This window comes from Pangasianodon hypophthalmus, chromosome 17 (assembly GCF_027358585.1).
Source record: "Pangasianodon hypophthalmus isolate fPanHyp1 chromosome 17, fPanHyp1.pri, whole genome shotgun sequence".
NCBI lineage: Eukaryota > Metazoa > Chordata > Actinopteri > Siluriformes > Pangasiidae > Pangasianodon > Pangasianodon hypophthalmus.
This window is the reverse complement of record NC_069726.1, coordinates 21,614,245-21,758,423: the sequence shown is the minus strand read 5'-3', so window position 1 is coordinate 21,758,423 and position 144,179 is coordinate 21,614,245. Positions and strand designations below refer to the sequence as shown.

General features: G+C 38.0%; 9 protein-coding genes and 1 long non-coding RNA gene across 10 annotated transcripts; 3 read left to right on the top strand and 7 right to left on the bottom strand.

Annotated features, from left to right (window-relative positions):
- The first annotated feature begins 54,567 nt into the window (after positions 1-54,567).
- LOC113544145 (protein phosphatase 1 regulatory subunit 3C-B-like) lies at positions 54,568-57,023 on the top strand. Its single transcript, XM_026942803.3, has 3 exons — positions 54,568-54,751; positions 54,873-54,928; positions 55,573-57,023. Exons 2-3 carry the CDS (start codon positions 54,915-54,917, stop codon positions 56,468-56,470), a joined length of 912 nt encoding a protein of 303 aa, XP_026798604.2. The 5' UTR covers positions 54,568-54,751; positions 54,873-54,914; the 3' UTR covers positions 56,471-57,023.
- Positions 57,024-60,488: 3,465 nt separating this feature from the next.
- LOC113543972 (protein phosphatase 1 regulatory subunit 3C-B) lies at positions 60,489-62,887 on the top strand. The gene is made up of 3 exons (XM_026942532.3): positions 60,489-60,639; positions 60,786-60,841; positions 61,486-62,887. Exons 2-3 carry the CDS (start codon positions 60,828-60,830, stop codon positions 62,462-62,464), a joined length of 993 nt encoding a protein of 330 aa, XP_026798333.1. The 5' UTR covers positions 60,489-60,639; positions 60,786-60,827; the 3' UTR covers positions 62,465-62,887.
- Positions 62,888-80,209: 17,322 nt separating this feature from the next.
- Positions 80,210-84,193, bottom strand: LOC113544190 (uncharacterized). Its single transcript, XR_003404485.3, has 3 exons — positions 84,097-84,193; positions 81,075-81,127; positions 80,210-80,797 (listed from the first exon to the last, which is right to left on the bottom strand). It is a non-coding gene; the product is annotated as an uncharacterized LOC113544190 (long non-coding RNA).
- Positions 84,194-84,279: 86 nt separating this feature from the next.
- On the top strand, positions 84,280-87,152 carry LOC113543963 (uncharacterized). Its single transcript, XM_026942515.3, has 3 exons — positions 84,280-84,393; positions 84,470-84,525; positions 84,617-87,152. Exons 1-3 carry the CDS (start codon positions 84,374-84,376, stop codon positions 86,812-86,814), a joined length of 2,274 nt encoding a protein of 757 aa, XP_026798316.3. The 5' UTR covers positions 84,280-84,373; the 3' UTR covers positions 86,815-87,152.
- A 6,637-nt stretch (positions 87,153-93,789) lies between these two features.
- Positions 93,790-96,314, bottom strand: LOC113543995 (phospholipase A2-like). Its single transcript, XM_026942559.3, has 4 exons — positions 96,182-96,314; positions 95,561-95,708; positions 94,337-94,470; positions 93,790-94,197 (listed from the first exon to the last, which is right to left on the bottom strand). Exons 1-4 carry the CDS (start codon positions 96,228-96,230, stop codon positions 94,073-94,075), a joined length of 456 nt encoding a protein of 151 aa, XP_026798360.1. The 5' UTR covers positions 96,231-96,314; the 3' UTR covers positions 93,790-94,072.
- Positions 96,315-99,364: 3,050 nt separating this feature from the next.
- LOC113543961 (phospholipase A2) lies at positions 99,365-104,202 on the bottom strand. The gene is made up of 4 exons (XM_053241568.1): positions 104,126-104,202; positions 103,050-103,197; positions 100,332-100,465; positions 99,365-100,232 (listed from the first exon to the last, which is right to left on the bottom strand). The coding sequence occupies exons 1-4, from the start codon at positions 104,172-104,174 to the stop codon at positions 100,111-100,113; spliced, it is 453 nt and encodes a 150-aa protein (XP_053097543.1). The 5' UTR covers positions 104,175-104,202; the 3' UTR covers positions 99,365-100,110.
- A 2,056-nt stretch (positions 104,203-106,258) lies between these two features.
- Positions 106,259-109,911, bottom strand: LOC113523962 (phospholipase A2-like). The gene is made up of 4 exons (XM_026910063.3): positions 109,089-109,911; positions 108,473-108,620; positions 106,655-106,788; positions 106,259-106,549 (listed from the first exon to the last, which is right to left on the bottom strand). The coding sequence occupies exons 1-4, from the start codon at positions 109,135-109,137 to the stop codon at positions 106,431-106,433; spliced, it is 450 nt and encodes a 149-aa protein (XP_026765864.1). The 5' UTR covers positions 109,138-109,911; the 3' UTR covers positions 106,259-106,430.
- Positions 109,912-117,410: 7,499 nt separating this feature from the next.
- Positions 117,411-120,213, bottom strand: LOC113544184 (phospholipase A2-like). The gene is made up of 4 exons (XM_053241545.1): positions 120,121-120,213; positions 119,533-119,680; positions 117,852-117,985; positions 117,411-117,744 (listed from the first exon to the last, which is right to left on the bottom strand). Exons 1-4 carry the CDS (start codon positions 120,167-120,169, stop codon positions 117,626-117,628), a joined length of 450 nt encoding a protein of 149 aa, XP_053097520.1. The 5' UTR covers positions 120,170-120,213; the 3' UTR covers positions 117,411-117,625.
- A 1,622-nt stretch (positions 120,214-121,835) lies between these two features.
- LOC113544185 (phospholipase A2, minor isoenzyme) lies at positions 121,836-125,432 on the bottom strand. The gene is made up of 4 exons (XM_026942859.3): positions 125,291-125,432; positions 124,706-124,853; positions 123,831-123,964; positions 121,836-123,724 (listed from the first exon to the last, which is right to left on the bottom strand). Exons 1-4 carry the CDS (start codon positions 125,337-125,339, stop codon positions 123,606-123,608), a joined length of 450 nt encoding a protein of 149 aa, XP_026798660.2. The 5' UTR covers positions 125,340-125,432; the 3' UTR covers positions 121,836-123,605.
- A 1,343-nt stretch (positions 125,433-126,775) lies between these two features.
- On the bottom strand, positions 126,776-136,711 carry prkab1a (protein kinase, AMP-activated, beta 1 non-catalytic subunit, a). Its single transcript, XM_026942727.3, has 8 exons — positions 136,554-136,711; positions 134,479-134,679; positions 132,613-132,779; positions 131,697-131,790; positions 131,425-131,539; positions 130,301-130,434; positions 129,388-129,456; positions 126,776-128,193 (listed from the first exon to the last, which is right to left on the bottom strand). The coding sequence occupies exons 2-8, from the start codon at positions 134,626-134,628 to the stop codon at positions 128,116-128,118; spliced, it is 807 nt and encodes a 268-aa protein (XP_026798528.1). The 5' UTR covers positions 134,629-134,679; positions 136,554-136,711; the 3' UTR covers positions 126,776-128,115.
- Positions 136,712-144,179: the final 7,468 nt, after the last annotated feature.

Sequence of the window (144,179 nt, the reverse complement as noted above, 5' to 3'; positions counted from 1 at the left end):
AACAAAAGTATCTTCACTTCATATCAGTTTTGAATTTAGTGGCACATAATAGAGCACGGAAAGAAACTGAGAAACACTGATATGATATCCTGATGATCAATTATGCAGTTAACCAAAAAGTAGTGCTAAATATGTCAAAACTCCTCCATATTGAAGCTCTCCTACAAAACTGTCTACTGCATCTGCACTGCTAATTACCACCAGTAAATTTTATTTTATTTAGTTGCAGTGAGATTGAGAGTCAAGCTTTAAACTGAATTAGTTTCAAATCTTTAAATGAAACAGCACATAAGTGTAGTGCCAAAAAGCCTTCCATGGATAACATAGAATTAATTCTGGCAGGGTAAGTAAACTTTTTTCCCGCGTGGTAGCCATGTCAGCATTTTTGGCAAATTTCAAAATAAAAAAGAAGAAGTAGAAAGTGTGATGATACAATTAGACACTGCCAAGACACTGAAGCAAGACATCTTATGTTAAGGTCATGTTTAAATATCAGAGGTGGACATGCCAGAAACCTTGAGGTTGAAGACCTGAGCTGGTGCGTGGGTGTGTGTTGAGAGTGTGTACACACTTTTGGCTTGTGTCTGTGACCGAATCGCAGCCATGATGTTATTCACAACACATGACCTTGAGTGGTCTTTGGTTTTACACAACAGTTATGAAAAGTAAGGAAAAAAGTAAAGCCAAGAATCTGCATATAACAAACTAAGTAGATGCGTGAGAATCTAAGTGTGGGAGGTTTATTACAAAATCAAAACAATATCTAAGATCAAGGTCAGAATACTAACAATCACAGAGATCCACAAATAAACCAGACAAAAGAGCAAATCCAAAGAGTTCACAGAAATAGCAGTTACAGTATATAAGGTTCAGAGCTTAGTATTTAGTAGTTGGCAAGACTTCGCAATTACTGAATGTTTGACTGCGCTTTACGTAGTCTGTAAACAGGAAGTTGGCTTATGTGTAGAAAAAGTGGTTTATACTCAGGTGTTTGGACATGGAGGTGTAATGTCCTGGTGGATGTGACACTACAAGCAAACACTGTTTTAAATATCTATCGAAATATTGGCCATTTCTCATGGCACAAAAAAAGTACTTTCAACACGTGTTAAAGTTAACAATACTTTGGTAAAAGAAGAATTAGATTTTGTCAAGCCTGTAAACTAGCTGCTAGTTTGGAAGCTCCATTAGACACATTGGTTCCTCACAATGATGACAAATATAGTTAGCGTGTTCGGTTAAAAAAAAAAAAAAACAAGTAACAGCTCATTCACAGGGGCTTGTACCATAGATGCTCCACATACACTGATTAAAATACATGTGTAATCATTAATATGGTGAAGTTTTCTATATGGAGACATTTGTTTACTATTTATGGAAAGAGTCTCAATTGTTAGTACTTTGACACTGTCAGAGGTAAGCAAAGTTTTCAGAAATTGATGGCTTTATAACACAAAAAGCTGTGATTTTATCTCATTAACTTCAATAGGAAGAAAAAAAAGAGAGGCTGGCGAGGACATGATTATAAAATCTATAATGTATGTGATAACAGGAACTAGCTTGTTTCGCGAAGGTTTCACAACATTAAATGTATCTACATATAAACTGATATAAAGTATGTGTTGTTTTTTTAATCAATAAAAAGCAAATGTTGGCAAATTGTTGGGGTATAAGAACAATAAAATATTTCAGGAGGTACTATAATAGGAAAATAACTTTGGAATAGTAAATAATTCTTCTTTGCATCAATGATTATTTTCTTATAACAGCACACTGAGTAGTGTTTTATTCCTTAATTCATTTGAATTTTTTAGCAGTAGTTCATATTTATACAGTCCATGAATAATATTTAAGATAGTCAGTGCGCTGTTGGATACACCACAGTCTTCACTGTAAGAGTTTCCTAATGGCTTTTTTTATTCTTATTTTTCTTATAGACTGTTTTAACTGACACAGATACACAAATTTATTTTTCTGCAGCAGTAGCTCAGAATCAGGAATTCTGCGAATATTGTTTACTTGATCCCTAAGTGCACTCTCTTCAGTCCTAGGGTAATTTCCTAATAAGCCGGAGGGGACACTGGTGTAATGAGCATGTACCAAGATTACAATGTGTTAAGAAAAAAAAAAAAAAAAGAAAACCAAAGCCACTTCCCTTTAATGAACATAATGAGAAGGCTTGTTAAAGCAACAGAGTCCAGTAGCGGGAGTGTTTCAGTGACATCCATGCAGTGTGTGTCTGCAGGTAGTCGTTCTCTACACAGCACCCTCCTGATTTCACTAATTAGCTCCGTTTCTTTAAGAAAAGAGAATCTAATTAGTGAGATCAGAAGGTGTTGGGCAGGGCGGGGATGAATATTTGTAGACATTAATATCAGCACCTGTACTAAACTCTTGTGAACTCTAATTAACCCTACAGCATGGTTCCAGGTGAAAATGTAGCAGCGATGGGGTTTATTGCCTTCAGAACCAGAATCTCATAGCATATGTATACAAATATTAAAAAGCAAGCACATTTTGTACAAGTTTGTGTGAGCACATTCTTTATAAATTTGCAATAAGTTAGCTACTATGGAGTCCTTCAGAAATAATGTAATGTGGAAATGTGAATTGTACGAATCATAAATTCATAGTCAGTTTCATAAAAATGTTCATAAACACACATTTCATATGTGCTATTTTACCACAGAACTGTTGAATTCTTGATTCTGATTGGCCAGACTACTTTCTATCGCAGCGGCTCTGACAGTAGCGCAAATCACAGGCTGATATTAACGCAAACGTTGTAATATGGTAATGTAATATTTCTATAGTAACAGCTCATTCACTGATATGACTAATAATAAATGGATGAAAAATTATTATTTAACAAAGGAAAAACATTTCAACATTGATATGTTGAAGTCGTCTGTAAGGAGATGTTTATATAATATTTATGGAAGGAGTCTCCAATGCCAGCACTTTGTAGCACTCCACAATGAGAAAGTCTTTTGTGCTTTTTTCATGATAACATGACATGAAGCAATTTGCTTCATGGACGTTCCACACCATTAAATGTAACTAGAAATGTATAAAACGTATTATGTACCATTTGCAAAAATGCTAATCATTGGCAAATTGCTGCAGTATAAGATGAATAAAATGCTTCAGGGCAACTTCAGGGTGGTAACTACACTTTATACCACCCTGTTGCTGAATATTTTCCTGTAACAACACACTCTCAAGTATTTTTTTTTCCTTACATAACATTTACAGAAAGGTTTTCATAATTTGTAGCAACAACCTTTAAGACATTTTGTTTTAGCCTGCTCATTTTTCTGGAGTCGTCAAAATGGATCAAAGCATTCCAATAGTAACAGTCATGCAACATAGTTACATCACACACATGTCAGACGTATGTTTCCGTCACAATCTTCTAGTGATAGTGACATGCTTTGAAAGCATAGCATGAAAGATATGTACGAAAACATCATAAATACATACATAAAGTTGCACGTGGTGAAACCTATGGTAAACTCACACATGGAAAAGGCTTTAGGGTCGAAGAAAACTAGCTCCGGATTGTTATTTGAGAATCCTGGATGTACATACGTTGGAAGTCCTGGGTGTTATAGAGCTATAGGAATCAGGAAACGAGTTAACGCTGACACTGCACCCATTTCGCTGAGCTCGCCGCACCAGTATTACTGCTCATGGCAGTTTATTTCATCTTAAAGGACCCACAGCACTGTTTATTTGTAGCCTTTGTCATGGCATGATGCTGAAACGTATCAGCCAAGAACACTGGGCCAAAACACACTTCTGTATACAGAAGCAACCAGTCAAAATTTACACGCACACACACAAACACACAAACATACACAAACACACACTGAGCAATTCTAGGATTGAAAAGACTTGGAATGGTAATGGATTTTCTCCACTAATCCCCATACATCCCGCTCCCTAACCACATTTACCTGTGGATTTGCACCACAATGAGGATCGGTAGGTCTGTGATTATAAGAGCTGAAAGTAATTTCCATCTCATATAGGCTCGTTTGAAAATTTGAGCTATTTACCCTTCCACGTTTTTCTTATTTGTTCCACAGTATCCACAGTTAAAAAAAAAAAACACATTGTGTCATACATTAACAAATGACAAATTATAATCATTGGCAAATCATTGTGGTACATGAGGAATAAAACACTTCAGTACATGCTGTTAAAGGAAAGGATCCACTTTGGGTTGGTAACAGCTAGACGTGAAGAGGATCTTCGCATATCACATCATGACAATGTGGATTATTTTCCTTTAACAGCACACCCTGTTGTGTTTTATTCCTTTTAAACACTGCGGATATTCTGGTTTTCCTTAAACCTTCCCTCAAAACATTGAATTATGTGTTTTTTAGATTTCATAATCTATTTAAAACCGAAGTGCTTTAAGCAGACAGACTATAAATGTGTGTGGGCGGAGTCATTTATTGTGTCTGAGGGAGTTCATAATGTGTGTGTGTGTGTGCGTGTGTGTTCACCCATGAGGAAAGAATGGTCTCCATTCTTTACTTCACATAGTTACTCTGAAGTAGTCAGCTGACAGGAGGTGAAAAGCATCGGAGTGTGTGTGTGTGTGTGTGTGTGTGTGTGAGTAAGATGTATATAAAGAAAAAATAAACACACACAGCATATGCTGGATGATTGGATATTTAATTGTTTACATAAGGAATAAAACACAATTAATAAAAAAGAAAATGTTGGCAAATTGCTGTGGTGTCAGAGGAATAAATCACTTCAGGATATATGGTTAGTGGAAAATAATCAATGATCAGATGGTGTGATGAAATGATGTTACTGTTCATACTCAAAGTTGGTTATATTCCTTGTATTCCTACATCCTGATGGGTTTATTCCTCATATACCACAAGATTTTTATTTTTTTTATTAAAGAACATCAGGTTGTACTTTTTATCCATTTATAGTAAACATTTAATGTTGTGGAACATCCACAAAACAAATTGGTTCCTGTTATCGCTTATGTTATAGCAGCTATAAACATTTATTTCCTCAGCAGACTCTCCGAACCAGAAGGTATCCCTACACTGCTCAAAAAAAGAAAAAATAATAAATAAATAATCACCCCATGAGTATTAATGTATTTAATACCAATATACCAACTCTTAGTGGGAGAATATTACATTACACTGATTTCATAGTTTATTTTAAAACAATATTAGACCTGCATTCCTTATGCTTTGTCTCAGGTCATTGTACACCCTATATAGTGCACTAGATGCAGTGCACAGCATTTGATATTCATCCACAGGGGAAAAATGTGTTGACAAAGCAGAGTCGAATGTAACAAGTAAAAATACATCTCTGTCTTTACATATTTACTCAAGTGCAAGTAAAATTTATGAAAAAATCTACTGCTGTTTGACATATTTTACACAAAATTTGGCATCTTGTTAAAAAACATAAGTCCCAAAAGATAAATCAGGTTTTCGGTACCAAGACCTCCTTATTCTGCTCCTTTTTTTCCCAATAAGCCCCACTTCCTATTTTTCTCCATTTTCATCTTTCTCCATTTACCTTTACAGAAAGCTTGGCCATCGTATCAATGCATCATTCAAGCTCCATGAGCATGGGCCAAAACATTACTGGTGTGAGATGGGGGAAGTAGGCAGGCCTTCAAGAGAGCGTCAGTTAATATCGGAGAGTTGGAAAACACCTGCTCAAATGTCAACTGTCTCATCTGCTGTTTTTATTATGAAAAACAGATTGGTCTTTTGGAGTATTTTGCAATATGTTGCAGTGATGTTAAAACGCAGTGTTCCTACAAAAAAATCAATAACGTTGGCAGGACTGATACAGTCTTTTCAATATTTTGGTATTTTCCATCTGACCTCTCACCCCCACAGGTCTACTTATGGTCCCAGTCCTAAAGATTACATAAGGGCTTAGTAGATCTACAAATGATGATGTGGGAAAACGGCTTACAATGAATCTTGTAACGACTTCATTGTGTGAAATTAACTCCGAAAACTTTTACAAATAGACACCTGCCTAGAGATCTGCCTAAAATCATCACCAGAAACCTAGGACTAAGGTAGGTGTAAAATATTCAAACATTGAGTTTATTCAGTGTATCAAGTGCAGGATATTTTGTCATTCTTCCTCCGTCATTAGTAGCAAAAGCAGCATAGTTTTGGTAGGGGAAAATCTGGGTGTCTCAGGCAGAGATAGTGAACCCCCATCTGTGGCATTACAGCCCTCACAGTGGGGGCAATAGGTGATAATTGCAAAGCCAAAGCTAACGTGAAGGCACGCCTATGGGACACCACTCATCTCTGCTTCACATGCCAAATGGGTTTGCTGTCTTCAGGGAAGCACCGGTTGAGAAGCCTGCTGAAAGAGCTCTGTTTTTAGGGGGACTGGCAGCATTAGTTAGGTGTATCCTTGGTGCCAGGGTGTTAGACATTGCAGGTAATCTTAGGATTTTTGGCAGCAATATGTTTTTGAAGATAGTTGTTCATGTAGGAGCTAACGATATATGCCTTTGTCAGTGTGAGTTCACTAAGAGTTACATTGCAGTGGTGAACTCTTTTAGTAAATTAGTAAATTATCATAGGCAATGTCTGATGCCGTAGTATGCTCTAGCTCCATCCTATTGTTCATCCCAAAAAGTTCTTTATACTAACATAACATACATAGCCACAAAAATAAATTAATCAGTCCATCCATCCATTTTCTGTACCGCTTATCCTACTCAGGGTCGTGGAGCACTATGGACAATTTGGAAACGCCGATCAGCCTACAGTGTATGTCTTTGGAATGGGGAGGAACCCAGAGTACCCGGAGGAAACCCCCTGGGGAGCATGGGGAGAATATGCAAACTCCAGACACACAGGGCAGAGGCGGGAATCAAACCCCCACCCCGGAGGTGCGAGGCAAACGTGGTAACCATATTCTATAATTGATGGAGGCATCAATATTCATATATAGTACTGTGCAAAAGTCTTAGGCACATGCAAAGAAATGCTGTAAAGATGACTTCATAAATAACGAAATTAAATCTTTCTACTTAAAAGAAAAATACTACAATGTTTGGCTACAATATTTGGTATGATGATCCTTTGCTTTTTTTCTTAAATAGTAGTCCCAGGAAGTTTTTGTGCGGTTTTATAAGGAAATTAGAAAAAATTGGTAAGTTTTGCTGAGCACCTTGGAAAATCTGACACAGTTCTTGTGGAGACTTTGACTGTCGCACTGTCGCAAAACCCAAGAGCCTTCATTATGTTTTTTTGTCTGAACAGTGGTCTCTTACGTAATATGTTGTTTTCTTTACTGACATACTTTTTTTTTTACATTTTTATGTAACCTTATTTTTTGTTGTTGAACTCGATCAGGCGATTGAAAATTTAGTGTCACCATTCTGCTACATTCTATCAAATGTAGCCCCACTTATAAGAAAATTATTTGAGAGAAAAAAATAGCACCCTGGAATAACCATCATACTTGCACCTTAAAACAAACCATTCAAATGTTAGAATGTAAATGGTGTCAAAATAAATTGGTAGTATTCCAGATTGCATGGAAAGAGAGCCTTCTTACATATAGAACAGCTCTTAGTGCTGCTAGATCAGCATATTTCTTCAACTTCATAGAAAATAACAAAGATAATTCTAGATTCTTATTTAATACAGTTACAAAGTTAACTAGGAACAAGACCACCATGGAAGCATAAAAAAGACCAGTATGTAGTAGCAATGGCTTCATAATTTTTATTTACAATGACAAATTTGAAAATATTAGGCAAAAAATTCAGAGTATTAACTTAAAATCAGACAAACTGATAACTAACTACATAGATGATAATATAACCACATCAGATTAGTGATTAAAATTATTTACACCCCTCCAACAGACAAAACTAATTTCACTAATTTCCTCTTCAAAAAGATCAACTTGTGTACTAGATCCCTTACCTACAAATTTTTTAAGACAGATACTACCAGAAGTTATTGAACCTCTATTAAAATCATCTATTCCTCCCTTAGTACTGGCTATGTACCTAGCAGTTATCACACCCCTGATTAAAAAACCACCCTTGTCAGCTGTCTAAATATGGACTAATAGCAAACATACCCTTTATCTCCAAGATCCTAGAAAAGATTGGAGCACAGCAGTTAGACTCATAGTTGCATGGGAATAACATTCATGAAATCTTTTAGTCAGGATTTAGGCCTCATCACAGTACTGATTCAGCGCTGGTTAAAGTGGTAAATGACCTACTATTGGCCTCCAATAAGGGTTGTTTCTCCTTGCTTGTGTTGCTTGACCTTAGTGCAACTTTTGATACCACTGATCATAATATTCTTCTAGATAGACAAAAAATGTTGTTGGAGTCAAAGGAACAGCTCTCTCCTGACTCAGGTCTTATTTCACATGTTATCAGTTTGTAGATGTAACTGGTGACTTCTATATCCAAACTAAAGTTTGGTGTTCCACAAGGTTCTGTTTTAGGCCCAATGCTCTTTTCTCTATATATACTACCTCTAGGTATAATTATTCATAAACATAATATTGGTATTGGCCTCCAAAGCTATGCTGATGACACACAGTCATATGTTTCCGCAAAGCCACATGGCAGACACCAGTTTAATGAAGTTGAGGAATGTGTAAAGGACATTAGAAACTGGATGCTGAGTAACTTCCTTCTATTTAATTCTGACATCAATAAGCTCCAGTTAGTCCAGAATGAGAATGGCCCCAGGTGGATAGTCTAAAGATTGCCATCAGATTGCTGTGGATGGTAACACATGGTTACCCTAAAGATGGCTGTGGATGGACTTGTATAGCCTAAAAACTGCACTTGCTAGAAAACGTTTGCACTCAGGTCTCATTTGTTATACAGTGGATAACTTCACTATATAAGTAAAGTTAAAACTCTAATGAAATAAAAAATGACCCTGATGCTCATACTGAAGATCCTTTCAACACATTTAGCACTGTGAGAGTTTATAGTATGCCGGTAGGGGTGAGTAATGACTCCTAATCACACTCTACGGTGTCACCCAGAAGAGGATGGGTTCCCTTTTGAGACTGGTTCCTCTCAAGATTTCTTCCTTGTGTTGTCTCAGGGAGTTCTCTTGCCACTGTTGCTCATTAGGGGCAAATTTAAATCTATATCTGGATGTGTGTAATGTCCATTGTTAAAAGTAATATGGAAATAAAACTGAATTGAAAAATTAGTTGAATAATCAGTCCATCAGCAAACGGACTCAGACCAAATAATCAGATGCAGCATGTATACTCGGATCCCAGTCTCTCAGGCTGTCAAACAATAATTGTGGCAGTTTTTCCACTGGCTTTGCAGAAAGCACCTTTTTAGAATATGGCACCATTTTATTTTCAATGGTGATGAGAGCAGGTGAGATCAGTTGTGGTAAGATACTAAAAATCCAGGTCTCAGCACCAACTAATCTGTCTTAGTCCATTGTTTCATACATTTCACTTATATAATTATATATAATTAGTTATATACTTTATTATATAGTTATATAATTGTCTACACCTTGCACTGTTCTTTGTGAATGCTGTTTTCTATAATCATACACTAGCTTGGACATGTGATATTTAACCCCACTGTATGTGTACATGTGAATGGAATGCCAATGTTGAGTTTGCTTCAGGAAAGACCATTGAGCACTCTAACCCCTGCAATCAAAGACGCTACCTTTCACATCCTGCACATTCCTGAGCACTATCATTTTCAGCTCTCAGCTGAGAAGTAAACATCCACAATTTGACAGAGAGAGCACAGGAGCATGGGTATTTCCATGAGAGCATTCAAGAAGATTATCACCAAAACCATTTTCCTGCTCAGCTGAAACAATCTAACGCAGGGAATTAGGCTGTCCAGATTGTTCAGATAAATCACTGTGAGCTAAAATATAAGGCGATCAACCCAAATTTGACTATTTTCCTAGTACTGCATGCTCCAAGTTGTATTATTTCTCTTACACCACAGCAAAACACCTTTTTCATTTAGAAAGAAACAATGTCATACTTTTTTTTTTTTATCTGTTCATAATTACATTTCATGTTCTGGATTGCCACCAAATCAGGTTAGAGCAGCTATAAACAGTCATTCCCTCTGCCAGCCTCTCATTCCGTCCCTGTTTTAATGTTAATCAGACAAAAAAATTGCAAATTGTCATGTTACCGAGATACCAAAATGTGTACATTCCTCTGCTCTGAAGACTTAAGGTTACAACTTTACCTCTGACTGTTACAAAGTGCTGACACTAAAGACTCCTATAAATACAGCAAACTTTACCATATCAGCAATTACACACATTTTTATAATAGATCTTAGACTATAGTATAATACAAACTTATTAGAATTAGCAAATCAATAGAAACCTGTGATTTGCGGCTGCAAATAAAGACACAAGTAACTTTTTTAATATAAGATACCTTTATTGTCACTGTACAGGCACAATGAAATAAGCCAGTGTTTAGTTGGTAATATGAGGAGGTTTGAGGAAACAGTAAGCCATGTGTATGAAAATACTCCGTCTGTCTGTGCATCCATAACTATGAGAATCAAAAAACTTTTCAAAAATCAGGTCGACACTATGATTTACAAAACTACGACTATAAAACATTTCTAAAATGAACACAAATAGACAAAAATAACTTTTTTTATTTACAATATATATTACATATATATTACATGAACATATAAAAATAACAAGATATAAAAGTTCTTTTTCTGACTGCTACTGCAGCTCTGAGCACTCTGTGAGTCTAATTGGTGGAGATGTGTTTAAGTTGGTATGTCAGTTCATTACCATTTCAGAGACTGGCAGTTTGAAAGATCTTCCCGTCATCACATGGAGAAGCCATATGTCTGGGCAGGACAACATGCATTTATGAAGAGCTCACTGTGCGATAAACATTGAGATATTATATTTCCATGCAAAACCCACCCCAGAAGCAGACTCTCAGTTAAGCTGTGTGTCTGGGTGGGACCCAAAATTATGTATTTAAAGCCTGTTGTTTGCAGCATTAATTTTGTGCCATTAAAACACAGTGTACTTTTTTAAATTTGCAGTAGGATCCCAGTGAAGCTGTGCATGAAAGCAGTTCTACGGTGGTGCATCTACGGGATTATATGGACACTTTTCAAAAAGGCTGTGCTGTCCTCCGAAAAGAGTTTGTGTTCATTGAACAAAAAGCATGAAACTGCATTAAGATATTTCATATTTTGAGTCTTAAAATATTGATTTTCAGCAAGAGTGATGAATTAGCTAAAAATGATTACATTTCATCTTGGGGATCAATAAAGTACATCCATCCATCCATCCATCTATCTATCTAGCTTAGACACATTGGTAAACATTTCATGGCCAAATTTGAGTGAAATTTTACTGGAAACTGTGCTTCCAGTGTAGTCTTAAATACCACAACTCCACACCAGAATCCAGTCCAAACTTTACATCCCTCCCACTTCCCTGATTATAGACAGCACCTGTTACCTGTTTAACCCACGTTAACCCACAGTGTATATATACCAGCTCACACGCTTATGGAGGGTTTGCTATTTCCTGATTGTCGATTTTCTGATTGTCTTTTCCTCTGTTTGACTTTTCCTGATTTTGATTATCCTTCACGGCTCTATATGTTGGACTGATTGACCCCTGTCTGCTTTCTGACTATGATTTCCTCTGCTGATTCTGATATCTGTTAAAAGGTTTGAGCTTTCTACTGTCTCTGCTTCATGACTGGTTGAAGCTTGGGGTCGGTTAATCCTTTCTTCTCTATAGTGGCTTCATTATATAATAGTTCCACCTATGTCTAAAGAAGAACAAACAGAAAACAATAATCACAAGTTTATTAAGGAGCCAAACTAGTGCATTCCACTAATACATTTAGTGTGAGAGAGTTTCTTAGTGGTTTAGGTTTCTTTGCTAGTGATCAGAAAGCTGCTAATTCAAATCCCTTGACTGTAAGACATTTAACTCTCTACTACTCTCCTCTAGAAACCAATACTATGGTTTACAGACAGGGAGAAAAAAAGCAGTGTTGACTCATGAAAGCTCTCAAATCCAAACAGTATATGGAAATAGACTATTGCTTTTCCTGGAAAATGGATTTCTCACTCTCTCAGTTCTGCAGTTCAGTGCAGCTCTGTTTTTATCTGTACTGATTTAATATTAGCTGAACTTCTCCAACCCCTTTTATTTAATTAGAGCTGTCCCTGCTCTCCACCGGTGAGGGAGGGGGTCATGATTAATTGAACGTATTCTACTTGGCTTCTTGCTGAAATTTAATAAAGACCCAAAGATGAAATTCCCATTTCACTGGCTAAAAATTTTCTTTCTTTTTTTATGAATCGAAGAGCCAAAATTCATTGAGACAATATTTTTAAGGTTCTGTGGTTATTGTTTATTTAATATTCTCAAAATGCAACTGGTGGGACAAATCCTTAGATTGTGTGTTAAGAACAGAAAATTCAAATCCCAGGATGCAGAGAGCCATCTTTGGGCCTCAGCTGTAAATTGCCAAATCCTTTATAACTATTATTCTTGTTATTTATTAGCATGTTAATTTTTCACATGGGGTTTATTGCATATTTACAGAATGTTACTTGAGTTCACATGCAATTTCAGGACATAACATTTTGACATGTGAAACACATGGTCACATGAAATGTATGTGATTTTTCTGTAAGGTCTCAAAGAAGTGGCTTTGGTGTGAGGACTTCTTTTTCAGTGGTTATCTAACTTCTACCAGAATTGCACAGTGCAGTTTAGTTCCACTAATTCGATCATTTTATTAAATCTTGATTTTATGTTAAAGTCTATTATGGTGATTATTTCAGCGACACCAACACATCCCTTTTATGATAAATAAAAATGTTTATTTTTCAAACATTTTCCAAACTTTCTTTTCCAGACACGTTCGCTGGAGAATCTGTTAAAAAATAAGCACAGAGGTCAGCTCACAAAAAAAGGCAAAGGGGAAAACAAGAATCAATAAAGAAACGCTTATAAGAAAACAACTGGGAGAGCAAAGGGAAAGGTTCCAAGCAAGCCAAAGAGAGAGACAGCGAGATTGATTTTCTGTAATGCTCTCTGTGACTCTCTCTCTTTCTTTCCCTCTTTTATGAAACTCTTTATCTGCAGAGATTTGAGCCAAAAATTATCACTGAAATTGATTAAAGCTCTTAATTAATAGCACTGTTTAAGAATCCCAAACACAGCATATTTTATCAAGGAAACGAGGGTGGATTTTTTTGGCAGATTCACTCTGTGAATGACTTGATTTCAATCCCTTCAATTTGAATCACTTATTTATTTGTGGCTACAGAGGATGTGTAGCCTTTGTGGTAGTCTCCGTGAAGGAGGCGTGGCCTTTACCAAGCTATTATATTTCTTGACTGAATTCATACTGTACAATACTGAAATACATTTCATGGAAGCATTTCAAAATGGTATCTTATTGAATTCTTGGCTGCTTTTTAAAAGTATCTTTAATACACTGAATTGATTCCATAGTGATGGAAGGAGAGATTTACACACATTCTCTGGAAAATTCAACTCCAGGACCAAATAAGAGCACTGAAATTGTTAAAGTAGAGTAAAATATAAAACTAGTGTCTTCTTCTCCTTAAACATCTAAAAGCTGCAACATTGTGAAAGTTGATTGTCAGATCTTACCTTACTGCACACATGGATTTCAAAACTTTTCTTACAACTTCATTCATTGGTCTAGTTAACATTTGATTTTGAGAGTCTACCTTTCAAGCTTTGGACTCGGGTAGCTCTTTCCTTTCAAAGGAATTGTGGCATGACTGCTTGTCTCTGTTTCTCAACTGTGCAAGAGAGGCTATTGAAAGAGGTTACATGACAACTAACCTTTCATGAAAATGCCACTCTATTCCCCATTTTTTTCAGCTTTTGAGCCTGAGAAGCAATCAGACAGTGTGCCACTCTGTAGTCTGGCATTGGAACACTTTAGCATCCCCCCCGAAAAAAAAAAAAAAGAAAGGTGTGAAAAGCAGAAGAGGGGAAGCATAGAGAAAAATGATTAGCTTAAACTTTGCTGCCTCTTAACTGAAAATTGGACTCTTCAAATGGCACTTTTCTCAAATTACCCGGCAACCACTTCCTCTGGAGACCTTAGACATCGAGAGCAGAAATAAAGTTGCTGCTTGGATTTCCAAGTGGAAACTGCTCTGTAAACTGTACACTGCTCTGGCCTTTGTTATTAGATTAGATTAGTGACAATCCTTGACAGTATTTTCTCCAAGGATGCATGAAAAGGTCCCTGGTGGATTTTTATAGCTATTATTAAACACATGAAGGATCTCTATGATCTCGCCCTCTGTTATTGCTCATTTTTATCACTCGTCCACTGGGTATTGTTGTATTTCTCCAGGGTTTTGTTAGATCATTGTATATACATATATATTGTATTTAGCTTTGTGGCATTGTTTGTAGGAATTAATTAATACAGGATTACTGTTTGCATGTGACTGTAAGCAGGGTAAGGAGATTTCACCTATAATTGCAAACCTGCCAATCTTCATGTATATTGTGTAGGAGTTCTGCATTTTAAAGTAAGTGTATGCTGGGTTGAGTTACAGCTCAAAAATGTGGAGGAAACCTGATAGCCTTCATTCTCCTAGAAAGGTAGCTGTTGTATGATGGGGAAAGCTGGCCAGATGGTGGAAACTGGAAGGTGAAAATTGGGGAGAATTGGGAGGGGGTTTGTGATAAACAATTCTTCCATGATGCAACAGTAAGCTTTGGTTACTAAGCACCATAATGGGCAAAGATTTGGGCAATACATGGACCGAACAATGGCGTAATTGTAATAGTTCTATTGGTTTATAGCCTGGCATATTAATACAGAATTCAATATTATGATGCAGTGACAGGTGTGTGGTATATCAAGAATGTTACAATGGCACTGCATGTAACAAAATCAGATCTTAGTTTTAATTCTATCCTAACATATAGTTAAAATTTGTTACGAACATTTATTAAGAAACGTTTCAACCATTGAAAAAGTTCAGCCAAAAAATGGTCAAAATGGCACACTTGATTTTCCTGGCGAAAGAAAAAAGGGTAAAATTTTAACCAAAAAAGGATCAATATGCTTATCAAGTATCAAATCTAACATTTTATTGGTGACGAAAATTGGAGTGATTTAAAGACTCTATGTTCCCTTTGTGCTGGTCAGCACAGACACATTCAAACAGTTTGAGCAACAGCAGTCAAATGTCAGCCGTTTCATGATATGGGCAAGGGACATTACCCAAGCAATTTGAAAAAGGACTATATCTAAAATTTACTGTTATGTTTCTCACTGTTTACTGCATTTTTTTTGTCCCCCTTCCCAGGACTACTCATTATTCCTCTTTGAGGTTGTCAGATCTGTAATTGTAATTCTCTTCCTTACGCCTTGGTTCTGGACCCAGATAGTGTCACCAATATTAGAGGAAAAAAGACATTAATCTTCAAAATGATATCATCAGACTACTTTGGTGAAAACCACTAAATAATAAGTTTTTTTTTTTTGTGGAAATTGATTCTACAGCAGTAAATGATGTTCACCTGTTGGACAAAAATAATACTGTATTCATGGTGGCATTGGATAATTAGGCTGCTAGCAGAAAATTAAGATGCCAAACAATATAACACATTTCTTTCTGTCATGTCCACTCTCATTTGAGTTTCAAACATAGCAAGGGAGCCCTGAAAATGTGAAAAATGTGCATATAACTAAGCTGACAGCCTGCATTAAAATTAGTGCCCACACACATTTGGAAAATTCCCCATACGTCTCGGTTAAATGCGCTTTCCAATGCAGCCTGTCAGATTGGAATAAACAGAGGCCACTTTTCATAATGCTTGCCCTTCGGCTAGCCTTCATTACTGACCCAATGAGGCCAAACAAATGAGTATGGAAGCAAAGCTCCGGCCTAGCCGCCAACAGATGAGAGGCACGCGAATCTGCTGAGCCGTGCAAACTAGCATCTTTAACATAACACTTTGGCATGGTATAAGCTGACTCAAGAGGCTTTCCTTTAGGATAAAGGTTATATATTGGAGTCAATCAGCCTAGCTGTTTTCCTTCTGACAAAGTTGCTTGGCCTCTTTTCAGGCCCTGTACTTGAAGACTAAGCTTAGCTAACACACACTCAACATGTCATTCAAGATATTCCCTTCTTTAGAGCACTGGGAAAGTGGAAAGTCTTTGAAATAGCTCCAGTACCTTCCCATCTATTTCAGTGCTCAAAGTCTTATTGAGATCAAGTTAAGTTTAGAGAACATATTAGCCCATTTGGCCTTTTGAGTAACTTTTGACATGGTAATTATTTTGTGCCAATTTTTTTATGACCCTTGATTGTCTTGATTCTCTGTCTACCTGTTTGGACTATCCCTTGGATTCTGGATTTCTTTGACTCCTGGCTGGCTCACTGACTACTCTTTGTTTCTGTTATCTGGTTTTGGCAATACTGTTTTGACAAAACCACTGTGTTTGACCCTGGAATCATTAATTAGTTTTAGACTGTTCTGCTTGTTCATTGAAGACTGAACCCCAAGAATGACAAATTCATACATTTGCATTCATCTGACTTCTTCTATGTTTGGGTACTTGCATGAACTACATGAACTTCACCCTTTTTTCATCTTTCCATTTCAAACTCAAACCAAATCTAACATTCCAGTGTCCTTTATAAACACAATGAACCACTACTCTAAGCCATGTCGTCAATCTTTGCTAGCTCAGGTAACCTTATTAGAAGTTTGGCACCAAACATATTCAAGTGCCACATTTTAGACTGGCCTAGGAGCCTTGAGTGTGACAGGTTCATGATTCCACTGGCCCGGTGGTTAATAGAGTAATCTCAAAGACATCCACATGCTCATGATTTCATCTCTGGCTCTCCCTCCCTGGATGCTCACAGGGAGAGTTAGCAGAGACGCCCAGAGGAAAGTTCTGTCAGAGCACATTAACCTCCTCTAATCAGGAGAGTTCTAAGGGTTTTTTTTTTTTTTTTTTTTTGTCTGAGCTTAGGAGGTAATGCAGTTCCAGGCCCGCTCAGTCTTTGGAGTGGCTTTTAGAGGGAGAAAAAGAGAGAGAGACAACCTGCATTAGTGCTTTAAGTTAAGAGGAAACTCAGTGAAGCGATTCTCCACAATACTACCTCATGGGGAGTATGACATGTCAAATTTACACTTACAGCTTTAGAAACTCCTTCTCCACCATTCCTAATTAATTTCAGCCAAAAACAGACTCATGAGCTATACATTTGTGTTTTTCTGGCTCTAACACAGCTGATGGAAATTAGCTAGTAACCGTTTAAGGTTTTTATGAGATGTGGTAAATTAAGGACTTCTCAAAAAATCAGGACACATTATATTATAGAATTATATACTATATATAAAATAGTATAAAAGTTTTCTCATTCTAAGGTCCATCATTTAGACTCCTTGCATCTGCTTGTAAGTTCTTCTTCTACTACAACTTGTTCCTGAATAATGTCCTATCATGATAAGGTTAGATTTTCTTGGTCTTTTATTTCTGCTTCATGGATAGTTATCTGGTCTGTTCTTGTCCTTCTATTGCTGACTGCAGCAACTGTTTTTTGTTTTTCCTGAGGCGTTTTTACCTCATTTGGCTTGGACTGCTGACACTTTTCCCCAGCACAATAAATAACTGTGACCTGCATTTTGGCCACAAATAAATCAGGCAAGTTCAACAGCTCACACAGCTATAAACAATATTTGGAAGTTCTACACACAAACACTATCAATTCTGTTCCTATAGCATAATAGATAATAGCTAATAGATTCCCCTCACTAGTCATTATTGGGTCATTATGAGTCACATCTCATTATGAACTCAGCTTTACTCCAAACATTGTATAAAATTACCTTAAATGTTCAAATGGATTTGGATTTGGACTTGGCAATGGTATTGGAATTTGTCACTCAAACTAGCAACACTGGACACTGACGCTAACCTAGTATCCAAATACAAGCAAAAAACAGTTTAATAACTACTAAACCTTCATTTGAGGAGAGTGATGCTAAAATACAAGAATCTCTCAACTGATCCAGAAAGCAATCTAAGCATGCTAACCCATAAAACAACATTATAACGAACAGACTAACCCACTAAATGTAGTCAGTGAACTAACAACAAACATCTTAACTATATATACACATTTCTGCCAATGACTAAATGCATAAAAAAAAATCTCTTAGGATCACAGTAGGAGATTTGAACCACTATTTGCCTCGGTTTGTAAGATTCAAGATTCAAAGAACTTTATTAATCTCAGGGGGAAATTGCTTTGCCATGTTACAATTGCTCTCAAAAAGAAAGAAAGAAAGAAGAAAATAAAATAAAATAAATATATACCTATTTTATAAATATATATATATATATATATATACCTAAATTTGTATTGCACATGAATTGAACATGTCTTGCATATGCATTACACACGAAAGTCCCAGCACTTATAGAGAGGAGTTGTACAGTTTGATTGCCACAGAGATAAAGGATCTTCTGAAGCGCTCAGTGGAACACTTGGCAGTGATCAGTCTCTGGCTGAAAGTGCTCCTCGGGTCGACCAGCACACTGTGTAGTGGGTGAGAAGGGTTGTCCAGGATTGAGTGGAGTTTTGACAACATCCTTCTCTCAGCCGCAACGTGAACAGTGTCCAGCTCCATGCCAAGTACAGAGCCAGCCCTCCTGATTAGTTTGTCCAGTTTGTTTCTGTCTTCCACCTTCATGCTACTTCCCCAACAGACCACTGCATAGAAAATGACACTAGACACCACAGACTCATAGAACATCTGCAGCATGGTGTTGCAGACATTGAAAGACCTGAGCCTCCTCAGAAAATACAGCCTGCTTTGGCCTTTCTTGAAGAGTGCTGTTGAGTTTAATGTCCAGTCCAGTTTGTTGTCTATATGGACTCCCAGGTATTTGTAATCTGCAACAATCTGAACTTCCTCACCATGGACAGACAAAGGAGCGACGGGGGTCCTGGATTTTCTAAAGTCTACTACAAGTTCCCTTGTTTTCCTGACATTGAGCTGTAGGTGATTGAGCTCACAAAGTTGTCCACTACCATCTGATATTCTGAGGTGTCACCACCCTGAATACATCCAACAACCACAGAGTCATCAGAGAACTTCTGAAGGTGGCAGGATTCAGAGTTGTAACTAAAATCAGATGTATACAGGGTAAAGAGGAAGGGAGAAAGAACTGTCCCTTGAGGAGCACCGGTGCTGCAGATCACAGTGTCGGACACACAGTTCTGTATGCGGACGTACTGGGGGCAGCCAGTGAGGTAGTCCATAATCCAAGAAACCAGAGGAGTGTACACCTGCATGTTCTTCAACTTCTCCTCCAGTAGGGTGGGCCTGATGGTGTTAAAGGCACTAGAGAAGTCAAAAAACATAAACCTCACAGAGCTACCCGGTTTCTCTAGGTGAGTATAGGTTCGATGGAGCAGGTGGACGATGGCATCATCCACTCCAAGTTGAGGCTGGTAGGCAAACTGTAATGGATCAAGGAAGGGTTTGACAAGGGGCCGAATGGATCTGAGGATCAGTCTCTCGAAAGCTTTCATTAGGTGAGAGGTCAGCGCTACTGGCCTGTAGTCATTGGGGACACAGGGCCGTGCTACTTTTGGTACCGGCACTAAGCAGGAAGTTTTCCATAGCACCGGGACCCTCTCCAGATGTAGGCTCAGGTTAAAGATGTATTGTAGCACACCACAAAGTTGCGGGGCACATGCTTTTAGTATTCTTGAGCTGATTCCATCAGGGCCCGAAGCCTTTGTGGGGCTAAGCCTGCTCAATTCCCTTCTTACTCTGAGATGGTGATGGTTCCAGAGGAATCTGGCGTAGTGGCCACTACATGAGGGGGATGGACGGGTGAATGCGTAGTGAAGCTGTAGGAGGGGTGCATGTGAGGCTTCACATCAAATCTATTGAAGAAAAGATTAAGCTCATTAGCATGGTCTGTATTGCCCTCCAACACCTGGCTGCCGGTCTTGTAGCCAGTGATGGTCCTCATGCCTCTCCACACCTCCCTCGAGTTATTTTGTTGAAGGCTATTTTCCAATTTCCTCCTGTAAGAAGTTACAAGTGGGAATTTGATCCAAAATGTACATCTAAATCCACACAAAAATGGTTCAATGATTACAGAAACAGTGTTTTGAGATGACTATCCCAATCCCTTGTCCTCAGCTGAAGAGTCAACAAGAGTGGAGCTATGGCTCTCAAGGATTTAGAGATATTGCAGTGCCATCTCCAATTCCTCATTCTATATTCTCCAATCTCATTAAGTGTTATGTTGGCAAGGGAGGTTGAACAAAGAACTAAATGCAGGGGTGTCAATAATTGTGAAACATTTGGTTTTGTTATATATATATAACTTTTTTTAATATGCTTTTTTTATAATAAATTTAGTTCAATGTAAAGTTTAATTTCTCTTATATTTTCAGTGTAAGATTAAGCTATTAACCTTTTTTTTTTTACATAATTAACATAATTAACATTTTCTCACAACCAGTTTTATCCTTCTTTAGCAAGGGTACCAATAATTGTGGAGATGACTGTATACAGATAGACAAATAGACAAAATATATAAAAAATTTAAATTTATGATGGACAGACAGCTTCCAGTTAGTAGTGTATGAGTTATGGCAGTGTCCTACTTTTTAAAGGTTGTAAAAAGGTTGTAAAGTAATGCTGCCCTTTTTTGCCCAGCAGGAGCACCCTGTTAGCTCAGTGCTAATCCACATTCACTGTGGCACGCTTCCCAGATTGAGAGTTGGGGTGAGATTAGCGCTCAGCATGGATGTGCAGGCCAAGTCTAGAACAAGCTACTGCTGTTCACACACACAGCTCTGTGATTCCCACACAGAACATGCTGCTCGAATCGCAGGTTTATATTAATATGCTCGTTCTAATAAGTTATTGTTTCTATAGTAAATGTACACGAGCACTTGTATAGCTAATGCTCCACATAGTGCACTGCTGATAAACCGATTTTTAAAAATGTGTTGCTATTTTATGATGAAAAACATAGTAATTTTTGAGACAATGTTTATTCATGGAAGGAGTCTCCAGTTTCAGCATATTGTAACAGTCTGAGGTAAAGCTGTAACTTATTGTGAGAGTTTATACATGCTATATTGTTAGGGATAACAGGAACTTGTTTCACATTAAATGTAACAATAAACAGATAAACAGACATTGTAATCATTGGTAAAATTCCTGTGGTATAAGAGGAATAGAACACTGTAATAAAATAACCAACTTCAGGTGGTAACAGTAACTCCAACAGTAACACCATGCTACCGTTTGATTATTTTCCTATAATAAACCAACACAAAGTGTTTTATTCTTTACATATTTAGTGACTTTTGGCCTTTAGGAATTTTTGGGGGGAATTTTGGGAAGGTTGTCCATCATAGACTTCTCTTAATGTATTCCACAATATTGAAAAAAACAAAAAAAATCAGCTTCATCACACTTAATTTGGAACATTTTCCCTCCTCCTACTCAACTGCACTGTTTTCTCCTCTTCACTCTGATCTCTGTGCATATCTTAATTCCTCTGTGTTCCTTGTGAGCATCTAAACCACAGAAATGCAAATTTCTCATGTCATCTGTTCATCCTTCACCACCCGCTCTCATCCTCTGGTTCACAAAGTGATGAAAGATCAAAAGAAGTGACAAACATTCAAGAACGTTTCTGCATTAATCTGTTTTTATAACCTCAGCTGTGCCGATGCTGTGCCCATCTCCAGTACTGAGCAGTGAAGGATGACTCACACATTAAATTTCCCGTTTTTTTTCTGGCTTAATCATGACTAACATCTTGCAGATGATTTCCATCTTAACTCTTACCTGCCCAGCTCCTTGCTAGGATTCTGATTGACAAGCTATGTCTAGATGCAGTAAGGATATCTATTATAAGCTAATAAGAGCTAACCTGACAAGAGTTCTGAGAGGATTTTTAAGTCATATTTATTGATCCTAATAACATTCACAGCTAACAAAAGAGCTAATCTGACAATATATCAGAGAGGATTAAGTCATATTTAGACAGGCTAATAATATTATATTCCAATGTTAGCCAGCAAGATAAATGAGTTCATCTCACAAATTTCTGTGAGGAATTTTAAGTTATATTTAGACATATTAATAATATTGACTGCTAACATTAGCCAGCTAGCTAAAGGAGCTCATCTGACAAGATTTGAGAGGATTTTTAAGTCACATTTTTAGCTCCTAAAATATTCACTGCTAATGTTAGCCATCTAGCTAAATGAGCTCATTTGACAGGATTTCTCTGAGGATTTAAGTCCTATTAAGATATGTCAATAATATTGACTGCTAATATTAAAGAGCTAACTGTGCAGGGTTTCTGACAGGATTTTTTTTTGGTCATATTTATGCTGCATGAATACAATTTGACTCATAAGTGGTAATTTGCAGGTCTGAATGATATCATTTTCGACCTTGACATATGAAGTGGAAAAAACATGGATGCCTCCATATCTGTCTTTTGTTAGCAACAAGCTAGCAAGCTAACAGTGATGAGTGATGTATATTTTCCTCTCCAAACAGCAGAACTGTACTGTCAGTGTTTTAGATTTAGCAAGTGAATGTCTATATGTTGATGGATTTAAAGCAAATGTGTGTATGTACACCGTAACTCAGTTAAAGGTAAGAAGTGCTACCTTGTTTGTGTTTGATGTTGTGCACAGCCATGTTGATTTGATGTCACTCTGTAACTGACGAAGGAAGTTGAGAAGTTGAGTAACTTCGCAGTTGAGAAGACTACCCCAAGTTGATGAGTAGGAATTTCAAGTTGGCAAGGATTTTTGTGATGATTTTAAGTCATATTCAGACATGCTAATATATTCACATCTAGCTAAATGAGCTCATCTGACAGGATTTCTGTGAGGATTTTTAAGTCATATTTAGAGATGTTAATAATATTCATGTCAACATTAACCAGCTAAGAAATCCATAATAACCATAAACAGCACTGCTAACACTAGCCATATAGCAGACTTAATCTAACCTGACAAGATTAGCCAGCAATCTAAAATAGCTTACCTGGGAGGATTTCCAAAAGAATTTAACTCGCAATAAATATTTATAATCTTCACTGCTAAAACTACATGACATAAGTTGACAAATATTCATAAGGTGCTTAATATTCACTGGTACAGCTAGACAGGTGAGAAAACAGTAGCTAACCATTTCTGAGTGTTTATAACCTCCCAATAAATGACCATAAACTGCACTGTTAATGCTAGCCAGCTAGCTAAAATGAGCTAACCTGACATTTTTGGAAGTATTTTTAAGACAGATTTCTAAGAGGCATATATAAATCTTTTAATATTCACAGCTACTGCTAGTAAGCTAGCAAACCTAAGCTCTACATTTCTAAGATATATGCATAAATCATTTTATATTCATTGCTACAGCTAGCAAACATAAGCTAACCTGACATTTCTAAGAGGATTTTGAGAGATTTCTTTTAATACTAACTGGTAGAGCTACCAAGCTAATGGTAAAATAAAAATGAGGTAAACGTACATTTCTGACAGGATTTATAACTCAAAATAATTGACTATATTTATGCTGGTAGCACTAGGCTGTTGAGAGAACATGACGTTTCTGAGAGGATAGTAAGCCATGTAATATGTTCATAATATTTACAATAAAGCTAGCTCGATGGCTAACACATCAGCTAACTTAACTTTACATCTCAGAAAACCTCTCTGAGTGCAGATATAGAACTCAGCGATGTTTAAAACCATGTCTTCATGTCAATTTACGGACGAAAATACTCCCACTAGACTATTCTGCAGATAAATCCTAAAGTTAGATTAAGAGGATCCAGGGCTTCAGTTAGTCTAGCTGGAATGAGACAGAAAACCTCAGAACACAGGCTGTGGAGGAGTTCAAGGAGGTCTCCTCATCCGTCTTAGTCGTGGGAGGTCAAAATCAGTCAAGTGTTTGGCTCAAAGGCCCCCAGTGCCTGGAGAGAACTAAACTTTCTACAGCTCTGCCCCTAAGACATGGGTCTTTAATTAAAGTCAGTGAGTCTGTGGGCCAGCTGAGAGAGATTTCATTTTGTTTGGCTGCACATTGAGTCATATCCGAAAATCAGCGCCGTTCTGGTCCACCACTGCTGTAATTGTTTAGAAATGAGCACTGTGAGAGGGGAGGTCAGGTAGGGCAAGTTCAGTGTTTGGAAGTGACGTAGACTGGTTCCTCTGAGGTTTTGTCACTCAGAAAGGCACTGGGTATTAATAACTAAAGGCATAACTGAGCTGGATTTACCATATATTGTGTAGTGAGTGTTGGGCAGCACATGGAGACCTTGCTGTTCACTCCAAACCTTATTACTCCTGAAAATAATCAGACTGGAGAAAATTCTCTCGACTCAGGTGAAGAATAAAGGCATTAAACAAGGCTGTCACTCAAAATTAAACTACTGCAGTTTTTTTTGTGCATTGTTTTTTCTCAGTACCTCTCATGAGGCAGGGACATATATTCAGGAGGTAACTAAACGATGATGCATACACACACGCAAAACCCAAAAAACTAACTGTGCTTAATAATTTAACTTTAGCATAGTTTAATTGCTAATAAACTGACTGAAGGAAAGGTTCCATGGTGTTTGCTTTCAAAGTCCTCCTCCATTTTAAGATTCTCTTCTGACTTTTATTTTTAGTTTTTTTTTATTACATTACTTATTGTTATTCATTTATAGTTATAGTTGATGTTTGGGAACTTATGCAGAACAAATTAGTTCTTGTTCTCAGTTACATTATACTAGCTACAAACAGTCATTCCCTCACTGACCTCTTCTTTTTCTCTTTCTTGTAATTAATAAACCACAAAAATGCAGCTTGAAAAAAAATGCAGATTTTGAGCTGTTCATTATTAGACTATGTGAAGCATCCACCATACAAATAGCTGTAAATCTGCTGTTGCTATAGAAACAATCATGTATTATAAAGAGTGCATTAATATTTACCTGTCATTTGAAATAAAGATGGACTGTCAGACCTGCCATTGTAGAAAATGAATCAACACCTTCTGACTAAACAGAATCTAGATTTTAAGAAGACTGTGGTATGAATATCATGTCAAAGCAACAGGCAATAAAATTATTTGTTCAATTATCAGGTACAAAAGCATCAAATACAACCCACACACTACCTTCCCTATGCTGTTGCCTATATTATCCCAGTTTAATAATATTGAAAGGTTAATTTTATATCAAGGGTACAGTGTATATACAGAGAGAAAAAAAAAACAGGACAGAAATGTCAACTAGGCTTTAGAATAGATTATTAGGTTGCTTTGTTGGGGGGAAAAGTCACCAAGTTTCCTTTCCATAATCCTTTTCAGCCACTTCAAAAGTGGGATGAGAGCATCGGACATCAGACTTCATCTCAAGATAATTTATTATTCAGTCTTTCATTTTGAAGCCAATTAGTCTTTAATTCAGCACATAATCAAATGGAGATGAAATGAGAATTGATTGAGATGCCACTCAGGCACAACACTCATATAAGCAAACCACTAACAGCCGTGTCCTTTAAGCATGAAAGCTTTACAGAGAATAATGTCTGGAATGTTTGTCGGGAGATAATTTAAATTTCTTCTATTTAAACCATACGACCCAGGAAACAGAAGGTGTGGGTTATGAATCGGGCTTCACAATTATCAGTACATTTCACACATTTGAGGAAATGCTGCAGGTCAACATACTGTGAAGAACAACAATAAAAAAACAGCAAATATTATCCTCATTAGCATTTTTGAATAATTAGACTAGAATATGGCATTGTTTTAGATGCATCATTAGACCAGCAGCCTGGAACTGATCCACTCATCGAATAATGATGCATTTTAATTGTCCAGGAAAAAAATAGACCGTTTGTAGTCTTTCGGGGAAACCCAAGAGTTCACAACAATGGGAAAAGAAATATAAGAACTGTGCAACAGTAAGGCCTTTTCCATTACTGCATATCATGATGTGAGAGACATAGATGTGTGATTCCACAGCTGAGGTGCCATTTGTGTCCCACTCTTATTCCATTTACACATGTGTATGAAAAATAAAAGTAAAGGACATTTTAAACACAGATAAAGTTTCTTTCACAACAACTTATGTACATAACTAACTAAAAACAGCACATTTGTCTGCCCCAGCCCCCTACAAACTACTTGAACTACTTAAAAAAAATGTATTATTTTTGCACTAATGTGTGGCTCCTTCTAATATCTCATGTTTAGAACATCCTTATCCATGAGTAATATATTATAGGTTATGAAAAATATCCATTTTGGTCCATTGACTCAACACTGTTCAACACATGAACAAATTCATTCCTATGAAATATTTGGAATATTCCACAAATCACATGTTTAACAGGAAGCTGCATCATCTGAATTTCCTGAAGATCATGGGAAGAAGAAAAATAAGTTCTCTTATTATTTTTGTCTTCATTTGCAATGATTATTCAGTGATCTTGACTGACAAAGTCAATCTGAAATTATAACCCTGTAACCCATATTATAGACTGAAAGGAAATTAATTTAAATAAAAATCAATTTTATTAACTTTTTTAAATGAAATTTAATAAATCATTAGAATGTCTTGAATATAATTAGCGTGGCTGCTAGTAAACTATATTTTGTGTATTTGTTGATTAAAAAAAAAAAATTCAACCCTGTTACTTTCATTGTTACTAATTTAATAGCAAAATACAGCCATTTTCCACAAATCAATCATATAAAAAAAAAAAATGTAAAAGAAAAAAAATTAATGTTTACATGCATGTTGTCTTTTGATTCAATGTTAAATAATTTTTGTCAGGTAAGGCAATTTTTGTCACTTTTAAAGAGTTACTAGAGATAAATGGCACTGCACTCATGGAATCATCCAAAACAGAACAAAAATGGTAAGTATGATTAATTCCCCCCAAAGTCGACAAATAAGGATTTTTGTCATACATAAACATAAAACATAAAACATAAACATAAAATATTCAGTTCATTTTGTCTGCATTTGAGAAGACATTACTCAGCAACGCAACCGTTCTGCAGCAAATTGAACGGAAATGAGCGATCCGTGATATGAAGCCGTTCTACTAGAATGAGAGACGACTCCGCATACGTAACAGTGCTGCGGATCTCGAGTGAGACTCGCACTTAATATGCAGTCAAATGATGATGAATTATCATCAGCCTCGGGCTCAGGGGTTCTCATTTCTCCACAGCGCTGAGCTGTAGCTGAGAGCTGATACTCTGTGCTCCACTGTGCAAATCCACTCTGCTAGAAAGACCATGTGGTCAGTTTGTGCAAACAGTACACCTAGCATCATGTGCTGAGCTTAATGTTCAGTCCAGCCTCTCTTTGGAGATGGTGATAAGATCTTCCCCCCAGCCACCGGGGCGGCGATAGCGATCTCCCCAGCCTGCATTTAGCCTTTAGGTGGAAAAAAGATTATCCACCATGGATGAAAAGCACTCAGCCTTTTATAAATGATTTTCTTCCTAATCGTTCAAATAGAAAAAAATATTATAGTGAAGCCAGAGTGCTGGTAAAGTGTGGGCTAATCTGATGACGGCCACGTTCGCGCCAGTCTTCTGGTTGTTTATTATTATTTTTAATTAATTTTAAGGCAAGAGTGAACAGGTAAATCGTTTTTTTTTTGTTGTTGTTGTTGTTGTTTGTTTGTTTCTTGTTAAAAAAAAATAAATTCACAGTTAATTGTTGCTTATTGCAATTGTTGTAGTTTTTTTTTTTTTGTGCTGGAACTTTGTATCTTTCACAAATTTGTACTTACTTATGCAAATGAAACTTATCCAAGTAAAATTTGCATACCTAATTTCAGAATTTCAGCTCTTTTAGTGAGATTATTTGACTCTTTTGATTCCCAAATTGTTTATTGATGTTTTTTTTTATTTGTGTCTGAAATTTTCATGGTATCTTATTCTATTTTTTTTCAATTAACAAGATTTGCATTGCAATGTACAAAATCTATCAAAAAAACCAAAAACAGCGGTAACCGTTTTCCTCCTCCAAACTTTTACCTAAAAGAGCCGACTCCTTCGGTGGCGGCACATGAACCATGACCGGATTGCTTAACTCAAACTCCTGATATTGGTAGATTTTTTTTTATTATTCTTCCTTTCTCTTCTTTCAGTTTTTGCACCATAGGCTCTAATGTGACTGGTGATGAATTTGTGTGTTTGCTACAAGCAACGTATTTACAAGTGAACTTTGGGAAAATGTATGGATATTAGCAAATCTGTTGATAGAGATTCCCTTATTTTCTGCACTAATATAGCTTAAGACACATTTCAGGTGTTTTCTTTTTAAGGTGCAGTTAATGCCTGTTAAAATGAACAAGCCTGAAGATACAAAATGCCTAACTGCCGAGAAACAAGTACAAATTTATCCAAGTAAAAATAGCTGAAAAAAAGAAAAACTAACAGAATACGAGGGAATACAAACTGTTAGAGGAAAAAAAAAATTATATAATGCATTTTTATATAATACATTTTTAGATTTTCACATCTTCCTCAAACTTTTAACAACAGTTATTCTTGCTTCCAACTTTCACTCCTACACTAACTGACCCATCATATCCACACAGACACGTTCTCTGCTAAAACGTAACGTTCCTCCTCCTTTATGTTTTCTGGTTTTTTTTTTTTTTTTTTGTGAAAACCAACTAAAGCATCTGCCAAATAAACCAAATCAAATAAATGTGGCTGTAAATCATAACCCCAGAACCAACTCCAAAATATAAGTAAAAGTTCTGGGCTAATACATTTCGGTTTCTTTCTACACACCAAGGGTCCTTTGGATGTTAACAGTTCTAGCTTTCTAAAGGTTCTACAGTAACTACAGTGAAGTGAAAGGGAAAGTTTACTCTGGATGTACTGACAGCTCCTGGGAGTTTAAGATGTTAAGAATTTAAGGAATAAATCCTTTAGTGTGCTAGAGGAAGTGTTACGGTGTGTATATAACCCTGTTCTATGAACCCTAGTTGACCTCCAGGGTTCCTAGTCACTGAACTCTGCAAGAAAGTTCCTAAGGTGTTAAAAACCTTGTATGTTCAAATTATATGTAAACTTTCTGATTTCATCATGTATCTCATGTAAAAGAGACCATTTCATTGTATTCTCTTTCACTGTGTACATTTAACATGCATTCATTAACTCCAGATAAATGACTGACATGGCGATGGTGGTGCAGCAGGTGGCGTTGCCGCCTCAAGGGTCTCAAGGGTCCTAGATTTGATCCTGAACTCGGGTTACTGTCTGTGCACAAGTTCTTTCTGTCTATGTAGGAGGTTTGGCTGGGATAAATTGCCTCTAGTTGTGAATGAGTGTGTGAAAGTGTGTGTGCACGGTGCCCTGTGATAGACTCGCGTCCCACCCGGGGTGTATTCCCACCTCACACCCAGTGTTCCCAGGATAGGCTCCGGATCCACCAGGACACTGACCAGGACACTGACCAGGACAGAGCGCTTACTGAAAATGACTAAAAATTATGAAATGATTTAAAAATAAATATTAAAAAGTAGATAGATTTTACTTGATTAGGTGTTCATTTAATATTAGACAATTTCATTGTCTTCTAACTTAATTTACATAAATAAATTAAAAAAATTTTATTTCTTAGATCTTCACAAAAATATTTTTTTAAATATCAGTTTTTCTCTTCATTTCCTTTTTGTACTGTATGGTTAAATGATCAAGTTAACCAGTGATTGATAATCTAAATTAAATTTTTGGTTTTTCCTTCTTTGTAAATAGAAAAAAATGAAATTTGTAAACAAATCGAACAAGAAAAAAGTCAGTTTTTTTTAAAAGTTTCTGCTGAAAATGCAAACTTTCAGTCCATGCCTTTTAAAGGCAGTCAGTTTCCAAGCATGAGATGCAAAAAACAAAATATTAAGAGCCGTGTATTGTAGGACAGCCTTACTGATGAATAGGATTGATGCTTGAAAACTAATAATTTTTTTTTTTTAATGCTTCATGCTAGGAATGAAGGAAGCCTTAACGTCGGGTTCTTTGACTTTACGAAAAGTACACAATGTTACACGCTAATCTGTATGTGCATATGAATTATAGACAGCATGACTCATGTAAACCTGCTAGCGTGTTTTCTTCAGGAAGCTGTTCAACATCGCCCACACCTCCATATTGCAATATAAGAACAGCGCACTTTAGCTCTGTTATCTCCTCAATGGGTTGAGAGCTGTGCTTATATCATAATATGGAATATATTAATTACCGCTCGGCCCTGAGGCACTCTGAGAATAAAAGTTGTCCAAGCTCATCTGCTGTGGTTTAAACACACATATCAAACATCCTTGTGCTGTTTGTCAGTGTGTGTGTGCTGTCACCATGGTAGCAGACGAGGCCTTTCTGATGTTGTATGACTGCTGAAGGATGTGTAAAGTGCTGGATTGTGTTGCTATGGCGATTAGTTTTCAGGCACTTTAACATAGCAGGAATAAGAGGGACACCAAAACAAGCATTAAATAAAAGTAGAACACATGATGGTTATTCGTTTTCTCCATATTGACATATGCAGCATTTAATCAGCTGGACTGGAACCCTGGTGTGTTTTCTCCCTCAATGCAGCAATCACGTTCAGGTCTGAGAGCATCTGAGCGAGGTGGCCAAGTGAACTCGATTGCAGCGAGAAAGCAATTTGACTCCAAATCAACCCAACTGAAGAAAGTGAATCAAACATGCCATGTGTTTGGATTTTTCTGCCTTTTCTGTAGCTGAGAGCTGCTAGACTGATGCAAACTGAGCCAAAGGACAGAGCTGTGTTGCCATTTGTACTGAAGATTTGGATTGAAGAACTAAAAGAAGAACAAACACTGGATGTATAAAATGACCTATTGACCTATTTTATTTAGTGCTGGCTTTGTGTGTTTGATTAATTTTGAGATTTCTGCATGCTATATGTGTGAGCAATAAATGAATGAGAGTTTTATAAGTATGTTTTCAGCTCTACACACCACTCAGCCAGTGTGTTTCTTTCTCAGCAAAAAGACTATTAAGTGTAAAAGTGCCTGTAAAAGTTATCTGTAGGACCCTTTTGTGGAAGTTAAGAACCCTTAATTCTCCAATTAACCCTTAAATGACCATTTTTTATAACAGCACACCATCCGTATAATTATTCCAACAGGCATGTTATTCTAGTGTTTATCTAAAATGTTTGTTTGTTTGTTTGTTTGTTTGTTTGTTGTTCTACTGCAACACTTTAGCTGGACCTCTTCTATTGCCAGATATTTTTTTGCTTTTATTCCTTGAACCATGCAAAGAAATTATATGCCAAAAGAACAGATCATTTCAAGTTTGTAGTGAAATGTGAGTTGTTTCAGGCACATGGGAATATGTCTATTATTGTTTTTCCAAAAGGGGATGAATAGTAGATGTAAAGAAACTGCATGTCATGCACAGGAAGTATGGGAACGGTTCTGAGGTAGTCGGTCAGCTCGGAGAAGATGGCCCTCAGATACAGGTACAGCAGTAATATTTATTTATTATTTATGTAAATAGACGAAAGAAATAAAGTGCCGTAAAGCGACGTGTTCATCTTCGGAGCTGTTTACCGGCGACAGCATATGTTTAGCACTTAACAGCCTCGGTAATCTGCTGCCTACATTCTGCTGTAAATAAAACATCAAGCATTGCTGATGTAACTGCATTCAGTCCGCGACAGCTCGGGTTCGCTTCTCTTTGATTTCTTTTTTCTTTTTTTTTCTGAAATACTGTGAGGCACTTTGGTGTGAGTGGGAAATAAAAATAATAACAAGAGGATCTGATAGCTGTTGTACTGAGGTGAAGATGCTGTAGAAGTGCAGAAAGATCAGAAAGGTTCCACACTTACACACTCGAATGCCTCACTAAGTAAGAAGCGCAGTTTCTGATTTCAGATTCGCAAAACAAGTGTCTTGAGCAGCATGCTCTAGTCCTGCGGCTATTTTTCACAATGATCCCACTTTCACAGTCAATAATCCTAATCAAACTGACAAGCGATTCAGACGTCTGCTATAATAAAACTGAGATGTCATTAATTAGATGGATTTCTGAACAACAGCTAAGCAGCATGTGGGAATATTTTTTTTTACCTTTTTTTGTACACTAATGCTTAGAAGGCATTGAAAAAGAAACTTACAGACAGCCTAATCTTGAGGAATAAAACCCTTGGAGTTGTGCTCTTATAGGAAAATAATCAATAACAGGATGGTGTGATGAAGCAGAGTTACCGTCAACACCCTGATTATTTTCCAATAAATTCATGCCTGAAGTGTTTTATTCCTCTTGTACCACAGCAATTTGCCAACAGTTACAGTTTTTAACTTATTAAAGAACACATCTGCATTTCTGTAGGGTTTCTTTTAATCATCAGACTTTTTATAGTTACATTTAATGTTGTGTAACATTTAAATTTAGATTCTTTAAATCCTTTAATCAGTGGATCAGCTGACCTTTTTTCTTAAAAAATGTCCAGAGCAGTGCCTGCATGATACAAAAGGAGTCTGAATTCATCATTTTGCATGGCATCTTCATTCGTCTTCATCATCATTCAGTTTCAAATGTACTTTATAGTACTGTACAATAAGTGGTGAATAAGACACAGAGATATTAGCTGTGTGTATATGAGCACACAGATGCTCCATCTATGCAGTGTGTGTGATCCATCTCTCCTACAAGCGTAAGTACAACCGATGTGTGAGAGAGATGGAGCATGGAGCGAGCCTCAGAGTGTGTCTGTGGAGCAGCACCCCTCTGTCTTTGTCTTAGTTGAGTGCTGGGTTATGGCATCGCTGCTGGCTGTGTATATGTGTGTGTGAGAGAGGGAGTGTGTGAGTGTGAAAGTGGTGATTAATCACACAGTAGCTCTCTGTCCTATGTTTGTTCCACACATGCTGTGCTTTGAGTGAACAGGATTTTGCAGGACATGAGAGCCGACCATGTCCTCATAGTCACTCTTTAGTGTCCAATGTCGATTTTCTCACACACACATACTTATAGCGTGAAATGAACACAAATAACTTAATAAGTAGGAGTGAAACACAATGCCTGTATCTGTATCTGTGTCTGTTTAGTGCTCCTCATATTCATATCTGCATAACATCTGGATTCACTGCTGGTCCATGAGCCACAGCTCTTTCGATGTCACTTGCTGAACTCGATTTGAGGATACATTGAGAGTTTGAGTAAAATTTCCAAGTTCCGGGGACTTTCTTCATTTTTTCCTGGTCAGAGGACAGAAATTACAACTTAAGACCTTTAGTCAAATGCAGTATAAGAGCTCAGTCACACAACTTCTTCGCAAAGCCTTTTTTTCAGTGTGCAGCTCTCAGTGCTTTTACATTCTCTTTTTTTAGTCTGTATGATTGATCATTTGATGACAATTCTGCCTGACTTGGACTTTTAATCAAATTTATACCATTGCTTTGTTGACTTCTGGAGTCAGAAGGTTAAAAATTATGATATGTTGTTCAAAAATAAACAAAAAATTGTCGTTGTTGGCCAGTGGTATAGCACACTTCGGACCATGCTGTTACATGAAAATAACCACCCACTCCTGTGGTCTTCCGATGTTTAGCCTCCCGTCGATGTATCCGTGCCTCATCATGGCTTGCTTTTTTTAGGGATTGACACTTTTTCCGCCATCATGTTGAGAGATGAGAGACTCCAGATGCCAGGGCCTCATCTATAATTAACATTAGACCTTTTGTTAGCTCTGTAATTACTCAATGACCCATATCAACGAATAAGATGGAACACAGCCACTTCTAAATCGCAGCAGAAGCTCTTGGGAGGAACGAATCTCTAGGGGAGGTCCTAGAAAGTGAATTGCACGTGAAAGAAGAAGAAGGAGAAGGAATCAACGCAGTGGTGTGTAAGGGTGTGTCTGAAGGGCAGGAGGATGCACAGCAGGGGGTTGCACATCGGGATCTGGCACAAGCATTACATTAAGCAGCAGGAGCAGTGAGCTATAATGGCCGCGCAAAGTGCTTAATGTGCTAAACATAGTGCAACTGGGAATCCAGCTATGATAGCTTAGCTAACAGCAGAGAACAAGAAGTTATCACTGACAGAGTTAACAGCGCCCTGCAAACCATCTATCAACAAATCCGAGGGATGCTGTGAGAGAGGAAGAGGGACAAAATCCCACTTTATCTCAAATCAGCACCTTTGTCTAGATGAGACGCTGTTAGCAAAGAGCCTATGGTGAGACACTACAGCTAAATATGAGCAAAATCAGATCAGATTTTATTTTTTTTTCATATTTTTGGATCAACTCTTTCTAAAACATGTTCTAGTACATGAAAGGAGTCTCCAGTGTCAGCACTTTGAAAGAGTCAGAGGTAAAGCTGTAATTTTTTTCCAATGTCTTTGGGTTAGAGGACATCCTGCTTTGTGGTTTCTCGGTAACTTCAAAAGAGACTGGAAAAAAAGAGAAGCTGGTGAGGGGACGACTGTTGTAACAAGTGAGTATGTCATTCTGGAATTATGCCAAATGCCATAAGAAATTTCTAACCATGGGCACACTGCTGTGGTATAAGAGGAATAAACCAATTTGTGATGTGCTGTTTTTGGAAAATAATCAACTTCAGGCTGGTAACAGTAACTCTGCTTCATCACACCACAACATTGTTGATTAATTTCCTATAAAAGCAAAGTCTGTTTTATTCCTTACTTAGCTTCTGAAGAAATTCTTGATGGAACCCTCTCTGAAAGGGAAATCCTTGTAGGGTTATGCATATGAGCTTTAAGGATTTATCCAGAGGATCAAACCAAATAACCCTTTAGGAACCCATAATCTTTTATTTAAATAAGAGAGGTACTCTGGGGGTCAAAGGAAAAAACTTTACTCCTTGCCTGTAGAGAAGAAGAAAAAAAAAGTCTGCTTGCCTCCTGGATGAACAATAGCTGTTCTCCCAAAATGAAGTAGTAATTTATAATTGTGATGAGAACCTGTATGTCTGGGTGGAAAGATATTGAGAGAAAAGCTCCACAATCCCTGACTAATTCTTCCTCCCTCTCCATCCCTGCCCTGAGGAATCTCTCAAGCGTAAACACAGAGAGAGAGAGAGAGAGAGAGAGAGAGAGATAGAAGCATGCCTGGCACCTGTGGGGCCATCACAAGCCTCTGCAATCTCTCTCTCTCTCTCTCAAAACACTTTTCAGCATGGAAAATAATGAGCAATGAAGAAAGAAATCCGAGTCAGAGTCTAAATAAAGAGCGTAAACAGCGGTATAACTCTGGAGAGTGAAATAAAAGTCTGAAAGAAAATTAAAGTCTGAAAAGCTCAAGTGAATCACTTGAAAAAAAAAATCACTTGAGCACTCTGCAAATTAAACAATTTTTTGAGAGATCTATAGTTACTGTAACTCTGTTCACACTAGCAAGCGACAAAGGTACAGGTGACCAGTCATGCACTACATGGAGTCACAGTTTCAGTAACAAGCGACATGTGAGTCGAGATTTTCTCAATTTAACACAAATAAGATATGATGCTGTAAAGCGACAAATCCAAGTCAAAGGCTCAAATGAGCCTTTTTTCAGACCAATCCTATGGCATGTGTGGTCCGATGTTTCTTCAGTTTCTCACTCACAACTGCAATCAGTTCCCATTTATTGTTTGACATGCAAAAATCAAAGAAAACTTATAACCATGGTTTCATCATATAGAGATGTTACGAAGAAAAACAAAGCTTGGAAGAAAGTAGCAGAGATTCTTGATGTGTCTAGCGAGTGTAAATAGCTGCTAACAAAACTAATATAAAGGAAAACACATGAAATTTCTCATTGGAAATAGAAAAACGTTGGACGGTTGGTACATACCCGCGAGCGGCAACAGTAGCACTTGCTACATGCCCACAAGAGATAAACAACAAGCGACACAAATGCAAGGTAAAGCTTACGAAGCACAAGATAGAACTGTGGGATCTTTTATTTGCCAGATGATCAAGTCATGATTTTTTTTCCCTCCCAGTCTCCTTTCTTCAGAAAATGACCTGTATGATTAGATAGAAAAAAAATACTTATCTGGGGTTTGTGAGGTGAGACGTAGTGGCGGGTCAGGTTCAGCCAGAAGCAATCTCGAAGAGTGTGTCCAGCTCATCAGCACAACACACTCGGCTGAATCAAGAGAGGTGCGACAGCTCATCTCAGAAATAACTAAAGTCATCAGGAAGCGCCAACAAAATCAGAAAGAAAGCCAGCTTGCGAATCAGGTGGTCAAAGAAAATCTTACTCTAAGAGATGAAGGTGTTATAGGGACAAATGGCAGGATAAAGGAGGAGGATATTTCCTCCCGGAGCTGACCTTTTTGTATGTGTGTGTGTGTGTGTGTGTGTGTGTGGATGACATCCCTCAAGTTTCTGTAGCACCTGTTCCTGTTCCACTTCACATATTCATTCCCTGTCTTCCACACCACCGTGTCAAGTATTTTTACCGCATATCAAATCACAGTAAATTGCAAAAATGGAAGTAACATCCAGCAGCCTGTATTTCTTTCTATAGAGGCTAGAGGCTGTTACACGGCCATCTAAACACCTCGGAGGGCTTACCAGGCTGTCACGAATGTATAGAACATTTTTTGTCCACATATTATTCCTCATTCTGAGAGCCAGTTTGCAAGAAAGTTTTCTAGAAGAAGCCTGTCCTGTCCTGAAACCATGAGTGGCAGAGATGCTTACCTTGCAAGCAATAACGTATCATATTCAGAGCTTCGGGCAGCGAAGATTTAATACCGAATTTGCACGCATTAGAATTCAGAAATCAAATGTAACTACAGAATTGTGGGCTACTCAGACAGCTACGTGATGTTTACACATGCCGGATAAAGTTTGCTTAAAACACAGGTTATGCAAAATTCTGACCTTGACCTTGAAACCACAATACATCACACTGAAATTTATGTTTTGGCTGTAAATCCAATCGAAAAACTATGGAATACCATTTGAGGCCATTATTAATTACATAAATATGATCCTATTAATTAATGAATAGTATCATCTGGGTTAAGTCCACTGATTTCTGGTGGTGTTGCAGGGAGGTGAACATGTAGAAGTGAGCTGGAACCATAGTAGATGAGTGCTCAGGCAGCTAACCCTTTAAATGTTTTCTTTAAAGCAGACTCAACTCAAAATAGTGAATTACAATAGCATGATAAAATAGCATATATTACAATTGTCTGATGTCAATTTAATGTCTTATGATGACATTAAATATACATTGTTCATGTGTTTAAATGTGGTGGTCTAAATGGATGCTTCTACCAAAGAAAAATCTCTGAGTAATAAGTAATAATCTGAATCTTAATAATCTGAATGGGCCTTCAAGAAAATCAATTAAAGCACATGAGTAACTCAGCTCAATGGCGAACTTTCCCTACATAAGTACTGACCTAATTTAAGTTTAAATATGACCCACATTTATATACATTTCATCATCTCTCGGGGACCAACTGAAACTTTCAAATTAAGTAGGTGTGAAAGTAACAAAAAATAAAGCTGCCAGTGTTGTATGCAGGTGTAGTCTAGCTTTCCTGAAGTTTCCTAATGAGGCTTTTTCCAGTATCATTCTATAAGATCAACATTTAAGAATTTTGAAAACTAATACTTTTTTTTCAGCAACAGTTTATTTTAAAGGACATCTACTTTGGGCCTTCATGATACATTCATAAGAACTGCATTAATATTTTATAAAATGATACTTCAGGATTTATTTGTATTGTTTAGCAACTTAATTTAGATTTATGATAAAATCCTTTATCATTATGTTCAAGTCTAATTAACTATAATTTTACAGCCTTGTGTTACAAGTTATTAGTTTGTCATTATCATGACTCAGGGGGACACAATACACACAAGGATCCTGACGCTTTGATGCTTTTACTGAAGTTGCAAAATGTGGAAACATTTCAGGCATCTGTGTGAAAGTTGTGTAGTACACACTCGCTTTAAAACTGCAATATGAGCTCTGCACATTTCCTGCGGCTCTGTTTCCCAAGTTAGAATATCAGATTTTGGCTTTTTGGCCTGCAATCCTGCAATCTGGCAATTTCCTTTAACATGTCAGGAATAGCCAAAAGCTGATTTGATAACGTCTGATTAAAAAAAAAAAAAAATGCCACCTTTAAAGTAGCAGAGCCTGAACTGCATTTGTCGTTGTTGCACAGAGTTTATGATATTCTTCTACAAATGAGGCTAATATTACAGAAAATGTAGGTGTCTTGTGGAAGATTTCAACAACAAGAGCATTGTACTATTAGAGATTGTAAATGCAAGTTGCTTCTGCTTGTGTTTTTTTTTTTTTTTTTTTTTTACATACAAAGTTATGGCACATATGGATAAGTAATATATAAGTATATGAATTTTTTAAATCATAAAATGTTTAATTTAAGCTTTTCCATTATCTAAATCAAAACCCAAAAAGAGCAGAGTTAGTGCTTTCATAAACTACTTCACATTATACATTACCATTTCTATAGTCATAGATTATCCATAATTTTACAATGCTTCAGTTTCACACATGTATGAATGACACACAATAAGAAAAGTCATGACACCATATGTGCACAATAACAGAAAAAAGAGAAAGATACGTGAAAGGTTTTCCGTTTCTTTCCAGTTTTTCGCTTTCTATACATCTTGCCATAATTGGAAAACCATTCCATAATTCCCGGGTTCTTTTAGGACCCACAGGACCCCTGCACACGGCGCTGGATGGGGTTGTTAGAGGCACATGACCCTGACACAGAAACCTGTTCAGATAGCAGCAATCATGAACACCATGCAGTCAGGAGGCTGATTCTCTCGAAGCCAGCAGCTAACAGCTATCAGGCTTCCCGCTGCGCAGACGCTCCTGCTGCTCCGCCGACGTGCGCAGCCTGCAGATGAAGACCAAAAGCAGTAGAAATCTGCAGCCATGTATTTGACTCCATGTGTGGCAGATTTCAGGGGTTTTTTTTATCTCTCAGGTGAAATGAGCAGCAAACCTCAGTGAGGTAGAAACTCATATCTCTCTCTCATTCTTTCCTTTCAGCTCTTACACAAACATTTCCTACAAATAAAAAAAGCCTTGGGCAGAGATTTCCCTTATCGTATTTTATTGGAATTTTAAACTAGGGCACCATAGAATGTCTCTCGATGGACTGAAGTTTAAGCTCATTTAACTGCAGCTTTACAAAACACCATGATCAGGAGGATTCGACTAAAATTTGTGGCTCAGCTACATAAAATTGAAGCAGAGAATAAACTCGCACTTGTCCAGTTATCTGTAAACATTGTCTCCATCATCAGTTTTTTGATGATCAAGTCACCACATCATTAATCAGACAAGAGAAGGTAAAAGAAATGAAAAACCTAAAAAAGTGTTCTTTTCTTTTCAAGATGAGTTTCTCTATATACTCGACAAGTTACATAAACTATATAATTTACATAAATGCATGTGATTGGCTGCAAGTGGATCTGCTACAGAAGCCATGATTATTCATTTATAAAAAACTTTTGATGCTTTTACTTATGAGGAGATGCTAAGAATTAAACAGAAAAAAAAATAGAACACATAAATATATACTTCAATAACAGACACATGTTGTTGTTGTTGTTCTTTCGGTTGCTCCAGTTAGGGGTCGCTACAGTAGATCATTGGTCTGCATGTTTGATTTGGCACAGGTTTTACGCCGGATGCCCTTCCTGATGCAACTCTCCCATTTTATCTGGGCTTGGGACCGCCGCTGAGAGTACACGGTGGCTGGGTTGGTTCCCTGCCCAGGAAGGAGAGTCCAGCTTAGCCGCTAGACCACCAGGGACAATAACAGACACCTGTGCTCCCCCTATTTTGAAAACCACCAGCTGCCACAGCCTGGAACTGTGTAATATTCCTGATGTTTCTATGAACTTCATATATCTGCAATATTAATAATACTAAGTAAATAATGTCCCATAAAGGCAGTCTTTTTCATTTGGCTAAAAGTTTGGTATTGGCATGTCCTTATCACCTGAAGGTCCTTTTTTAAAGTTTTAACAGTCAGGAGTGAATTTATATGGAAAGTCCTTGCATTTATTCAAAGTCCCTGGCCGAGTGATCAATGGATGCCAAGAGGAATTGCTAATACAAAGTGTGCTTTTCACTGATCCAACAGTGTCTCATGGAGTTTTATGAATTTTCTCTCTCCCTCGATCTTTTCTCCTGTGCATTTTTTTCCTTTCCTTTCTCTTTCAACTCTGTACACACTGTATTTATTTCTCAGCAATGAAATACTCATATATGAATATTGAACACACTTTTCTGAGGATTTATATGTGTGATATCTCTCAATGTAAATGAGGCACGTGCCATGTACACTCGCTGTTGATGGAAATGAGCCGTTATGTTTTCTGCCAGCTTACTCTGGCAACTTCATTACAGAATTTCTCCAACATTCGCCAGCCAGTATGGTCCGAGGCTAATAGGTCAATGGATGCTACTGCGGCTTTTCCAACTGCTTGCACTCAATTTTATTCAAACATCTAACCATCAACAATTCCTGAAATTGTTTGCCGGTTTATTGGAACTGCAGTCTTCTGAACTCTATCACCTTATGTATATTATGTAAATGCTTTCTCAAAAAAAAGTTAAAAAAAAAATTGGTTTGAAAATTGAGCTTTGAGTATCTGTGCTTCTTCTGCAGTGAAATGCGATTGTTAATAAGATACATCTTGATCACCTCTCGCCATTTCCCACACTGTTAAGTGCTGCTTTATTAAAAGCTGGAATGGATTTTTGATTAAATCGCCTCACGTGTAGATTAGATATCTGCTGCATCTGTTCTTTTAAAGCAATTTTAGTAATAAAATGTACTACATGGCTGCACACAGTGGTTTTACACACACAACTCCGGGTAAAAACCCTCTGAATGGGGCTTGAATAAATTATTCACATCTACAATACACAGTGCAGTGTATGCCTGTAGAGATAAATCTAAAATATAGAAAAAAGATACATTTAAAAAAATAGAAATTGAGTAAATAAGTGTTAGTATAGACAGGTTAAAAAGTAAACCGAAGATAAAACCTATGGATTGTTTTGGATAAATGTGGCAGAAGTCATTAAAAATATGATCTGATGTCTGGAAAAACACATTTAAAGGTTCAGTTTGCTGTTTTCAAAAATGTCACAGTTGAAAAAAAAAAGTGCCACAATTGCTGTGCAGTTGATCTGACCAGTTTCTTCAGTTCAACATTGCTTACGTTTTTCCAGCCCTGAAATTAGCTCCGCCCACAGCTGAAAGAAAAGAATTTCCTTAAAAGCCAATTAAAGGGCCTATTTTTGTTGTTAGCGTCATAAGGTTCTGGAGTAAAAGCCGTATTGTGATATGTAAGCAATAAGCACAATAGACCGTGCTGTTTTTATGAAATTAATACATGCTGGTGATGTGTGAACACCCTGAAATGTATTATATTCATATAACTGTATGGTCCATAGTGTGTTATTCTGCTAATACCATAGCAATTTGCCAACAATAACAATGTTTCATTTATTAATGAATGACAAGTCATGCTTTTTAATGGTTTATAGTTGCATTTAATGTTGTGGATCATCCATGAAACAAATTAGTTCCTGTTACCTGTTATCACTTGCATTATATCAATGGTAAACAGTTGATCCATCACAAGCGTCTTTTCTCTTTTCGTCTTTTCTTAAAAAAAACTATTTGGTCTCACTCTTCTAGGCCCAACCTCTAAAAGTACCGAAAAACAGGAAGTGACTGCATGCCAGACCTTCTTGCCCAACATCAGTGCCTGATCTCACTAATGCTCTTGTGGCTGTATGAACACAAATCCCCACAGCTACACTCTAAAATCTAGTATAAAGCCTTTCCAGAAGAGCGGAGGTTATTATAATAGCAAAGGAGGACTGAAGCTGGAATGGGTTGTTCAACAATCACATGCGTGCCATGATCAGATGTCCACAAACTTTTGGCCATATAGTGTAATGTCCACTTTGAACTTCGTAAATACTGATTCTACTCTCTATTTTACCAAATAAAAAATACCACTTTTAAAAATCTGATTACATAATCTAACATGTTGTAAGAAATAAAGAAATGTTGTAAGAAATAAGAAAAAAGTAAAGATTTTGGCTTAATTGTGTTGTGTGTGTTAGCATTCAGAAGTGGGAGGCCACGCCCCTTTTGCTGGGACTGACAGTGACCACGCCCCTTTCAGATACAGATACAGTGGCCACATCTCCTTTACTGTGAATGACAGACACAGTGGCCTTCTCTCTGTACATTTTTTTCCCCCACAAAAGAGCTGGTACAACATCGCCATGACAACAATTTGAGCAACAAGTTCCATACCTGCTATTTAAAATATGATGTGAACATCGCATGTTATTGGAAATTGTTGTAAAATCAGTAAATCAGAAACAGTTTTCAGCTACGTTTGTGCTATAAAGGATTTCTGTAGATATACATGTGTCAAAGGAAACATGGGGGAAAGAAAATGAACTGCACTGCAGAGAGAGAGAGAGAGAGAGAGATACAGAAGGACAGACAGACAGAAAGGATGTTTGAGAGTCAGGGATCTTTATGTGGCGTTTTGCTGCCATCCTGTGGGCTCTGTGATATTTCACTAAAATCATCATCAGTGCTAGTGTTCAATAAATTTTTGAACATGTTGTGTGTGTGTGTGTGTGGGGGGGGGGGGGGGGGGGGGGGGTAATACATCTACATACACACATACATGTGAGGGGAACAATTTATTGTTCACTACAGAAGAGAATGAAGAAGAGTGAGACTGTACAATTTTACAAAGTACAATTTTCGTATATCAATATAATTGTTTTAATACATAAAAAATTAGCTGAATGTAGAAATATAAAAGTTTAAACGCATGTTAAAATTATGCTTTGCAGTTAATCTGGTGTGGTTTTCTTTAGTGCCAGGTAAGACATCTCAAACCAGGAGTGACTGTTGTAGGAAAATAATCAACAACAGGGTGTGTGATGAAGCAGAGATTGTTTTCCAATAACAGCATGTCTTAAAGTGTTTTATTCTTCTTATATCACAGCAATTCCCTAATATTATATGTTTCATTAACTTTTATTAACTAAAGTATGTCATGCTTTATCAGTTTATAGTTACATTTACACATTGCAAGACAAATTCCTGTTACTATCACTTACATTATAGCAGCTATAAATAACCGATCCCTCACCAGCCTCTTTTTTCTCTCTCTCTCTCTTGAAATGTAGCTTGTCATGTTACTTTTTTTAGATTTTATTTTTTCTCAGGTTTTTTTTTTTTGTGGTTTGTCTGTCTTTCTATGCTTTCTTTCCATTTTGCATTTTTCCCCTTTTTCTTCTCTCCCTGTCTTTGAGGCTTCAACAGTCAAAAAAATGGAACTTTGTATATAAATATAAATAATTACATGTATTTAAAGATTTTTTTTCTCTCTCTCTCTCTCTCTCTTAAAATGTAGCTTGTCATGTTACCTGAAAGTGTCCTGAAGACATTCCACTGTCAGAAAACTTACAGTTTCAGCTTTATGTGTGACACTGGAGACTCCTTACATACTGTAAATGTTTCCTTAGTGAGAACTTCACCATATCAACAGTTACAGTTTTTTTGTTTGTTATTTTTTTTAGGCAATTTATGTAGCGCATCCACAATACAGTTTCCTGTGCATTATTGTCAGAGCTGCTGTTAGAGAAAATGAATCAACCCCTTTGAGAATTCTGGTGTAAAACAGTATCAGACATCATGAGGAAAGTTGTCATATAAAGAACACACAACATGAAATATACAGATTTTACAAATCAATACTGAGATCAACTAACACTCCCAGCAAAGACTCAATAAATGTGAAAATGAACAAAAGGACTAGGAGATGGTTGAGTCACTGACTTATTCCACACTGGAGCTTATTTGGAGATTAATGACTATCGAGTGAAACAAACTCGAGTGTGTCCAAGCCGTCCTGCACCTGTAAAGATCGATAATGAGATTAGAAGAAGGACCAGAGGATAGAGTTAGTGACACTTGGTTAGCCGGTGGCGTCTTGGTGATAAACTGGAACAGGGCATACCTGCTGAACAGAATCCTTCACCTGAGGCCATCCTTATTGATTTTTCACTATCAGCAAGAAATTATGGATTCAGTGAAGCATGAGCAACCAATTATGCCCTAATGACTGTGTGGGAGCTCATCACTACATCAAATGCTATGAGGAGGGCACTTGAATTTACATTTATGACACTTTAGTGATAAGAGGTTAAAGGTGACAGTTGTGTATTGATTTATTTGTGTGAAATTCTGATCTCTGGGCTTTAACAAAATGTCAGGATGATATATTAGAAAATACTAATTGATTTATGGATTGCTGTTTTTTTTTTTGAAACAGGAGATGAGATGTACTCTGGCATATAGATACCAAAAGGTCAACAACATTAGTCTAAAATTTATAGAGTATTCTATTAGAGCAAAAGGTGAAAGATTTATATGTGAATGAAGAGAAAAGCAAGCCAGATTTGTCCTTTGGGTATATATGTGTGTATATATATATATATATATATATATATATATATATATATATATATATATACTGTGTGTATATATTTCTCTTTTCTCGCCTTTTTCTTTTTCTTTGTTTTCTATTTTTAAACGTCAAATTTTCCTCTGTTTTGTGTGTTTTGTCTCTCTTTCTATGCTTTCTTCCCATTTTGCATTTTTCCCCTTTTTCTTCTCTCCCTGTCTTTGAGGCTTCAACAGTCCAAAAAATGGAACTTTGTGTATAAATATAAATAATTATTTATAGATTTATTTTTACTTTTTTTTATCCTATTCACTGATTTTATTAGATTTTTTTTTATGCGATCATATATTATTCACGTGTTGTCACATGTGTACTTGAGTACAATTTTAGGGCATAATATGCTGAAATGCACCTTCACATGTTTCTCACATTTTACTCCCATGAGCACACGTTAAAAAAAAAACAAAAAAAACATATGATCTCATGTGAAATGCGTTTGGGATGATTTTTTGAATGAAATTCACTCAGGTTTACTAAACTACCGTGGCACCAAATGCACAATGCACCAAACTATAACTATTATTCTATTCTAATGAAATAATAATTTCATCATGAGTTCCATCCTTAACAAACAGTTCACACATTTGTCCAACAGGCGGAGCTCTGACTTTGTCTCTTGGAGTGACAGTCGTCCTGGATGTTTTCTTTGAATGATGGAATTTGTGTGGTCCGGCATGATGTGGTTCACTTCCAGATGTTTTAAACTTAAGTGATTAAATTTAATGAATACATTTCCACATTGCACAGGTTCAACCTGTGAAGATCTCCATTGTACTGCACTGGTGCAGTCGGGATGTAATCTCTTTTTGTCTAGAAAGTAATATATTTTGTAGTTTATCCTACATATGGTGTCGCTGTCCTCATGGAACAGTAATCTATTCTGATATACCGGGAAAATGCTATGCAATAGATTTAACAATATATACTGTTAAATATATTCTATCTTTTTGTTACTGTGGTATAAAATATGTGCTACAAAATATTTCACTATCCTTTAGTTAGCGACCCAGCAACTGATACATTTATTTAAAAAATGACAGTTATATTAATGATGGAAGAAAATGACTAGAGCCTTGAGTTCATTTAACTGACACATCACAGAATGATTTACTTTGTTGTCTTTCGAGTCATTATGAACGGAGTGTGAATTATTCGTCTCACTCCATAAATGCAAGTTTTATTGAAAGCAGATAGAGTCTCCTTTGCTGTGCTGTGTTGTGTCAGGTGCATGTCATTAATTATTCTTAAATATAAAATATTATATCTATAATTTAGTAGATATGAAGGATAAAAACAGATATTTCTTTGATTAAAATAAAACCTCAAATCTGCAGAAAAAAAATGATGATGCTTCTTCACACTACTGAAATTCTCAGGTGTTTCACATCGTTCACTACCATACTCATTCCTCCAGATGACTCCAGCTCATGTCCCCGTGACTCTCCTCTACGAGCCACAGCCATCTTGAGGCTCTTTCTGCTTCTTCCTTGATATTATGAATGGCTTTTCACTTCTCCACTCCCACAGTGCCAACATGCTGAGGGATTTGTTCTGAGATTGTCCCTGGCATCTGACCTCCTTGCCCTCCAGCCACCCTGCTGCCAATCGCTTCCCAGACCCTTGTACCAGGCAAGCTTTCTTTCAAAGGCTTCTTCCAAGCAGTCTTCCCAATGGACTGTGAGCTCTGACTTGTTTGGTGGACTTGGACAGCAGTCAATGTCTTGTCTCAAGGTGGTAGGTGCAATGTGCTTAGGGATCCTCAGCTGCTACTCAGTGTCTACCAAATATTGCCAGGCTCTTGCAGAGCTTAGAATTCCTGCAGATGTTTCCACTGAGGAAAGAGCTTGCTCACCAGCTCTAACAAAAGTGATGGCACTCTAACTGGGATGGAACTCCTGTGCTGATGGCTTCAGCATTGACCTTCAGGACCTGCTTCTTGGGATGTATAAAGTGTTATTTTACAGAGCAATGAGAATTTGATGATGATTTAATCTAGTAGATCTCTTCTAATCTTGTATAATATATTTCATATAATAAAGCTAATAGTCTAATAGATTTTATTGTACAGAGTTTTGAAAATTTATGCAATGCTTTACCTTCTGTATTGTAAGCTGTAATCTAAAGAAACAGACCCATGACCTACTTTTTAAAAGTTCCTATCCCAGGTTGAGACCCAAACTAACACGCATGCACATATAAACAGTGTGTGTATGAGGTTTAGGTAGCAGGTGTGTGAGAATGACTTGTAGAAACAAGTGAACCTGAATGGACTTTCAATGAACATTTAAATGAAATAAAAATCTGGAAGAGAGCTGAGCATTGTTTCATGCCATACTGGTCATACTGGTGTATCCTAAATGCCACTGTGCGGGAGAAAAGTTCACCACAGCACTGTTGAATTCTGGATTCTGATTGGTCAGAAGGTTTTGATTAATTTTCTAACAGCAGCTCTGACAGTAGTGTATATGAATGCACTCGCTCTAATACAATATCACTTCTATAGTAACAACTCACACAGGAACATGAAAGTACTGCACAATTAGTTCATGCATGTGACCAACAGGCGGCGCTCTGACTTCATCTCTCGGAGTGACATTCATCCTGAATGTAGTGCAATTTATTTATTTTTTTTGAATGATTGAATTTGAGGGGTTCATCATGATGTGGTTCACTTCCAGATGTTTTAAACTTAATTTATTAAATTTAATACTACATTTTTGCACTGCACACGGTTCGACCTGTGATGATCTCCATTTTAAAATTGCCCTGGGGCAGTTGTGCGCTCTTGCAAGGTGTAATTTCGTTTTGTCTAGAAAGTAATACATTTTGTAGCTTATCCTACATATGGTGTCTCATATCCTCGTGGAACAGAAATCGATTCTGATATATCAGGAAAATGCTGTGAGATATATTTTACAATAGAGGTACACTTTGATATGTTTTTTAAATTATACTGTAAAAAATATTGCAATGTATATGTTTGGTACTGTGCTACAGAATATACAACATTTCTGCTTCCTTTCTTTTTGCAAACATTTAATTAGCAACCCAGGAATATATCTATAAAAAAATAATAAAATTAAATTAAATTACAAAAAGATGATTGTAGTAGAGATGAAAGGAAATGATTTGCAGTTCACATAGCAGAATGATTTGCTTTGCTACTGCCTCATCTATAGATTAATAGATGGGTCTAATATTTAATATAATATAATATAATAAATGCTATATTCTAGGTAAAAAGGAAACATTATAGACATGTATTTGATGAAAATAAAATTTTTACTTTATATATTCATTGCAGTATATACTGTAGCCTAGCTATGATGCATGCTTTGTATAGTAAATGCTCAATATATACCATTATATGTGTGAAATACATGAATAAGTTTCACTATAATCCACATATTCTCCTATATATAGCTGCATTATTACCATTACTGTACATGCAGAATGCGTATTTGTTACAGTTATCTGTTTATCTCTAATTACCTAGGTATCTGCACAGCCCTCTCTTTATATTCTTTAAATATTTAATTCTAATTCATTTATTCAAATATTTACTCCTTTTGTCTTTGTATCTTTGTATATTTTAAAACTTATTGCACAATATACTGTGTATATATTACTCCATCAGTGCAATATGTCTAAGATATGAGAGGCAATTATATGCACATATATAGTAGCTCCAGAATTATCAGCACTGCTGGTAAAGATGGATAAAAAAAAAAAGATTATTAAAAAAAAAAATCTTTGATTAATTCACACTGAAAGTATGAGAGAAATCTAAGAATAAATAAATAAATCAAATTTTATTGAAACACATTCCTATTAATTTATTTATTTATTTAGTTAGTTAGTTAGTTACTTGTTTGTTTGTTTGTTTGTTTATTGTCTTTTTGTATCATAAATGGATTCCTATTTTAAAATTCATCTAATAGCTCATTTTATCTTACATAATATTTATATAAGAAGAGATATATATTTAATATAATTAAAAATAATGTAAAAGATTTGTTCTAATAGGTTCTTCTGCATTGCAAAATAATGATCTTAACAACTGAAAATATCTTGAATACAGACAAATTATCTGATGTTTTATAAGCTTATCGTGAATCAAATGTAAGAGTATTCAGCTTGTTTTTTAGATGTGATTACTCGTTTCAATCTTTCAATTTTCTTTTTCTGTTAGAAGATCATTTTGCTTCTTTCTAATGCAATTCAAATTAGAAAATTGATCTGCCAGTAGAACAGGATTATGTCAAGCTTAAAATCTCTACCAAAAAAAAGGGCTAGACATAGATTTAGTAGTCATATATAGCCGTATTTGGTTTATTGTAACCTTATAAGAGGAAATACTAGATACATTTGTCTATATTCAAGATATTTTAACTTGCTAAGATGTCTCTCTTTTTTTTCTTTTCTTTTTTTTTTTAACAACATATGCTTTACCCTCTGTGCGCTATGTAATCAGAGTGTGTATGACGTTTGTGTAGTAGGTGTGTGAGGTGTGTGGGTCTGAAACTAAACCAATCTCAGCAATCAGGGCTGGGTCCCAATTTTGCAATTAATCAGCACTCAGGCACTCAGTTCTGTTACAACACTTAGAACAGGAATGCTTCATTCTTTTAAAGTGAACATGCCTCAAATATGATTAGATTATTTAGCTGTTAGCTTTTATACCAATGCTGATAAACGAATGTAAATATTGCACAGGAAACAGTGGAAACATGCGACCCTGACTGGAACTTTCTAAATCAACATGACTGCTTTATACTCAGATAAATTAAATAAAAAGTAGAAAGAGAGCTGAGCATTGTTCTACACCATACTGGTCACTTCCTAAATGTCATCCTGTGAGATAGTTCATATTTTTCACATTTATACCACAGCATTGTTGAATTCTCAATTAAGATTTCAGAATGTGTTCAGAATGTGTTGATTAGTTTTCTATAACAGCAGCTCTAACAGTAGTGAAACTGCAAATCACAGCTTTATATTAATACATTGTCATTTCTATCCACTCACACAGAGAATTATACGGCAGATGCTCCACATAAATAATAAAATGTGTTCACTGATATGTTGAACTTTTCTGGAGATGTTCATTTAACACTTTTGGAAGGAGTCAAAATCATCAGTACTGTTTTTTTAGCTGTAAGTAAGGTTTCTGACAGTTTCTCAATAACATTTCTCAATAACTCCAAATGGATAAAATATGATGTTTTGTTAATTAATTAATTTAAAAATACATTTATTGGCAAAATGCTGTTGTATAAAAAATACATTTATTGGCAAAATGCTGTTGTATGCCCTCTATACTCAATCTCTTGGTGCGGTCATATCCTCACATGGGTTTTCATACCACTGCTATGCAGATGACACTCAACTCATCCTCTCCTTCCCTTCCTCAGACTCTCATGTTTCTGCTCGGATATCCGCTTGTCTGGCAGATATCTCATCATGGATGACAGCTCATCAGCTGAAACTTAATCCCACCAAAACTGAACTGCTGTTCATCCCAGGTGACTCCTCCCCATCTCAGGATCTTACAATCTCCCTCAACAATTCTCTGATCTTGCCTTCGGTTACTGCACGCAACCTTGGGGTAACCATGGACAATCAACTGTCCTTCTCCTCTCACATTGCTAAGCTAACACGCTCATGTCGATTTCTCCTTTATAACATCAGAAGAATTCGTCCATTTCTTTCCTCACAGGCCACGCAGGGGCTTGTGCAGTCCCTTGTCATTTCAAGACTGGACTACTGCAACTCACTCCTGGCAGGTCTGCCTCTGAGCACCATTCGTCCTCTGCAACTGATCCAGAATGCAGCTGCACGACTGGTTTTCAACCTTCCTAAATTTTCCCACACCACCCCATTGCTGCGCTCCCTCCACTGGCTTCCTGTAGCTGCCCGCATCAGATTTAAAACACTGATGCTTGCCTACAAAGCCAAAAATGGACCAGCATCCACTTATCTCAAAGCACTTATCACACCTCGAGCGCCACCATGCTCCCTCCGATCCTCTAGCACTGCTCGACTGATCCCTCCATCTCTCAGGGTACAAGGAAGGCATGCATCGAGACTCTTCTCTGTTCTGGCACCGAGGTGGTGGAATGAACTTCCCCTAGATGTCCGAACAGCTGAGTCACTGGCAGTCTTCAAACGACGTCTAAAGACTTACCTCTTCATAAAAGACTTAAATTAGCACTTTCACAAAAAAAAAAAAAGCACCTCCCCAACAGAGTTTTGGACTGATGGTATTCCTAGTTTGTGACCTAGCGAGCCAATATCAGAATGTATTTTTGATAGACTTCAAAGCACTATTGTAAGTCACTCTGGATAAGGGCGTCTGCCAAATGCCATAAATGTAAATGTAAATGTATAGGAGGGGAAAAAACTTTACAGGATGTGATGGTTTAGGAAAAGAATTAACTTGACAGTAACTCAATTTCACATGTCTACTTCACTTTGGCTCTTTTCACTCTGTTTTATTATTATCTGAGTGTTAAACTCAAAAAAAATCAAATCTTTGCTTGTTGCTATTTTTCAGTAACAGTTGAAACTTCACTGTCAGTGTTGTTAGAACAGACTGTACCATTCTGCAGCTGTGCCTTAGGGGACAGTTCCTCCTGTTTGTTATTGTAAATTTGACTTTGACTATAATCAAGCTAATTGTGATTGTCTGTCTCCGTGTTTGTGTGTGTGTGGGGGGTGATCTATCTATTCATCCATCCATCCATCCATTCATACTTTGCTAGCATTTAGGATGTTTCTTCAACGCTTATTGCTCTTGTAAATCTATATATTTTGGCACTTCTTCTTTAAAACATTTTAAAAGCAAACCCAATTTCTTCTTCTTCTTCTACAAAACAGCACTAATGCATAACTTTGCAACATATGATTAAAAGAAAATATAATAATAAAAAAAAGTGACATAAATTAGTCTTGTTTAGCTGGAAATTTTGAACCATAATGTGTAATATTTATTTTTATACTTTATATTTTATGTGCAAATACTTTTTCTGTGAGTTGATTATACTCACTCTGATTATTACAGAGAAAACCAGCAAAAATGGCTTCATTTTAATTAAATTAATACATATCATTTCCTATTCTATAAAAAATTGGGTCTGATTGCAACATTGCATGAAAACGCCTTTGTCCCTAGTTGCTTTTGTGAAGAAAAAGATTGTGGTGTGATTGCATTCTTCTGGCTGACGTTAAATGAAGGGTGTCCCAACATGCTTCTGTATTATGTCACTAGGGATGGTGACACACACCTGTTCCACAGAATATTCACAGCTTTCGTTAATTATTATCAGTGAGCCAGACCAATCTACAGCTGTGCCTTTGGGAAGATATCTACAGCTGTGCCTTTGGGAAGTCATTTAGTATGTATTTGTGATATAGAATATACAGTAGAAGAATATAAGAATAAAAGAATATAAACAAATAGAAACTGGGCTTCACAGGAGATTATTGGAAACACGAGATAAACATAAAACATATCAAAACACACTGTGAGACCTAAAAGACAGTTTCTGTTATGCAATACCCCCCGCCCTTCATTCCTCCAACACCACCACCTCTCCTTCAAGGCACCCGTGGGCACAAATGCACTTTCCCACAATGCTCCATGGTGAACCCTATCCTTGTGAAAGTCTCACGACATCTGCATATCTTGTTACCACAGAAACAGCGTGCATCTATAAGGAGTAGCTTGGAGCGGCAACAAAAACACACACCTTGTACTCACACACCCAAATTTGTACTCTTAAATTCACACACACTACTCCCAGAAACTCGTTTTACGACTGTGACAATCATGATATTACTGCAATAAAATTCAACTGTAGAAGTATTGGCACCCTTCAAGAGAACAAGCGAAATGTTTGCACAGTTATAAAGTTAAATAATTTAACAAACATATTTTTTTTATTTATATCCAAATAGTATTGTAAATAGCAATAGTAAATAGCATTTTTTTTCATTCTCTAGATACTCTCTTGTTGCCTTTGATCAAATATAAGGCTGCACATGTAAAATCCATTCACCTTCCATTAACACAAATAAACAGATTTAGGTTGTTTACATGCATCGGGTGGGTAACGAATATTTAAATTAAATAAATAAATAAAACAGTTAAAACACAATAAAGACAATAAGAAAGTTTCACAGATCCAGAATGTTTTGTTTGGAAAATTTGTAATTGGCTGCATGATAATACACCAGGCATTTTTTTAATCTGGTGTTTGAGGGATTCTTGTAAAGGTTGATGGCATCATGTATTATGTTACGTATCAGGATAGTTTAGTCCAAAACCTGGTTTTCTTTTTTTTCTTATGTTTTGCTTATTTTTAATGAAGAATGTCAATATTACATTTTAATGTATTTACTAAATTCATGGTAACACAGTGAACTAAAGTTTGCTGCATGTAATGGAAGCAAATAGTAAAGAGTAAACTGCAGACTCTTCCAGTTAGAGCATGTTATGGTGCAATATGCAGTATATACTTTATTATACTACACTATACCATGCTATACTGTATTATGCTATTACATTTGATGAGGTACTGTACTACACAATGCTTTATGGTGCCATACTATACTGTAGTATAATATACTATGTACTACTTTGTACTATACAATACTATACTGCCGTACACTATGATGTACTATGTAGAACTATACTACGCTACACTGTATGGTGCTGTATACTACGTTATGTTATACTATGTTATGATACCCTGTACTTTGCTACAGTATATTACTATACTGTATACTGGACTACTATACCATACTACACTGTGTTTTGCTGTACTATACTACACAGCACTACCCTATACTATGCCATACTATTCTATGATGTGCTGCTATATTATGATGTGTTATGCTGCTGTACTCTACTATACTATACTATACTATACTATGCTATGGTATTCTATACTATGCCATGCTATGGTCTCCCATGCGATATTGCTGTATACTGGAATACTATACTATGCCATGGCATTCTATGATATACCATGTTATGGTCTACTATGTTATATTACTATATAGTCTAATAGTATGCTATGCTATGGTATTCTATATTATGACTATATTATATTCTATGCTATGCTATATTACTATATGCTGGTATAATATGCTGCGTACATACTACTGTGGTCTACTGTGTATTACTACAATTACTATATATTTAGTCCTGGTATACTATTCTATGCTATGATATGTTTAGCTATACTATGCTATTTTATATTACAAACATAGAAAAAAATGTCAAGATAGAAGGTTCTTTGTAGGGAACAAGCAATCATGTTTTCTTTTTAGAAATTCTAAGAAGCTAAGAACCCTTAACTATACGAAGCACTCAGTGAATAACCTTTGAAGAACTCCTTTTCTAAGTCTGTACTACATGGAATAGTTTGCAGTATACATTATATTTTGGTGCAATATGCAGTATAGAAATGTTCATTTCTGTATATATACACACAGTTTTATCTATTTTATGCTGTCCTTTATATGCAAAATATATTCTAAATAAAGACATTAATTACTATGATCATCTAATTTACATTTCTTTTCATGCTGCTGCAGTCTGTCGACTAAATATTTTTTAAACTGATCATATTATCACCAAGCACAGTTAAAACATATTTAAATCTGTTTATCGTACGTGTTAAAGAATAAAATATTTCTATACTGCCAGATTTTTTTTTTTACCATGTTAGCATTCCTGGTAACCTGGCAACATTTCAGCATGACAACATACATTTACCTTTGAGTGAGAACATTGTTTAAACTCTTCTATAGGGTGGAGTTATAATGCAGGTTGGGATGTTCCTGCATGACAGTGTTGCAGCTCATGGAAAACACCCATAATCATGTGGCATGTTGGGTGATGCTTGCAGATGGTACAAAGCAGTGCTTTGACAGGCTCATGTTGTAGTGTTTTTATAGGACTTGTAGAGTAAAGACACAAGTCAAATTCAGAAGACCAAAACAAAGTTGCTGCTGAACAGCATAGGCATTGGGTGAGTATCTTACACATTCTCCTTATTGCTGATCTAACATGGCCAGAAACTAAAAAAGCAGTAGTCAGAGTTCAATACTGTTGCATCTCAGTTAAATTTACTTTTTGCATTTTCTTTTCAGTGGACTTTTCAGTGAGATACGCTGGTTTTTGCTGACACAGGAATGAGTGCTGCCAAGTAAGTAAGCGACAATTAGTTAGAATTTGTACAAAACAGTATATCAAATTGCATCACTCCTGCACACTGCACCAAAGCTTAGTTTTGTTTCCCTGCTCTGACATTCCTGATTCAACTTATCAGGAGCTCTTTATACTTCAAAACAGACACGTTAAGACAGGGGAAACATTGTGTGCATAGCTATGTATGTACAGTAGATATTACCTTCAGGCACTTGGCAACTAAACTGTTTAAAGGATACGTTACCTGCTATTATTGACATAAAGTTGCAAAAGGTGCAGTGAAGAATTTATGGCAAAATGAACAGAATAGTTTTGAAAGTATTGAAGAAAATACATTTTTGACAGAATACTCCCTGATTCCGGGCCTAATTTAAAGACAGCAGTTTATGAGAGTTAAAACAGACATGTCAAGTGTATTGTACTGTTGAACTTTTTTTGATTATTGAGAACAATCTGTGAAACCTAATAAACTAAACATCTCGTTTGGTAACGTTCAATTAATTGACTCTTTCATTTTGTCCTAAGGGTAGTTAGCAAACTTTTCCACTCAACTATATCAACTTTATTCAAACCAAAAAATTGTAGGCACTGTCTTCTCCATTCTTATATTGCTCTAATATTGTTTTCTTCTTGCCTAATTAGAGTCATGCCAGTGGACCTGGCCATGCATTCGTGCCTGAATCGCCATCCTTCAGTGGAACAACTTTTGGGAATGTCTACACTTAGATCCCGTCGTCCTCTTACTAGACCTAGCACATTTGAATCTCTGCGGCCCAAAGCTGCTATATTCCCTGAGATTCCTGCCTCTCCAGTGAGTGCCCTAAGATGTACGAGCCCCAGTGGGACACTCAAGAAGAAAAAACGAGTGGTATTCGCAGACGATAAAGGACTGGCCCTTACTGCGGTGCGGATCTTCAATTCAGATCCCCCAATATCTGATGTGGAGGAGCTTTCTCCACCTGCCGAGATAAAGACTGAGTCATTTGTGCAAAGCAAGAAGCCTCGTCTCCAGCTGGGGTTCTCTCAGCCTTCCGCTGATTTACCGTCATTCCTTGAGAGTCTGGCAAAATCTCTGGTGCGTCTGGAAAGCTGCAGCTTGATCTATGGATCACTGTTCGGAAAAGTGAGGGTCTGCAACATCAGTTCCGAGAAAGCTGTGCATGTTCGCATCACGTACGACTCATGGAGAAGCCACCAGGACATCCCATGTACCCCTATCCAACAGAAGTCTGGGAGCCTGGAGACAGAACTGTTTGTCTTTAACATTCCTTTGCCTTCCTATCCAAATGTTCAGGAGCGTCTGGAGTTCTGCGTGTCCTTCCATCCTGGACCTGGCAAAACACTATTGTGGGACAGCAATGGTGGAAGATACTATCAAATCCTTGTGGAAGACGTGAACTCGGAAGAAGTTCACTCGGTTGAGAAAAAACCCTTGATGCCCTATAACTTTCAAAGCCCTCAATCATTGCCCTTGAGAAATGGTCCAGCTTTGTATAAGTCAGCAAGTCTTAGCTCTCTCATTTATCCCATGAAAATATGATGATCTTGAATAGGCAAGAGAACATTATCCCAAAAAGTAATTCACTCCTTGATTCTAAAAATGCTGACACATAATTCTAGCATGAGTGTTGGGTTTTTGTATATTGGTCCCTTATAATTTTCATCATCCATATAGGATGGATTTTGCCTTAAACTGACATCAAGAGGGATCAAAAAGACAGGCAGACACCCATGTTTGAGCTAGGTCTCTCCACTTCAACTTGCCCATGTGAGTCAGTAGTGACTCAGTGGTGAGGTAGTGAGACAGATGTGTCTCCCTCGAGCTTTGTGCACCTGTATATCAGATGATTATCTGTTATGACAAGAAACATCAGCACTTGCTCATCAAGGTCAGCCAATTTCAAGCTGTGAGGGTCTTTCACTTCCTGTGAGGTAGTTGAACTGAGACAGAAAATTAATGCAGCTGCAGGTGTGAAATGACTTGTAATATAACTGTTGAATGTTTTCTATGTATATTTATTTATGACAAATGAATATTAAAGGCAAAAATAAAAATGTATACTGATATAACCATGACTTTGTGAGAAGAAATATTTATTTGGTGTTAGCATTCTTCCAAGAACAAGAAATATGACAAGATCTGGTATAAAATGACGGTATAAAAATTGCTGGTATAAAATGATGAAGATGCAAAAGTAGCCAGCTAAAGATCACCCAGTCAGCTGCTGGATGGTGAATAAAAATCAACTTTGCTCAGTTTTCCACTGAAAATCTTTATACTATGCTATGATATTTTATGCTATGCTATGCAATACAATAATATACATTATATGGCCAAAAGTTTGTGGACACCTGACCATGACATCGATATGTTCTTTCTGAACATCCCATTCCAGATATATTCCCCCTTTCCTGTTATAATAAGCTCCACTCTTCTGGGAAGCTTTCCACTAGATTTTGGAGCGTGGCTGTGGGGATTTGTGTTCATTCAGCTACAAGAGCATTAGTGAGGTCAGGCATTGATATTGTGTGAGGAGGTCTGGGGTGCAGTCGGTGTCCCAGTTCCTCCCAAAGGTGTTCAGTGGGGTTGAGGTCAGGGCTCTGTGCAAGACACTCGAGTTCTTCCACTCCAGCCTTCACACACCATGTCTTCATGGAGCTCGCTTTGTGCACAGGGGCATTGTCTAAATAGTCTAAATAGGCACCAAGGTGGTGGAATGAACTTCCCCTAGATGTCCGAACAGCTGAGTCACTGGCAGTCTTCAAACGACGTCTAAAGACTTACCTCTTCATAAAATACTTAAATTAGCATTTTCACAAAAAAAAAAAAAAAAAACACCTCCCCAACAGAGTTTTGGACTGATGGTATTCCTAGTTTGTGACCTAGCGAGCCAATATCAGAATGTATTTCTGATAGACTTCAAAGCACTATTGTAAGTTGCTCTGGATAAGGGCGTCTGTAATGTGTACTGTAATGTGCTATGCTATTTTATTCTATACTCTACTATGCTATGCTATGCGATGCTATATTAATATCATATTGACATTAATATGATACTGATACTAATATCATATTGATACTAATATCATACTAACACTATACTATACTATACTGTTTCATACTACAGCCATAAAAAAGAAGGTCATGGTTTTATTAGCTCTCCTTTTCAATGTTCAGTGTAGAAAACCCACACACTAATGTTTCTTATTAGAAAGAGTTTCAAACTAGAACACTTTTAAGAAGCTAAGAACCCTTAAGTGTACAAAGTACTGCTCAAATAACCTTTGATCTCTTTTTCTAAGAGTGTACTACATGGAATAGTTTGTAGTATATATTATACCATATTTTGGTGCAACATGCAGTACACGAGTATAATATATTGACACAATTCTATCTACTGTATCTCAGTAGCATATATGCTTTTTCCTTATATTTCCTTAATATTTAAAATATATTCTAATAAAGATACACATATCATTTAATCTACACTTCTTTTCATGCTGCTGCAGACTGAGAACAATCATTTTTAAACTGACTAAAGTGTCACCAAGTACAGTTAAAACATAATTTAATCTGGTTATTTTATGTGTTAAAGAATAAAACACATATCTACACTGCCAGATTTTTTTTTTTTTTAATGTTATCATTCCTGTTAACCTGGCAATGTTTCAGCATGACAACGTACATTTACCTTCTAGTGATGACATCCTCTAAATTGTTCTACAGGGTGCAGTTCTTGCATAAAGGTGTTGTAGTTCATTGAGAAACACCCATAAGCATGTGTCATGTTGTGTGATGCTTTCTGATAATAAAAAGCAGCATGTTGGTAGGCTTGTGTGATAGTGTATTAATAGTGTATACACTCCTGTGCAAAAAAAAAATGGGCCAAGCCCAAAATTGCAAAATATTAAGCGTTCATATCTTTGGTCAGGAAATTAACAAGAATTAAACAAATATATAAAGGAACTTAGTAGAGGATAGCATTTCACTTTGATTTTTAAAAAAAACCTTGTGGCCTTTGATGGGCCCAGAAGATATTTTTGGAAAATTCTATACACCAAGATATGTGTTAATTTGAATTTTACATCAAACATTTTAATCATTGTCATGATTTTACCTTTGCGTACAAGAAGACTATATAAGTGAATTTCCCTGATTCTAGCTTTTACCCAAACAGTTCACTGCAGCAAAAGTAAACTAGCAAATAGTGGCACAGGAGCTCTCAGGAGTGTATTTGTTTAATTCTTGCTAATTTTTGAACCAATGATTTGTTGTTAAGACCATTAAAGGCTTAATATATTTTTTTTGCCCAGGGGTGTACTGTAGCGGGTACAGTCAACAACAAAAGTCAAATTCAGATGAACTCATTGAGACCAGAACAAAGTTGTTGCTGAAGATTAAAGGCATTGTGTGATTAGCTTACATGTTCTTATTATTTGCTTTAGTTAAAAATAAAAAATAAAATTAATTTTAATTTACAGAGCTGCACAGCAGTGTATCAGGCAGTTTTAAATATTGTTCCACCACAGTGAAATTCACTTGAATTTTTGTTTCAGTGGACTTTTCAGGGAAAAGACACTGGTTTTGCAGATACATTAATGAATACTGTCAAATAAGTCCTCAGGAACAATTTGTATGAAATAAAATATACATTTTAACCCAAAGAATTATAGCCACTTTACCCTTCAGTGTGCAACTGCTCTAATATCTTTTTCTTTTTTCCTATTCAGAGTCATGCCAGTGGACCTGGCCAGGCATTTGTGCCTTAATGGGGGTGCGGAGATGGCACTGTTGGTGTTTAACTTTCCTGTCCCTTCCCATCCTAATGTTCAGGATCATCAGGAGTTCTGCGTGACATTCCGTCCTGGATCTCGCAACATGTTTCTGTAGGACAGCAACGGTGGAGGAAATGATCGAATCCTTGTGTAGGACGTGAACTCAGAAGAAGCATACTCAGTTGAGAAAAAACCCTTGATGCCCCAGAACTTTCAAAGCCCCCAATCATAGCCCCTGAGAAAAGGGCCAGCTTTGTTTAATTCAGCTAGTCTTAGTGCACACATTTTAACTATACAAAGTTCTACTCTAAAATCTTTTGAAGAACTCTTTTTCTAAGAGTTTACTACACAGAATACTTTGTAGTATACATTATATTTTGGTGCAACAGGCAATATAGAAATTTCACATAATATATAGACACATAGGTTTATCTATTTTATGCTGTCCTATAAGTTCTATATATATAAAACACATTCTAAAAAAGATACATACATTATTTACTAAGATCATCTAATCTACACTTCTTTTCATTTTGCTGCAGACTGAGGACTCTATTGTCACCAACTACCGTTAAAGCATATTTCAATCTTTTAAATCATATGTCTTAAGGAATAGAATATTTGTATACCAGCAGATTTTTTTCCCAACATTCCAGCATGGCAAACTACATTTAGTGATGACTCTCTCTAAACTCTTCCACAGGGTGGAGTTAGAATGCAGTTTGGGTTGTTCCTGTATGTAGGCGTTGCAGATCATTGAGAAACGCCCAAAATCATGTGGCACAGTGAGTGACTCCTTCAGATACAAAGCAGCGTGCTGGAGGGCTCGTGCGGTAGTGTTTTTATAGGACTCACAGGGTAAAGACACAAGTCAAATTCAGAAGACCTTGCTGTGACCAAAGCAAAGTTGCCGCTCAACAGGAAAGGCATTAGGTGAGTTGTTTAGGTGACTTTTTCTTATTGGTGATTATCTTTTTGGCTTTGGTTAATATTTTCTTTAGAGCGACACAGCAATGTATTTTTCAGTTTTCAATATTGCTGCACCACAGTGAAATTTACTTGTTGAATTTTCTTTTCAGTGTATTTTTCATCGAGAAGACGCTGATTTTGCAGACACAGTAATGAACGCTGCAAAGTAAGTCCTCAACAAATATTACCATTTTTATGAAACATTATACCAAATTTCTGTTCATTCTGCATGCTGCACCAAATCAGTGTTTTGTTTCCCTGCTCTGACATTCCTGATTCAACTCATCAGGAGCTCTTTATACTTTATATCTGACATGCTAAAACAAGGGAAACACTATCTGCATAGCTGTTACCCTCAGGTGCTTGGCAACTAGGACAGTTTACCTGCTATAATTGAAATAAAATTGAGTGCAAAAGTTTGCATGAGTAATGGCTTATAGGTAGAAAAGAAGAACATGGTATGAATAATTTCAAGAATATACAGCAAAATCAACAGAGAATAGTTTCATTTTTTTATATATAAGCCTCCTGGATTTCAGCCCTTAGTTAAAGAAAGCAGTTTACGAAGGTTAAAACAGATATGTCAATACTATTCCATCAACATTTGTTTTTCTTTTGATAATTGAGAACAATATGTGAAACCTAATTAAATGTCTTGGTTGGTGCAAATTCAATTTCTTTGACTCTTTCATTTTGTACTATTGGTATGTCAACTTTTCCATTCAACTATATTATCTTTATCTTTATTTAAACCAAAGAACCTATGCTTCCCTTCAATGCTCTAATATCTTTGTTTTCTTCCCTAACCAGAGTCATGCCAGTGGACCTGGCCATGCATATGTGCCTGAATCACCATCCTCCAGTTGGACGACTTTTGGGAATGTCCGCACTTGGATCCCATCGTGCTCTTACTAGACCTAGCACATGTGAGTCTCAGCGACCCAGAGCTGCTAGATCCCCCCAGGTTCCTGCCTCTCCCATGAGCACCCTAAGTTGTACGAGCTCTTGTGGGATACTCAAGAAGAAAAAACGAGTGGTATTCGCAGATGCTAAAGGATTGGCCCTTACTGCAGTGCGAATCTTCAATTCAGATCCCCCAATATCCGATGTGGAGGAGCTTTCACCACCTGTAAACCTGAAGGTTCAGTCATCTGTGCAAAGAAAGAAGCCGCATCTCCGGTTGGGGTTCCCTCAGCCTTCCGCTGATTTACCGTCATACCTTGAGAGTCTGGCAACATCTCTGGTGCGTCTGGAAAGCTGCAGCTTGATCTATGGATCACTGTTCGGAAAAGTGAGGGTCTGCAACATCAGTTCTGAGAAAGCCGTGCATGTTCGCATCACGTACGACTCATGGAGAAGCCACCAGGACATCCCATGTACCCCTATCCAACAGAAGTCTGGGAGCCTGGAGACAGAACTGTTTGTCTTTAATGTTCCTGTGCCTTCCTATCCAAATGTTCAGGATCGTCTGGAGTTCTGTGTGTCCTTCCGTCCTGGACCTGGCAACACACTTCTTTGGGACAGCAATGGTGGACGAAACTATCGAATCCTTGTGGAGGACTTGAACTCAGAAGAAGCATACTCAGCTGAGAAAAAACCCTTGATGCCCCAGAACTCTCAAAGTCCCCAATCACTGGCCCTGAGAAATGGTCCAGCTTTGTATAAGTCAGCAAGTTTTAGCTCAGTCACTTTCTCTGAGAATATGAGCAAACCCTTGAATAGGCAAGAGAACAGTATTCTGAAAAGTATTTTGCCCCCTAATTCTAACAGTGCTAAAAAATTACACTAGCATGGGTGGTGGGGTTTTTGTATATTGGTCTCTTCTAATTTTCATCATCCTCCGTGTTTGATGAATTTTGCTTACAGTACAGAAAAGAAAAAAACAGGCAGACAGCCATGTTTGTGCTAGTTATCTCCACTTGAATATACCTGTGTGAGTCAGGAGTGACCCAGTGGTGAGGTAGTGAGACAGATTTATCTGTCTTGAGCACTGTAGACCTGGATATCAGATGAGTAATCAGCACTTTTTCAAAGTCAGCCTATTTCAAGCTGTGAAGGTCTTTCTGTGAGGTAGTTGTACTGAGACTTAATGTAGCTGTACCTGTGAAATGATTCCTGTAATATTTGTAATATAACTGTTTGAATGTTTTATATGTATATTCATTGATAAAAAATTTTTAAAATGTTAAATAAACATATGTTCAGATACAAACATGACTGTGTGAGAAGACATCTTTGTTTTAGTGATGGTATTCTTCCATAGACAACAAGAAATATTAGAAGATAATTTGTAAAAGTTGCCTTTAATGCTGGTAGAAAAGGCTGCAGATGCAGATGTAACCAGCTGAAGGTCACTCATCTGCTGGAGTGTGAATATAAATCAACAACAATTTTTCACCTACTCAAAGTTTCCTCCTTTAGCTTCCCACTGGAGCAAAAAGGCTAACGTAGCTAAAAGGTAACGAAGGTCCATGTCACCTAAAATCCATAAATACATGCCCAAATCTTATGTTCACATTTATTTATTTGGCAACATATAATGTTAGATGATTAAGCCCTGAGACAGAACTGTTTGTCTTTAATGTTCCAGTCCCTTCTTGTCCTAATGTACAGTACTGTGCAAAAGTCTTAGGCACCCTATTTTTTTAGTACAAACTTCATTATAGACTTGTATTTTCTGACTTCTACATTATTGATTCAGTACAAAAAAAACATTTTAGATTTCCAAACATTAGTTTTCCAGCACAAAATTAAATGTTACAGAAAAATGTTTGTAGGTCAGTAAAGAAAGCTGCATATTACATAAGAGACACTTTTCAGACAAAAAACATAATGAAGGCTGCTGGGTTTTGATGCAGAAATAAGAAGCAAATGTGACAGTCAAAGTCTCCAGAAGAACTGTGGCTGCTTCTGCAAGATGCTCAGTAACACTTACAGCTCATTTCCTTATAAAACTGCACACAGACTACTATTTTTTTTTTTTTAAAGTGAAGGAGCGTCACACCAAATATTGACTTTGTTCCATTTGTTACAGTTTACTGCTCTTTATAGTATTTTTTTAAATGTAGAAACATTTGGTTTCATTATTTTTGAAGGCATCTTTGCTCTACAGCATTTCTTTGCATGGGTCTAAGACTTTTGCACAGTACTGTACATAATCACCTGGACTTCTGCATGTCATTCCATCCTGGATGTGGTAACACGCTCTTGTGGGACAGCAACAGTGGACGAAACTATCAAATCTTTGTGGAGGGGGTTAAGGGCCTTGCTCAAGGGCCCAACAGTGGAAACTTGGAGGTGTTGGGGCTTCAACCCCCAACTTTCTGATCTGTAATCCAAAGCCTTAACTGTAGAGCCACGACCGCCCTTTGCATAAGTGGTCCAGGTTTGTATAAGTCAGCAAGTCTTAGCTCACTCATTTCCCCAGAGAATATGATCAAAACCTTGAGTAGGCAAGAGAACAGTAATTCACCCCTATTTCTAACAGTGCTAACAAATAAAACTAGCATCGGTGGTGGGTTTTTTCTATATATTGGTCCATTCTAATTTTCATCATCCATGTTTGATGAATTTTGCTTAAATAGGCATCAAGAGGAGAAAAGACAGACAGACACCTATGTTTGTTCTAGTTCTCTCTGCTCCAACATGCCTGTGTGAGTCAGTGGTGAGAGATTGAGACAGATTTTGACATCAGACAGTGTTTCTCTCGAGCTTTGTGTATCTGTGTATCAGACGGCCATCTGGTATCATAACGAACATCAGCACTTGCTCATCAAGGTCAGCAAATGAGGTAGTTGTAGTGAGACAGATAATTAATGCAGCTGCAGGTGTGAAATGAAATGTGATATAACTGTATGAATGTTTTATATGTATTCATTAATGAAAAAAGTAAAAAAAAAAAAATGTTAAGAAGGTAAGTACCTTTAATTATCCAAAAAAAAAAAATCATTAAAGAATCCTTGAAGGATTTATAATTATTGACCATAGCCCTATGGGATTAATGTCTGTAGCGAACAATTAACAATTAATGAACAATTAACACACGTTTCTGCAGGTTGTTTTGTCTATAAACCTGGATGTTTGGGTCACACATGTTCATATGATCACATTTCTGGATATTTTTGGCAGGATTTTATGAGATGCATCTGCTCACAGTAATTCATTTATTTATAGAAAACTAAAAGTTACATGATAATGTGGTGTATGTGAATATAGAGTGGCTTAATCACTGTAGCTGACTTTCTAATGACCCCTTTTAATCTGCCTTCAGGATCGCACCATGATTTCATTTTCTTTCCTGCTAAAAAGCTTCCAGAATAGGCAGTATGGGGACTATTATGCAGAAGTAATATGACCATGCTAAGTATAGTTCCAGCAGTGCAGGAAGTTGAAATACATGATAGGCAACTAAATATAGCAAGTATTATCAGTCAAAAATCTTTTTTCCAACAAAAGAGGCATTATCTGTTTTCAAAATGTGTCTATATAGGTGGGAGAAAAATACCAACATTGCAGATCATCAGAGTCAGATATGCTTGTGTTAACCAATTTAACCTCTCTCTCTCTCTCTCTCTCTCTATATATATATATATATATATATATATATATATATATATATATATATATATATATATATATAGGGAAAGTTTATATGTATATATTTTACTTTAGTATAATAGAACTGCATTATCATCTGCATTAATTCCAGGGTTCTAGTACATTCTTACAATCTTTGAGAGGTCGGGTCAGTTTGTGAAATTACAATAATCAGAATCATGTTTGAATAGCCAATTTTTTATCTGTGTTTGAGTCAGGAATTTGACTCAGATGTTGAGCTTTCACTGTGCTTATAGACCTTACATAATAACATTTTGGGACAAGACATAGACAATACTTACACAATACAGTGAGTTTGATATGAACAGAAGTGGATATGAACTGTACTAAGGTAAAGTTTGGTGTTCCACAAGGCTCTGTTTTAGGCCCACTGCTCTTTTCTTTATATATGCTACCTCTAAGCAAAATTATTCTTAACCATGGTATTAGCTTCCACTGTTATGCTGATGACACACAGTTGTATGTTTCAGCAAAGCCAGATGACAGATACCAGCTTAATAAAGTTGAGGAATGTGTAAAGGGCATTAGACACTGGATGCTTATTAACTTTCTTTTACTTAATTCTGACAAGACAGAAGTACTTGTACTAGGACTACATGCAGCTAAAAATAAGCTTTCTGATTACATGATAACTCTGGATGGCCTTTCTGTTTCATCACGTTTCACATTTCATTTCACACCTGCAGCTGCATTAATTATCTGTCTCACTACAACTACCTCATTTGCTGACCTTGATGAGCAAGTGCTGATGTTCGTTATGATAACAGATGGCCGTCTGATACACAGATACACAAAGTTTGAGAGAAACACATCTGTCTCACTCTCTCACCACTGACTCACACAGGCATGTTGGAGCAGAGAGAACTAGAACAAACATAGGTGTCTGTCTGTCTTTTCTCCTCTTGATGCCTATTTAAGCAAAATTCATCAAACATGGATGATGAAAATTAGAATGGACCAATATATAGAAAAAACCCACCTCCGATGGTAGCTCATGTAGATAATATTACTAGAATAGCATTCTTTCATCTCAGAAATATTGCTAAGATAAGAAATATAATGTCACTACACAATGCAGAAAAATTAGTTCATGCTTTTGTAACCTCTAGGTTGGATTATTGTAATGCCTTACTGTCTGGGTGTTTCAGTAGATGCATAAACAATCTCCAGTTAGTCCATGGCTAACAAATAAAACTAGCATCGGTGGTGGGTTTTTTCTATATATTGGTCCGTTCTAGTTTTCATCATCCATGTTTGATGAATTTTGCTTAAATAGGCATCAAGAGGAGAAAAGACAGACAGACACCTATGTTTGTTCTAGTTCTCTCTGCTCCAACATGCCTGTGTGAGTCAGTGGTTAGAGAGTGAGACAGATGTGTTTCTCTCGAGCCTTGGGTATCTGTAAATCAGACGGTTATGATAAATTTTTATCATAACATACATCAGCACTTGCTCATCAAGGTCAGCAAATGAGGTAGTTGTAGTGAGACAGATAATTAATGCAGCTGCAGGTGTGAAATGAAATGTGATATAACTGTATGAATGTTTTATATGTATTCATTAATGAAAAATGTAAAAAAAAAAAATGTTAAGAAGGTAAGTACCTTTAATTATCCAAAAAAAAAAAATCATTAAAGAATCCTTGAAGGATTTATAATTATTGACCATAGCCCTATGGGATTAATGTCTGTAGCGAACAATTAACAATTAATGAACAATTAACACACGTTTCTGCAGGTTGTTTTGTCTATAAACCTGGATTTTTGGGTCACACATGTTCATATGATCACATTTCTGGATATTTTGGGCAGGATTTTATGAGATGCATCTGCTCACAGTAATTTATTTATTTATAGAAAATTCAAAGTTACATGATAATGTGGTGTATGTGAATATAAAGTGGCTTAATCACTGTAGCTGACTTTCTAATGACCCCTTTTAATCTGCCTTCAGGATCGCACCATGATTTCATTTTCTTTCCTGCTAAAAAGCTTCCAGAATAGGCAGTATGGGGACTATTATGCAGAAGTAATATGACCATGCTAAGTATAGTTCCAGCAGTGCAGGAAGTTGAAATACATGATAGGCAACTAAATATAGCAAGTATTATCAGTCAAAAATCTTTTTTCCAATGAAAGAGGCATTATCTGTTTTCAAAATGTGTCTATATAGGTGGGAGAAAAAAACACCAACACCACCAGTTAGTCCAGAATGCAGCAGCAAGAGTCCTTACTAGAACCACAAGATATGACCACATCACTCCTATCTTATCCACACTGCATTGCCTCCCAATCAAATTTCATATTGATTATAAAATACTACTATTGGCCTATAAAGCACTGAATGGCCTCGCGCCGCAGTACCTGAGCGAAATTTTGGCCTTTTATGATCCACCACACCTACTTCGATCAAAAGGTGCAGGCTATTTGTTGGTACCTCAAATAGTGAAGGCTACAGCAAGGGGTAGAGCTTTCACTTACAAAACCCCACAGTTATGAAACAGCCTTCCAATTAGTGGTCGGGGCTGAGACACAGTCTCAGTGTTTAAATCTAGGCTGAAAATATATTTGTTTAGTCAAGCCTGTGAATAGTTTTTTTTAGGTAAAGGAGCAGGTCTGGAGGGTTCACAGGCGTAGAGTGTTGTGGTGAACTGGGATGTTTGGATGCTCTCGCCCTCCCACTCTCACATGTTCATTCAGGTTTGTTGGCGCTGATGGCTGGCCGCTTTATGTCCCAGGGTGCCCTCATTTCTGTGTTACCTTCTGGCTCTCCCTTTTAGTTATACTGTCACAGCTAGTCTTGCCGGAGTCCCTGCTTGCACTCTATACGCAAAGTACATTGTCCTTAACCACTAAAGGACAAAGGCTTACCTAAGTCTTTCTCTCTGTCTCTGTCTCTCTCTCTCCCTCTCTCTCTCTCTCCCTCTCGCTCTCTCTCTCTGTCAAGCTACACATGCTACTCCTAAGACTGATCCTGGCCCCTTCTGCTCTCCAGATCTGACTGATCCATCTTGATGCCCTACTTCTTGTTGGAGTTCTCATTGGTTGAGATCGGTCCCTGCTGCTGGGGGTGGCCCCATATTGACGGCCTTAAGAATATTGGGATTGCTGGGGATGGTGCCACTTGGGGGCCATTGAGATGGCTTGGGGATCTCATATGGGGAGTTGTATTGTGATGGCTTGGGACTGCAATTGCTGTGGTGGCTTTGGGGCTGTGTTTGCCAAGAGCAGTTTTGTACTCTGGTCTCCAACAGTGGACAGTAGATAAGTTCGACAAATTGGACTTTATGTGAAAACAGTGATGTATTTACTGTTTTTTTTTTTTTTTTGCACTATTTGTCCATCTAGTGCACAGTTATAGAAGGGATTTTTTTTATAATTACACTATCTGTTAGCACCCAGTTGAGGATGGGTTCCCTTTTGAGTCTGGTTCCTCTCATGGTTTCTTCCTCATATCGGGAGTTTTTCACTGTCACCGTCGCCTCTGGCTTGCTCATTAGGCATTAAATTCACATATTTACAGTTTATTTTGGTTTAATTTAATTTGAATGTATTTATTTCTGTAAAGCTGCTTTGTGACAATGTCTATTGTTCAAAGTGCTATACAAATAATATTGAATTGAATTGAATTGATATACAACTATTACATTGCAAGTACTGCACAGAGGAGAAATAAATATTGCACACAATGTGCACACACCAAATCTAAAACACAACGATGTCTGTGACACAGTCATCATATTTATAATGCAATTAAGTGTTTGTGAGTCTGACTGCAGGTGGAAAGAAGCTTTTCCAGGTGTAGTGGTTTTGATGTACATTGATCTGCTGGAGGGAAGCAGTTCAAATATGTGGTGGCCTGTGTGCAAGGGCTCAGAGTTGATTTTTTTCTGCTCAAAAAAGACCACCAAGCATCTTGTCAGCAAACTCTGCTAAGGTAAATAGTATCCAAAATGGCTACTTCCATAACAATGATCAGCTATAGTGGACAGCATAAAGTTTTGCTCATGTTTATAGATTACAGTCAGTCATTCCTCTTTGAGAAAATAAGATTAAATCAAGCACTCTTATCTTTGTTTGTTGGTTTGTCCCCCTGTTGGTTTGTCCCCCTGTTTGAATCTGGCTCCTCTCAAGGTTTTTTCCTTATATAGTCTGAGGGAGTTTTTCCTTATCATTGTCATCTCTGTTGTTTTCATTGGAGATCTACATTTACATCCAGATTCCTGTGAAGCTGCTTTGTGACAATGTCTATTCAAATAAAGTCGAATTATATTAATCAAGCACACAGACATCTGAACTTGAAAGCAAGTCAAATATCAGCGCAGGTGTCCTCAAATATCTAAAAGTAGTTCATTTGTAAGCCGTGTCACTGTTCTTTCAACCCATTTTACTAGTCCTGACCAGTGTGCATATGTATTCCACTTTGAAATATAAACACTTATCCTTTCCAGTGCATGGGCGTTGCCTTAAAACATTGATGAGGGATGTGTTGCTACCTGTCTGATGGTTGTTTTCATCTTAGTGCAAAGTCTTTGTGGTTTACCTTGCTGCTATTTAATGATTGTTTTTAGGGTCTTGGATCCTGCACCCTAGACAATTTTGCCACTTTTACCACTATTTTGTCAGATATAAGCCTAGAATTTTGTCAAGTTCTCATGTTTTTTTCACTAATATAACTCAGATCTCTCACACACACACAAATTACCATGTCAGTGACATTGCTTGCAACTTGTTTGCTAATTGGAAAGACGTCTCCATGACCTAGTTTTGGATCACTGTTAATGCATGTTCTTAATATCCTGTTTTCATTTTACATCATTGGAAATATTAACTCTGTTGCTGAATGTATTGTGCTAATGCCTAAAGACCAACCCTCAACAAATAGGTTGTCAATTAACCATGGCTAAGTCAGTTTATAAAGCTTCAGAAAAAGGATGTGGTGTTTTATTACTCTGATTTAGTTTAAATCACAGGTGATACTCAAGGTTGGCTGAAAATAATCACTGTTCCTACATCTTCTCAATTGGCAAAGAAGGTCATTGCAACATAAAATGCACACGTCATGCAGATATATTTGTACTATCTGAGAAGCTAGATGTATCTTAAATTTCCTACTATAACCTGGTGGTTAAAGTAAGCAGTGGCTCTCTCTCTCTGAATTGGGTCAATGAAGCTCCAGGGTTCTGTGACCCTCTCTCTCTCTCTCTCTCTGTGTGTGTATGTGTGTGAGTGTGTGTTTGTTACAGTGGTTACTCAGATCTTAAAGTTGTTACTTGACTGGTCACTTTAAATAGGTTAAAAACCTCCATAAAACCAAAGCCAAATAAATCCAAACCTCAATAACATGACAAACATTTAAAAAAAAACCCTCAATAACAAATAGCTATAAATAATGTTAACTTGAACCTAATCTGTTCAGTGAGTGGAAAGTTCTGGGGAAAAAATATGCATGTTAAAAGCACTCTATGGCACCAATAAATAATCAGAATATTATTATACACATTTTAATAATGATCCTAATAGCTAAATATCTGGACTGTCTTCATAAATTAAATATGTGCTACAGGGATCCCTGGAATTTATACTTGTGGTTCATTTACTATTTAATTGGATTTGGTCCCACATTCCACACAGTCAGAGGTAAAGTCATAACAATTTCAGGACAGATGGGTTTGCACTTTCAGGTTTCTCAGTAAAATGAAGAGAGCAAGAAAAAAAACCTGCTACAACATAAGTGTTGGGATCTAATTTGTTTGATGTTGTGAAACATCTGTCAAACATCTGTGAAACATAAATGGATAAATGGATAAAAATAGGATGTGTCATTGTTTCATAAATAAAAATTGTAATAGTTGTTGAATTGCTGTGGAATAAAGAGGAATATCAACTTCCGGGTGGTAACTGACTCTACTTCACATTAGAATGCATCAAATCATCCTTTCACTGATGTTTAGCAGCACAGCTTACATGCTGTTTAAAAGCCATGTGAAGTAAACCACCTGATGTTTCAGTGCCACCTGATGTTATCTAGTTAATTTAACAGTTGCAGTTTTGAGACGTAAACAAAAATCCACACTTCATGTCTGGCAAATGTATTCCATCACCCATTTTTTTAAACTACTTTTACTACTTACTACTATAGTCTGTATTTCTCATGGTAAATAAACTAGGCAGTTGTGTATATTGCTAAATCATTTATTATAGTACATAAGCATGCAGTTTTAGACAGTTAAAAAAGTAGTGTGTTCTTATTGCCTAAAAGAAATAGGAATGTTATGCAAGGAGTCAATATTAGATTTTAGTTGTTTAGAGAAGACATCCATTAACAGGAGCTATTTGAACTAAATATATGTTAAAATGATACAAAAGTCTAATAGTGAGTTTATTAAATGGGTAAATTTATACATCTCAGATAAATAATCTATCCTTCAATTTTAAAAAGTAAAATGTGCAAGCTTTTAAGAACTTTTGCCCCATTTTCTCTCATATTTGATCTTGGCCAATTCCCACCCACCAACCAGCTTCTCCATCATATGACAGCTACCATCCGGGGACATGGGCTTCCTCTGCCGTGTGAACCCAGTTGACTGCAACTTCAGGACAGCATCACAGGACAGCATAACACACTTGGAGAAAAGCACTATCTATCCTCTTCCCTACACATGATCTCACAGATGCCCACGATTGGCTAGTGCCGCTGTGATTGAGAGGGGAGAGAGTACGTCTCTCACTCAGAGAACATGGCCAGTTTTGGTCTCTAGACTCCTGGCCACAGATATCTGTGGGTGGCAGTGTTGGAATTTGATTCAAACTGTTTTTTACATTTTTGATTTTGTTGTTCCTGTGGTTTAGGTGCCTTATTAATCCAGTGCAGGAGATCTACAGTCGTTTAATCATGTATATCTCCAACCCTTCAGAGTGTATAGATCCACCATCCCTGCTCAAATATTCAGATGTGACTAAAGAACTTGATTAACTGGATTAGTAACTACAAGGTGAAATTTGATTAGTCCTGTCCTGTCTTGACACAACACACTGGGTAAAAATTATACATGGATTGATGGCTACTTGATGAATGTGTTAAACAATGCAATGCTATAATGTTTTTTAGCTTTCTATGATTAAAATTTTGGATTATAAAGCCCTAAATGTCTAGAATAGCAATGGACTTACTGAAATGATCTTTATTTAGATCTATGATTGGTTCATCTTGAATTCTATGCTATGCTATACGTGTGAAATAGCATGGTTCTCAAGACTAGAGTTAATTCATATTGATCGATAGCTTCCTGATGAGTTCCAACCCTAGTTCCACCTCTGACTTCATTAAAGGGATACAAAAGTCTGGATTTCCATGGTCCTGTAGAGATTAATTGACTGGTGCCCATCCCTCATCTTGGTCACACTGTACAATAAGAAGTACAGAGCCAACCCAGTGCTCTTAGAAAAGAAGCTTCCTCAAAGCCCCCTTGAATAGTTAACGTTTCTTAACTTTCTCAGTGAGGTCTATTTGGATGACTCTTGGATCAGGAAACACTTGTAGGACTCTACATAGAACCTTTATGTGAATCAAGAAACCATAAATGGTTCTAGACCTTGTAAACGTTTTGCAAGAGTGTCACTTGACATACCTGGCTTTGGTATATTCTGATAAGGAATTGTTTGAATTGCATACTTAGATGGCTTGATGTTTAAGGACTTTAGCTTTATAAAATGGTTTTACTTGGATACCTTCTGTTATAGGTTTCTACAAAGAACCTTTAAGGGACCAGCCCAAGAACCCTTTTGGGTGGCTAAGGTGTAGGGTTGGGACTGAAAAGTAATAAAGCAGGGTTAGGCACCAAATTTATAATTAGCTGCAGAGTTAGACGATGTCTGTGAAACTTCAAAAATATCTTCCACTTGGTTCTTCTTCGGAATTTAGCAAACTGGTGTATTATGACTCATTTCTCATACCAGACATGCCTAGCCCTGTCCTACCCTCCTGCTGACTTCAGGTTCAACCTTTCCCAAAAGTACATGCCATTACTTTTGCTTTTTATACACATATATTCATGCAAATTGTTAAAACTTGAGGTAATTTCAAGTGTCTCTCCAATTTTCTCCAATTTTCAAGATTGACTCTAGGTCAATGCAGTGGAGATGCTTCATTCTACATCATACTAACCCAGTTAGGTTAAGACAAGTAGCCTTTATGTAGTTCATTATGTTTCAAGAAAACATTAAACTAATCATTAATGTAGTGTCCATGTACTTATGGAACTTTTGCCATGTAGCATGTTGTGTAGCATTTCCTGAGGTGCCAACATTACTAATAAGAAAATCCTAGTAGATAGTGAGAAAAAAAAATACACAAAGACCTTAGAATATGTCTGAGGATGAGATGATATTTTAAAAAGATGCAGTAAGCAGCAATAAGAAAACAGCAAGGCAAAAGCAGCTCCTCCAGACCACAACACTGTCATCTTGTTTTCTAATGGCTCATAAAAACAAGGCTTGTGATTTCACAAGTCAGATTTCACCTAGATAGATAAATGTTGCCTTGAACTCCCACTGGAAATATTGTAATTACGAGGTGAACACACACGAGTGCCACCACAATGTTATAATTACTACTTGGGAACTCGTATTTTTCCACAAACCCTGATTTTCCATGTTGGGGGCATGTCAATAACAAAAAGTCATGGTGGTTGCTAATTTGAATGTGACAACAGACGTTAAGATTTAAGTGGTAATTTTGCATGTTAACTGTTCAGTTCTTTATTTTGTCTCAGTAAGGCAAAGTAAATGTCTTCTTGTTGATGATACCAAAAAATAATAACAGAAATGAAAAAATGTTTTCTTACACTGTTCATTTTTTTCCAATCAAAACCACTTGAACACACAGCATGTCATAATCACTACCTGACTAATCTTCTGAGAAGGACTTGCAGGCAGCCAAAGTTGATGTGAAGAAAAGGTAACCTCTATAGGAAAGATCATACTTTCCCCTTCAATGAAGAGAATTTCATTTGCACTAAATATGACTGCTGATTTAGCTGAGAAAGCAGAAAAACATATTTTTCAAATATCTTAAAATGTTAATGGGGTTAATGTGTTTGGATCTGTATCTTGGATTAAACTCAAACCTCCTGGAAAAGAAAATAACATAGGCTTATATTTCCCAGTAATACTTGTTTGCGTCATTTTCAAAGTTTCACAGGAGTAAAAAAAAAAAAAAAAAACAATAATCTAACAAAGAATTAATAATGGTTCAGCAATGGTTCAGGAATATTACTCTGAGCGTTCTCTGTCAACACACACGAGAGGCTTGACATGCAAGTTCAGTTGACGTGATACACAGAAACAGGTGAGTGCCATGGCAGCATGACTCTGTTTGTAATGGGAGTATCATGTATTGATGGCGTCTTGTGGTAAGGAAGGAGACAGAGAACATTCCATTCTCACAGTCTGATTTTGGAAGGATTTAAAAGCTCAGTCAGAAATGTTCTTGCATGTTTGTGTAGTCTTATTTCTCTTGTTAAATTAAATCCATGCCTTCTGGTGCAAACCACAATGTGAAGCGTAGTTTAAGGAAAGTTGAGCCTATAGTTCATCACTTATGCAACAGAGATACTATGCAATATATTTACTATATGTCACTATTCATGTACTTTAAATGTTGTTAAAAACAGTGTAAGAAATGTGATACTGTAGAACATTAAAATAGATGTATAACAGAATAGAGCAGATTAGTTATTCTTGGAGAGTGTCATTCTTCAGATGCAACGTTTGCAAAGTTCATGCCTTCTGCTCTCACTGCAGTCAATGAGTCACATTGCCTGTCTGCTGCTTACTACTGAAGGGATAATGTGTGTTAAATCATCTCCAAAAGATGTGTTTTCAGATGTCATATGATAGCAGAAAACTAGCTACTGGGGAGATTGGAAATGACTACATTGGTAGGTAGATGGGGTTTTGAAAAATAATTTTTAAAAAATCATCAATCTGAGGCTGTGTACAGGCTGTGTACCAGCAACAGAAATCCAAAACACAATTATTATTTTCAGATTTATTTTCTCACAGCGATTATTTTCGGTAACCGCTTTATACTGGTCAGAGTCACGATGGAGCCGGAGGCATGAGGTGGGAATACAACTTTATTTAACTTATTTATTTAACTGAAGTTGATTTCATTTTATTCATCGGCAGTAACCGTTTTATCCTGGTCAGGGTTGCTGTGGATCCAGAGCAAAGCAGGTGACAAATCACATCACATGACCAACTGCACAACCCATAACCCTGTTCACAATCACCAGACTTCTGCCCAGCCTTACCTGTGCCCAATTACACATACACTCATAAATAGCTCTCTCCTAGAGTTTTGTAATGACGTTCATAGGCCTGTTTCTGCTGTGTATTATTATTATTATTATTATCCTGGGTTTGTCTCTGCTCTGTTTGGTATTTTATTCTATACCTGTACCTACCTAATCACGTGCCACCTTGCACGTGCATCCAACATGTGCGTGTCTAATAGACTAATATATATATATATATATAGAACATAAATAACTAAATTTAAAAAATGTGCAAGAAAAGCACAAACCCCTAACAAATCTTTATTTTCCCCAATATATGTATATACTGAATAACATTATTTGAAAATATAAGCTAGATAATAAGCACTTTATGAAAGCCCTTCTGTTTTTCAAGTCAAGCAGACACCATCAACATGAGATTCACAGATTAAACAGCTGATAAGTTCATGGAGATACAGGATGTTTTCGTTATCTAAACAATGTATGCAAGTCTGTGCTTGGTTTGATGACTTGGCTTCAGTGGATTGTTTTAATTCTTCTCTAACATATTGTGCATAACAGACTTCCTTTATCTAGTAATCATGCTTTGGCATTGTCCATATTTGGGCAGAAAATTTGAAATGGAGAACTGTCTTGGAGTTCTCCATGCAATAATATGCAATAATAACCATAGATACGCAGCCTTTTATCTAATACATATCAAATAAATTGGGCAGTGTAAAAAAAGATGATGCAAATAGTAAAGAAGCAAATGAAATTAAATTTTGATGGTCTCAAAATATTTATGTAGAATGCTGGGAAAAGTCTTTATTATTCCTTTTATCATTAATGGGACATTATATAGGTGTGCATACCGTTTTTTCTTTTTTATCCCACTCCCACCACTTCCAAAGAAATTCCTTCTAAATAAGCTTGAAATAAAATCAGCACTGTGACTTCTGCATTCAGTGCTGTGGGTTGCACATCGCTATCCAGTCTTACTCAGCTAGTTTAGAGCAGCAGACAGGCATTTACGGATGCTACTGAGGTTGGAGCTCAACATGGCAGTTCCCAACAGTTCTGTATACATCACATCCTCCAACCAAGGAAGGCCAGTTATTGAGCTATGAGAATGGCTCTGTTGATGGACATGAGCTTCCTTGTTGTGCACTCTCAGTTCCACAATCACCAATTTCAGCTGAGCTACACTATATGGCCAAAAGTATGTGGACACTTGACCATGACACCCAAACCTGTTCCAGCATGACAGTGCCCCTATGCACAAAGTGAGGTCCATGAAGACATGGTTTGCCAAAGTTGGAGTGGAAGAACTCGAGTGACCTGCACAAAGCCCTGACCTCAACTCCACAGAACTCCTTTGGGATGAACGGGAATATGCCCCAGGCCTCCTCACCCAACATCAGTGTCTGACCTCACTAATGCTCTTGTGGCTGAATGGGCAAATCTCCACAGCCATGTTTCAAAATCCAGCAGAAAGTCTTCCCAGAAGAGTGGAGGTTATTATAACAGCAAAAAGGGGAAATAAATCTGGAATGAGATGTTCAACAAGCATGTATGCGTGTGATGGTCAGGTGACCACAGATGTTTGACCATATAGTGTACCAGGTCATTCAAGTCCAGTTTAGGGATTGGTACATCCTTAAATGGTGTAATATGATACATAGATTTTTATTTTGCACATTTCTTGCAATAATTTTTTTTTCATTGCTAACAGTGTAGCCTAAAAAAGCAGTGAAGGTGGAAATGTGATTTGTAGCCTGTGTATGGTGTCACATTATTTGCTGTCAAAGTCCTAAATCTTTTTTTTTGTTGTTGTTTTTGCTTTAATGTAACCAGGGCTAGAAGCATTAATTCCTGTAATGTACATAGCACACATATCTGTGGAGAATGAAGTATAGGGGCCTTTAAGAGGCACTGGTTGAGGTCATTGTGCATGTGAGTGGTGCAACGCATGTGAGCGAGTGATTAGGAGGTCAGGAAGGGGATATGCTCCGTGGATATTGACTTACAGGTGAATAATCATCCACTGACAAATCAATGTAAAATGTTTTGATGAAACTGTGAATTTCCTGTTCATACATTGCAACAGATGTCCGTAGTGATTTGGATGCTGACACAGGATTGTGTGGCTGTGCAGGTCACTTTGGTCAGTTTGACTAAAAGGTGTATTAATTCTAAATGCCTCAAAGGTGATATTCATAACTGTTCATGGATTCATGGATTCATATGTTTACTCTGAAATGAGTGTGTAAAATGAGTTCAGTTACGCTAATATCAAGTTATTGTACATGGAGCATATGTAAGTGATGCAAGTTCTGGCGTGATTGGCCTACTAGTGTGTGTAGAGTTTAACAGTTGAATGGTATTCCAGTCTTATTGTTAGTGGAATTCTAAGGCATGTTGTGTGCTTTTCTTTTAGAATTGCAACTGCCATATTATTGTTACTTGTGTTTTACTGTTTGATTTTCTTTTATACTGCACACCACAAAGACAGATTGTTTTCCTTAAGAATACTCAAACATACCAAAATACTGTGAATTAGGAATCTAATGACTGGGATCAGCCACAAATAAACTAGCAAAGGTAGCCAGCAGACTGAATATTACAAAAAAGACAGAGATAAAGGCCACATATAAAATATAAAATATATAAGATAATAAACATATAAAATAATTTATTTATGAGATATTTAGTTATTACAAGCTGAAGATTTAAATTGTTTTTAAAAAATCAACCTGGCAAATTTCTAATTTCCACTTATTGATTAAAAAAAAATCTTCAGCTTTAGGTAATCTGATTATATATATATGTATACAAATAAAATATAGGAAAAAATAGGAAATCAGTGTTATAAGGGAGATACAGATTACCATGGCAACCAAACTTACACACCACGGTAACCACGGTGGCGGCCAGGGTTTTTTCCCAATAAGTGTAAGAAGATTTGGTAGTGATAAGAACAAGCAAGGTCTACTTTCTGTATTTTGACCTGAGTGGATGTTTTTGTAAAACCAGGTAGATTATGCTTTGATAGAATAAACATGTAGAAACTTGTACGTATCTCCTATCTTGTCATTTAAATTTCTTTTCCAGCATAAATGGTGCTTACTGTAAAGCATTCAGAAGAAAAACTACTACTACAGAAGGAAAACAGTGGATGGTGCAATAACACAGGAGGTGACATTGCAAACTTCATCACATGGCACTAAAATCTACCATGTGATGAATGTCGAAATGTCATCTCCTGTGTTATAGCACCATCCACTGTTTTCTTCTGTAGTATAAGTAGTGATTTTTCTAATTGCTGTATGTACAGTATGCACCATTTACTATATTTCTATATATTTCTATAATCATATCCAAATACTATAAGACTACACAACATGTAGCAGACAGGTACTCAAATAATCTTTTGATCTATCAGTGATTGCAGTTTAATTTTTATCCTTACTTTATGGAGCCCTTAACGTAAATGCCTCAACAGGTCTATGACAATGAATCACAGTTACAGAAAGGAACCAGGCACAAAAGAGAACCCATTCTCTTGTGGGTGATAGTGGGATTATAAATTATTACAGTACACAGGCAGTGAATGTTTTTCTGTTGTGCCACATGGGAGCCCACTTTCTATTTTCAGAGCAATCCACCATATAATTAACCCCGTTATGTACTTAACTACAACCTCTTATGAAAAAACAACCAAGAAGACTAATTTTTCATATTTAAAAAGGCACCTCTAAGCAGGTAGGCAGGTATCTGACCACAGAATGAGAGCGTTTCATCCTTTTCCCAGTCTGCAGTCATCACAAACCAGATCACTGGATTTCAAACCCAGTCATCATTCCAGCCTAGCTCAACAACCCAGATGTCTACAAGCCAGTCTGATTCTATATCTCAGGCACAGTCCTTCAGTACCTCAACATTATATCAAGGTCAAACCTCCAACAGGAGCATCATTTTACCAGATCAGAGCATTCCATCCTCTTCCCAAGTCTCTGGATTCCAGACACATTCATCATCCCAGCCTAGCTCCACAACACAGGTTTTGACGGGCTAGTCTGCTTCTACCTCTCGGCCTCAGTCCTCAAGTGTTTCAACATTGTATCTAGTTCTAACCTCTGGCAGATATCAGACATCAGGATCAAAGCATTCCATCCTCCTCCCAGTCTGCAGTGACCACAAACCAGGGGTCTCATTTATCAACTGTGCATACACATGGTTTTGTTCATAAACTGTGCATATGCATGTTAGGTTTCTACGTATAGACTGTGATTGATAAAGTTTTTTTCTTGGCTGTGAGAATGTGTGTATATTTAGCACACTCATGACCATGTGTATGCAGGAACCTCTAGTGGTAGAAAAGTGTAATAGCAGGTAAACTAATTTTGATGAGCTTCTATCCCACTTATTGTCAATCATATTGGCATCAAATTGATAGCGTGATTACTGATTTTGTTGTTCACATTAAAGTGCAAACAGATGAGACAGATTAACTGAGCCCTTTATATTAATTTCCTTAACATCTAAAGATTTATTGGGATGATGCAGACGATGTTTTGATTTGGCACACACAACTTTGGGAGGGATTGTGTTTTTAAGGATCACAGGAACCTCTTTGCTGAGAGTGATGAGTGGCTTGTTAGTCGATTTTCTTTCAGTAATTTTAACAGAAAATTGGAGACAGGTCTGGCATTTCACAAGCAACAATGAGCCGAGTAATGCCACATGTTTTACATGCATTTATATCGCTGATGCTGCAGTACATTGCATTTCCAAATATGACAGCAGAAAAGACAACAATTATGAAGGAATTTAATGCCATTGCAGGTTTTTCAAATGTTATTGCAGCAATAGATTGCTCACACACAGCCATAAAATCACCCAGTTTTGAGGAACTCATGTATGTGAAATGAAAAGGCTATCACTCAGTTAATGTACAGGTAATTTGTGACATGCAGTTGAGCTTTCTGAATGTCATCATTAAGTGGCCAGGTGGAACACACTATTTTTCATTGTACAGCACAGAACAGTGAGACTTCAACTTCAGCAAGCTGTTATTAGCGATGGCTGGCTTATTGGTGAGTATATAAATTCTGGTGATTACCTTGTTGCACTATGCAACGAATGATTAATGTACATTGTACGTCACTGCAGGAGACTGAGATTATGCTCTGAAGCCCTGACTGATGATTCCTGTGGCAAATCCTACAACACAATGGGAGAATAATTACAGCTGAGCACATGAGCACACTAGGAACACAGTATTGTGGAATGCGCAATATGTGTAATGAAAGCCAGATGGTCGTGCTTGTCTGGTAGAGGAGGCACAATGCAGTACAAACATGAGAAGTTATGATGTTTTAGTACGTTAATTAGGCTTTCTACAATGCTAACATGAGTGTTAAAATTTCCTGTAGGTTTGCTACATTTTGAAGGCGTGCAGTGTGCTATGCAAAATTGCCATAAAGAATGGCATACTTACCTTAGAAGTTGTGCTTGTACCCGATGACCAAATGCCTGTAGAAGGGAATGGCCCTGTACCAAATGCCACAGCAGTACAAATTAGAAATGGAATAATGCAACATTTTAGGCAAGTTTTATTTTAACAACCTTTTTGCCCAGATAAAGTAATCAGTGTAGTAATCAGTACTCAAGTAATGGATATTTTAGTATTTATTTCTTTGAATAACAATCATTTGCTTTAGAGTTGACTTGAGTCCTCTTCAAAGTAACACTAATCTGCCATAGTGCTTGTAATCAGCAATGCCTTTGACCCTTTACTCTTGCTTTTAGATCTATTAACAAACATAAACATGGGACATGTGGTTATATTTAACATATAGTCCTATGTTTTATGCACAGTTAAAATTTAGTTTGGCAGGGACATTGTTGTGCTGTTGAAAAAATAACTTTTAAAATAATTATACTAAAAGAACATTAAACTACTTCCTTATAATGTGACAGTCCAGCCTTGTCTGTGGTTGATGGAATTATACTTTCCTTGTCACCATTAGGGATAGTTTTCACCAATGATTGTAACTTTTTTTTATCTAGTGCTGACATGGTAGATGTACATGGCCCACCTCCTGTAGCATTTATGTTGCTTTTGTGAGCAGAAATTCTTTTTTGCCATCGCTTTCAAAACAAACTGTTTTCTCTTTACCTGTGCAACATTTCTAACTACGAGCAACAGAGCATTGACAGCATTTGTCACCTGTCCCCATGCCAAATCTTGTTTTTCTTTTTTGACAAACCATTTGCAAAAGAGCTAAATAGCATCTTTTTTTGCGCTTCTTCCTCTTTGAACTTCATCTTCTTGGATCATATTACATACTCCATGTTGCTCCATGTGTTCCCTTTTTAAAGGGAAGTTGTTTGCCGCATGGCAATGGCAATTCGGGGGTGTTTCCTTATGTAAATGAGGAAACTCATGGTGTACCCTCTCAAGGTGCCTCAGACATTTTGCAGACACTGCTTTCCAGGGTACTTTGCCCTATATATGCCATACATATGTATATATGTATGAGACTACACTTGCAAATGTAGCCTTTAGACAGATACTCAAATGCCTGTGCTAGTGGGCACAGGTTCACAGAAACAGTTAGGCTGGAAAAAGACCAAGCAATGTTTTTGTTTTTCCATCTTCAACTGTCCAACTGTGGCCTCAGATTCTTCTCCTTGACTGACAGGAGTGAAACAGGAGTGTGGTCTGCTATTGTAGTCCAGCCACCTCGAGACAACTTAAGATTTAACATATTGTGCATTCTGAGTTGTTTTTCTGCTCACCACAGATGTAAAGAGTGATTATAGCCTTCCTGTCAAATTGAACCAGTCTGGGCATTCTTCTCTGACTTCATCAACAAGACATTTCCAACAAAACATTCAAATGTTTTCCATTGGATGTTTTTTTTGTGTGTGTTTTTTGCACAAATCTTTGTAAACTCTAGACAGTTATTCATGAGCTGGGGTAATCCCAGGAGCTGGGGTACTTAGACCAACCTGTCTGGCATCAACAGACATGCTACTGACTGAGAGTCACTGAGATCACATTTTTACCCCATTCTGATGTTTGATGTGTGCATTATCTCAAGTTCTTGACCTGTATCTGCATGATTTTATGCATAGCACTGCTCATCATACTTCACACAACACCTACTACAACCAATTACTGTCCCTCTGTGAGTTTTGAACAGACAACCTGACCAGCCTTAATTACAGCACCTTATGTTTTGTCACCAAATCCATAACAGCCTGTTTTTTACTGCCACCCAGGTATAATTTGGTTGTCATCTCTAGCCTGCCAGAAATAGGCAAATTTACCAGCTAGAAGATAATGTGATGGCTATTTGAGGCAAAGCCGTGGCGAGGAAGAACTCTACCTACCAAGTCTGACAATAAAGCTAGAACTCCTGATCACATTATACAAAGATATATTTTCATAAATCCAAAACATTACAGACATCCATTGATATTTCCCAACATTTTCATCAACAGTTTTATACAATTACTGAAAGTTTGACAGAAAGACCATGATTGAAGCTTTACTTTCTTCCTAGCTAACGTCCGATAATTTCCCATCTTTCTGTCCACTAGGGAAGTTTCCACACCCTCTACCTCCCTGTCTTCTCCACTATTCAACAACTTCTGCCCAAGAGTCTTTATTGAGGGTTCTGGCTATCTAGCACAAAACAGAATTATAAGCATAAGCATATATGTACAGTGTCTTAGCAGTAGGAAGGCATCTTTCACAAATATGTGACACCAAAGTTTAAACGTCAATTCAATTTTGTTTGTATAGCACTTAACAATAGATATTGTCACAAAGCAGATTTACAGTAATGTAAATGATGCAGATTTAGATGCAGAATCCCTATTGAGGAAGCCAGAGGCACCAAAAGCAATGAAAAACTCCCACAGACAACATGAGGAAGAAACCTATAAGTCTCCAGGCCATAGATGACTTTTGCATCATTAGGATTTGAACTTGTCATATCTATAGTGTCAATGCTCTTCTGTTACTTAGGTCACTTAGATGTCCTCTTTCTATTTATTTTCAGACTCATCTATCATACAATTAATCTCTTATGTACAGAATTACAACCGCCTACTAAACAAACTGAAACAAAAAGACTCATTTAATGACTAGTTTAACTGGATATCTAAGCTATGGAAACCATGAGGCTACTGCTTACTAGCTAAAGGAGGTATATAAAAAAATAATTTAAGAGTAGATGTTTATTTTAAAATTCGAGTCTAGAATACATAAAAAAATATTGGAGCCAAAAAAGGGAAAAAAAAGGACCTTGCTACACTTTTTTTTCCCTGAATGTCATAGTATCTCTTTAAGGTTATATTAAATAGCTCTGGAAATTTGGCCATGCAAATATCTGTTCTTATATTTTAACTGGCAATTCATGTATCATATGTCACATATGAGGGCTCATCTTATTGGATGTTCTTTGAAAAGGACAGAAAATAATCAGTCAAAGTTGAATTTGAGTGACCTTTGCGTGCCCAAGGAAGTGTTGCCTGTAGTCCAAGCTCAGTTCTCCATCATCTAGAGGGGGACTAATGAAACTAGATGAGGCTAAAACACAAAAGTGAAGTCAAGCTTCTTTAGGACCCTGGAGAGACTTAAGTATTATCTCTTAGGTGACATGTGACCAGGTGATACTCGTTATATAAGTAGCGTTTTTAGGTTGGTGCTGGTTTTAGTATTTGGGCATAGTGTACCATATACATTTTAGTAGTCAGGGCCCCTTCTGTTAATCATATTTTGAGATGTCATGGGCAATGAAGAGGTATGCATTTAGTGTTTCCCTGTTTTTTTTTCTCCACACAATTTTGAGTATGGGATTTGTTTTTTTTTTCTTTCAGACTCCAACTACTTTCCATTGCTTTGGTTCTTTGTGGACATATAAATGGATTCAGTGGTGAGCAGTTAAAAATGTTTTAAATGTAAGGTATGCATGTCTGTAGTTGTAACTTTATAATCTAAAACTGGTTTAATTTTATACCCCATAGTGTGGAATAGAACATCTATCATTGATTGGCAAGCTGGACATTCTAATGTCACAGGGAACCAAAATTTTCATCTTGCTACACCTGTTCAACCTTTTCAGCTACTGTCCAGAAAAGGTGCAAATGGAAATGTTGGAGGAGGAGGAGGAAATTCTAGTAGTGTTATGCTTACTTCTGAGGTCCAAACTGCTCAACATGATTCTAGTTTTGTGCAGTCTTCTGGTGGTGCTGCTCATGGTAAACCTGTACTAAATGCTCATAGTCAAGCTGCTCCTACCATTCAACGCCAGAATAACTACACAGCTCAGTCTTCAAGAGTTTATTGGTACGAGTCTCTCAAGCCTAATAACTGTGGCCCTTCGCTATCTCAATCTTGGCCTGTAAAAGCTCAGTATGCCCCTGGATTCCAGAGACCATCCTCTTCCCAGTCTGCAGGTACCACAAACCAGGTATCTGGATCCCAGACCCAATCATTATACCAGCCAATCTCCACAACACAGGTTTTGACTGGCCAGTCTGCTACATCTCTGGCTCAGTCCTCAGGTGAATCAACATTGTACCAAGGGCAAGCCTCCAGCGGGTACAACATTTCACAGGACTGGAGAATTATACCTTACTCCCAGTCTGTAGCCAACATAAACCAGGTATCTGGATCCCAGACCCAGCCATTATACCAGCCTGGCACCACAGCACAGGTTTCGGCAAGCCAGTCTGCTTCTACATCTCAGGCTCAGGGCAGCTATGGGGGTGAATCCTCAGGACATGCTAAATGGTATAGCATTTTACAGGGTCAGACAATTCCATCCTCTTCTCAGTCTGCAATCACCACAAACCAAATCTCTGGATTCCAGACTCAGTCATCATACCAGCCTAGCTCTGCAACACAGGTTTTGGCAGGCCAGTCTGCTTCTACCCCTCAGGCTCAGGCCTCAGGTGCTTCATTGTATCAAGGTCTATCCTTTGGTGGGTATCTGACTTCACAGGGTCAGAGCATTCCATCCTCCTCCCAATCTGTGGTCACCACAAACCAAATCTCTGGATTCCAGAGCCAGTCTTTATACCGGCCTAGCTCCACAACACCGGTTTTGGCAGGCCAGTCTGCATCTACCCCGCAAGCTCAATCCTCAGGTGCTTCAACATTGTATACAGGTCTACCCTCTGGCAGTTATCTAACTTCACAGAATCGGAGAATGCTGTCTTCATCCCACACTGCAGTCAACACAGAACAGATCTCTGGATTCCAGAGCCATTCATACCAGCCTAGTCTCACAACACAGGTTGTGGAAAGCCAGTCTTCATCTTCATTTCAGGCTCAGGGCAGCTATGGGGCTGAATCTTCAAGACCTGCTAAATGGTACAACATTTTATGGGGTCAGAATATTCCATCCTCTTCCCAAGTGTATGGATTCCAGACCCAGTCATTATACCAGCCTAGCTCTACAGCACAGGTTTCTACAGGCATTTCTGCTTCTATGTCACAGGCTCAGTCCTCTGGTGCTTCAACATTGTATCAAGGCCCAACCTCTGGCAGAAATATGACTTCACAGGATCAGAGCATTCCATCCTCCTCCCAGTCTGTGGTCACCACAAACCAAATCTCTGGATTCCAGAACCAGACATTTCAGCCTAACACCACAACACAAGCTTTGGTGGGTCACTCTGCTTCTACATCTCGGGTGCAGGGCACCTATCAGGCTGCAAAATGGCATATGATAAATCCTTCTGGATTCCGCACTTGGCTACTGAATACAGCAATTTCTCCATCTCTGAGCTCTGATACCCAATCAGCCAACAATATTTTGCCATTTCTGAACCAAAGTGCTGGAACTTCTGCCATGTCCCAGAATAATGTGCATTCCCCAGCATTTCCCACATCTACACAGTTCTCCCCTATCCCACAAACTGCTGCCAGTCCCTCGGTCTCTCTAGCCAAGCCTTCCCAACAGACGCAAGGCTCAATGGTACAGAGTGGAATTGCCTCTCTAGCAACCAGCCAAACCTCCCCACATGTTGCTTCAACATCTCAAGGCACAGACATTTATGCTGCTGTACCCTCTCAAGGTGCTTCACAGAATATTGCAGGCATTTCTTTCCAAGGTGCTTTGCCCCAGGTACGACATGACCAACACAGCCCAGTGTGTAATTTTCCTTTAGGTTTCTGCATGTCTTCTCAAGGAGCTGCAAACAACAAATTTGTTTAAAGCCAGAGTGCACAGACGCAAAACCTGTGAACCAAGAAATCGTGGACCTCTTTTGAAAAAGGCAAACCAGTTTCTCTTCAGCATTCAGTGTTCCAAGCTTTTCCAATAGTGCTGTAAGTGTGAGCTCAACTAGTTGCAGCTTTTCTCAACATCTCTACAATGCAAACTATCATTCTGTAACGGAGGCCCTCCTGACCAGCTCAAATCTATTAAATATTGAGTGCTTCTTTTGCTGCAGACTGGTGAATTCCTGAATATTTGCTCATTTGTGGTGGTTTATTGGTTGCCTGAATGCTTGTCTGAATATTTATAATGTAATAAATGAAGAATGCACATTATACCTTGGTTTCTTTCTCTCAAGGGAATAGCTCTTCTTGAATTGAGTGGTAATGGTTTTTCAGTATATGGGGTAACTTCAATCTCTAGCATAGGATCATACTTTATTTTACCTAAAACTGACCTACATTTTTTTTTAGTCACAAATTAATCTTGCTTTCAGCATTTTGACAATGAAGGAAAAATTAATTCATCTGCAGTACATGTAGAACATTCCAGTCTGTTTGCCGGTATGTTTACTATGAACATAGACAAGGACTGACCATAGCTCTTTTTATTCAGATATTGAGCATTGAAGTATTAGCAGAAAGTGTAGCTAGTTTTCAACACTGCTTATGTATTTGTGGGCTAATATAGTTTGAAACGAATTTGGTTTGCAGGATTCAAATAAATTTCCTAGCTTTTAATATGCTTTGACTGAAATGGCTGACTGGTATTCTCCTGGTATGAATGAAGCGAATGCTAACAAGTTCCTGAGATTAGTGTGGTGTGTAAGTGGTCTAGAACTAGTTTGCAGCTAGCAATAGTGTTCAAGCAAAATGAATCAATTGCCAAAAAAAAGAATTAAATGTCTGAGTTTATAAAGGTACTACTTAATAATTGATGCCTATTTGTTCTTGTTATTCAGCACCCACTGTAGAGATTTCATTTTGAGATTTCATCCTAAATGTGAGTCTTGATACTGTAAATTGATCATAGGCTACAGTTTCTGAGTTTTGTTTAACTAAAACTAAATTAAAATTCCCCTAAAAATATTCATCCATAATAGAAAATGGTTTGCAATGTATACCAATGCTTCATCAACTCTACTAAGCTGAAATAGAATTAATTACAAGTATAACAAAAATATGTATTATGATTCATATTAAATATGAATATTGCATAATGTCCAAACTGCACTAATGTCATGGTGTGTAATGACCAAAACTGTGACAATTATCTGGCAATATTAGCCTTCTAGATTGATCATTTTCCACATATAGATGCTATTTTCAAAGCGATTCTATCAGCAACAATAAACAAAGCCCATGTCTAATTTTCCAGAAGATTTTCCTTTTCCTGTCAAAGATTATTACACAAAATATTTCTCTGGCCAAAAAGTTTAGTTATCCAAAAATCTTCCCACTGAAGCATTTTTTGAAGCATTAGCATAGTTACTAAATAGAACAGAGTTTGCTTACAAATTTGTACATTACTGTGATGAAAATTTAATGTTGAAGTTCAATTAAAGTTTAAAAATTAAAATTTTAATTAAGAGTGATTGAATTATCCCAATCAAGACACACGCACAGTTTTAGAAAGAACTTAATTAGAAGTGATATGTATATGATGGAACTACATGCTGTTTTTGAAAGTAACTATTCGGTTATATGCAGGAATACGACCCCATTGTGTTCATCACAATGGACATATAAATGGATTCAGTGGTGAGCAGTTAAAAATGTTTTAAATGTAAGGTATGCATGTCTGTAGTTGTAACTTTATAATCTAAAACTGGTTTAATTTTATACCCCATAGTGTGGAATAGAACATCTATCATTGATTGGCAAGCTGGACATTTTAATGTCACATGGAACCAAAATTTTCAACTTGCTACACCTGTTCAACCTTTTCAGCTACTGTCCAGAAAAGGTGCAAATGGAAATGTTGGAGGAGGAGGAGGAAATTCTAGTAGTGTTATGCTTACTTCTGAGGTCCAAACTGCTCAACATGATTCTAGTTTTGTGCAGTCTTCTGGTGGTGCTGCTCATGGTAAACCTGTACTAAATGCTCATAGTCAAGCTGCTCCTACCATTCAATGCCAGAATAACTACACAGCTCAGTCTTCAAGAGTTTATTGGTACGAGTCTCTCAAGCCTAATAACTGTGGCCCTTCGCTATCTCAATCTTGGCCTGTAAAAGCTCAGTATGCCCCTGGATTCCAGAGACCATCCTCTTCCCAATCTGCAGGTACCACAAACCAGGTATCTGGATCCCAGACCCAATCATTATACCAGCCTAGCTCCACAACACAGGTTTTGACTGGCCAGTCTGCTACTTCTCCTTCTCATTCGCTGACACAGTTTTCTAAACTAACAACAGAAGAGATCCTGCAAATCATCTTATCCTGCAATCCTACCACCTGCCCATTGGATCCAATCCCTTCGACAATGCTTCAGACCATCTCTCAAGACCTCCTCCCCTTCATCACCACTATCATCAATGGCTCCATAACATCTGGTCATGTACCAACTTCATTCAAAAGAGCAAGAGTTATTCCCATCCTGAAGAAACCCACTCTAGATCCCTCTGTCATCAGCAACTACCGACCGGTATCACTTCTCTCTTTTCTTTCTAAAACCCTTGAACGGACTGTCTATAATCAGCTGTCTTGCTATCTCTCACAGAACAACCTCCAAGATCCCAATCAGTCTGGCTTTAAACCGGCACACTACACAGAGACTGCCCTTTTGGCCGTCACTGAGCAGCTACATGCCGCTAGATCAGCCAAACTGTCTTCAGTTCTCATCATCCTTGACCTTTCAGCAGCGTTTGACACGGTGAACCACAAGACTCTCCTATCCACCCTCATGAGCCTAGGAATTCGTGGTGCAGCATGGCAATGGTTTGCTTCCTACCTGGAAGATCGGTCATATCAGGTGACATGGAGGGGATCCACCTCTGCTCCTCGCAGACTCTCCACTGGTGTTCCACAAGGCTCAGTACTTGGTCCTCTCCTGTTCTCCCTCTATACCCGATCTCTTGGTGCGGTCATATCCTCACATGGGTTTTCATACCACTGCTATGCAGCTAACACTCAACTCATCCTCTCCTTCCCTCCCTCAGACTCTCATGTTTCTGCTCGGATATCAGCTTGTCTGGCTGACATCTCATCATGGATGACAACTCACCAGCTGAAACTTAATCCCACCAAAACTGAACTGCTGTTCATCCCATGTGATTCATCCCCATCTCAGGATCTTGCAATTTCCCTAGACAATTCTCTGATCTCGCCTTCGGTTACCGCACGCAACCTTGGGGTAACCATGGACAATCAACTGTCCTTCTCCTCTCACATTGCTAATCTAACACGCTCATGTCGATTTCTCCTTTATAACATCAGAAGAATTCGTCCATTTCTTTCCTCACAGGCCACACAGGTGCTTGTTCAGTCCCTTGTCATTTCAAGACTGGACTACTGCAACTCACTCCTGGCAGGTCTGCCTCTGAGCGCCATTCGTCCTCTGCAACTGATCCAGAATGCAGCTGCACGACTGGTTTTCAACCTTCCTAAATTTTCCCACACCACCCCATTGCTGCGCTCCCTCCACTGGCTTCCTGTAGCTGCCCGCATCAGATTTAAAACACTGATGCTCGCCTACAAAGCCAAAAACGGACCAGCACCCACTTATCTCAAAGCACTTATCACACCTCGAGCGCCACCACGCTCCCTCCGATCCTCTAGCACTGCTCGACTGGTCCCTCCATCTCTCAGGGTACAAGGAAGGCATGCATCGAGACTCTTCTCTGTTCTGGCACCAAGGTGGTGGAATGAACTTCCCCTAGATGTCCGAACAGCTGAGTCACTGGCAGTCTTCAAGCGACGGCTAAAGACTTACCTCTTCATAAAATACTTAAATTAGCACTTTCACAAAAAAAAAAAAACCTCCCCAACAGAGTTTTGGACTGATGGTATTCCTAGTTTGTGACCTACTGAGCCAATATCAGAATGTATTTTTGATAGACTTCAAAGCACTATTGTAAGTCGCTCTGGATAAGGGCGTCTGTCAAATGCCATAAATGTAAATGTAAATGTAAATCTCCGGCTCAGTCCTCAGGTGATTCAACATTGTACCAAGGGCAAGCCTCCAGTGGGTACAACATTTCACAGGACCGGAGAATTACACCTTATTCCCAGTCTGTAGCCAACACAAACCAGGTATCTGGATCCCAAACCCAGCCATTATACCAGCCTAGCACCACAGCACAGGTTTCGGCAAGCCAGTCTGCTTCTGCATCTCAGGCTCAGGGCAGCTATGGGGGTGAATTCTCAGGACATGCAAAATGGTACAGCATTTTACAGGGTCAGACAATTCCATCCTCTTCTCAGTCTGCAATCACCACAATCCAAATCTCTGGATTCCAGACTCAGTCATCATACCAGCCTAGCTCTGCAACACAGGTTTTGGCAGGCCAGTCTGCTTCTACCCCTCAGGCTCAGGCCTCAGGTGCTTCATTGTATCAAGGTCTATCCTTTGGTGGGTATCTGACTTCACAGGGTCAGAGCATTCCATCCTCCTACCAGTCTGTGGTCACCACAAACCAAATCTCTGGATTCCAGAACCTGTCTTTATACCAGCCTAGCACCACAGCACAGGTTTCGGTGAGCCAGTCTGCTTCTACATCTCAGACTTGGGTCAGCTATGGGGCTGAATCCTCAGGAGATGCTAAATGGTACAGCATTTTACAGGGTCAGACTATATTCCATCCTCTGTGCAAGTCTCTGGATTCCAAATCCCAGTCAACATATGCACCTAGCTCTGCAACACAGGTTTTGCAAGGCCAGTCTGCTTCTAGCTCTCAGTTGCCGCCATCAGATGCTTCATCATTGCATGAATTGCAGGCATCCAGCAGGTACAACACTTCACAAGACCAGAGCATTACATTTTCCGTTCAGTCTGTGCCCACCACAAACCAGATATCTGAATTGCAGACCCAGTCATCATACCAGCCTAGCACCACCACACGGATTTTGGCAGGCCAGTCAGCTATAGCTCAAGCTCATTCCTTGGGAGCTACAGCTTTGTATCCAAGGCAAACCTCTGGCATGTACACCATTTTACAGGATCCCAAGTGTCAGGATCCCAGACCCAGTCATATCTGGGTCCCAGAATCCAGATATGTGGATTCCAGACCCAATCATCATACCAGCCTAACTCCACAACAGTGGTTTCTGCAGGCCAGTCTGTTTCTACATCTCAGTCTCAGGGCAGCTATGGGGCTGAATCTTCAGGACATGCTAAATGGTACAGCATCTTATGGGGTCAGACAAATCCATCCTCCTCCCAAACTGTGGACACCACAAACCAGATATCTGGATTCCAGACCCAGTCTTCATACCAGCCTAGCATCACAATCCACCTTCTGGATTCCAGGCTTGGCTACTGAATGCATCATTTTCTCCATCTCTGAGCTCTGATACCCAGACAAAAACAGTCAACAATATTTTGCCATTTCTGAACCAAAGTGCTGGAACTTCTGCCATGTCCCAGAATAATGTGCATTCCCCAGCATTTCCCACATCTACACAGTTCTCCCCTATCCCACAAACAGTCTCTCTTGCCAAGCCTTCCTAACTGACACAAGGCTCAATGGTGCAGAGTGGAATTGCCTCTCTAGCAACCAGCCAAACCTCCCCTCATGCTGCTTCAACATCTCAAGGCACAGAAATTTATGCTGCTGGACCCTCTCAAGGTGCTTCACAGAATTCTGCTGGCATTTCTTTCCAGAGTACTTTGCCCCAGGTAGGACGCTATAACCAATACAATCCAGTGTGTAATTTTCCATTAGGTTTCTGCATGTCTTCTCAAGGAGCTGCAAATCACAAATTTGTTCAAAGCTGGAGTGCACAGATGCAAAACCAGTGAACCAAGAAATTGTGGCCCAACCAGTGCCTCATCAGCATTCAGTGTTCCACCAAGCTTTTCCAATAGTGCTGTAAGTGTGAGCAAAACCAGTTATTGTTTTTCAGAATCTATAAAATGCAATATCATTCCAGGCCCTCCCGACCAGCTCAAATGATTAAGTAATGAGTGCTTCTATTGCTCAGGACTGCTGAACTCTTTGCTCATTTGAGGTACTTTATTGGTTGCCTGAATGCTTGTATGAATATTTGTATTAATAAATGGAGAATGCACATTTTGACTTGTTTTTTTTCCCTCAAATGAAGAGCTCTTGTTGAATTGCGTGGTAATTTTCTTTTTTCTTCTTCTTCTTCTTCTCCAGTATTTGGGGTAATTGCAATCTGTTGCATATAGTTTGAAACTTGCTTTGCAGGATTCAAGGATTAAAGTGATTTTTCTCAGATTTTTGTATGTTTTGACTAAGGGTCCTTTATTCTCCTGGAATGAACAAGGCAAATACTGATGGGCTTTGGAGATTACTGTGGTGTGGGAATTGTTCTTAAATTTGTTTGCAATTGTAAATGATTCAAGTAAAATGAATCAATTGCTTTTGAAATTGGTTGAATGTGTGACTTTTATAAAGGTAATAATCACTGAATGTTTTATTCAGCAACTGCTGTTGAGTGTTTATCCTAAAAATGAAGCATGTTTAGGCTTGATGTTGATTATAGGCTACAGTTTTTGTTTGGGAGATTCTTGATCAAAAATTAAGTTAATCTTTTAGACAATTTTTTTTCATGAGATTTTTCTTATACAGTCAAGGTTTATTACACACGTTCTCAGGCCAAAAATTATAGGTCACAATTCCAATTAACTTGGCATGTTCAAATTGACCTTATTTCCTGAAACATAGGTGGTGTTAGGGTAGGATTTGCTCACAAATTTGTATATGGCTATGATAATTTGATTTTGAAGATCAGTTAATGGTTGACTCATGCCTATGAGCTGTGGTATTATCCCAAGGAAGATGGACATGCAGGTTTAGAAACAACTTTATTAGAAATGGTATGTACATGATGGAACTACATGCTGTTTTTGAAAGTACCTTTCCAGTTGTATATGGGAATAAGACACATCTAAGCTGTTATATTCAAAAGCAGCAGGGGTGTGGGTAATTCTAATTTGGAGTCTTCTCTAATTGATTTTCAAGCACCAGAGGTGACGGTAATTCTCATTTGGAGTGTTTACTTCAAACTGATTTTCAATATCTGACAACAGAGAGCATACACTTCAAATTGTTTCATGGGAACAGATCTTTTTCATTTCTTTTTGCAGCGACTCTTAGGCAGTCTCTTATGTTCCTTATTGTATTTAGATGCAGAAAAGCACTCAGCAGCCTTCCGGTCACACTCACAAATGAACATCTCACAAACTGTGTTGTTTTCTGGGACAGAGAAAGCAAGAGAGAAAAGACATTAATGATACTACCCACTAAATTTCCAATTCATTCACTCTGTAAATTTCTATGGGCTGATTCTGGTCAGTTCTCAAAGGCCTTTCAGGTTTTTTAAATAAGCACTCACTTTTGCAGGTGATTTTCTTTGTGGCTTTGTCACATCCGTAGGCATAGATCTCTGTGTAAGGGTTGTCAAAGATAGGCCAGCATGCTTTATGCTTCAAGGCTTCACCATAACAGTTGTCATGAACCTGACAGCATCTGTAGGCATTGGAAAGAATTGTGTAAATCAGTGAAACCTGGTAGAAACAAGCTACTGCTATGAAGTTTGCCAATAAGCAGTATTTCCAATGTTAGGTAAATTATATTCTTGCTGAATGCTTGTTTTTATGCTAATGGACTCTGTCTCCTGTTCATTGGCGGGTAATAAGTTGCAAAACAATATCTTCAGGATTATAACTAGCCATAACTAACAAATAACATTAAAGGAATTGACCAGAATTTAACATTTTCAGTTTGTTTATTTATTCCTGTATTGCTTATGGAATGGGACTCAATAATATATATATATATATATATATATATATATATATATATATATATATATATATATATATACACTGTGTATGTGTCAAATCTTATATTTTCTTATATGGAGTGCAGCGTACTCTGACACTGCTAGTATCAGTCTTTCTCCCTTGACTGGTGACAACATAAAGTTGCAAACAAAATGTAAATGCAATATTGCTATTGCTAGACGGTAAATTCAGAGATATATCTGGAGATGTTTTGCACCGAAAAGGTGAAATAAGTGTGAACCTTGGAGGCACATTATGACCTGATCAGTCAAACCTCTTACTTTGGTGGCTCCCCAGTAAATCAAAGGAACACCTAGTCAATTATGTGATTGTCCTAGTCATGAAATCCAATTGCAAGTGATCAGTTGAATTGCAATTAAGACCCATGAAAATGGCAGGTGTAAATTTCTGTCTGTCCCAGCTGTCCGCTTGCCAAACATATTAACAGTACTGAAGGGGACATTGCCTAGTTAAAATGTTAATTATACAGATGAATGCTTTTACGTTACACTACACTACAGTTTTAGGCCACAGGTAGCATGGTGTATTGAATATACTATTTAGTACGGTAGTGTGCTATTATAGATGCAGATTTTCTTGCCTGGCTCAAAGGTCAGGTGGGTTTGGAGATGGGTACATAGACTGCCCCAATCTTGAACTGCCTTTTTCAACCATTTTACCTTTTTCCAAAATAGAGTAAATCCATTGCATATACAAGCATTCAATTAAGCATTGTCCACAAAAAATGATTTTAAAAAAGTGTGGTTTCCAACCTGTCCAAGTCATCGACGGGAGTGCCTGAACCACCCCAGCCGCAGTAGCAGCCATAGTTTCCATAGTCCAGGAATGGCCAGCTAGTAGGTATGGCACAGATGATCATACGTCTGAACTGCCACAGTGCCCTGTAGTAAAGTGCCTGAGCTGAATCACACATGCACACACACACAAACACACACACACACAGGACATGGTAAGCATCAGGTAAATCCAAAAACTGCTTTCTAACTCAAGCTTCATATTTCATGGTATTCTCTTCTGGTCACTGGATTCCTGAGTTAGATCTCATGTTTCTACCACAAGGTTTTCACTGCCAAGACTTTAATCAAGGTGATAACTGTCAAGTATCAACTCATTTGTATCTGCTCAATTTCAGCTCCCATCTCTTGTTTCTTTTTTTTTTTAAAGATGGTTTTTTACGTCTTTGGTTGCTTGAAATTTCGAAACCAGAAAAAAATTAAATCAGACCCTAAAACCAAGACTGTCACACAATCACAGGTTTTGAATTTCCTTCTGTAAATGTCTTTGATGAGACCTTCATTTAAAAAGACAACTAAAAGTACTGTGCATCATTGCTGTTCTAATTTCAATTTAAAATAAAAGTCAGTTGCACTTACCAGAGTTGATGCCAAGTACCAGCAGGAGGACAGAGCGGAGGATCATCATGGTAACCGGTGGAGAGATTTACACTGCCTCACATCTCAATGAATTCTCCTTATGTAACCACAACCCAGCCTTGAAATGTTTAACTTCCCTAGATAACAGAGGACGTCATGTAAGAACATGTCCATACACATATGGATAAAATGCTGAAAATTCTCACATCTTAACAAGTATTGCCTAATGTCAGTACTAACACTGCGTGCAGAGAAGTCATTGGTGTAATGGACATGAACAAGGCAGAGTATTTATTCTATCATCCTTTTTCCCCACAAAATTCCTTAAGAGGAGAGATTAAATGTAGAGATGACAGAATTTAGTGGGTTTTTTTGGTGTAAATGAATGGGGTTTCTTTGCCCTGTTTAGTGTCCTGAGGAAACACATCATGAACCCAGTAGAGTATTACAGCCTTACAAATAAAAACCATGAATGCAGATGTCTGTTAATCTTATCAGTCTAATAGTTTGCCCTCCATCATTCTTATTATGCCATGGATGAGATCTCATGGTATAGCACCTTGCAAATTTGTGATCTGCTAATACATATAAGATAAAATAACAAATCAAATATTATATTTTAAAAATATAAATTCTTTCAAAGGATGTTATTGGTTTATTGCTCAGACTTATATTTATAAACAGCTTTGTTAAACATTTTGTCTGCCATTTTTAGAATTGGAAAAGAAATTGCTTCATTTTACAATATGGGCAAGATATTATGTCTATATCTATGTCGACTCGATCTCTTCTAGGAAGATATTAATAACGAACATAGGCTCAAACACTCTCACCCATTCTAAAGCAAATAACTTCACTTGGATACTGTAGATTTAAACCTAAAAAATCTTATCTTCTGTAATCATAAAAGACCCATAATGAACATCCTTTCAACATACTCAGTAATGTTTGATTTTATAGTATACAGCTATAGAAGAGTAATTAATTAAAATCCCACTATCCCACATCACCCAGAAGAGGATGGGTTCCTTTCTCAGTCTTCCTCATATCAACTCAGGGGGTTTTCCCTCACCAGTGTCACCTCTGGCTTGCTTATTATGGCTTGCTTATTAGGGATCTAAATATACATCCAGATTTCTGTGAAGCTGCTTAGTGACAATGTCTATTGTTAAAATAAATTAAATTTAACTGAATTGAAACAACATTAAGTGGAGAGGCTGTCAAACTTCACTTACACTATAGGCCACTATCTAGTGAATTTTTAGAGTAACTCCATAATAGGCAGTTGAGAGTCTACAAAATACAGTCATCTTGTGTTAGCAGCTCACTTTAAGCAGATGTACTTCAGTTCTACTATGATTGATACAGCAGGTGTGTTCATATTGCTGTTCTCATAAGATACGTTTCCATCCAAGGGTTGTTTTTTTTTGTGAAAAAAGATTAAGCGCATTGAAATGTTTACCTATATACAGTAGCTGATGGAAACACAAACTATGGATAAAATTTCACAAATGTCAACATAATCTTTTTTGCAACTTAACTGGCCTCCACTACATTCATCAACCTGAAAAAATGCTGCATTCATTTTTCTGTAATAGCTATGCACACAGCATATGCACGTCAATGGAGAGTTGTTTTACTATCCCCCGAAAGTTTCCCCCACTACTCTGTTCTCAGCGCAGGTACCATCACGAACAGGATGATGGCAATCCGCTTTCAGGTCGGAACCGGTGGTCAGTGGCAACCTGCAATGTGCACAGCTCTTCACAACTACCTCCCAGACCCATAGCCTTCATCGCATAAGGGCAGTTACTTGGAGCCCTATCAGACGAGCAGCTGCTCCATTCTGACATCATCTTCTGATATTTCGTGTAATTGCAATTATTTGTGAAATTAAAATGAAAGTAAGCTGGCCAATTTCATTTAGTTGTCTCAATACTCTCTCCATTTTCCAAAACCCTTGGATGGAAACGTATCTTATGAGAACAGGAACATCCTCTATGCACATGCACTGCACATGTTTTGCACATGTCTTATTATTGCTGCTACTTCTATGTTTACACTGTTTACACCACCTCAGCTGTAATATTTGCACTACTGTCACTTTATCACTTTCAACAGGACTGTGTACTGGTCGGCGTCGTAGTTATGTACTGTCTGTTCTGTCTTGTGCTGTCTGCACATGTTTGCACTTGGGCACTTTACGTTTAATTTATGTAATTTATGTAGTCCCCGTAGTTCTGTGTTGTTCTGTGTTGTCTTATGTGGCACCTTGGTCCTGGAGAAACGTTGTTTCGTTTCACTGTGTACTTGTATATGGCTGAAATGACAATAAACTCCACTTGACTTGACTTGACTTGATTTGAGGACATGCGGGATGTTATCACCATTTTATCAGTAAAAGGCCAGTTGGATGGAAAAAGGTGGGAGACAGCAAATTTCGCAAACTTTTTTTACGCAATTTCATTTTGTCGATAACAGAAAAGTGCAAAGGTGGATGGAAACTTGGCTATTGTGTGCAAGGTGCACACAAAAGATGCAATATCTTTACCCAAGGTTGCCAGGTTTCAGCAAAATTTCTAACCTAAGTACATCTCAAATTTCACTCTTCACAAAATTCACCTAAAACTAGCCCTCTTATTGGACATTGGAAATTGAGATTGCGACATTGAGACATATTTTCTTTCCTTTTCTCAATCCCTTTTATAAGTAAGTGATTTATAAAGGCAATAATGAATAATATTTGCCTATTTGTTCATGTTATTCATCAACTGCTATTGAGATTTCATTCTAAGTAGAACTCAATGTCACTGGTGGCGTTGGAGATACAAGAAGTCTAGTCCATCTTGACACTAATTTATATGCCTGAAATACTCTTAAAATATAATTCGGCTGGAAGGAAGCTAATAAAGAAAAATCATTTCAGACAATTAACCTTGCTGTGACCTTGACCCTGTTTGGATTAATTCCAAAATATAAGCAGTTCATCTGCTGGTTACAAAGATAAATCCTTATAAATCTTTCAAACATTCAACCACTTGTTCTTGAGATAATACATTAATGATTATCTTGGACAGATGCACTGATGGAAGGATGAAGGCAGAGACCACCCGCCAACATAACGCCAGCACCACCTAGAGGCAGAGGCATAAAAATAAAACATCAATAGGCCTGATGTTTATTATTGACTACAGTGTTTATTGGGGAAATTTATGACCAAATGTAAATTAAAAGAAAAAAAAGAAAAAAATTCTTTATTCGTCAAGAAAAAATTGTTGGCAGTGTGTACCAGAGTGTCAGGTTCTCTCTACCTGTCTTTAAAAATGACAATAGAATTAATTGCAAATACAATTAATACAATATTAATTAATAAATTGTGCAGGAACACTGTGTAATGACCAAAACTGTGACAATCATCGTAGAAAAATATTAGCCTTCTATATCAATAATCATTTTCCACATGCTATTTCCAAAAAGTGTGATTCTGTCATCAGCAGTAAACAAACCCAATAGTCTAATTATCCATTCCATGTACAGTCAAGGATTATTACACAAATCACACTGCCAAGCTGACATTACTTTTCAAAGCATTGGTGTCATGTTATTAAAATAGGATAGAACTTTGTAAATGGTTTTGATGACAAATACATTCTTCTGTGGCTGACGAATGAGTCAGTTGTCCCAAAGAAGACACAAATGCAGTTTTAAAAACAATAGTATTAGAAGTAATTACATATATAACGTTAAAAAAAAAAAAAAAAGCGTATATAAATATTATATATTCAAGAACACGTCATCCAAGTTGCAGGTGCCTGAAGCAAAGGTAATGCTGATGTGGAGTGTTTAGTGCAAACTGTTTCTAAGTGATGATGCAAAGAGCATGTGCTTCAAATTGTTTCAGAGCTTCTCCTTTATCATGTTCATGACTGTCATGTTTGGCAGCGAGCCTGGGGCAGGTTCTTATGCTCTTTATTGTATTTAGATACAGCAAAGCACTCAGCAGCCTTCCGGTCACACTCACAGATGAACATCTTGCACTCGTTGTTACTGCCTGAGAGAGAATAACATTAAAGAATAATGTTATGCACTACCATTTCACTTTGTTCACTTTGTAAATATTATGAATTGAAATATTTTTTAGATCACTCACTCTTGCAGGTGATTTTCTTAGTGGCTTTGTCACAATCATAGCCGTAGAACACTGTGTAAGGGTTTTCTATGATGGCCCAGCACGCTTCATGCTTCAAGGCTTCACCATAACAGTTGTCATGAACCTGACAGCATCTGTAAGCATTGGAGAGAACTCAATGACTTCATAGTCATTCATATTTTAGTAATACACAGTCAGGTCCTTAAGTATTTGGACAGTGATACAATTTTCATAACTTTGACTCTGTACACCACCACAATGAATTTTAAATGAAGCAATAAAGATGTGATGGTAGTGTAGACTTTCAGCTTTAATTCAAGGGGTTTAACAAAAATATTGCTTTAATCGTTTTACATTGCATTTTTACATGCTACCTCCATTTTCACAGGCTCAAAAATAATTGGACATTTGACTGAGAAGCAGCTTAATCTAAAACTGTGGCCAGTTGTGGCCAGTTTCCTCATTATTTCATGACAAATTAAGGAGACAAAAAGGTCTGGAGTTAATTCCAAAGTTGAATTTGCATTTAGTAGCTGTTCATGGGAATCTCACTATGTGGTCTAAAGAGGTGTTGATGTGTTGATGCAAGTGTAGGAGGCCATCATTAGGCTGAAAAAACAAAGCAGACATCACAAATCAGACAAAAAAAAAAACAAATCAGAGAGATAGCAGTAAATTTAGGAGTGTCCGAATCAACAATTTGGTTCAGCAACACCAAAAGGCCTGGAAGGCCACAGAAGACAACTAAAGTCTAAAGAACTAAAATTCCTTCCTTTTTGAAGAAAAATCCCTTCACAACATCTAGCCAAGTCAAGAACACTCTAGAGGAGGTAGGTGTACCATTGTCAATATCTACGATCAAGAGACGCCTTCATGAATGTAAATACAGACAGTTTACCTCAAGCACTGGTAACACTCAAAACAGAAAGGCCAGATTAGACTTTGCTAAAAAAAAAAAAAAAAGCCTCTAAAAAAATGCCTGAGCAGTTCTGATGCAAGATTAACTTATACCAGTATGATAGGAAGAGAAGACTATGGAGAAGGAAAGGAAAGGCTCATAATCCAAAGCATACCACTTCATCTGTCAAACATGTGGAGGCAGTGTTATGGCATGGATGGCTGCTAATGGAACTGGGTCACTGGTGATTATTGATGATGTGACTGCTGATAGAAGTAGCAGGATGAATTCTGAAGTGTATAGTGGTATACCTTCTGCTCAGATTCAGTCAAATGCTGCAAAACTGATAGGACAGCGCTTCACAGTACAGATGGATAATGACCCAAAATGTACTGCTAAAGCAACCCAAAAGCTTGGAAATGGAATGTTCTTAAATAGCCGAGTCAGTCACCTGACCTCAACCTACAGATATTACTATATTTGTACCCTTGTTGCTAAAACTAACTTTGTATTTTTTTAAACAATTTATGTGTCTATATGCCACACCATGTAGCCCAGTGTAATCCGACACTGCTAGTATCAGCCTCTCTGCCCTGGCCTGTGACAGTCGTGAACAAAATGTAAACGCAATACAGTGGCCACTATAAAGAGAATTCCAACCATCCTATCCTGAGGTCATGAAAAGGTGGCATAACCATGTAGAAACATTATGATCCACCCACTCAAAAAACACACCAATAACTGACTCTGAAATTAGAATAGGCCATTTCCAAAGAAAAAGAAGGACTAACTGAGTTTGACACCTGGGACCTAGCCAATTAAGCCCCATGAAAATTACAAGCCTAAGTAGTTATCCATCTCAGATGCTGACTTGTGATAACCTCAGGTGTGTACAAGACCAAAGACACAGGAGTTGGGTAAAAAAAAATTCCCAGGGATCTCCTAATCTTACTGGTCAACATTTCAGACTTGAAAGGTTACCAAGCATAGTTACAGCATCCAAGGGAACATGGCTTTGCTAAATGTCATACAGATTTCCATACCATAGATCAGAGGTATTCAATATGTGGGGTGTGAAGGAATTGCAGGGTTATGTGCATGAGGGGTGAGATGGAAAATTACAAAAATAAATATTTAAAAATCTGTATCAGACCTGCCGATCTTTATGCATTTTGAATAGGAGCTCCAAACTGGAATATGCTGGAATGTAATCCAAAACAAACCAAAAGAGCTGTCTTTTTTCATAATAAAAATGGCAGATCATACAATCAACATTTGAATAGGGACTTTGAACACTCCAATATTAAGTGACAATCTCTGGAAGCCCTGCCCCCTCCCCTCATTTCTGATGCTTGCACTGATACGGCACCCTGTCTTCCTGCAAAGGTAAATGGAGTATGTTTTGAGCTCAACAAAAATGGTCCAAAGGTGACAGTTTTTGTTTTTTATATGTATACTGTATGATATCCGGTTAAATATTCTCACCCTTAAACAAGTTATCAAAAAATTGGAAGTGGCTATCATGCGGAAAAGTCTGAATATGTCTGCTGTAGTTACTATAGTATATAATTGTACTATGCAGTTTTAGTCCATATATAGCATAGTATATACTGAGTACTATTTAGTACACTAGTATGCTATTTCAGATTTTTTTTTTTTCAGGTTTCTTACCTGGTTCAGATACAATGGGAAAGTCTGCCCCAACCATGAAATACCTCATTAAAATCAGGTTTTATTTTCTAATATAGAACAAATCCATTGACTATACAGACGTTTGATTAAGCATAGTCCACAAAAAAGAGTAAAAGAGAGTTTCCAACCTGTCCAAGTCATCAACGGGGGTGCCTGAGCCGCCCCAGCCGCAGTAGCAGCCATAGTTCCCATAGTCTAGGAATGGCCAGCTAGTAGGTATGGCACAGATGATCATACCTCTGAAGTGCCACAGTGCCCTGGAGTAAAGTGCCTGAGCTGAATCTCACACACACACACACACACACACACACACACACGTTAATCCTCAAGTCAATTCAAACCCAAGTTTCATGTTTCATGGTATTCTCTTCTGGTCACTTGATTCCAGACCTAGATCTCATGTTTCTACCACAAGGTGTTCACTGCCCAGACTTTGGTCAAGGTGAAAATTCTCAGGTATCAACTTCACATCTGCTAAAATTTAACCCTCTTTTTGGATGTTTTATCTCTGTAGCATGAAGAAATAATTCCTCGTTTCTATTTTTAAGAAGTTTTTTTGAGCCTTTGGTTGCCTAGAATTTGGAAATTCTCAACCAGCAAAATTTGGATCAGACCCTAGAAACAACAATGCGGCAGCGGAGGCGTGGTCGAGCATCACCTGCGGACTGAGAGGAGGTGGGTCCACCCGGCAGGTAACACATGATGATTCTCACCTGTGCTTATTACCGCCAGCCTACTTATTTGTGCCTCTGCACTCTTGGCAACTGCCGTAATGAGAGAAAGACATAACTGGTGGAGCGTGACACGGCACTTTGAAAAACTCAACAAAAAGGACAAGCCAACAGAAAAGGGTCCATCACGGACCGTGTGTGTGTGTGCTGTCTCCACCAGCTATGCCCCCTCCCTGCTTCTCTCCCTTTCACGTTTTGGCAGTCGCTGAATGTACAAAGACACATAAGTAGGTTAGCGGTAATAAGACATCGGTGAGAATCATAACACATTACCTGCCGGTTCGACAGCTGAAGCTGATGCTCGACCATGGCCCCTCTGCAACAAACATTTTCACACAATCAAAAATTTTCCTTTTTCCTAACAACCTTTAATGAGATTTAGGATCATCAATTTAAAAAAAGGAAAAGTAAGTTCTGCAAAAGCACTAAGTCATTGCTGTTCAAAGTTTAAAAAAAAAGTAAATTGCACTTGCCAACATTGATGCCAAGTACCAGTAGGAGAACAGACCGGAGGATCATCATGGTGTCCAGTGGATTCACTCTGCCTCAAGTCCCAGTGAACTCTCCTTTTGTAACCACAGCCCAGCCTTGAAATGTTTAACTTCTTTAGATAACAGCATCCATACACATATGGATACAATGCTGAAAATTCTCACACCTTGAAAAGCATTGCCTTATCTCAGGAGACCCTGTTTTAAAAATTTGTTTTATGTATTATATACAGAAATACATTATGTATTGGGTGGCTTGTAGTTTTAGTTAAAAGCATCTCAACAGAACAAAATAAAATTTTAAAACACACCTTGATTTATGGCTGCTGGTACATTGTTTAAAAAAAGACCATGTTTTTTAAATATTGATTCTTAAATTTTGCATCTTTCAACTTATCCCATTTCAGTACTCTCTTTAAGATGCCCTCATCAACTTCCTCTCAACTTGGAAGTGCATGACACCTACATCACACAAGTGAACACTTCTCAAACAAACAGAGGGCACAACAAGGAAAGGCACATCTAGTTGGTAGAAAGCATAAACAGACATGAAGTGATCTCCTTGATTTGCACATTATATTTATTTTCAATGGTAAACAGAATTGTATCAGTAGCTACATTTACATGGACACTAATAATACGATCGTAATTGGACTAGAAGCACAATCAGATCTAAAAAGTCACATGTAAACACGTCAATCGGAATTAATTGGCCAAAACCGATTAAAATTTCATTCGGATTTCTAATCCAATGGAGAGGACATGTAAACACTTCATCGGATTGAAAATGAAACCAGATAGTTCTGCGCATGTGCAATGACGTACAAATCACGTAATGACGTATGACGCACGGCTGTCAGCGGTATTGAGGCTCTGATCGTAGCCTCACCAGGTGCCATGTACCCCTCCACCATTGAGCATATTGTCATAAATGACTGTCGTGTCATCCTGAAATTCTCCTTCCACTCCTCGTCTGTGAAGTGGTGCAAGACGACGTTGTCCCACCGGTCCTCGCTTCAGACCCTCATCCACAGACGCCTTGTTCTGGGCTCGGGAAGGGGCATTTTAATTGCTTGATAAATACATGCAGTACCACACAAAACATCACACGCTCGTCGTCTTCTAATTAGCAGCTAAAATAGGCAAATGTTAAGTCTGCTTTTTAAAACGAAAAAAAGAAGCAATGGCAAGAGAGTGGCTGCTAGTATCTGCGTGTTGGAACGGAGGGAAACGTGTATTCGTGCACTGTGCGCACGTCAGAAGATCAAATCCGATTCTATCATGTAAACGCGCATATCAACCCGATTACTTTATTCAGCGTTCTTGTAAACACTGCGATCGGATTAATCAATCTGATTGATTTTATTCCGATTGAAACAAAAAGTGTCCATGTAAACGTGACTAGTGTTGGTGTCTTTTTTCTCCATTTTCTCCCTAGATTGGTCACCTGCCAATTCCCACCAGCCAGCTTTCCCCTATCATGACAACTACCAACTGGGAATGGTGAAGGCTAATATGTGCTTCCTTCAAGAAGCCAGCCAACTACTTAGTTACTTATAGTTATTTAATGTTTGATGTTCAATTAATGACAAAACATATGAATCCTGGAATTCTTGCTTATACACTGCATAGGACCTGTGTCGCACCTTCTTAAAAGTTAATTTAAACATTCAGCATGACATTCCCACACCTTCCAAGTCAATGAACAAAAGTGTTCAGAGAGGTTGAGGGTCAAGTTCTTCCAGGCCAACCTTGGCAAACCATGTCTTTATGGGGCTTGCTTTCTCCACAGGGGCATTGTCATCCTGGAACAGGTTTGGACTTATTGGACTTATTTCCAGTAAAGGGAAATTCATAATGCAAACAAAGACATTCTAGACAATTGTGTGCTTTCAACTTTGTGGCAACAATTTGGAGAAAGCCCACATCTGTGTGTGATGGTTATGCGCCCACATATTTTTGGCCATATAGTGTACTTGATCTGGCAAAGTATGGCAAACATATCCTCAATTTCCCATTTGTATACTGCACACTTGTTTCACACCTTCTTAAATGTAACATTCTCATACATTCATTGTATAAAGCTGAAGAATTTCCTGTACGCTGTGCCATATATGTGTTTGACCATGTAATAGGTAGGTTTAATAGTATTTTCCATGCAATGAAAAAGACTGTTATTATAATGAGAGTACATTTCATATCAAACACAAATGATATAATGGCTAGCTGACTAGTGCAAATACTAGTTAGCTCTGGTGGTTGGTATGGTGTCCAAGTTATCTATAATTTATTTGCAGCGATCACTGGGCAGGTTCTTGTTTTCCTCATGATAGTCAGACACAGCAAAGCACTCAGCAGCCTTCCGGTCGCACTCACAGATGAACATCTCGCACTCATTGTTGTTGCCTGAGAGAGAATAGAAATACGACAAATTAAAAATACCACTACTCACTAACAATGTTCACTCTGTAAATCTCTTGAATTGAAAGTTTTTTTAATATCATCACTCACTCTTGCAGGTTATTGTCTTAGTTGCTTTGTCACAACTATAGGCATAGATCTCGGTGTAAGGGTTGTCCAGGATTGGCCAGCACGCCGTATGTTGCATGGCATCACTGTAGCACTTGTCATGAACCTGACAGCATCTGTAGTTGGAAAGAACTGTGTAATTCAGTAATATCTGGTAGATGTTTCACTAGGAAGTTTGCAAACAAGGAGTATTCTCAATGCCATGCAGATTGAATGCATGCTAGATGCTTTGTGTGGGTAGCATGGTGGCCCTGTGAGTAGCTTTGCTCACAGATCCAGGGTCCCTAGGTCAAGCTTGAGCTTGGTTTACTGCCTGTGTGGAGTTTCTCCATGTTTTCCCTGTGTCTTCATGTGTTTCCTCTGGGTTCTCTGGTTTCCTCCCACCCCCAAAAACCATGCCAAAAGGTGGATTGGCTAAGATAAATTGCTCATTGATGTGAATGAGTGTGTGAATGAGTGTGAGAAAATATGAATATGTGATTGCATGGGGCCATGTGATGGACTGGCATCCAGGGTGTATTTCCACCTCACACTCAGTAGGCTCTGGATCCACTGCAACCTTGACCAGTATAAAGCAGTGACTGAAAGTGAGTATGTGAGTAAATGCTTTGTTTAAATAGGGGATTTTGACATTGCTTTGTTTATAGGCTATGGGCATAAAATGGTATGTGGAATTAAAACTCACTGGTAGGATAAAACTTTCCAAACCAATATCATCATTTTATTTTCTTTAGCCTTTAAGGTTTCCATAACTAGAAATTCTTCAGGACAGAGGACTTTGTACTTTCTGGTTTCTTGGTAACAATACAAGCTGTTTTTTTTTGTCTTATTAACTTCAAAAAAGAGAAAAAAAGAGAGTTGGTGAGGGAGTGACAGTTTATTTCTGCTTAAACATAAGTGATAACAGGAACTAACTTGGACGTTCCATAATAGTAAATGTATCATTAAATGGATAAAAGTATGATGTATCATTCTTGAATGAATAAAAATTGTTAGCATTGGCAAATTGCTGTGGTATAATAGAAAAAAGATGAACTTCAAGATGGGAGCAGTAACTCCAATGGCCTGAAGTGTTTCATTCTCTACTTACAGAATAGGACTAAACTAAAAACAATGTGGATTATCTTAATAAACCTCTGCCTGAATGAGTGATTGATCAACTGGTCAAGGCACGGGGACACATTTTACAAGCTTTCAGAGCATTCCAATTTTCAGCAGCATTGTGCATGGTCTACTTGTAAATCCTTATGTTTGGATGGGAGGAGTGATTTTATTTCCCTAAAAATTACATAATTACATTTATTTCCCTAAAAATTACATAATTAAATAATCTGTAAAATCAGATTACAAGTTAAAAAACCTAGAATGTGTAAACCTACTGTACAACTGCTCCATGGTACAGATCTTGCAAGTCTGGCTAATATATAGATAACTCACTGAATTTATTATCCAACCTAGAGAAGGGTTCATTGGATGGGTGGTCGGTTACACTATGCTCATGTGCTGCTGATGTGTCGCTGATGTTTTTGCTGATGTGTCGCTGAGTTAATTTGGTACAAATTGTCCATAACTGTATATCATTTGTGGTATGTTATAATACTAGCATTTCTTTCCTGGCTCTGGTGTTTTTGGTTTTGGAACTGAATTCAGCATAGACTGGCTGGTGGTCCATGGGGATCTGTAATTGTCCCAAAAATGTCCCAACTATCCCAAAAATGTTTAAAATCTCTAACATCCATCATTTGAACTACAAAGTCCTCCAAACAAGGCCTATGCAAAGCAGAAAAGTTGGTTTCCAACCTGTCCAGGTCGTCAACAGGGTTTCCTGAGCCACCGTAACCACAGTAGCAGCCATAGTCAGCGTAGTCTAGGGCTGGCCAGCTATCAGGCTTTACACAGATGATCATAGACCTGAACTGCCACAGTGCCTTGTAGTCAAGAGCCTGAGCTGAATCACAGACACATAAACAAAGTTAAGCCTTAGGTAAATACAAACGTAGCTTGCTAATCCTCTGGTACACTTGTCAAGTCACTTCACAGAGATTCCAGACCTAGACATGGTACAAGCCAGTGTTCCCACCACCAAAACAATAATCATCTCAGAGCTGTGTTTTTCAGCATATCCAGGTAACATCAAGCAACCATTCCTTTGAATGAAAGATTGCTCCAGGATTTGTATCCAACAATTAAACAATGTAAATCTCTTGTTTAATGTTTGTTAAGAACCAGGAACATGCACTATCCCATTTCTTTGGTTCCCTCAGATATGTAAAACCAAAAGCAAAAAAGACACCAGACCCTAATATCTAGACTATCACACAATTTCAGTTGTCTTGAAATTATTATAGATCCATTAGTAGTCCACATTGTTGCTGTTTTACCCTCAGTTTAAATAAAAATCAAAGCTTGCACTTGCCAAAGGTAACGCCAAATAGCAGCAGGAGTACAGAGCAGAGAGTTGTCATGTTGCCTGGTCAAGAGATTTACTCAGACTTATGCCTCAGCAGTTTGTCCTTATGTAGTCACAAGGCAGCCTTGAAAATTTTAGTCTGCATAGATAACAGAGAATTGCAGGTATAGTCGTTTAAATGAACACATGGTTTCCATGCCTGGAAATTCTCACAACTTCATAAACCCTGCCTTATCTCACATCAGGGGACATTGTTATTATAGGCACTCCTGAGTAATATGCTAACATAAAGCAGATACTCAGCTTTTTTGTTTCTGGAATGCCTCTGGTTTCACCTTTGCTTCAGGGGTAGGTTCTATTTAAAAGTAAAAGTGATCTGTGATCCTTCACAATTGTAAGTGATCCCTCAATCAATTTCAGGAATTTCTCCAATGGGCTTATTATATTTGATGAAATGTAACCACTGGCACCAACTATGGAATGTCTTAGATTTACCACAACTCAAGATCAAGCAGCAATGTTAACACCCTTACACAAGGGATCAAAAGGACCACTTAAGGAAGACTGTTTATACTGAACTATTTTTTTGGGTTTGAATACAAATGTTCTGTTAATTTTCTAATTGTTATTATGATTCTGCCTTATATCACAGTGTGGACAGAGTCTGTAAGGCATAGAAATACCAATTATGGCAGAGTTAGCCCTGCTCTACTCATGCAAAAGAGTCACATGCATTGACTTGATTGTAGTGCAGTGCTTTACATTTTGGCCCATGTCTAGTGAACTCTGAGTACTAATAATTAACTAATTAGTAATTATTAATTAAAGTAATTTCTTTCCCACTGATTCCTTGGTTAAACAAGTTAGAAATTTGGACTATTAAGCCTCCTATAGGCCAGTTATCAGAATATCACAAAATTCATAACTATCATATAAGGACCCCTATGATCTCACTTGAAAACTGTAGATTTGTACCTAAGAACTGCTGTTTTAATCGTAAAGACTGTCTTATGCTCATCCCAGGACTGTTATTCACAATCTGCTCATGACGAATATCCTTTCAGTACACTTAATATTTATTGTCTTTACTCTTCTACACCTCTGTACTGTAATGATTTATAATCCCCCTGTCTAGTGTCACCTAGTAGGGGATGGGCTCCCTTTTGAGTTCCCTCAATGTTTCTTCTTCATGTTGTTTAAGGAGTTCTCGTCTATGGCTTGTTCTTGTTTCCTTAGTTCTAAATCTCTTGATGCTTTGTGAAAATGTCTATTGTTAAAGAGCTATTCAAAAGTGAAATAGAACTGAATTGAAATAAATTTAAAATATGGCAAAAAGACTTGCAGTGTAATTGGACAGCATGTTAAGTAGGTCAGGAAACCCACTATTTTATCAAAATGGCTCTGCTATATTTTGTCCAAGGTCACTCTATTCATTTGTCAATCACAAAAACTGGAAACTCTAATGGTGGTAAAACAAGCAGCTTTTCTCTTCCTTTAATTGTATATATTAATTTCAGCAATATACATTAATTCCAAGAGAACCATTTATAAATCCAAGACAAATCATGCCAGGAAGAGAAGGAACATGGGTATTATAGATATAGTTTATAACAATATAAACCACAAAATGCTTTCACTAAATGATGAAATTACAGTTAGAAATTTTATAATTACTTTGTCCTTTCTTTGACATCCATAACCTGCAGTCACTGAGTTAAGTAATATAGGTAATATATTTGGAAAAAAAAAACTGTAACAATAACCTTGCAACCAAGTTTCACATTTCAAATGCTAGTTATGAATGTAACTGTGAACCACAGATATATGCCAGGAGCAGTGTTTAACACTTGGATACTATCCTGTGCTTGTGCACATATACTGAGTGTTGCTTGGTGTTTGGTGTTCAGAGATGATAGCTGCAATCTGGAAAAATTGCATGGTTACACCCAGGGAGCTGTGGTGCAGATGTCCTGGAGCAGCACACCCCCCATTATTGCCAGTGAAGATGAGACCCTCTGTAGAATGGAATGTCATGGTAGGGGCTGGACATCCAGTCTACTGGTAGGCTACAGTGATGATTTCAGTCACCCAGTGGGCCAATCTTTGTCTAGACAGGGGAGCACCCTGTGGTTATATGGTTACTCTGGAATCATCCAGGACCAACGCACGCAAGGTGAGCTTATCACCAAGGTGTGCAAGTCTCCTACCCTTCTTGCAGCTGTGATCGACAGAAGGAAGGCAGTGTTCAATGATACCCATTTCAGATCAATCTCTTGAATGGACTCATAGAGAGAAGACTTAAGGGACTTCAACATGCAGAGGACAGCCCATGTGGGATCCTAGGGGAGCATGGTAGTTGGAGACATCTATCCCCCTTCAAAAATGCTGATATGAGCTTATGACCTCCCAATGAGGTGCCATGTGTTGTGTCGTCATGGCTGCCACATAGAATTTCAGTGTAGACAGGATTAACTCTTCAGGCACAAGGCAGTGCAGTGGGCCCAAATGGCACATCATGCACCACTTCTGGAGTATTTCCCACCTGACAGCATACAGAGCCCACATACTAGGGGCCTTAGTGCTCGGGATCATCTCTTGAGCTGAATAGTTTCTTCAAGGTGCAGAGGGCTCAACCTACAAAATGGATCATTGGAGCTCTGGGAGCTTGGTTCTAAGCACTGTACCTCCTATGTGGCCTGTGGGCCTTTGAGGGTTCCAGAGCATTTTCTCGGTCCTAGTCTGTCTAGCAGGACTGCTTGGCTGGTTTGTATTGCTGTTTGTTTCATGATTCCTATGCCATGGCAAACAGCGTAGGGCAATTTTGCATGCTTCAGGCAGTGTGGACTGTGCTAGCCATACCTGATGCAGTATATTAAATAAACTATTGGAGAGTTTCCCAAATTCTAGCTCTTGCTGTTTCTAGTAGCTTCTCCAGCGCTAATTGGAAAATTATCCTTGCCCAAGTACATTGCCCAATACCATGCGGATATCATAAGCCCTTGTTTGCCAGTTATCATTATGTCTGCACTTTACACAGAGATAGAGGACCTTAGAGTGCAGCACTTCATCTCCTGAAACCACCAGCAATGCAATGTAGGGGTCCACAGGGGGCATGCAGTCCAGACCGAATCTGTCAGTGCCCAACTTATTAGCCAAGGATCTCATCACAGTGCTCTGGCACGTAGAAAGTGACTGTTGGAACCCTGCTACATACAATAACTGTCACAAATTCACAGGTACACAAAATTCTACAGTAGTGAAAAAGCACATTCAGTGCCACAGTTTGAGTTGCTGTGTGCAGCCCTAAATGCACTGGCATCATTTTAAGTGTGGTGGTCGCACCAGATTTGCAGCCTGCCACTTGTGTCTGAGAGCTGCTGAATGCTGAACTGGGTCCTTTACTAGCCGCCACCAGAAATGACAATGAGAAGTGTGACTTGGCTGCTGGTTTTTCTTCTGGTTGAAAAAGTCTTCCAGGCAAAGCTGGTCTCGTGCCTGGTTGGGTACCATGAGGGCGGCTTGGAACCCAGGCTATCAGAAGGGCTTCAGATGGTGTCTGAGCCTCTGCACGTGTCTCCAGCTCCAAAATCAGAGATTTTATCTCTGTTATTGTACCTACTAAATTTTTATTTTAATTATTGGTGATTTTAACATTTATGGTCCATCCTAGCATTTTCTGTCCATCCAAGCATCTGAGTTTTTACATCTTATTGATTCATTTAAGGTTCAAGGTTCTTTATTTGTCACATACATTACATACATGTGATGTATTAATGTAGTGAATTTAATCTTGTTTGGTCTGTCATGGGTCCTGCACACAAGCACAAACATACTCTTGATCTTGTCATTTGGATTTCCTGTCTGTTAAATAGAGACTATTGATATCTGTTTGTCTTTTGAGTGGCTTATTATATTTGATGTCATTCTCCCATGTTCAGCCCTGAAATCCTACACTCTGTAGCATTTCTCCTGCTCTAATAAGCCTTATACTGCTAAACAGTTATCAGAAGCCTGCAACTCCCTTACCCACCATTTTCTGCATCTACTCCTCCTTACTTAGGCACAGAAGAAGTGATTGCAGTATTTAATTCCACCTGGATCTTGGACCCAATGGCACCATTTAAACATACATTTATGGGAAAAAGAAAGTACACCCTCCTTCACTTCTGTGTTTTTGTTTATCACGGGCTAAATGACAATTGTGTAGTCCTCATCAACCTCTATAAACCCACAAATAACCTCATGTCGCACCACAAGGTTGCATGAGCCAGAACACAGACAACAGGAGGCAGAAGTGGGGGAAAAGTGCTCTTTATTTTAAGTGCTGGTGTATGGGAAAGGCTGATGTGAAGGTGAAGGTGGCTGGTGCAGAAAGGTGAGGTTGCGGTTGTCCTGGAGCTGGGGACGCCAAACACGGGGCAGCAGGGTTGCGGCAGGACCCAGGAGGCACAGTGGTCGCACTCGGTGTTGGCGAGGGTTGGTGTGCAGGGGCCCAGGCTCTTCATCCTCACTGATATCAGCTTCTGGCAGAGAAAGGAAGAGAGATGTTAGCACACTGATTAACCATATCTTTCTCTAGGTGATTGAAGAGTCTGCCAGCCCCTGGTCAAGCCCCACTGTGGTGGTCCCCAAGCCCGACAAAAGCAACTGCCTATGCAATGATTTCCAGTGGCTCAACCAGGTATCAGACTCAGCCCAAAGGCCAAGCCAAAGATGATCTTCACCCCCGCCAGGGGCCACTGGCAGTACTGGGCTCTCCCCTTTGGCCTGCATGAAGCTCCAGCCACATTCCAACACCTGATGGACATTGTCCTGTGGCCACATCATCAGTTCGTGGCCACCTACCCTATTGTCATCCACTCTTCCACCTGGTCTGACCACCTCTTCCACCTAGGGGAGGTCCTGGGAGAGCTCCGGAAGGCTGGGTTGACTGCTATTCCCAGGACATGTCATCTGGGGCTGACTGAGGCACAGTACCTGGGCTACTGGATCGACCGGGGGCTTCTAAAACCACAGGAGAAGAAGACAGAGCATACGGCTCACTTACTTCTCTATAGCCTTACGGCAGGCCTCTGGGATGCAGTAGGGCCACTGTCTAACCACAACTCCCAGTGGGGTCTTGATGTTATAGTGGACCAGATGCAGCAGGCCCGGGGTGGAGGAGAAGATGTCAGCAAACTGGTCCACCAGCTCAGATAGCTCCTGTCTCTGTGCCTTTGTGAGCTCCTTTCTTCAGTGGACCAAGGTACACTCAGGTGGACCTGTGGGGAGACTAGCAAATGCAGACACTGCAGAAGCTGGTTCTGTTTCAGTAGATTTATGTGGTATTGGTATAGGTAAATTGGGTGTCTGTGTGCTTACCTGGTTTTTGCAGGCGATAGTTCACGGGACCCATCTTCTTGAGGACCATGTTCAGGTCCTGCTGATGGGCTAGGAACTTGCAGGAGGCACTGGAAAGGAGGAGAATGACCTGGTCCCCATGTTGGAACTCTCGGGTCTGAGCAGGCCAGTTGTTGACCCTCTACAAGGGTTGTTCCTGTTGGGTGGCCTCCATATGCTCCCAGACAATGGGGGCGACATGGTCAATTCGTTCCTGCATCTCTTGGATAGACTCCACTAGGGAATGGAATGGGGAGGGCTGCTCTTCCCAGGCCTACCAGGCCACGTCCAGCAGTCCTCGAGGTCACCGTCTGAAGAGGAGCTCAAAGGGGGTGAAGCCTGTGGATGCCTGTGGAGTCTCTCGGTCAGCAAAAAGGATGTACAGGAGGAGAAAGTCCCTCTTCCTTCCTTCTTTGTCTACTATGTGCCGCAGCATGTGCTTGAGGGTCCCTGAGGCCATCAGTCTGGGGGTGGTAGAAGAACATCCTCACATGCTTTGCCTGCAACAATCAACACAGATCCACCATTAGCTTGGACATAAAGGGCGTACCTTGGTCTGTGGGGATGTTCTTGGGGATCCTGACATGGCTGAAGAGGAGGAGGAGCTCTCTGATGATGTTGCAAGGAGGTGGCTTTCCGAAGTGGCGGTATTGATGGCCCCGGGCATGCCTATCTGCTCGAAAGGGACGCCGACGATAGGGAGAGGAATGAGGAGAGCTGGTGCAGGCTTATATGGCATGGTTCTCTGACACCGGGGGCACTGCTGGCAGAATGCGCGGACCTCCGCGTCCATACTGGGCCAGAGAAATCAGTCCTTTTAGCTTTTCTAAGGTGCTGTGGGCCCCCAAGTGCCCTCCCAGCGGGTGTGAGTGGGCCAGCTGTGTGAGGTCTTGGGTCTTGCTGCGGGGGACCACCAGCAGTTCACAGGGCTGGCCTCAGTGTTCCGTCCAGAAGTATAAGAGGCCGCCACACACCAGGAAGTAAGCAGCCAGGAGTCTCATCAGGACTTCCCTGATGACCTGCACCTGGGCCCAACAGTGCTTCAGCCTGTCATCCTCTTTTTGCTCCCGCCCAAAGTTCTCCTTCCAGGCGACCTGCGAAAATACAGAGGAGACAGTGTTAGTAGGGGTGGGGGTCTCACATCAACTTCGCCCTGGGCCAGGCAGGCCGGACCTGCGGCCGCATCACCATCTCCAAAGAGGCCTAGATGCCCTCATGGTGGAGAAGCCCGGCCAGTCTTGACCCAGGAGTAGAGGAACAGGGAGTTCAGGGATGAGGCCCACAAGGAGCGGCCACTCTTTGGCCTGATGTTTGACTCAGACTCTGGCAGTGGGCACCACCCAGATGTCCCCGTGCACACAGGAGACAGTTGGGTATTCATCTGCCTTAGGTGGGGGTGATAGCTGGGAGGGACAGGCCAGGGTTGCAGTGCTTCCAGTATCCAGGAGGGCCAAGACTAGCCTGCCGTTTACCTCCACAGGGATGGTCAGGGAGCTGGGAGGGGTCACCGTGTGCCTGCCAGCCTGCGAGCCAGGGCATGTCGACTCATTGGTTGGCGGCGGAGTTGGGCTCAGAAGGCATGGGCTCGTCCCTGGGAGTTCCATAGGCCGAGCGGTTGGCGGCGGGCCTCCTCTCCCCTTGAGAGTGCTGGTCCAAGTGTCGCGGCAGTGGAAGCCAGGGAAACTCTTGACAGTCACCCCTGCCGATTTCCATTGCAAACTCCAGCACCTTGAGCATCTCTTGGGGGCTGCACGCACCCAACATGCCGACAGCCTTCTGTTCTTCTGGCAGCAGAGCTCTGAGGAAGTGGTCCATGGCCACCCAAAAGAAAACCCCCAAGACAGCAGTCAGTGGTATCAGCAACAACCTCCACAGGGCAGGGGTGAAGGTATTACAATCCACAGTTCGAAGAAGACACCAAGTTAACTGTTTCTTTAAGCAGTCGGGAAGATTTGAGAAATTGATTTAATGACTTTTAGAAGCTTCTGATTGGTCAGTGGCATAATTAGGAGTTCATGCCCTTGATACCATGAGAATATCCAAGCAACTCAGCTTCAGAATAAAATTGACCCTCCTTAGGAGCAATTTCTAAAGTACTGAAGGTACCATGAGCATCTATACAAAAAATTGTATGCAAATATTAAAATATTGGGACCACACAGATTCTGTGTCATTCAGGAAGGAGGCACAAATTAACTCAGGGATGGACAAACTTTGGCCCAAAAGGTTCAACTAAACCCCAGGACAACAGCAAAGGAAATGCTGAAGGAGTTATAGGTATTACAAATCAAATATGTATATCCACCATTAAGAGAGACTTACATCACTATCTCCTGTTGAGCAATGGCCTGTCACTCAAGGAAGAAGCACATACACCAAGATGGGTATAAAAAAAAGCCAGACTATGCCACATAGTTTAGCCATATATTTGCTGGACCTGTAATAGATAGATAGATTTAATAGTATTTCCTATGCACTGACAAAAGACCATTGCTATGTTGAGAGGAAAAGGTATAACAGAATGAGATGGCTAGCTGTCTTGTGCAAATGCTGATTAGCTCTGGGGCTTGGTATGTCATGGTATGGTAAGTTGAATAATTTATTTGTTTTTATTGAATGTTCAATTAGTTTCTCTTGCTATGTTGCAAGATTTAGAAAATGTTAGTTACCATCAAGTACTCAAACTGAAAAAGTATGAAAAAAACATCCTCAATTTCCTTTTTGTACATTTCACAGTTGTTTGCAATGTACACCTTCTAAAATTGACATTCTCACATTGCATTCCCTTCTACTGTGTGTATGCTAAAGAACTTCCTATACATGCTTTTAAACAGTTTATAGTACATATACTATGGAATAGATGGGTTTAATGGTATTTCCCATAAATTACCAAAAGCAAAGACTGTTACAGTTAGGAAGAGATATTACGAATTGAGAAATCTCAGCAGCTGCCTGTTATCATAAGCTGTTTATTGATTATTACTTGGGTAAGAGATTTTCACGAGATGAAGTAAAACAAGTGAAAATTTCAGATGGACATAAAATAATTGTTGAGACAGTTTGATCTACCTTTAATGTCATACTCAGATGATAAAATGGCTAGCTGTCTAGTGCAAATACTAACTAGCTCTACTGCTTTTTGTGTTGTGTAAGTTGTCTATAAATTATTTGCAGCGATCACTGGGCAGGTTCTTGTTTTCCTCATGATAGTCAGACACAGCAAAGCACTCAGCAGCCTTCCGGTCACATTCACAGATGAACATCTCGCACGCATCGTTGTTGCCTGAGAGAGATAGAAAGGAAGTATAACATTAAAGAATAATACTACTCACTAACATTGTTCACTCTGTAAATCTCTTGAGTTGAAAGTTTTGTTATATCATCACTCACTCTTGCAGGTTATTTTCTTAGTTGCTTTGTCACAACTATAAGCATAGATCTCGGTGTAAGGGTTGTCCAGGATTGGCCAGCATGCTTCATGTTGCATGGCATCACTGTAGCACTTGTCATGTACCTGACAGCATCTGTAGTTGGAAAGAACTGTGTAATTCTCACTAAGAAGTTTGTCAGTAGCCAGTATTCCCAATGCCATGCAGACTGAATGCTTGCTAAGTGCTTAGTGTGGGCAGCATTGTGGCCCTGCAGGTAGCTTTGCCACTTCACAGACCCAGGGTACCTGATTCGATCCTAATTGGAGTTTCACAGTTCTCCTCATGTACACGTGGGTTTCCTTGGGGTTCTCTATTTTTCTCCCAACTTGGAAGACATGCCAGTAGGTGGTTTGGCTAAATAGATAAATTGCCCCTAGGTATGGGTGAGTGTGTGAATGTCAGTGCATTGTGCCCTGTGATGGACTGGCATCCCATTCAGAGTGTATTCCTGCCTCATGTCAAGTGTTCCCAGGATGGACTCCGGATTAAACACAACCCTGACCAGGATAAAACGCTCATTTAAATTAAGCGAGTGTATAAATGCTTCATTTAAAAATGCGTATTTTGACATTGCTTTTTTTAGAGTGTAAAAAGTATGTGGAATTAAGAGTCGCTGCCCGCTGGTGGCTGAAACATTTCAGACCATCATCTTCATTAACTTTTCTTTAACCTGTAATGTTTCTGTCACGGGAAGGTCATCAAGACAGAGGACTTACTTCTGTTTGTTTTTTTTTGTCTTATTAGCTTCAAGAGAGAAAAAAGAGAGACTGGTGAGGGAATGACTGTTTATAACTTGTTTTGTAGACATTCCATAACATTAACTGTAACAATAAATGGATAAAAAGTATACAACATTGTTTTTTAATGAATAAAAAATTGTTATAGTTGGAGAATTGATGTGGTGCAAGAGGAAAGAAACACTTTTGGATGTGCTGTTATTGGAAAATTAGCCACTTTGGGGTGGTAACAGTAACACCAGTAATTCCTTACCTAAGGAATAGGACTGACTTAGAAACAGTGTAGACCACTAAACCTCTGCCCAAATCAGCGACTGAAAAATCAACTGGCACAGAGACATCTGGCAAGCTTACAGAACTCCAATTTCATGTGACATTGTGCACCTGTAATTCAGGTAAAGCAATATCCTAATGTACCAAAAACTCCTAATCTTCACTCCTGAAAATTATCCTAAATCTCAGACATGACAGAGGTTAGGAATCTCCATTAAACAAAAAATCACATTACAAGTTTAAACCTGGAATACATAGACTTATACCTACTCCATGGTGTATGGGTATCTAGCAGGTCTGGCTAATTTACTGATAACTCACTGAAATTATAACCCAATGTCGCTAAAGAAAAGAATGAGATTAATTTACTTTAAAGACATAACTAAAAGAAATGGGGACATAGCAAATGATGAATGATCATTTATTTACTTACCCTACAGTTCAGACCTGTACAGTATCCTGCAATGTTGTGCAAGGAATACTTTTACATTCTTAGAAAGAGAGTTTCCAGCTAGCACCCTAGACAGTTCTTGTCAGACATAGCAACCAAGCAAGGCAGAACATCAAATGTCATACACACAAACGTTCAATTAATCATGGCCTATGCAAAGCAGAAAAGTTGGTTTAAACCTGTCCAGCTGATCAACGGGGGTTCCTGAGCCACCATACCCACAGTAGCAGCCGTAGTCTGCGTAGTCTAGGGCTGGCCAGCTGTCAGGTATGACACAGATGATCATAGACCTGAACTGCCACAGAGCCTTGTATTCAAGACCCTGAGCTGAATCACAGACATATAAACAAAGTTAAGCCTTGGTTGAATCCAAATTAAATTCACAATGATTCCAGACCTAGCCATGGTACAAGCCCATGTTCCCACAATAAAGACAATAATCTTCATCGCAGAGCTGTGATTTTCAGCATATCCAAGCTGCCATTCCTTTGAATTAAAGATTGCTCTAAGATTTGTTGCCTTTGTAACCAACAATTAATTAATGTCATTCCTTGTTTAAGGTTCATTAAGAACCAGGAATATACTCAATCATAAATTTCTTTGGTTCCCCCAAATTTGAAAATTCTACAACCAAAGGAAAAAGACACCAAACTCTAATATCTGTACTATTACAAACTTTCTGTTTTCCTGCTTAACAGCATTTCATGGATTTTTAGATCCATTGGTCTACCCTCAGTTTTAAATGAAAAGTCAAAGCTTGCACTTGCCAATAGTAATGCCAAATACTAGCAGAAGAATAGTGTGGAGGGTCTTCATGGTGTCCTGTTGAGAGGTTCACTCAAAAATATGCTTCAGCAATTTCTCCTTATGTAGTCACAACACAGCCTTGAAAGGTTTACCCTGCTTAGATAACAGTGATTTGCAAATATATAAATTTCATTGAACATCTGGATACACTGCTGGAAATTCTCACAACCTGACAAACCCTGCCTTATCTCTCATCAGGTTATGCTGGTATTATAGGCACTCCTGAGCAATATGCTAACAGAAAGCAGAAAGACTTTTGTTTTGTTTTTTTTCTGGAATGCCTCTGGTTTCCCCTTTGGATACTACAAATGGATAAAAAGGATGATGTATCATTCTTTAATAAATTAAAATTTGTAATCATTGGCAAAACTCTATGGTATAAGAGGAATAAAACACTTCAAGACTTGCCATTAAAGGAAAATAATCATCTTCGGGGTGGTAACAGTAACTCAACTACATCACACATCCAAGTGTTTAATCCTTATTTAAGATATTACTTGAAATATCTAAATCTACATATATTTTTGGTCTCTTCCATGCCACCTCCTTATGTTATTGGTCTTTTGATACCAAGCTGGATGTTTTAATTTATAATGCATTCCCTTTACAGCATCCGAAAGGTTAGCTCTTGGCAACCAGTGCCACATATTAATAAAAAAAAAAAACAGACAGCAGAAGACACATACTCTACACATTAGTTCTCAGTAGTGGAGTGGATAGAAGCTTGGCAGGTGTGGTAGAGGTCATGAGCAGAAAGAATTGCCACTGGTGTCAGATGGGTTTATACAGCAGGGTGGTGACGTACTTCTTCTTATAGCGATGAGTGGCGCTAAGAACCATTACTCCATCCTGGGAATGATAAAATAAAGAAGACAGTATTAGTCTAGACTTGTACAACGTCCTATAAGCTGCTACATAATGTGTGATTAGAAGATTTTCTAGAAGCAGCCTGTAGTAGGGGCAAATATGTAATAAACAGCAGCAATCTATACATTAAGCTTTAAAAAAAAAAATTAGGTGTTAGGTGTAATTTTGACCCGTCGAATTATTATTATTTTTATTATTACTTTGAAAACCCTGGTCGATCATTTGTCTTATAAAACAAAGCAGTTAATATGATATCAAGAATGCAATATATTAATATCATGATACACTTTTCTGATAAAGTCTGGTCAATGTCTTTAAAACTTTTACATTATTCACTAAAACAAGTAACTGATTGATTAAAATCCAATTTATACCAATGGATCATTTGCTCTCTGCTTATACTTTTTTCTTTGTAAATGCTCTACTTTTTTTTTTTTTTGGCACTTTGTTAGCAAAACTAAATTGTGTAATATTTATAGTTATGATATTGTTGCCTTTTTTGAAATTACTACAGCTGCAAATCATAGGTTCGTATTAATGCACTTGATGAAATGTATTATTGTTTCTACAGTAACAGCTCATTCAGAGGACAGTCACATAATAAACAAAGTTAAAAAAAGCGTTTTTATTTAACAAGAAAAAAGTAGAACCATTGATATGGTGAATTTTTTAACATTCATGAAAGGAGTCTCCAGGGTCACCACTTTAGCACAGTCAAAGGTAAAGCTGTAACTGAATTTCCCACTTTGTTACCACTTTGTTTTATCTTCAAGACAAAGAAAAAAGAAAGATGGTCAGGACAGGTTAATGTTGTTATATGTCAATAATTTATTTATTTTTACTGAATGTTCAATTAGTTTCTCTTGCCATGTTGCAAGGTTTAGAAAATGTTGCTTAGCATCAAGTACTTGAACTGGAAAAGTAGGAAAAAAACACCCTCAATTTCCTATTTGTTCACTACACAGTTGTTTGCAATGTACACCTTCTAAAAAGTGACATTCTCACACTGCACTCCCTTCTGTTGTGTGTAAACTAAAGAACTTCCTATATACCTTGTTAAACAGTTTCTAGTACATATACTATGGAACAGATAGATTTAATGGTGTTTCCCATAAATTACCAAAAGCAAACACTGTTGCAGTTATAATAAGAGGAAGAGATATACACCGATCAGCCATAACATTATGACCACCTGCCTAATATTGGGTTGGTCCCCCTTTTGCTGCCAAAACAGCCCTGACCTGTTCAGGCATGGACTCCACTAGATCCCTGAAGGTGTGCTGTGGTATATGGCACAAAGATGTTAACAGCAGATCCTTTAAGTCCTGTAAGTTGCGAGGTGGGGCCTCCATGGATTGGACTTGATGGCCAGCACACCGCACAGATGTTCGATTGGATTGAGATCTGGAGAATTTGGAGGCCAAGTCAACACCTTGAACTCATTGTCATGTTACTCAAACTATTCCTGAACAATTTTTACAGTGTGGCAGGGCGCATTGTCCTGCCGAAAGAGGTCACTTCCATTAGGGAATACCGTTGCCATGAAGGGGTGTACCTGGTCTGCAACAATGTTTAGGTAGGTGGTATGTGTCAAAATAGCATCCACATGAATGCCAGGACCCAAAGTTTCCCAGCAGAACATTGCCCAGAGCATCACACTGCCTCCGCCAGCTTGCGTTCTTCCCGTAGTGCATGCTGGTGCCATCTCTTCCCCAGGTAAACGATGCACACGCACCCGCACCTTCCACATGATGTAAAAGAAAATGTGATTTATCGGACCAGGCCACCTTCTTCCATTGCTCTGTGGTCCAGTTCTGATGCTCACCATTGTAGGCCCCAGCATGGGCACTCTGACAGGTCTGTGGCTACATACGCAGCAAGCTGCGATGCACTGTGTGTTCTGAAACCTTTCTGTCATATCCATCTTTAACTTTTCAGCATTTTGTGCTACAATAGCTCTTCTGTGGGATCAGACCAGACGGACTAGCCTTCACTCCCCACGTGCATCAGTGAGACTTGGGCGCCCATGACCCTGTCGCTAGTTCACCGGTTGTCCGTCCTTGGACCACTTTTGGTAGGTACTAACCTGCATACCGGGAACACCCCACAAGGCCTGCTGTTTTAAAGATGCTCTGACCATCATCTAGCCATCACAATTTGGCCATTGTCAAAGTCTCTCTAATCCTTATGCTTTCCCATTTTTCCTGTTTCCAACACATCGACTTCGAGAACCGACTGGTCACTTGCTGCTTAATATATCTCAACCCTTGACAGGTGCTATTGTAACGAGATAATCAATATTATTCACTTCACCTGTCAGTGGTCATAATGTTATGGCTGATCAGTGTAACTGAATGAGAAATCTCAGCAGCTGCTTGTTATCGTAAGCTGTTTATTGATTATTACTTGGGTAAGAAATTTTCATGAGATGAAGTAAAACAAGTGAAAATTTCAGACATAAAATAATTGTTGAAACAGTTTGAACTACCTTTAATGTCATACTCAGATGATAAAATGGTTAGCTGTCTAATGCAAATACTAACTAGATCTACTTCTTGTTGTGTAAGTTGTCTATAAATTATTTGCAGCGATCACTGGGCAGGTTCTTGTTTCCCTCATGGTACTCAGAGACAGAAAAGCACTCAGCAGCCTTCCGGTCACACTCACAGATGAACATCTCACATTCATTGTTGTTGCCTGAGAGAGAAAGAAAGGAAATACAACATTAAAGAATAATACTACTTGCTAACATTGTTCACTCTGTAAATCTTTTGATTTGTAAAGTTTTTAGATCAGCACTCACTCTTGCAGGTTATTGTCTTAGTGGCTTCGTCACAACTATAGGCATAGATTTCAGTGTAAGGGTTGTCCAGGATTGCCCAGCATGCTTCATGTTGCATGGCATCACCATAGCACTGGTCATGTACCTGACAGCATCTGTAGTTGGAAAGAACTGTGTAATACAGTAATCCTTGGTAGACATCCCACTAAGAAGTTTGTCAGTAGCCAGTATTCCCAATGCCATGCAGACTGAATGCTTGCTAAATGCTTTGTGTGGGCAGCATTGTGGCCCTGCAGGTAGCTTTGCCACTTCACAGACCCAGGGTACCCGGTTCTATCCTGATTAGAATTTCACGGTTTCCCAATGTCCACATGGGTCTCCTTGGGGTTCTCTATTTTTCTCCCAACTTGAAAGACATGCCAGTAGATGGTTTGGCTAAATAGATAAATTGCCCCTAGGTATGGGTGAGTGTGTGAATGTCAGTGCAAGGATTTGCAGTGCAAAAAAAAAATGGAATGCATAGAACTATACCTACTCCATGGTGTACAGGTATCTAGCAAGTCTGGCTAATTTACTGATAACTCACTGAAATTATAACCCAATGTCGCTAAAGAAAAGAATGAGATTAATTTACTTTAAAGACATAATTGAAAGAAATGGGGACCTAGCAAATGATGAATGATCATTTATTTACTTACCCTACAGTTCAGACCTGTACAGTATCCTGCAATGATGTGCAAGGAATACTTTTACATTCTTAGAAAGAGAGTTTCCAGCTAGCACCCTAGACAGTTCTTGTCAGACATAGCAACCAAGCAAGGCAGAACATCAAATGTCATACACACAAACGTTCAATTAATCATGGCCTATGCAAAGCATAAAAGTTGGTTTTAAACCTGTCCAGCTCATCGACGGGGGTTCCTGAGCCACCATAACCACAGTAGCAGCCGTAGTCTGCGTAGTCTAGGGCTGGCCAGCTGTCAGGCTTGACACAGATGATCATAGACCTGAACTGCCATAGAGCCTTGTATTCAAGAGCCTGAGCTGAATCACAGACATATAAACAAAGTTAAGCCTTGGTTGAATCCAAATTAAATTCACAAAGATTCCAGACCTAGCCATGGTACAAGCCCATGTTCCCACAATAAAGACAATAATCTTCATTACAGAGCTGTGATTTTTAGCATATCCAAGCTGCCATTCCTTTGAATTAAAGATTGCGCTAAGATGTGTAGCCTTTGTAGCCAACAATTAAATAACATCTTCCCTTAAGGTTCATTAAGAACCAGGAATATACTCAATCATAAATTTCTTTGGTTCCCCCAAATTTGAAAATTCTACAACCAAAGGAAAAAGACACCAAACTCTAATATCTGTACTATCACAAACTTTCTGTTTTCCTGCAATAACAGCACTTCATGGATTTTTAGATCCACTGGTCTACCCTCAGTTTTAAATAAAAAGTCAAAGCTTGCACTTGCCAAGAGTAATGCCAAATACTAGCAGAAGAATAGTGTGGAGGGTCTTCATGGTGTCCTGTTGAGAGGTTCACTCAAAAATATGCTACAGAAATTTCTCCTTATGTAGTCACAACACAGCCTTGAAGGGTTTAACCTGCTTAGATAACAGTGATTCGCAAATATATATTAATTTCATTGAACATCTGGGTACACTGCTGGAAATTCTCACAACCTGACAAACCCTGCCTTATCTCTCATCAGGTTATGCTGGTAATATAGGCACTCCTGAGCAATATGCTAACAGAAAGCAGAAACACCGTTTTGTTTTGTTTTTTTCTGGAATGTCTCTGGTTTCTTCTTTGCTTTAGGGGTAGGTACTATTTAAAAGTAAAAGTGATCCCTCAATTGTAGCATTCAAATAATGAAAATATTTCATTGTCCATTAATATGGCATCAGACATTCCCCCAAGTAGAAATGGTAAGAGCAAGTCAGGGCTGGTCAGAAACTTTTCTTGCTGCGACATACCTGATCCAACTAATCGGGTGGTTAGCAGACCTTCTCTGAGCCAACATGTGTGTGTTAGTGCATGGAAAGCACTATATTACTACATGCAGGACAGGGATATTCCAGGACCAGGGTCTGGAAGATAAGGATACATGGCTTTCCACTAACCAATGGGTAACAACTTCATAGGAACCTTCCAGAACAATGAGAGACACATAACATGCACAGTGGGGGGAAAATGCCTCTAAGTAAGCTCGTCCCTGCCTGCCTGGCACCAGCCTTTCTGCCTGAAGGCACCAGTGGATTGAAGGAGAGGTCTGACCTGGCACTGTAAGGAATATAGGCTTTGCAGGTGAGCTCACTCACACTCCATTATTTTTTATTTTTTTTGGACCTTAAAAGTTCACAGCAACATTTGCAACCCTACCTTTCTACTAATTGCTACAGCACTACAGGGCAGATATCACAGTTTAATCTTCAATTCTGAATAATTGTTCTAATTTATGGTCTTAAATGTATCTTCCTTTATCGGAATTACACATTTCATTGTGAATAATCACATGCCATGCTTGCTCTGATAATCACTTTCACTGAGACAGAGAGTTAACTTAGGATAATGAATGGGTTTGATTTTATTTGACTGAACAGTTTATATTCAAGTCTCACCCTTGCTTCAGTGGATAATCTCACCTGGATACCTGAGAGCTGCTGCTGTAATCCTAAAGACTGTCCTGTGCCCTCCCAGGACTTCACACATTTTGTTCATAACGAACATCCTTTCAACACACATAGTTCTGTCTGTCTTTACTCTTCCACACCTCTATACTGTAATGATTTATATTCCCACTATCTGGTGTCACCCAGAAAAAAGATGGGTTCCCTTTTGAGTCTTGTTCCTCTCAAAGTGTCTTCCTCATGGGAGTTTTTCCTCACCACTGTCACCTCTGGCTTGCTCATTAGGAATCTAATCACTTGTCACTCACAGAAAAACCAGAAAAATCTAAGGGTGTTAAAAAATATGTTTTATTGACAACTGGTTTCGATTCACTTCGAGAGTAGACATTAAATTTCAGCAAAACACAATCATGCTGCACAAAATAAGCAATTGAGAAATTCTTCTGGAGACATTTAGTCAGGTATTCCAAGAGGAACATATAAAAATACAAAATAAATCATGCCTTGTATCAGGAATAAAGGTATTATGTATGTATTCCCTAACAATATAAACCACAAAATGCTTTTACTATATGAATGACGAAATTAAATGTACAAATTATATACGTACAAGTTGGTCCATTCTTTGACAATCACAACCTGCATTCAGTGATTTAAGTAATATACTCTTGTAGATAATATATTTTAAAAACTGTAACAAGTCTCATATCTCAAACTCTTTATCCTCCCTTTTCTTTTTTTCCTCATTTTGAAAACATTTTGCAAACAGTCTCAACAAATATATCCCCCCCTGAGCACTGATTCAGTCTCCTTTATCTAGTACTGATATTTTACATTATACCACAGCGCTGCTGAACTCTGGCTTGGTCAGAAGTGTTGATGAATTTTCTATAATAGCAGCTCTGACAGTAGTGCAACTACAAATCACATTTGATTTATATTTATGTTTATATTGTTTATATTAGTTTATATTAACATGCTTGTTCTAATACGGACTTGTACGGTGGATGCTTCACATGAAAGAATTTAAAAACATTGATATGGTAAAGATTTCTGTAAATTTACCATTCATAAAACGAGTATCCAGTGTTGGCACTTTGTAACAGTCAGAGGTAAAGACATTTTCAGGATTGAGGAGTTTACGCTTTGCAGTTTTTCATCATGTTCCACAAAATTAAATGTAACTACGAATGGATAAAAAGTATGATGTGTCATTCTTTAATAAAATGAAATTTGTAATCATTGGCAAAACTCAATGGTATAAGAGGAATAAAACACTTCAAGACATGCCGTAACTGGAAAATAATCAACTTCAACGTGGTAACAGTAACTCAGCTACATCACACATCCAAGTGTTTAGTCCTTATTTAAGATATTACTTGAAATATCTGAATCTACATATATTTTTGGTCTCTTCCATGCCACCTCCTTATGTTATTGGTCTTTTGATACCAAGCTGGATGTTTTAATATATAATGTATTCACTTTACAGCATCCGAATGGTTAGCTCTTGGCAACCAGTGCCATATATTAAATCAAAACAACAACAACAAAAAAAAACAGACAGGAAAAGACACCTACACTACACATTAGTTCTCAGTAGTGGAGTGGATAGAAGCTTGGCAGGTGTGGTAGAGGTCATGAGCAGAAAGAATTGCCACTGGTGTCAGATGGGTTTATACAGCAGGGTGGTGACGTACTTCTTCTTATAGCGATGAGTGGCGCTAAGAACCATTACTCCATCCTAGGAATGATAAAATAAAGAAGACAGTATTAGTCTAGACTTGTGCCACGTCCTATAAGCTGCTACATAATGTGTGATTAGAAGAGTTTCTAGAAGCAGCCTGTAGCAGGGGCAAATATGTAATAAACAGCAGCAATCTATACATTAAGCTTTAAAAAAAAAATTAGGTGTTAGGTGTAATTTTGACCCGTCGAATTATTATTATTTTTATTATTATTTTGAAAACCCTGGTCGATCATTTGTCTTATAAAACAAAGCAGTTAATATGATATCAAGAATGCAATATATTAACATCATGATACACTTTTCTGATAAAGTCTGGTCAATGTCTTTAAAACTTTTACATTATTCACTTAAACAAGCAACTGATTGATTAAAATCCAATTTGTACCAATGGTTCATTTGTTCTCTGCTTAAACTTTTTTTTTTTAAATTACTACAGCTGCAAATCACAGGTTTGTATTAATGCACTTGATGAAATGTATTATCATTTCTACAGTAACAGGTCATTCAGAGGACAGACACAAACAGAGTTTAAAAAAAAGTGTTGTTATTTAACAAAGAAAAAAGTAGAACCGTCAATATGGTGAAATTTTTAACATTTATGAAAGGAGTCCGCAGTGTCACCACTTAAATTTAGCTGTAACTAAGTTTACCACTTTGTTAACATTTTGTCTTATTATCTTCAAGACAGATTAAAAAAAGAAAGATGGTGAGAACAGGTTATTGATGTTATAATGTTATAGCTAGCCAAATCTCCTTCTGAACAAATGTGGGGAAAAAAGCAACACACGTGATCCACACACTGGAACCATAACAACTTTTCAGCTGCACCGGGTAATTATATAGCTTAACTATCTAGATTGATTAAAAACAGACATTTCTACTCTGTCCTCCATTCTGTTTCTTCTCGTTGAGCTGTTATCTTTCTGGTCAGATGATTTAAAAAAAAAAGCACTTTATGTAACTCCTTTTTCTTTACTTTTGGAAGTGCTCCTCCATGGTTAAAAATACCTGACATCAACAGTGCTTTTTTAAAAGGGGTCATATAGTGTGTATTGCTTAATAGTCTTTGTGAGACAAGGCTCTCGAGAATGCATTCAACCAGTAATCATTAAAAACCTTTTTCCACGTAATGTAACAGTCACATTTCGCTTTATGTCCATCATATTTCATTTCAAATGTGACTCTTACCTTAATGGACAGAGCGTACAGGTGGTTCAGCATCACATGATTGGGTTCAGGAAGTAACGCAGGGTCACACTGGTGAGACAAAAATAGAGGATTTTTTGAGGAACATAGTGCCGTATAGTGCAGAATGTACAGTATTTCTAATAAATAAATACATACATACATACATACACACATACCAAATGAACATTTTTGGTTAAAGCCTAATAACAATAGTGCTTTTCTCATCGCAAAAAAAAAAAATCTGGTTTAGTTAGTTACAAAAGCACACAAAATTCAGCCTGGTAAACAAAACAGATTACTGCCTGAAGTGTGCATCTTCCCACACTCCTGCCATGGGGAGCGACTACATTAATTCAGAGAAAAGAGAACATTTGTAAGTGTGGGATAATTTAAATAAGCTTGTGAGGCAAATGTCAAGACAAAATGTCTAATTAGACAGGATAACTAAGCTGTTAAACATGTCAGACTGTGCTGTGTGTTTTGTGAATCAGGTACAATAGCACAATGGACTGTGATCATTATGGTACACGAGCTGTTAAATAAACCAGGATACAACGTAGAAGCAAGCAGGCCAATCACGAGAGACTGTAAACAAAACTCCACCCACATCTTTATAGGTCCAATTTTAGTGATAATCAGTTATATGATATAGTGTAATAGTCAAAATATCACTATACAGTTTTTTTTTTAGATACATTTGAATCAAATATACATTTTTTAGATACATTTGAATCAAATATATATAATAATATGTTTATAGCAAAATAACAGATTTTGCTTATAATATTGTAAACAGAGATGTGTGATATAAATGGAAATATGTAAGCAAAAAAATGGTTAGTTGTAATTAATTTATTGAATTAATTAAATAACAAACCCTAGAGACCTAGAAGAGGTATGTAGAAGTACATACTGAGATGCCCGTGTCCTTGTTGAGGATGACCTGCAACAGGTGAGGAGGGAGGATGGGTGGAGACTTGAACTTCTCATCCTGTTTGGGTACGTAAGCATCCTGATGGTATGGCCCAGGAGGAGAGCTTGAGAGATCTAAAAAAAAAATTAAGAAAGTCCAATATTAATTAACATCAGCGACAAATGGAGATGCTTAACGGATATGCATTCTGGATATTAAGAGGCGGAAAAAATCAATCCCTGAAGCCTTTTGCTACAGTCCTGATCTTAATCTGTATATTGGTTAAGTAAGGAATAAAACATGACAGAATGTGCTGTTATAGGAAAATAATCAATAACGGAATGGTGTAATGAGTTGATTATTTCCAAATAACAGCTTGTACCAAAGTGTTTTTTACCACAGTGGTTTGACAACAACTGCAATTTTTTATTTGTTAAACAATGACACGCCATATTTTTTATCTGTTAATAGTTACATTTAATGCTGTGGAACATCTGTTCCTGTTATCACTTACACTACAGCGGCTATAAACAGCCGTTCCTTCATCAGCCTCTGTTTTTTTCTCTCTCCTTAAATTAGTAAGACAAAGACTCGTATTAAAGAAACCTCAAAGCGTAAACTCCTCTGTCCTGCAAATGCCGGAAAACTTACATTTACAGCTTCACCTTTGACTGTTACAAAGCACTGACACTGGAGACTCCTTCTATAAATGTTTAATAAACATCTCCGTACATGAAACTTTACCATATCAATGATTACACACGTTAATTTAGTGATCAAGCGCATTATTATAAACCTGTGATTTGCAGCTACACTGTTGTTATAGAAATTTAATCAACAACTTTGATTAATCAGAATCAAGAATTCAACAGCATTACTGAATTCCTCACCAGCTAAAGATTTGGAGCGCTTGAAAATTGTGAAACCAACTGAACAACGTAAAAATTATACAATGTCACCACAACAAAATTAAACATTGTTGCAGACTTTAGCAAAGGAAGTGTGAAAAAAGCCTCATACTCCTTTACAGTACACTTATAGTAAAAATGTGTAGTGTGTGTATGTGACTCATATCCAATGGTATAAAATGTTATTATAATGATATAAATGATAAAAGTGTAAACCTGACATATCCGAGCACTTCTGCGAGTCCACCATGAGAGCATCGAACACCTCAAAATCGGTTTTCTTCACCTGGATGATGTTGTTGATCGTACCCAGCTGATTGGTCACTACAGGCTGATTTTAAATAAATAAATAAATAAATAAATAAATAACTAACTACAGTTATGCCAAGTTAGTGTGTGAGTAGTGTTAGTAGTGTGTTCCAATTAGCTACAGATTATATTGTTATCTGTGTGACTTTAGTAAAAGTATGGATGTGTGTGTTGGTCACCTCAGAGGGGTCGTGAGTCCACTGTCCGTCCACGTAGAACTTATACTGATGTTCACCTTCAGGCAAGTCCACGATCGCGACAAAATTGTTCTGACTGGATGAAGGAAAAGAGCAAGATAAGTACATAAGTAAGGAATAAAACACACCAAAGTACCAGTGAAAGATGGATTATTTTCTTTTAACATCAAATCCCGAAATGTTTTATTCCTCTTATGCCACGGCAATTTGCCAACACTACCAGTTTTCTTAGTGACAACATGTCGCATTTTTGTACATTTATAGTTACATTTAAAGCCATAGAACTGTTATAACTTACATTCTAGCAGTTACTCCCTCAACAGTTATTCCCTCAACTGCCTCTCTTTTTATCTCTCATTGAAAAACAACACAGCTTGTCATTTTTACCGAGAAACTGCAATTTGTAAACTGCTTTGTCCTGAAGATGTCAGAAAATATAAATTTACAGCTTTACCTCTGACTGTTACAAAGTGTGACAGTGGGGATTCCTTCCATAAATACTAAAGAAACATCTCTTCACAGAAAACTTCACATCAATGATTACACTCATTTTATAATCTTTATAATCGTGAAGTCCCCGTGAATGAGCTGTTACTATGGAAACGGTATCATATTAGAATGTGTGCATTAATATAATTTGCATTTAGATTCAAGAATTCAACAGAGCTGTGGTATAAACTCAGAGAAAGCCTTTTATTACAACCTTTTTTATGTAATTATCACATAAAATCCAATAAAAATCAGACACCACAAGATAAACAAATGCAAACATTTGAGAAATGCAGAGTGTGGCTTTAAATGTATTCCAGGTAACACTGCCCTAGTTTGGTCCAACCTTTATTTCGGTACGTGTGGCCTGTTGAGATTAAAACTCTTTTAATACAATGTCCTTGTTTACCTCCTGGTTAGAGGAATTTTATTTGCCCAGTTGTCGAAGGATCCAGAGAGATAGACCTCTTTTCCGGCACCTGTCCAACGAAACACTGTGGGTCGTGCCAAGAGCTCCTTATCACCAGACTCGAGGTCCTGCCTCCAGGCTAAAAACTCCTCTTTCTCTAACGGGGCCTGAGGGGAAGAGCAGGACAAACACGCCACAGCCACGCGCACAGCCACGCACACAGCCACACACACAGCCACACACACAGCCACACACACAGCCACACACACAGTCACACACACAGTCACACACACACACGTGCTACTTTTTAAATAGGTACACAACTTTTTCAAATTTTCAAAGTTAACCGATACACAGTACTGGCCAAAACTGATGTCCGGAGGGGATATTTGCTCAATATTTGCTTTTAATGACCCTACAGGTTCGATTAAACCATCAAAATATGAAGAGTATGTTATATTGTAAAGAACAAACACTTAACTTGGTTAAGGTATTTAAATTACAAAATTATTTGGCAAAAAAGGCAAATTACAGCATATCATGGAATATGGGTTTTATTCTAATACGCAAAAAATGCATAGAAAAGCAAAAAGCCCACAGGAAAAAAAAATCATACATTGACTACAATGTAATCAGATATTAATATTTTGTTGGTCCTCCCTTGTTTTTGATTACAGCAGCCTGGGCTTTGACTCAGAATGCATTGCACATGTGTCATGTGTAATTTCTTGCCAAGTCTCCTTAAATTCCTCCCAAAGCTGAGCTTCTTTGGAAGACCTGCGTGACTTATCACGATTCAGGTTTAGAATTTCCCACAGGTTTTCAATGGGATTAAGGTCAGGGGACTGAAGAGGACAAACGCCGAGCAGCAAGGAAAGCCTTCGCTGTGCATGCGGGGTGTTTGGGATCATTATTATGTTGGAAAATACAGGTTCGATCTCCTTACAGATCCTCCATACGCAGCAACATTGTGTTCTGCAAGATGTCCAAGTATTTGGTCCGTTTTCAAAGTGCCAGCGACTTCGTAGATCCTTCCAACAACTGCCGCAGACATGCATCCATACCATTACGTTATTTTCTTTGGCAAAGGCAAGACGTTTTTTGCGGTTGATAGAACTAATAAATGGTTGCTTTACTGCTACACAACCTCTCAGTCCAGCCTCTTGTAGCCGTCGCCTTGCAGTGCAAGATGAAATTGGAGGCTCCTCACCACTGCACGTCTCATCCAGGACTTTGGAAGCTGGTTTGAAGCGGTTTTTCATCCTCCTGTCAAAACACTCGCTAGTCTTCCTTGGCCCCTTTATCTGATTTATTTCAGCCCCTTTATCTGTACAAATGCATGTATTGTGTTTAAAGTGTGTGTGTGTGTGGGTATATACAGTATGTAAGTAAATTAAAAAAAAAAAAAATACTTTAACCGATTACTTAGAAGCACCATCGTAATGGTAGGTATATGTACGTCCAAAAATAGAATAAAATAAAATTTAGACAGACAGACAGACAGACAGACAGATAGATAGATAGATAGATAGATAGATTTATCTATCTGGTGATGGTTTATGTGTGCCCAAACATAAAAGACAATAAAAGTTAAATAACCAAATGAACAAACAAACAAAGTAACTAATTAACCAATTAATTGATTGATTGATTGGTTAATTCTTTAATTAGTTGGTTAGTTAATTAAATGGTATGTATATGCCATAAAATATAATAAATAAATAGAAAACACATAAACAAACTAATAAATTGTTTGTTTTTTCTTTAGAATGGCAGAGGTAATGGTGTATGTCCCCGGTTTTGGTAGCCAATTTGGGTCTTTTTTGGATATTTAAGTGCTATGAATCTGAAACACACCCTGCATACCTTAATATCCTCTCCCTGGAAAATATCTGCGTCCTCAGGGCTGTCCATGAGGATTTTGGGCCGATCCCCTTCTTTAGCCCCACGGCTGTCCCTGCGGTTGGCTTTCTCGCCCTGCCCCACACCCGACCTCTCGCTGCTCGTGTTTCCCATGGTGCCTTTACACGTAGAGCCGTGTGCTCAGCAGATAAGACCTCAATTATGCTGTGGGCAAAAACATAAAACATAGTGGAAAAGACTAGATTAGACTGGATTAGAGTGTAGACAAACAAATAAGTCACTGATCACTGCAGTGGAAAACTGTTCAGCTGAAGTTTATGTAACTTCTCTACATTCAGTTTCCAACGTGTTAGCTAGTACACAGGTAATACACTGCTGACTCGGTGTATCATATGAATCAGAATGGATTCTTTAATGAATCATGATTCTTTCTTGAACTATTCTGTATCACTGGGCTTTTATAGCGGCTCAGGTATAATACTTTTTCCTGCAAATGAAAAACTATCGGCTCCGTTTGTTGTCTTTAAAATGTAGTATTTTAATGAACTAAATATATAAACATTTTATGCCACAGTGCTGTTAAATTCTCCATTCTGACTCGTCAGAAACTGTTGATTACACCTATAACAGCAGCTCTTAATTAGCTCATAATTATTATTATTCCAGCAGAATCCCAGGAAACTCTCAGTCTCCTCTGAGGAAATATCTTTATGGACTATGTAAATTATACATTATTTCATATAGAGAGATTAAAATTTTTTTAAAACTTTATAATATATAAAATATATATATTTGATTTATTTTATATTTAATAGGTAAAAGTATAAAAATAAGTGTTTTTATATAAATTAATGGTGATAGATGAAAATTATTTTTAAACTCTGATTTATTTTTTTTTTTTAATAAACCTGTAGTGGCCACAATAAGTTGATTCATAATTTTAAAAATCTGAGGGAAAAAATAAAATAAAATAAAAATCTTTTTTTACACATTATAACAATAAAATCAAAAATGAAATTTTTTTATTATCTGAATATTTATTCAGTTCTTTTTAAAAATAAACCTGTAGTGTCTGGCCTTAATCAGTAATTTGATGCATATTTTAATATATGTAAATAAATATATAAATATAAATAAATAAATAAATAACACACGTTTATTCAGACACTGGAGTCACTGAGCCAAAAATGTTTAGGAAACATGTACATGTATATATGAGTCATAAACTTTTAAAGTTTTTTGCCTTTGAATATGTAAATGATTATGATAATGATAACAGTGACATTTGCTCTGACAGCCTTATAAAAACAAATGCATCTAGATTTGAAATCATACTGTGGCTCTGTGAATCAGAATAAAAAAATTTAACAGAGGTACATTACATTACAGAAGAGCTGCAGATTACTAATTTGCATTTTACAGTGAAAAGATACAAACTTATGACATCACAAGATGAAATAACCAATCAGATGATGCATTCGTATGATGCTGGTCTGTGCAGCTCAGTTTAATCCCTCATTACTCTGGAAACTACAGCACAAGGACATTCAAGAACAAACAGTGGGGAAAGATTACCAAAACAACATTCCACCCAGCAAGCAACATCAGGGCTGAGTCCCAAATCCCACATACCTCCCTACTGCATCCAGCATGTGCAGCACATAGCAGGAGTGTTTAGGCTCATACCACTTTGATTTGGACTTATAATGTGCACTACAGAGGGTGCATAAGTCATTATGTCCTACCCTAATTAGTGCACTTAAGTTGCACGAGCCATTGTAGTGTACACTATGTAAGGTTCATAGGCGAATTTGGAACACGACCAAGAAGTCACCCTCAGGCACATGGGAATATAATATTGCATGGTTTATATAAAAAAAAAATAGCATTTATTTAAGTCTAAAAATTCTATGTTCAGGATGTATTAAAAGCTAAAAGCATATAGCTATTAGCTTTATAAATAAACACCAATGTTGTAAAGCAATAATGCTAACTAGTTAGCTAGCATAACGTCCTAGCATCGTATTCGATTTGCACATCAACCATTTCAAATAAATTCATTAAAATTCATTTCTTACCTCTTTACCGCAAAAATATATATTTATACGTGAGTTTTAACAGGTGCTGGACTTCATTTCATTTTTTATTTTATTTTTATTTTTAAATCCACGTCGGTTTTTCTCTGCAAGACATCAACACAGCCCCGCCCCCTGCAGCGCTATGCAGGGTTGCCAGATTCCGTCCACAAAAATCCCTCTACAGTGTTGCCAAATCTTTTAAGGGAAAAAATATCATAGACTAATTTGCATATTAAATGGCTCGCCAGGATTATTTGCATAAATGAAGTAGGAAGATGTTCTGAGAACAGTTAATAGAATATGACAGAGCCTTATCAGAATATAAAATAAGTAAGGAATATAACATAGATACATAGATCAGTTGTATATAGACATATAAATACAGACCTTGGATTTCTTTGTGCAACACCCACACATCCATTACAGGAGAACGGTTTTGAATATCAAAATCCCTTTAATATCATTTGTTCACACAGGTTTCAAGATGATGTGAGCCACAACTGGTGAAGATTGGACAGAATTTGGAGGAGGAGTAGCAAAAATGGCTGTTAGATGTAAGCATTTTTAGCATGTTATTGTAACTTCTGACCAGTAGGTGGTGCTGGCACGAAATTTGTCATGGTCCTGAAGATGCCTGCCAAGTTTTGTCTCAGTGCGTAAAGTCATTGCTGAGATACCGCCTCACATCCTTTTTGGTGCATTCACCGTCAGATTCTTGGCCCATTATGAGCAAACCCTTTAGAGTAATCAAAATTCTTTTGATAACTTTTATGAGGCTTACTCTGAGGATGACGAGTGTCAAATTTGGTGTTGTTTGGACAAAGTTTGTAGGAGTAGCAAAAAAACAGTTTTTGATAAAATCCAAGATGGTGGAAAATCTAATTAGGCGAAAATTGACATCATAGGGTGCGTTGACCTCATCTCAACCCAGGGAATCCAGGCTTTTAAATTTTGGATACATGGTTCAAAAGTCATGACTACAAACATACTTCCATACTAGGCAAGATACATCAGAATCTTCTACAGACCCTCCCCAATCAGTGTGCCAAATTTCACAACTTTTTACCAGACAGTTCTGTGGGCTGTCCTAGACACCCTAGCCGGAAGAAGAAGAAATGGAAGAAGAATAACAATAAGAATAGGTAGAATAACAATAGGGTGCCTATGCACCTTCAGTGTTTGGCCCCATAATAATAATAATAAACGATGGTGGGTCAGGATACAGATATAGGCTACATACAGATTGACATTTACATTTACATTTATGGCATTTGGCAGAGGCCCTTATCCAGAGCGACTTACAGAAGTGTTTTGAAGTCTCTATCAATAAATATAGTCTGATGCTGGTTCACTAGGTCACACACTAAGAATACCATCAGTCCAAAAACTTTGGTTGGGGAGGTAATATAGTAAAAAGCACACAGACTGCACAAAGTGTTCTTTTAAATGCTAATTTAAGTAATTTAGCATGAGGTAGGTCTTTAGACGTCGTTTGGAGATTGCCAGTGACTCAGCTGTTCGGACATCTAGGGGAAGTTCATTCCACCAACTAGGTGCCAGAACAGAGAAGAGTCTTGATGCAGGTCTTCCTTGTACCCTGAGAGATAGTGGGACCAGTTGAGCAGTTCTAGAGATTAATTAAATAAATCATAATTTATAAAGATATCATATTTTAACATATATCTCATGTAATAATGTTCTGTTCTATTCAGTTTTATTTAAAAGCACATGAATTCATTAGTGTGTACTTATTTTTATTAGAAGTTGTAGAAATAAACAAATTCAACCAATCTGATGTCCTGTCCTATTCATTGCGCATGCGCATGGGGATTTGCTTGACATTCCTCTTTCTGGTCACTAGATGGAGACATGAAGCTGACAGGATGAAGTTAAAAGTTGTACAAAGTGAAAAGTTATGCCCTTTGAAAGTCATTGTAACGGGTTTAACTGATGTTCAAATTAAAATTCGATGATTTTAGTCATTAATATCTGTAGAACTCTTGAATCTGGTCAGAAGATGTTGATTAATTTTCTATAATCTAGTTCTAATTCGTAACAGCTCATTCACAGGGACTTGTACGGTGGAGACTTTACTTAAATGGATTAAACCGTGTGCAACAGTTGATATTGTGATGTTTTTTGTAAGGAGACGTTTATTTAACATTTATGGAAGGAGTCTCCAGTGTCAGAGGTAAGGCTGCAATTTTAAGTTTTACAGCATTTTCAGGACAGATGAGATTCCACTCTGCAGTTTCTCAGTAACATAATAAGCTGTGTGTGTGTGTGTGTGTGTGTGTGTGTGTTTTTAAATTAATTTCAAAAGGGAGGGAAAAAAGAGATGCTGGTGAAGGAACAACTGTTTCTATAAACTGAACAACTGTTTCTATAAACTGATAAAAGTATGTCATAATAAAAAAACATTGTTGGCAAATTGTTGTGGTATATGAGGAATAAAAGACTTCAGGATGTGCTGTTATAGGAAAACATTAAAATTTGGGATGATAACAGAAACACTGCTTCGTCACATCACATCACTGCATTGTTGATTAGTTTCCTTTAACAGCATGCCCTCAAATGATTTATTCCTTACATAATACATTTGAGTGTCAATTCAACTTAGAAAATGTAATCAGATTAAATTTACACAACTTCCCCCAACACCCAAAACACGTTTATGTCCAACATTTGCCAACATTTTCCTTTTTCCATGGATTCTTCTCCTTTTTCTCCTCGCTCAATTCCATTCAAAATATGATGTCAAGGTCATGTGATTTGTTTTTTCTTTTCCCTGATGCATATGGAAGCGACCTCGCTCCCCTGATTTAGTCATTCATGTAGAGTGAATGTGAAGGCCAAACTGTGTGTGTGTGTGTGTGTGTGTGTGTGTGTGTGGTTAAAACTTTCATCACGCTCTCAAGTTATGTAACAGTGCTGCTGATGTGATGCGTCAGAGGTTGGAGATAAAGTGATTCTTATTCATCACTATAAATATGGATACACAGTACCAGTTAAGACATTTTCTAATTTTTTACTAATTATATTTATGCAGATATTTATTCTATTAGATATCTATATCTATTACCAAATTAGTGTACTATATATCCATATCTATTACCAATAAGTAATACACAATTCAGAACTCTTATTTTCTCAAAGCTGACATGTTTTCTGTCTGACGTTTGATTCTTTAATCTTGCACTAGAGCTATGAGGCCAGTGCCGCTAACAGATAAAGGAAGCATATAGCTAGCAGTTTAGCATTGTGCAGCATCACAAACTACAGGTTGAGCTAAACGCAGCCGTGGCTCCATCCTGAAGCCCAATCATCTTCTTCCTCACTGCAGAGTTTGGTATCACTTCATACCAGCATCAGACTCAGATATGGGTAGTAGGTGTGGCCTAAAGTTTAATGTCAGTTATTTATTTATTTATTATTTATTTGTTTGTTTGTTTGTTTGTTCATTTAATAATTTATTTGATTATTTTAAATCTATTGTAATTCTATATTAGTAGTGATTTAGATAATAACATACTTCCATATTTATTTATTTATCTATCTATTTGTTTGTTTGTTTGTTTTATTTACTATTTACTTATTTACTTTTGTTTACTAAATAATTTTTAATATTTATTTATTTGTTTGTTTAATACATATAAATTGTATTTCTCGGTTAGTAGGCATTATCTTAACACAGATTGTACAGCTTTTTTTTTTTTTTTTTTTTTTTTTTTTTTGAGTGACGTGAGGCAAAAAATAGGTTCCAGTGTGATAAACCTGAGTTTGATTAATTACAGTGCCCTCCACTAATATTGGCACCCTTGGTAAATATGAGCAAAGAAGGCTGTGAAAAACTGTATTTATTGTTCAACCTTTTGATCTTTTGTTCAAAAAAATTGACAAAAATACTCTGCTCTCATGGATATCATACAACTGCAAATAAAACACAGGTTTATCAAAAAAAAATATTAGTTAAATATGTGTGGCACAATTATTGGCACCCTTTTAGTCAATACTTTGTGCTAGCTTCCTTTGCCTAGACAACAGCTCTGAGTGTTCTCCTATAATGCCTGATGAGGTTGGAGAATACATGGCAAGGGATCTGAGACCATTCCTCCATACAGAATCTCTCCAGATCCTTTAAATTTCAAGGCTGACTCTGGTGGACTCTCCTCTTCAGTTCACCCCACAGGTTTTCAATGGGGTTCAACTCAGGGGCTTGGGATGGCCATTGCAGGACCTTGATTTTTGTGGTCAGTAACCCATTTTTGGGTTGATTTTGATGTATGTTTTGGATCATTGTCCTGCTGGAAGATCCAACCACGGCCCATTTTAAGCTTTCTGGCAGAGGCAGTCAGGTGTTCATTTAATATCTATTGATATTTGATAGAGTCCATGATGCCATGTATCCTAAAAAAAGGTCCAAGACCTCTGGCAGAAAAACAGCCCCAAAACATTAAAGAGCCACCAGCATATTTTACCGTGGACATGAGGTACTTATCCATATGGCTACCTCTCTGTGTGCACCAAAACCCACCTCTGGTGTTTATTGCCAAAAAGCTCTATTTTGGTTTCATCTGACCCTAGAACCCGATCCCATTTGAAGTTCCTGTCTGGCAAACTGAAGAAGCTTGAGTTTGTTTTTGGATGAGAGTAGAGGCTTTTTTCTTGAAAGCCTTCCAAACAACTTGTGGTGATGTCGGTGACATCGGATTGTAGTTTTGGAGACTTTCTGACCCCAAGACGCAACTAACTTCTGCAATTCTCCAGCTGTGATCCTTGGAGATTTTTTGGCCACTCTTCACAGTGAATTGAGACAATATAGACACATGTCCTCTTCCAGGTTGATTCATAACATTTCCAGTTGACTGGAACTTCTTAATTATTGCCCTGATGGTGGAAATTGGCATTTTCAATGCTTTTGCTATGTTCTTATAGCCACTTCCCATTTTGTGAAGCTCAACATCCTTTTTTCCGCACATCACAGCTATATTCCTTGGTCTTACCCAGTGATGAATGACTAAGGGAATTTGGCCTATGTGTTACCTCATATTTATACCCCTGTGAAACAGGAAGTCATGGTTGAACAATTTCCTGTTCCTAGTCACCCAGGTGTACTAAAAAATGTAAAATATCAATGGGAATATACTTCTAATATATTTTTCTCATATGAATTCATAGGAGTGAGTATTTTTGTGAATTGTTTGAACAAAAGATCAAAACTTTAAACAATAAATACAATTTTTCACAGCCTTCTTTGCTTATAATTACCAAGGGTGCCAATATTAGTGGAGAGCACTGTATATAAACAGTACATATATATATATATATATATATATATATATATATACTAGTGTATTTATTTCATTTGTGGCATGACGTTTGGACCATCATCATCCTCGCACAAGAGGCAGGTAATTATATACAGCATAGAAATATGGAGGAAGTGTTGCAAGGAAATGTGTGTGTCTGTGTGTGTGTTTTGCGCATCTGTGACTCATAAAGCACTAAATTCACGGTACTACTCACTTTTTCTTCTCCACTTCTTCCCCAGTCTCGTCCATTTACTGAGGTGTACAGGAATCTGAGTTCAGTCTGTAAAAGCTTTCAGAGACGAGTGTGTTAATTTTTCATGACAGCATCCTATAAAAAGCCAGAGACAAAGTAAGGAGTCAGGATCTCCCTGGAGCTACAGAAGCAGACTTCACCAGCTGTTTGTGTGTGTGTGTGTGTGTGTGTGTGTGTGTGTATTCAGAGGCAGAACTCGATGCTTTACTGTGATAAACAGGGAGCATTAGAAGCACTCGCTTACCTTTCAACACGTGTGTGTGGGCGATTGTTTGTAGCTGATGTGGTTTTGTTGTGTTTGTGTGGGTGACTCCGTTCAAATCACACCTCTCGCAGAGAATAACGCCCGTCTTTCTTTCTTTATCGCCCGCTTAACAAGGGATAAAAATAAATGCCAACAACCACTTTAAGAAGGAAGACTTTTAAAAATAAACGAGACACATGCCCTTTTCAGGGCTGTTAGTGCTGCCAGAATCCACGGCCGCAGCCACTGATCCTGTTCTTCTGAGACTAATTGGTAGACTGAGCTCGGATCAGAAACCCCAGATGTCATGACCTTTCGGGGGAAAGCGTCTCTCCGTGATACCCAGCATGCCTCTGTGAAGGTGTGCTGCTCCTAAAGCTGCGTCCACATAAAAAAAATGTTACATTTCTGATGTCATCTTGTGAGAGTGCCACTGTGACTACACAGCTTTAAGAGTAAACAGTTTAAATTATAAATATCAGTATAAATATTGCGTTATTTAAAATATACCTTTACAGGAAAAATCCATCCTGAACAATCAATACTAATCAATATCTGACCAAAGGTTTAATTCTGTAATGATTGTTTTTTTCTTCTTTCATCAACATATTGCCTTAATTTCAATCTGGTTAACAGGTTACGGTTAGAGTTAGGGCTACATTACCCACAATGCACTTTTACTACCTGCTGATGGTAGTAAAAGAGGAAAGAAAGCAATGCAGCGGCACTTTAGTGATTTATTTTGTCCAGCTCTCTCAGCTCCTCCATATATGCCAGCTTCTGCTAATACCACCCTCAACACCATGTCACTCATCTCGTAGATCTCTACCTAGCCAAGCCAAGTCCAGTCTCAACCCAAGTGCGCCGTATAGCTGCATTGCATTCTGGGACTTTGTGTCCAGCGTAGCACTGATGTCTCCACTACTTCCACACTAACTTTTTCATTAATATGACAAGTGAGAAAAGATTAAATCTTTGTTTTCCCCTATTAACCTCTTTTGTAAGTGTGCTAGCATTAACAATGTCCCCCGTGACATTAGCGCAGCACACAACCTCTAACTTCTCACAGGAATAATGAGCATACAGCACCAACCCACTAATTAGCATGAGCTAACAAGGGGTTTTCTTTACATTTAGGAAAATAAAACCAGTTTAGCTCATTAGAAAACATTAAGTGAAGGTACAAACCAAAATAAGTGCTGAAGCAGAAAGGATTGTTCAGAATTTCTGTAGGAGGAAAAAAAAACAAGCCCAGAGCACAACTCTAACGCCTGCATTTACACTTTAAAATTAGAAAAAGTCAGAAAGCAAAGATTATTTTGAATCAGCGATAGATTAGGGTGAATTCTGTCAGTTAATGTTGATGATAGGAAAACAACTTGGATGGTAAATTGATGGTAAATTTACTGTTGTAAAATGTTGATCTATAAAGGGTTTAAGACGGTTTCATGTTGTATAATTTTCATCCTGATTTTGTCACAAAATTCAATTCTTTTGTAAAAGAATTCTTTGGTCCTATGTTGAGATCTGCGATCTCAGAATGCATAATGTGACGTGCTCACCCATGGCTCAGAGTGTGAGTGATGCTACGATGCTCATCTAAAATCCACCAAAAGGAGGATGGAATAGGATGATACCAAGCACGAGACAGCTACAAAGACGCTATTGGGGATGGCAAAACATAAAGAAAACATGCTAATAGACAGAAAGATATCCTTATTACCTCAAGCTCACTTAGAAGAATATATCTGTATATGTGAACCTGTTTTAGGTCAGGTTAGGTTAGGTTCAACTTTACTATCATTGTCAGAGTACCA

What these genes read in the sequence shown, in the direction of transcription:
- LOC113544185 (XM_026942859.3), bottom strand. Translation starts at nt 125,339, where the DNA reads ATGAAGACCCTCCACACTATTCTTCTGCTAGTATTTGGCATTACTCTT. An exon ending in CCCGTCGATGAGCTGGACAG is followed by an intron (nt 123,965 to 124,705) that starts GTTTAAAACCAA and finishes TTCCAACTACAG; the next exon opens with ATGCTGTCAGGTACATGACC. An exon ending in TAAGACAATAACCTGCAAGA is followed by an intron (nt 123,725 to 123,830) that starts GTGAGTGCTGAT and finishes TTTCTCTCTCAG; the next exon opens with GCAACAACAATGAATGTGAG.
- LOC113544184 (XM_053241545.1), bottom strand. Translation starts at nt 120,169, where the DNA reads ATGAAGACCCTCCACACTATTCTTCTGCTAGTATTTGGCATTACTATT. An exon ending in AGTATTTGGCATTACTATTG is followed by an intron (nt 119,681 to 120,120) that starts GCAAGTGCAAGC and finishes TCTGTGATTCAG; the next exon opens with CTCAGGGTCTTGAATACAAG. An exon ending in TAAGAAAATAACCTGCAAGA is followed by an intron (nt 117,745 to 117,851) that starts GTGAGTGATGAT and finishes TATCTCTCTCAG; the next exon opens with GCAACAACGATGCGTGCGAG.
- LOC113523962 (XM_026910063.3), bottom strand. Translation starts at nt 109,137, where the DNA reads ATGACAACTCTCTGCTCTGTACTCCTGCTGCTATTTGGCGTTACCTTT. An exon ending in CCTGTTGACGACCTGGACAG is followed by an intron (nt 106,789 to 108,472) that starts GTTGGAAACCAA and finishes TTCCAACTACAG; the next exon opens with ATGCTGTCAGGTTCATGACA. An exon ending in TAAGACAATAACCTGCAAGA is followed by an intron (nt 106,550 to 106,654) that starts GTGAGTGATGAT and finishes ATTCTCTCTCAG; the next exon opens with GCAACAACAATGAGTGCGAG.
- LOC113543963 (XM_026942515.3), top strand. Translation starts at nt 84,374, where the DNA reads ATGTCATGGGCAATGAAGAG. An exon ending in ATGTCATGGGCAATGAAGAG is followed by an intron (nt 84,394 to 84,469) that starts GTATGCATTTAG and finishes TTTTTCTTTCAG; the next exon opens with ACTCCAACTACTTTCCATTG. An exon ending in ACATATAAATGGATTCAGTG is followed by an intron (nt 84,526 to 84,616) that starts GTGAGCAGTTAA and finishes TATACCCCATAG; the next exon opens with TGTGGAATAGAACATCTATC.
- LOC113543995 (XM_026942559.3), bottom strand. Translation starts at nt 96,230, where the DNA reads ATGATGATCCTCCGCTCTGTCCTCCTGCTGGTACTTGGCATCAACTCT. An exon ending in CCCGTCGATGACTTGGACAG is followed by an intron (nt 94,471 to 95,560) that starts GTTGGAAACCAC and finishes CAATGCCTACAG; the next exon opens with ATGCTGTCAGGTTCATGACA. An exon ending in AAAGAAAATCACCTGCAAAA is followed by an intron (nt 94,198 to 94,336) that starts GTGAGTGCTTAT and finishes TCTCTGTCCCAG; the next exon opens with AAAACAACACAGTTTGTGAG.
- LOC113543961 (XM_053241568.1), bottom strand. Translation starts at nt 104,174, where the DNA reads ATGATGATCCTCCGGTCTGTTCTCCTACTGGTACTTGGCATCAATGTT. An exon ending in GGTACTTGGCATCAATGTTG is followed by an intron (nt 103,198 to 104,125) that starts GCAAGTGCAATT and finishes TGTGAGATTCAG; the next exon opens with CTCAGGCACTTTACTCCAGG. An exon ending in TAAGAAAATCACCTGCAAGA is followed by an intron (nt 100,233 to 100,331) that starts GTGAGTGATCTA and finishes ATTCTCTCTCAG; the next exon opens with GCAGTAACAACGAGTGCAAG.
- prkab1a (XM_026942727.3), bottom strand. Translation starts at nt 134,628, where the DNA reads ATGGGAAACACGAGCAGCGAGAGGTCGGGTGTGGGGCAGGGCGAGAAA. An exon ending in TCCAGGGAGAGGATATTAAG is followed by an intron (nt 132,780 to 134,478) that starts GTATGCAGGGTG and finishes TCTTCCCCTCAG; the next exon opens with GCCCCGTTAGAGAAAGAGGA. An exon ending in TGTACGCTCTGTCCATTAAG is followed by an intron (nt 128,194 to 129,387) that starts GTAAGAGTCACA and finishes TATCATTCCTAG; the next exon opens with GATGGAGTAATGGTTCTTAG.